The 144179-nt window shown below is 44.3% G+C and overlaps 1 protein-coding gene across 2 annotated transcripts; it reads right to left on the reverse strand.

Moving 5' to 3' along the window:
* Positions 1-35247: 35247 nt before the first annotated feature.
* LOC122555520 (NXPE family member 3-like) lies at positions 35248-103367 on the reverse strand. 2 transcript variants are annotated; one of them, XM_043701543.2, is made up of 6 exons: positions 103244-103367; positions 99354-99527; positions 95545-96332; positions 73380-73453; positions 62192-62401; positions 35248-39497 (listed from the first exon to the last, which is right to left on the reverse strand). In XM_043701543.2, the coding sequence occupies exons 2-6, from the start codon at positions 99471-99473 to the stop codon at positions 38944-38946; spliced, it is 1746 nt and encodes a 581-aa protein (XP_043557478.2). In that variant the 5' UTR covers positions 99474-99527; positions 103244-103367; the 3' UTR covers positions 35248-38943. The 2 variants fall into 2 exon arrangements, with proteins under 2 accessions (XP_043557478.2, XP_087848817.1); XM_087992691.1 differs by lacking the exon at positions 62192-62401.
* Between the last annotated feature and the right edge of the window lie 40812 nt (positions 103368-144179).

Consider the following 144179-nt stretch of genomic DNA (forward strand, 5'->3'; position numbering starts at 1 on the left):
TTTATGTTTTCATTGATGCTGCTTGACCTGCTGAGTATCTCCAGCATTCTGTGTTTGTTTCAGATTTCCAATGTCTGCCGTACTTTTTTAGTCTCCCAGCTGCTTGCTTGTAACCGTTAATGGAAGAGATGGACTACAACATCTTGCCTGAAGCCTCACTCAAGGAGGTCATGACTGATCTTCAAAAGTCCCTTGGGGAAGGGAACAGTGACTTTCAGCAGCTTGGTCAGCATCATCAGGCCTTCTCTAACAAGCCAAGTGTAAACAGGTACCATGATAGTTACTGATGGCAAATAATTCACCTTCTGATTCGCCAAAGCTTGTCCACCATCTTCAAGGCACAGATTAGGAGGAGGATGGAATTCCCTACACTTGCCTGGATGCAGCTCCAATAACAATTAAGAAATGCAACACCATCCAGGGCAAAACATTCCATTTGAGACGTACCCCTTGCACCACCTTCAGCATTAACCTCATACACTGAAGCCATGCTGTGTATGGTGTATCTACATTATGCAGAGTTGTACATCGACATCATGCAGTCCACCAACTCACTTGAAGTCCAGAGCCCTCAACATTTCGAGGGATTGTTTATGTGTTGTATGTTTCTCAGAGAGAGAGAGAAAGGAAACAGTTTCTCAGCTGAGGTGACATTATGCTGTGCCCAAGAATACCATAAGAATTTAAAACAAAGTGCTGAAGAAACTCAGCACAAGGTCATTGCAGGATCTGGTTTGGCAGCATCTGTGGAGAGAGAAACTGAGTAAGCATTTGAGGCCAAAGGACTGTTCTTCAGCTTTCTTTCATCTGAGGTATGTTAGTTTGTTTTCAGTGCCTTAAGGAATCTGTATTTATTTTGAAAAGTATAATTTATTTGTATTCCCAAAAGGAAATATCCTGATCAACTTTGCAGATATAATTTTTAGCCACTCTGTTTATTTCATAGGATCCCTGCAAAGTGAAAGCAGGTGTTTCGGCCCAACAAGTCTGCACCGACCCTCTGAAAAGCATCCCACCCAATCCTAAGCCCCTACACTATCCCTGTAACCCAGCATTTCCCATGGCTAATCACTTAACTTGCACATCCCTAGACACTATGGGCCATTTAGCATGGACAGTCCACCTACCTGCACATCTTTGAACTATGGGAGGAAACCCACATAAATACAGGAGGAATGTGCAATGTCAATACAGATAGTTGCCTGAGGGTGGAGTTTAGATTAGAGTGGTGTTGGAAAAGCACAGCAGGTCAGGCAGCATCCGAGGAGCAGGAAAATCGACGTTTCAGGCAAAAGCCCTTCATCAGGAATGGAGGCAAGGAGCCTCCAGGGTGGAGAGATAAATGGAAGGGGGTGGGGCTGGGGAGAAGGTAGCCAAGAGTACAATAGGTGGATGGAGGTAAGAATGGAGGTGATAGGTCAGAGGGGAGGGTGAAGCAGATAGGTGGGAAGGGAGACTGGCAGGTAGGACAGGTCATGAGGACAGTGCTGAGCTGGAAGGTTTGAACTGGGGTAAGGTGGGGGGAGGGGAAATGAGGAAACTGGTGAAGTCCACATTGATGCCCTGGGGTTGAAGTGTTCCAAGGCAGAAGATGAGGCGTTCTTCCTCCAGGCGTCGGGTGGTGAGGGAGCGGCGGTGGAGGAAGCCCAGGACCTGCATGTCCTCGGCAGAGTGGGAGGGGGAGCTCAAAAGTTGGGCCACGGGGCAGTGGAGTTGATTAGATTAGATTAGATTAGATTACCTACAGTGTGGAAACAGGCCCTTCAGCCCAACCAGTCCACACCATCCCTCCAAAGAGTAACCCACCCAAACCCATTTCCCTCTGACTAATGCACCTAACACTATGGGCAATTTACCAAGGCTAATTCACCTGACCTGCACATTTTTGGACCATGGGAGGAAACCGGAGGAAACCCATGCAGACACTGGGAGAGTGTGCAAACTCCACACAGACAATCGCCCAGGCTGGAATCGAACCAGGGAGCCAATTGGTGTGGGTGTCCCGGAGATGTTCCCTAAAGAGCTCTTCGAGAAGGCATTCAGTCTCCCCAATGTAGAGGAGACCACATCGGGAGCAACGGATAAATAAATGACATTGGTGGATGTGCAGGTGAAACTTTGATGGATGTGGAAGGCTCCTTTGGGGCCTTGGATGGAGGTGAGGGGGAGCTGTGGGCGCAGGTTTTGCAATTCCTGCGGTGGCAGGGGAGGGTGCCAGGACGGGAGGGTGGGTTGTTGGGGGTCCAGGACCTGACCAGGTAGTTACAGAGGGAAGGGTCTTTGTGGAAAGAGGAAATGGGTGGGGAGGGAAATATATCCCTGGTGGTGGGGTCCGTTTGGAGGTGGCGGAAATGGCAGTGGATGATGCTTTATGCAAAGGTTGGTAGGGTGGAAAGTGAGGACCAGGGGTGTTCTGTCCTTGGAGGGGTGGAGTTTGAGGGCGGAGGAGCGGGATGTGGATGAGATGTGTTGGAGGGCATCTTCAACCATGTGGGAAGGGAAATTGTGGTCTGTAAAGAAGGAGGCCATCTGGTGTGTTTCAAAGCTTCACCTGCACATCCACATTCTCACCAAACAAGTGCCGGCTTTTGACCATTTCCAGTTAATAAAATCTGTTTTCCCTGGATGTTCAATGGGTTTACTCTTGCTGAAACTTGCACTTTCAGTATCCTAGGTGTTACTATTGACCAGAGGCTGAATTGGAATTCTCTGAATTCCCACTGAAGTTGTCTGAAACCTGACCCACTACTGATGTTAAACTGACTGACCTGTAGTTATTGGGAATGTCCCTTTTTTTAAATAAAAGTGTCACATTTGCCACTTTCTAATCCTCTGCTACCTTTCCTATATCTCGGAAGTTTATGGGGAACCTTTCCTATATATCTATCCTGACATTCTTTAACAACCTGGAAAATGAGGCTTCTGTACCTTATAACCTATTAACTCTCAGCACTTCAATATTTGCCGTCCATTCATCCTTTCAATTTTCACCCCATCCATTAGCTTCACCTCAACTTCAACTGATATGTTGTAAGTTTTCGCTTCCTTGGAAAACATAGCAATATTGGAGTTTTGTCCAAATGTAGTGCAAATGAGGCACAAATGGCTTCCACTTACTTAAATGTCTGGTGTGTGTATTTAAAACTAAACTAATACACACAAATTTTCATCCAAAAATATATGTATTAGTTATGACATTATTATAATGACTTAATCTTTGATATATATACATCTACAGTGGTGTCAACATCAAGAAGCCCATATTGCCCAGATCATCAAGGTACAGAATGGTTGAACCTTCTCCCCAGACAAGTAAGAGAATTAAAAACCATTGACATTTCCACTGAAGATTTGGTAAATTAGAGAAAACATGAATAAGGAGGATGATTACTATAAATAAGCTGAAGTTTGTAGGTTTTCAAGTAAAATGTAATTTAATTCTTGTGCAATTCTTCAATAAAGTGTAACATTTTGGTCTTTTTGTTTATACACAGCAAGTAGGACAGGACATATCCAGCACAAATGTGTGATCTTGGTGGATTCAGGTCTGACTAATCCTGATCCAGTAAATTAAACATTAAATACATCTTACTGTAAATGAGATTTTACATTATGTAGAAAACTAAAGTCTTGATTATTTTGTTGGATTTTATATCTTTCAATTTGTGGTTTGAAATTTCAATCTAAAAGAGAATCCCATTAGTACTAGAGCATTTCAATATTTTCTGATGTTATTCCAGTCAGGGCTTAAACCTAGGCCTCCTGGCTCAGAGATAGGGACACTACCACTGCACCACAAGAGACCCTAAATTGATATTTGCTGATTAGCCTGCTCAGGTATGTTATTATACAGTTGCGGAGCAAGTGGGACTTGAACCTGATCCTCCTGGATTAGAGGTAGGGTCATTACCACTGAACCCCAGGAACTCCTGAAGCTGTACCATTTCACTTCTTTTCTGTATCCAGAAGTGTTGTTATGCACAACCAAATGTTTCTTTTCCTATCCCCAAACTATCCCTGTTTTTTTCCTAATATTAACCAATTTCAGTAAGTCATAAACATCTTCTAATTAAATAATTTCGGAGCAAATTCTGGTAAGGGTAATGCAAAACATCAAAAATGAGAGAGAGAAATGGAGGACAGCAGGAGGCTAAATTAAAATGGCGTTAGAAGCTACAACGTTTGATTCTATGTTGTCAGATTTGGAACAGCTGAACTTTCATTCCTACTTCAGAGGGAGCGTAATAAAAGAGCCAAAGCTAATCAGTCATTCATTATAATTTCAGCTCAAGCTTACCTTCCAATGACTTTATCAAATCAGATTTCTGAGATGAGAGAAAAGTGTCTGACATTTATGGCTGTAATTTTATAAGCAATTCCATTTTAAGGTGGAGAATGCAGTTTGTATTTGTGAAAGGAGAGTTTTACCAGCTTGAATCAAGTAAAAACTAAAATGTCTGTTGTGTTAAAAAAACATTTCAATCAGGAAACAATTAACCAGACAGCAACAAGTGATTGCATTGACTTTTAACCCTTTTGAAAATCCAGGAAAGCACATCAACAATTATAATTAGTATGTAAATGTTTTATGACTTGGTGTTCTGAGGACAGTTAAAAGTCAGGCCTGTATACAGATGCAGTGCTACATTGTCTGATAAATCATCAGCCTTTTTATTAGAGGCCTCACTTCCTAATAAATTTACAAACTACTTATAACTGTTACTTTGTTTTATGGATCTGAATCTTATCAGTTTAAAATTTAATGTTATACTGACATGACGGCCTGGATGAGATTGTGCGTGCACAGACAGATCACTGCGGTCATTATTGAATTGGGAACATACACATCTGTCACGTCAGATTTAACACTCTCACTGAAGATGAATGTTCAGGTGAAAATCCAGCAGGCATGAGGTAGTCCGACAGCACAAACATTTACACCTGTTTTTTGTTCATGTTGACAGATTTCACAAACATATAACGCTGTTTCTCATGTTGTGGAGAATTGTCGACAGCATTTGATATTGAAATTGTGATGCTGGGAATAGAGGGTGGGTGTTTGTTGATTGATAAACAAGGCATCAATCTTTGCATAAAAAGCACTTCAAAATTCAGCATTTGTTTCAGTTCTGGGTTTGTTTGCACATTTGTTTCCAGTGTGTGTTGTTTGCCAAATAAAGAACCTGATATAAAAAGAGAAAATGCTGGAAAAACTCATCATTTCTGACAGCATCTGTGTAGTGACAAGCAGAGTTAACTTTTCATGTCCAACGTGACCCTTCTTTTGAGTGAGATCAAGATGTAAAAAATATCCGGTGAATAAAAAAAGTGTACAATGGGCAGGTCACCCACGAGCATTGTTCCTGCAACAGTGCTAGAAATGAAAATAGCCAGAAGGAATCTGTGCTGCCGGAAAGGAATACAGGATACAGGATACAACAAAGACGCTGCCAAGAACAGAGCTACAGTAATAATTAGACTGTCATTTCAGTTTATTTTATTTTACTGAACATTTGGAATCTATTTCTACTCTTCTCATTCAATATATTTACATCACGAGAATGCTGAATGCAGTTTTAGTTATCAAAGACACTGAAGTTACTCAAAACAGTCACAAAGTGTCCATTCTGGAATTTTAGTTTAAAAACATAATCTTAATATAAATATAAGTACACAATCCTTTATCTGAAAAACTGGGAACCAGCTGGCTTTCAGAAATTGGAATTTTTCAGATTTCAGAGTAAGTGACGGTGTAACGGTGAAACTTTTTAAATCTTACCGAACAGCAGATGCACCTGGTGAGTACTACAAGCCTTGAGACAGAATTGATGCCTGCCAGTGCTGGGCCACACCCCTAGCATGACGTGGGCCGAGTGGGTGTGGAGTTGAGTTAACTGTTTGCATGCCAAGCAACCTTGTTAATGAGAAAAAAATCTTCATGAAGAAACCTTCGGATTTCGGACCTTTTCTGATTGTGGGATTTCGGATGAAGGATTGTGTACCTGTAATATGCAGTGCAACAAAAAACTGCACATGTTTGAGTTCTGAAACAAAAACAGGAATTGCTGGCTTAACTCAGCAGGTTTGGTACCATCGATGGAAGAAAGCAGAGTTAATCTTTTATGTCTTCATCAGAACTCAGAACCAGCTTTGGTGAAAAGTCATCAAAAACTATTAACACTGCTTCCTTCCCACACATGCTACCAGAACATGCTGAGTTTCACCAGCAATTTCTGTGGGAATATGTAGTGTTTTGCTCAGTCTATATTGCTCTGATAGTCCAAGATGCTTGGACTCAACTAATTCAGAAGAGCCAATAATTAGGTGTCGGCAGAGTTCTTAGTTTCACATGTAACTTGTTCTTTCTGTCAAATTTTCCAATGGTAGTTAAATGATTTAGTTGACAGCCTTGCAGACTGGATGCAATATTTAATGAACACAGTTATGTTCTTTAAATGCATCCTATTTAGCAGTTCCACTATAATGATTACAGACCAAATTTTAAAGGTGATCATGAGAGATCAGTGACACCCCAGCTGGTGCATTTACCCATTGACACAGACTTATTCACAATATAATTTTGATTATTTTTTTTCTTGTATTTATGTATTTCCTGCAGCAACAGCTGATTGCTCTGAGGGGATTGTCATTGCCTTGATAACAAGATTGTGTTGTAAATTGAACACATAGCACATCACCATTCTGCACTTTTCTCTTTACTTTCAGCTCCTGCTCTTCGAGAATTTGTCCGGGGATAGACCATGGTGTCACCATTTGGCTTTTATTATAAGGACTGGTGGATGTCAACAACCTGCAATGTTCATCACTTGGAGATTCCACCATTCAACAGTGGTTTGAATATTTGACTCAGTTTGCGCCAGGTGTCTCTTGTCTGTTTGCTGTGTACAGACAGTGTCCAAAATCTAGCATTATTGGGATTGAAACTGTGTTGCTTTTCACATTGTTCCAGATTTTGATCAGATAATCAGTAAAACCAGGCCAGTAATTAGGAATTAGGAGTCTGCTATTACTGTCACGTTTTATTCCTTTTTTCTTCTTTTTTACTGGAGAAAGCTAAACCACTTAGTTGCCAGCCATGTTTAGTAACCTGTGTGACCATTTGCGAGGTATTTGATGTTATCTCTTCTCATTATCCCAATTGTTTCACAGTCAGACTAGTTGATTCTCAATGCTTTGTGCAGAATTAATGCATTTCTGTTCCTTTAGAAAGTGTCCACTGGAATCTGAATGATGTGAAATAATGTAAACTGTTTTGATTTTCTGAGGACTGAAGCCTCTGATTTTCTATCTTTGATCTAAATTTCAGACTTGGAACCAAAGGTGAAAAATTCTGTGCTCTATGCATGGAATTACATCAACTCTTTTAATTCCAGTTGTCTCTGAGCTGTGATGTTTGGTCTGAGATCCTGCTGTTGTATTGGGATTTCTGCTTTCAACCTTCTGCTCATAAGGAACCCTGCTGATGAATATCCATTTGTTCAAACTGTTAGCCTGTGATTCAATAAAATTAAATTTGAATCACTATCTTTAATCAGGAACAACATTCACTGCTCTCTCTAATTCTCCTTTGGTTGGACCAGTGAACCCTTAGTGACGTGATTCGTTCCTAATTTTGCTGTGAACCTCCTTAAACTCTGTAATCACAAACTGCAGACTGTTGTCTGATACAATCTAATTTGGAAAGGGTTGTCTTCAGTGCTTTGATCACATTCTCCTCTGTGGTGGAGGTAAGTGTAAAAACTCCTGTCCACCTGGAATAGTGACCTAACCTGATCAAACCTGTATATCTTGAAAGTCAAATATGACTAGTCCCAATCTTTGCCATGGCCTGGCTGGGAGACTAGAAGATACTAGGGCACCATTGGTATCTGACTATTGATTACACATGTGTAGCAGACTGATATAAAATTCTCAACTTTTAGCAAAAAGCCAGATCACCATGCAGACCGTTGTGCATAAGCCTGACACTTGGATATTCCTAAGAGCCCTTTGTGCAATTTACAAAGAAATCCTTCCCTCATGGGTTCTTGTATTACCAGCATGTGATTGAAAATGCAAAGATCATTCACTATGGCCAAAAGCCTCCTCTGTTATTGATATTGGTGTAAGGGCTGGTTTGTTGGACTGTATTTTAACCAAGTGGCAGTCTTGTATATTGGTACAAACTCTTTATGGGTATTAATTGTAGCATAATTCTGGGAATCATCAGCCAACGGCAATTGGAGGTCTACATAGATCATGTTCAGTGTCATGAAGACAGCACCTCCACCCCTGCCTTGCCAGCTTAGCATATAAATCCTCCCAGCAGGGGATTGGTATTTATCCAGCTGTGAGAAGCGGTTTACTGTTTGTTTAAATTCCCCACAAAGAGGAACCCACCCGTCGGACATCACAATTGTACCACCGACACTTCCCATTCCACAAAGTGAACTGGTTTGATGATTCCTTCCCTTTCCACCCTCCTGATTTCTGCATCTACCTTTGCCTGTAAGGCAAATGGCATTGGGTGGGTCTTGCAGAATCATGGAATTGCTTCCTAGTCAACATGCAAGGTGACCTTGGCTCCTTTGGCAGTCCCTAGACCTTCTTGAAAAACTTCCAGGTATTTAATTAGGACTTCACTCAGGCAGCCATTTTCTAATCGAAAAATGTTGAGTCAATCTCGGTGAATGCTTCTCAACTAATTTTGCCCCAGACTCAGGCTTGAGTCTGAGCCTTTTACTACAGTCAGTGGTGACTGAACCAGTTGCTTCTCTTATAAGACCAGAACCAAACTTGTACCCTAAATCTGTAATGGTTCCTCATATAGGCTGTTATTCTAGCCAAGGCCTTACATGAACTTAAGGGTCCAGAATAAATTTTGTTACAGACTGGTTCACTAATACAGCTGTGCTGGTATCAACCTCCATTAGAAATGGATGACATTTACCGAGACATTTATTTTGATTGTTCCGATTTGGACGTTGTTAAGCAGTTTCACCAAGCCAGATGTAGGTGGACTTTCTAGGGTGTACACTCTCCTAGATACCAGCCAAAGAGCTCTCTAGTTCAGTTTAGGTCCAGTGGGACTCTTTTGCTGACTCAAGTCTGCATATCTACAGCAACTAAAATGGCTTGCTGGCCTGGATCCTGAAGAAAATTTTAAATGTTTGATTCACCCAATGCTATAATCCCCACAGCTCCAGCACAATTCTAACTCATGTTAGTTTTCTGACTGTTCTTTCCATGTTTGCAGATATTTTTTAATTTTTTTCTCCCCGTATACACTTGCTTTACACCACATGGATTTTAGTCTGTCGCTCATCCTGACATTGAGGTCTACGTAGGTGCTACTAATGTTTTCAACAGTTATAATGGATTGATGTACCAGCAAAGATACAACCCCTAGTTTTTTAATCTACACCTTCCAAATCCTCAACCTCTCAAAGAACGCATTAGGGATAAGTTTTCCCTTTTTCTCTCTTTTATAAATATCCAGAAGAGCTCTTATACACAATCGAATGTATTTTTTTCCCTATCACCAAATCACCGCTGGTATTTTTCATCTGTTAACCACCATCGGTGTGATTTGATTTTTTTTTTCTCATTCAGCATTTCTGTAGAAATTTGATGTATATAAATGTTTTGTTAAACCAGTTTAAAGGACATTTAAGAGTCAGTATTACTGTAGATTGTCACAAAGCTGGTCCTTTTTTCTATACGCTGTTCCTTTGCTCAAGGATACTGTGTCCCTGATTTTTTTCAGAGGGATCATAAAACACTCCAAGCTCCAAAGCGACTGATTTAGTGCAAAGATGAAAGAGTATTGGGAGGCCTTTTGTTTATATGTAAACAGATGAGACTTTAGGCCAAAGCATTTATGTTTTAGAAGTGACCTGTATAATGAAAAGGGAGTAGTCAGTCCTGAAAACTGTAGTTAAGTTAGAGTCAGTTCAGCAGTGGGCTGGGTGGAATCAGGCTGCTAGACTCTCTCCCCTTCTGCCCTTCTAACTTTGACCTGTAAGCCTTTGTTACATTTTTTGCTCTGTGTTTAAGGGGTTTGTTTGTTGGGACTGCTGTGTATATTTGGAACTGCATATTTAAGTCTAATTTGGGATAGTCTGCGTTCTGTGGGTATTCTATATTCTGTCCTTTGATTTTAATTTCATAATTTTGTGAATAAATTTTTGTTTGTTTTAAAACCTGGTAGTCAACCTAGCTAACTTATGCTGGGTAATTTTCACTATACACTTACTGAAACAAATTGCAAAGTTACAGTCTGGGCTGCCTGAATAAGAATGTTTTGGGTATCTGGCCTAGTCCATAACAAGGTCAAGTGTCACAAATAGACCAGAGTAGGCAATAAAGGCAGATGTCCTTCCCTGAAATATGCCTCCTCTTCCTTCCTGACATTGACATAGTTGACCATACCATCCTTCTCCAATGCCTCTCCACTGTTATTTAGTGGGTGCTTGCTCTCACTTGGTTCCATCCTTATCCCTCTAATTGTAGGCAGAGAATCATTTGCAATGGCTTCCTTTTCTGCTCCCAAACAGTTATCTTTTGTGGTACCTTGGGATCTATCCTTAGCTCCCTCCGATTTGTCATTGACCTGCTGGCCCTCAGTGACTACATCTAAGTGCATGTCATGTGTGTCCACATATACACTGAATATGCCTATGTCCAGATCACCACCACTATTCTCAAATCCTTCACCAGTTTTGAATTGACAGACTGCCTGTTTAACATACAGTGCTCAAGAAGCAAAAACAAAATCCTTCAATTAAATGTTGGGAAGATTGGAGGCATTCCTTTTGGTCCCAGTTCCAAACTCCTCTCTTCTTCCTGCAACTAAACCGACCTATTCATAACCTTTGTGTCTTACTAAACCTGAGGACACCTTCCTTTTACATATCTATGGTGTCATTAACACTAAGTAAAAACCAAATGAACTGCAGAAGCTGTAAGTCAGAAACAACAATTGCTGGAAAAGCTCAGCAGCTCTGGCAACATGTATGAAGAGAAATCGGGGTTAATGTTTTGGATCGAGTGACCCTTCCTCAAAACTGCTGGAGTTTGATAGATTCTGAAGAGACTCAAAAGGTAAAAGTTTGGGAGCAGAAACAGAAGTCATTGCAAATGATTCTCTGGCTACAATTAAAGAGATATGAATGGAACCAAATAACAGCAATCACCCACTAGAAAATAGTTCTGAGAAAAGGTCACTTGACCTGAAATGTTAACTCTGATTTCTTTCCACAGATACTGCCAGACCGCTGAGCTTTTCCAGCAATTTTTGTTTTTGTTTGTTATTAACATGGCCAATTTTCACCTCCACAGCACTTCCTGACTTTGTCCCTGCCTTAGACATCTGCTGCAGAAACCCTCAGTTATAATGTTACCTCTAGACTTGACTATTTCAACATGCTCCTAGCTGGCCTCTCATAATTATACCCTTCCCAAACTTAAGGCTGTCAACTGCTGCTGATGTCTTTACTCATACCAAGCCTGTTCACCTGTCACCCCTGTGATCACTGACCTACATTGATTGGTGTTTTTGCAAAGCATTGATTTTTAAAAATGCTGATCTTTGTTTTCAAGTTCCCTTAAGGCATTACCCTTCTCTATTTCAGTAATTTTCTCTGGTTTCACAATCCTCTGTGATATATGACCTCATCAAACAGTGGTCTTTTGGGGATCCTGATTTTAATTGCTCCACTATGAGTAGCTGTGCCTTTAGCTGACTGGGCACAAGGCCCAGGGCTACACTCTTAGTTACAATATGTCACTTTCTATCACTATGTGTCACTTTCTGCCTTTGAGATGTACTGAAGACCTTCATCTTGACCAAGGTCTTGACCATATGTACTGAAATTGTCTTATCAGCACATTGACAGATTTTACTTAATCTGTTACTTGGGATTTTTCACTACTTAGAAAGTTCTATATAAATTGTTTATTCCTACTTTAGTTTGAAGGTAGACAAGCAGGCAGCTGGAAGAACACAGCAAGCCAGGTGGTATCAAGAGGTGGAGAAGTTGACGTTTTGGATGTAACCCTTCTTCAGGACTTTCGGTTACACCCAAAACGTCGACTTCTCCACCTCCTGATGCTGCCTGGCTTGCTGTGTTCTTCCAGCCTCCTACTAGTCTACTTTGGATTCCGGCATCTGCAGTATTTTTGCCTCTAGTTTGAAGTTCATGTCTCAGATTGAATTTAATGTAATGAATTATTTTATGCTATTTAACCCTGGGAAATGGATATACTGAGTACAAGGGCAAGATCTCTGGCTCTGAGCCAGAAGCTATGGGTTAAGCGACACTCCAGGATTTCAGGAAAGTTGTATCCATTATAGAGTCAATAAGATCAAGCTGATTTTATTTTTGTCTGTCAGTTTTGTCAGGTTTCATGGAGGGTTTCTGTGTATGAGGCCTGGCAAGGTCTGTTGCCAAATATTTTCAAACTTGCCTCATTACGGATGCTGCCTGAATTGCGGTGCTCTTCCAGCACCACTAATCCAGAATCTGGTTTCCAGCATCTGCAGTCATTGTTTTTGCCTGTCCTTGGATTTTGCCTGTCCTCGGATGCTGCCTGAATTGCTGTGCTCTTCCAGCACCACTAATCCAGAATCATTACCTACCTATCCCACCGCTATGACACCCCTTTCACCTGATTCCATCCCCATTCCAACACCCATTACCTACCTATCCCATCTCTATGGCACCCTTTTTACCTGATTCTACCCCCATTCCAACACCCATTACCTACCTATCCCACTTCTATGACACCCCTTCCACCTGATACCATCCCCATTCCAACACCTATTGTTCTGGGAGAGCTTACAGTTGCTAAGATATCCTGGAACAGACTGGCATCTGTGGCACCTCTTTAAAAGGTGGCTCTGCACCCAGACAAGCACTGTTAGTCCGGATGTGACCTGCACAGTTCCTGATATTTGTCTGGACATAGAGGAAAGTTTGGAACCAGTCTTTGCATAAGTGAACTGTAGGTCCCAATGGATGGGGTGGTGTGGGGGTGAAATGTCCTGTTACCCCAGAACAAGCAGAGGAGGTTACAATACCAGACTATGCCAGCCTCAGCTGAGGTTGCCACCTGGGTCAGTGCGGTCTCAGTGATCAAGAGGGATGTATAGAACTGTGGGAAAAAGTCGGTTTTTCACACCTCCAACATGTCATCATCTTCTTTCCGATATTTCACACTCACTCTATCCACCTCCCATCAATGTTCTACTGTTCTATTACCTGAAACATCTGCCCTTCTCTCACTACCACCCCACAACAACTCTCCCTATAGCACTAATGCTGCATGTCCTCAGTGCTGCTTACTCACCCACCCAGGTCACCTTCCACCTGCACCAACATGAACTCCAAGGGGACTGGCATTATTGCCAGATTATTAATCCAGGGACTCAGCTAATGTTTAAATCCTGCCGTGGCAGATAGTGGAATTTGAATTTCATAAAAAAGTACTTGAAATTAAGAATCCACTGATGACCATGAAACCATTGTCAATTGTTGGAAAAGCTGAGTCCCTGGATTAACATGCACAGCTGCATTTGGATTCAGTCTGTGACACTCTCACCACCGAATGCCTTTGTATCTCATTCGAGTCTCAACAATGCATCGGCAATCACGTTTTCTCAACCTGCCACAAGCAGAATTTTCAAATTGAATGGCTGTAACAACAAGCTGCACCTAAACATTTTCGTCCTTAAATTTCTCCACAAATTTCAACGGGTTATGATCAGTGTATACGGTTGTCTCAGATGTGTTACTGGTAACATAAACAGTGAAATGTTGTAATGCCAACACCGAGCTCAAATTCTCCTTCTGAACTGTTGAATATTTCTGCTGATGAATGTTCAGCTTCTTGGAGAAATGCCCAATAGGTCTTTCTATCTTCTCATCATCTTCCTGCAGGAGCACAGCACCAACATCACTTGCATCAATAGGCTTTGGGAAGTTAGGCATAGCTAATACCGGGGCGGTGGTTAACACAGTCATCAGGCTATCAAACCCCTTCTGACAGTCCTCTGTCCACTGAAACTTTAGCAATTCAATGATTGGAGCAGCAAAACTGCTAAAATTTGGCACAAAGTTTCGATAAAATCCATTCAATCCCAGGAACCATTGTACTGCTGTTTTTGTCGGTGGTATGGGAAACTCCCCAATCGCCTTTGTTTTCGCATAGCGTGGGGTCATTTATCATGTCCAATAACATGGCCCAGCAAGGTGACTTGGGCTTTGGCAAATTCACTTTTAGCAAGGTTTATCACCAAACCTGCCTTCCGAAGTCGATTAAACAAGTCTGAAAAATGCTGTAAATGTTCCTTCCATGTGAGACTGCAAAATCACCTGGTCATCAATATAAACTACACAGTTGGGTAATCCGGAAATGACCTTATTGGTGAGTCTTTGAAATACGGCTGGCGCATTTTCATACCAGATGACATGACTTTAAACTGTTATAGTCCATTCGCTGTTATAAAAGCCAAAATTGCCTTTGCTCTTTCTGAGAAATATACCTGCCAGTATCGTCTGAACACGTCCAACTTACAAATATAAGTTGCTTGTCCCACATTTACAATAAAGTCTTCCAACCGCGGAATTGGATATGCATCAATCTTTGCAACTGCATTGACTTTTCGATAGTTCACACATAACCATTGGGTACCATCTGGCTTTGGCACCATTACTCTAAGTGAGTTCCAGTCACTGTAACCCACTTTGATTATGTTGTCTTGGAGCATATATTCAATCTCCTTTTGAATGTGTGCCAACATTAAAGGGTTATGCCTGTAAGGATGTTGCTTAATTGGAACAGCATCTCCTATATCAACATCATGCACAATTAGGTTAGTCCCAGTTTTTTTCCACATATCTCCCATGTGATCGTAGTAACTCTTTCAGATCATTTCAATTTTGCTCAGGAAAGTAACTCAATAATTTATCCCAATTTTTGACAACTTCCTCATTGTCCAATTTAATTTGAGGAATGTCCAATTCAGAATCTTCTGAACTTGGTTCTTCCCTCTGTAATGTAATCATTAATACCTTTTCCTCTGGCTTTCCTTCCCTATCAAAATACCTTTTGAGCATATTCACATATCACACTTTGTGAGATTTCTTCCTGTCTGAAGTCCCTATCAAGTGGTTGACCTCATTCAATTTCCTTTCGATTTGATAAGATCCACAAAATCTTGCTTTTAAAGGTTCACCAATCACTGGAAGTAACACTAATATCTTATCCCTAATAGCAAAATTGTGAATTTTTGATTTCTTGTCCACTTCCTGTTTCATTATAGGCTGCGAGACTTTTAAATGCTGTCTAGCCAATTCCACAGCTCTATTTAATTGTTCCCTAAAGTTTGACACATAGTCCAAATGTGTGGTTTCTGAACTCTGACTTATTCATTTCTCCTTAATCATTTTAATGGTCCTTTCACTTCATGCCCAAAAACTAATTCAAAAGGATTGAATTTGGTGTATTCATTTGGTGCATTTCTGATTGCAAAAAGCACAAATGGAATTCCCTTATCCCAATCATCTGGATAGTCTTGACTATAAGCCCTCAACATAGTCTTTAATGTCTGATGCCACATATCTAATACTCCCTGCGATTCTGGATTGTACGCAGTAGATTTGAATTGTTTTATGCCTCAGCTGTCCATAACTTCCTTGAATAGTTTTGATGTGATGTTTGACCCTTGATCTGGCTGTATCTTTATTGGTAGTCCTTACCTGCTGAAAGATTTGTGTAATTCCTGCACAATCCTTTTAGCTGTGATATTGCAGAATGGAACAGCCTCTGGAAATCTAGTCAATCATCCATTATTGTTAACAAATACTGATTCCCAATTTTTTGTTTGAGGTAGTGCACCGATGCAATCATTAAGACTCTTGTAAAACGTTCCACAAATGCTGGAATAGATATTAAAGATTCAGGTTTTATTACTGCCTGTGGTTTTCCAATTACCTGATATGTATGACATGTCTGGCAAAATTCAACTACATTCTTGTGCAGGCCAAGCCAGTATAAAAGGCCTCTGTATTTTAGCCTGTGTTTTCCTCATTCTTAAATTACCTCCAAGTGGTTGCTCATGTGCCACTCATCGCACATCCTTTCTATACCCCACTGGTAATACGATTTGATGAATTTCTGCCCATTTCTCATCTGCCTGAATATGCGATAGTCTCCATTTCTTCATCAAATTACCACTTTTAAGATAATAACATTCAGGATACATGCTGATTCTTTCTCTGTATATGCCTTTTGATATAACTGCTATATATTTTCATCTTTCTGCTGTAACTCAATTAATTTAGCTGAGCTAAAGTTGTCTGTATGGTTTTCTATTTACTTCTGTTTTGTCTCAACCATCTGATCAAACAGAGTCTCAGCTAATGTTACTTCAACTGCCTTATCTGCACTCTTTGATCTCTCCTGTTTCAACTGATGACTTTGTGACCTCGTTACCACACAGACAGGAAAATTTCCAGGATGTGTGTCCTGCATTATTTCAGTTGCCTGGGTTTCCACTGGCTTTTCAACTACAGTAGCAAGCACTCTTACCAGTGAACCAAATATATCATTAGGAAGGACAAACTATATTTCTGGAGCTGAGAGTTTGTCCAATCCTCCTACCACAAATTCTCCACTCTTTTTTCTGGACACTCTAACCTCACTTTACATAATTGAGGCTTTTTGTCTCACCATGAGTTCCTGTTACTAATACCTTTTCTGGCAATAGTCCTTCAGAAGTACATCCCTCCTCATCTTTCAGAATCACAGACTGAGAGGATCCTGTGTCCCTTAACATTGTAACCTCTTTCCCTGCTACTGCTGGCTGATGTGAATAAACTACCATTGTAGGTATACCTTTTAAGCAGATCTGGCACTTCCTCCTCAACCAATCTCCGATCAGCTTGTACATTCTGGTGCAGCTTTCTCACCTCCACAGGACTTTCTGTTACCACTCCAACATAACTCCCAAGCTTGTCCTGTTTTCCTACATCTGGCTTTCCAGTGCTTCTCCTAGCCCACCAACACTGATTTTGTGTGCCCTACTTTACTGCAATGAAAACACCAGAGCTTTTTAACTTCTTTGTCCCCTTCAAGGATTTCCTTTTTACCCTGTGGTAAGTTATCCTTATGATCTTCACTGAGATCTACCTTTCCCTTTCCTCGTGAGGATTTCTCTTTGCCTCAATTTCTATCCCTCATGGACTGAAATTGATTCTGGAAGCCAAATGGTGTTTTATAGATCAACTCATAATCATCAGCCACTTCAGCTCCTGACCTTGCCATTTAACTCTCTGCTCATCCACATAAGTTTGCACTACATCAGGAAGTGAATTTTTGAATTCCTCCAAAATAGTTATGTCTCTAAGACCATTGTAGGTTTGCTCTATTTTTAATGCTTTTATCCACCTGTCAAAATTACTTTGTTTGATCCTTTCAAGCTCAGTATAGGTTTGACCAGGGTCCCTCCTCAGATTCCTGAAACGTTGTCTATAAGCTTCTGATACAAGCTCATATGCTCTTAAGATGGCTTTCTTCATCTTCTCATATGCCCCAGATATCTCCTTTGATAGTGATGTGAATACCTCACAAGCTCTACCTACACGTTTTGTTTGAATCAACAAAACTCACATGGTCACTGGCCACTGCATTTGTTTAGCCATTTTTTCGAATGAGATGAAAAAGGCTTCCACATCCTTCTCATCAAATTTTGGCAATGCTTGAACATACTTAAACAGTTTCTCAATAGATGTCTGACTACCAAGGGCTTGCTCATCCTCACTCCCTATCTTCACTGGACTTACTTTTGGTCTTTATGTCCATCCTTTAAGCTGACTTTCCTTTCTAAGTATCATTTTCTGAAGATCAGACTCTCTCTTTTTCTTTCTCTTCTGCTAAAGCCCTTCATACTTTTTCTTTCTCGTTTGCTTTTAATCGTAACTCAAACTGTTTCATTTGTAGAGTCATAGAGTCATACAGCATGGAAACAAACCCTTTGGTCCAACTTGTCCATGCCAACCAAGTTTCCCAAACTGAACTATTTTGGGTTTTCCTGCATTTAGTCCATATCCTTCTAAACATTTCCTATCCATGTACTTGTCCAAATGTCTTTTAAATGTTGCAACTGTACTGGCCTCTACCACTTCCTCTGGCATTCTTGATTAGATTTATGAAATGGAAGTCACTATAACAATGGAGGTAGTAAAGTATCATGATCAATAAAACATGGAATAGACTGGTGGGAATTGAGAAACACAAGTACTTATTACGCTCCAGCAATGACAAAACATGAAGTAGCCATTCATACAATCTACAAAGGTAATTCGTTTCCAAGATCATGCATCAACAATCTTCCTTCCCAAGAACAATCCCACAGTGTAACAATAACATAGTACTGAAGAAACTCAGCAGGTCTGGCAGCATCTGTGGAGACAGCTGGATGGATTCAAAATATTAACTCTATTTCTCTCTTCACAGATGAGATTAGCTGAGTTTGTCTGGCATTCTATGCATTTACTTCAGATTTCCAACATTTGCAATGGTTTATTTTCACACCAGTGGAACAAGCTGACAAAGGAAATTGTCACAGCCCCATCACTTCTAATCTTCAATACCCATCATTAGATTGTTTCTATTTGAAGGCTTTCATCATCAACATTACCACCATTTCAGCAGAATGCATCTGGTTTAGCTAATATAATCGATATTAATGTTAGTAGAACATGGATAGTAGTCTGCCATAACACAACTAAAGCAGAAGCAGAAACTAGATAACCTTGCTCATTGCTCATTTCTAGAGTTGACCTATATTGGTTCCAGGTCAGGCAATGTCTTGATTTTCAAGTTGCCATCTTCTTTTCCAGATCCTATCATGGCCTCACAACTTCCTAACTCTGTACTCTCATCCAGTCACTCAACCCCGGGAAAATCTAACCTGTACAATTACAACCTCAAGAATATCCCCATTTTTAACTGTTCTAACATTGCTGACCGCACAATTAGCTGTGTCTGGACCAGCAACTGGATCTCCTTCTCCAAACCATTCTACTTCTCGACATTTCATTTACTCTTTAAAATATTGTTGAACTCTTAACTTATGTCAAGTTTTGGTCATCTGACTAATATTTCCATCTGTAGCTTGGAGGCCATATATTTTTATTTTGTTAATGTGATGTGCTCATCACTAGTTAAGCCAGCATTTACTGCCCATCTCTCATTGTCCTTGAGAAGGTGGTGATATTTTGTTTTGTAACACTCTTATAAAGCACTTTTGGTAGTGATATTTCACAAAAACAGAGCAGGGGGCAGAGAAGACATGACAAGTGATACTTGAGCAATGATAAGATAGATAAGAATGAATCCTTTGCTACAGTCTAGAATGTTGATAAGAGTCATTTCAATACTATGGCAGGTGTGGAAACCTGATTGGACAAATTCAAACTTAGAGTTCTGAGAAAGGTAGGCATGAATTTGGGAAGAATCAGTAAGTTCATGGGCACTGGACAGGAGAGGAATATGGAGATGGGGGTTGTCATAGTTTGCAAGTGGTGGAATCAAGGGTTTTTTGAGGAAATAAGTGATGCTATCAGATACCAAGGAGATGAAGAGTCAACATCTAAAACTGGCTAGCATGAAGAGCAATGGTAAGCAGTTAAGTCGGAATAATGTCAACAGAGTTCAGAGTTGGTATGCGGGAAGGTTGGAGGAAAGAATTGAGGAAATAACAAGTTCAGGGCCAGGAAAGTAGAAACCTTTACAATAAGTTTGAACCAGTGACCTAGCTTATTGACTGCAGAGGCAGTTGGTTAAAGGCTATCCAGCTTACTGACAAAATTGCTCATGAGCTCAAGCTGCTTCATTTGCATTTGAATGTTTGGTGTTTCCAGCAAGTTTAAATGCTGAGCTATTGTTGCAATCATCTCATCTTTCCTGGCGGATGGAGGTAGCTCCAACTCCAGCTTCTCTGCTAATTCCCGCACCTTTTGTAAAAACCCCCAAGGTCACTTCTTCTGCCTGCAGAAATCTCCTGGTAACTGAAAGAGCCATTGCTATCCCAAGCTGTGTTTACCCAACCAAATCAACGTCCAGAATAAAGACACTAACACCGACCACACGCTGCCTCCAAGTCGAAACAATTTGGGTTGTTTCAATGTAATCACTTCTCATTTTTCTAAACTTCAGAGTGTAGAGCCCCAGCTTGCCTGGCTTTTATTCATAAGACAATAGCTCCATGCCAGGGATCATCCGAGTAAATGTTCTCTGAACTGCCTCCAATGAAACAATATCTTTCCTGATGGAAGAAGAAAATTGCTCACAATATTCCAAATGTGATCTCACCAGCACCTTGTGGTAAGACTTCCCAACTGTTTACTCCAACCTGCTTGAAATAAGGTCCAAAGTTCTGTTAGCCATCCTGCCTACCTGCTGCTCCTGTGTGCAAACCTTATGAGTTTCATCCACAAGTGATCCCAGGTCCCTGTACATTGCAGCTCCTGGGAGTTTTTCTCCAAATCATTTCTCCACCAAAGAGGAGAATAAGCCAAATAGATCAACAGAGAGAGAGAGAGAGAGAGAGAGAGAGAAAACAAGGGAATAATGTAATGGAAAAGGAACAGAGTGATGTTTGCAGAAGAATTATTTTTCTGTCCAAAGCAATTGGGTAGAATTGGTGAAAAAATTCTGCTGTGAGATCAATAACTCATTCATTTGTTTGGTTGCCTCTGAGTAAATTATTTTGAATATCACATAATGATTTCATTAAGTATTTCCTCCGCATTGCCGCAGAGTGATTTTCAGTCTATGTTCACTCAGTCAGACTGAAGTATTCCTCACAGGGAGGACTGCCAAATCTGTCACAGTTTCATTCTCCCCAGTCTCACCTGTTACTTTGAGATCAGACGGACCAGCATTGGCAGAGCACCAGCACAGTCTGGCTGCCTCCTTATTGGAGAATGATGCATAAATGTAAGGTGAAGAGAGGTCAAAGAACAACAAGTTGTTCACACAATAAGTGTAGGTAAATTAATGCGATATAGGATTGATCAGTCCATCTGTGATTACTGCAAGGTGTCTGTGTATGTATGATTTTTATCCTACTCAACAATCATAAAAATCTGTGGCTTTGTTTTGTGTTTTGCTGATGAAAATGATGTTTCCTTCCAGTTTCCTATCTCTTAACATTTGAAATATTGTGGTATGCATCTTAGTTCTATCGTTTTCTATTTTAGATCTCAATATATTGTACCTTGGCAATCCTATCAAGGTGAGTCCTAATCTTGCTGTGAACTTGGAGAACAGCATTGTGGGAGAATATCACCCTCATGGTGCTCCGATCCAATCCAGTGCTGTCTGGAATCGGCTGGTTCGGCCATGTTCAAACAGTCCGCAGTATCTTGGACGCCACCACCTCACAGACTTTATCAGCAAGTGTGTGGAGGACTGCATACCGAGGAAGTCAATCCGGGTGTTCCCCTGGATGAATCAGGACGTACAGAACCTGCTAAAAAACAGACGTGAGGCCTTCAGCTCAGGAGACTCACTCAAATATAGGGAATCCAAGCATGACCTTTGCAGAGCCATGAAGACAGACAAGGACCAATACAGATCCAAACTTGAGACCCAGACAGACACCCGGCGACTATGGCAGGGACTGAATGACACCACAGGTTCTAAAAAGAGACAGTGCACGATAGTAGACAATGACACATCCTTTCCATATTGTCTCAACACCTTCCATGCTCGCTTTGAGCAGAATTTTGGTGGAGAGGTAACACTATTCCTACAAGTCCTGATGAACCTATCCCAACAGTCACTGCATCAGAGGTCAGATTAGTTTTCCTTCATGTGAATCCAAGTAAAGTGATGGGACCAGACAGAGTACCAGAGCACTCAGAGCATGCGCAGATCAACTGGCAGAAGTCTTCTCGGACATCTTCAATCTCTCCCTGCAGCAGGCCACTGTCCCTGCCTGTTTAAGAGGGCCAGCATTATCCCTGTGCCTGAGAAGGCTCATGCAGCATGTCCCAATGACTACTGCCCAGTGGCCCTAACTTCAGTGCTCATGTAGGGCTTTGAAAGGGGCCCCAGCTATGCCTGCCTCTTCGTAGGGTATGTGGAACAATCCATCTTCCGCAACTACACTGGCCCCACCCCCCATCTTTTTCTTCGCTACATTGATGACTGTATCGGCGCTACCTCGTGCTCCCACGAGGAGGTTGAACAGTTCATCCACTACACCAACACCTTCCACCCCGACCTCAAATTCACCTGGACAGTCTCGGACTCCTCCCTCCCCTTCCTAGACCTTTCTGTTTCTATCTCAGGCGACCGAATCAACACGGACATCTACTACAAACCTACCGACTCCCACAGCTACCTGGACTACACCTCCTCCCATCCTGCCCCCTGTAAAAACGCCATCCCATTCTCCCAATTCCTTCGTCTCCGCCGCATCTGCTCCCAGGAGGACCAGTTCAAAATACGTACAACACAGATGGCCTCCTTCTTCAAGGACCGCAATTTCCCCCCCGACGTGGTCGACGGTGCCCTCCACCGCATCTCCTCCACTTCCCGCTCCTCCGCCCTTGAGCCCCGCCCCTCCAACCGCCACCAGGACAGAACCCCACTGGTCCTCACCTACCACCCCACCAATCTCCATGTACAGCGCATCATCCGCCGTCACTTCCGCCACCTCCAAACAGACCCCAGCACCAAGGATATATTTCCCTCCCCTCCCCTATCAGCTTTCCGTAGAGACCACTCCCTCCGCGACTCCCTTGTCAGATCCACACCCCCCACCGACCCAACCACCACTCCCGGCACCTTCCCTTGCAACCGCAGGAGGTGCAACACTTGCGCCCACACCTCCCCCCTCACTTCTCTCCAAGGCCCCAAGGGAAACTTCCATATCCGCCACAGATTCACCTGCACCTCCACCCACATCATCTACTGCATCCGCTGCAGCCGGTGTGGCCTCCTCTATATTGGGGAGACAGGCCGCCTACTTGCGGAGCGATTCAGGGAGCACCTCTGGGCCACCCGGACGAACCAACCCAACCAACCTGTGGCACAGCATTTCAACTCCCCCTCCCACTCCACCGAGGATATGCAGGTCATTGGACTCATCCACCGCCAAACCACAACAACCCGACGGTCGGAGGAGGAGCGTCTTATCTTCCGACTGGGAACCCTCCAACCGCAGGGGATGAACTTGGACTTCACCAGTTTCTTCATCCCCCCTCCCCCCACCTTGTCTCAGCCGGATCCTTCCAGCCCGGCACCGCCTTCCTGACCTGCAGTCTTCTTCTTGACCTCTCCGCCTCCACCCTACTCCGACCTATCACCCTCACCTTGACCTCTTTCCACCTATCACATTTCCAACTCCCCTCCTCCAAGTCCCTCCTCCCTACCTTTTATCTTCTCCTGCTGAACACTCTCTGCTCATTCCTGAAGAAGGGCCTGTGCCCGAAACGTCGAATCTCCTGTTCCCTGGATGCTGCCTGACCTGCTGTGCTGTTCCAGCAATAAAGTTTCAACTAGTCATGGCATTATTCAACTCCAGCCTCCCCACTACTCTTGACCTATTCCAATTTGCCTATCAGACCAACATCCATGTCAGATGCCATATCACTTGCCCTTCACTCCACCCTAGAACATCTTGACACCAAGAGCAGCTATGTAAGAATCCTTATCGTTGACTACTGTTCAGCCTTGAGTACTATTATCCCCTCGAGACTGATTACTAAATTCAGTGATCTCAGACTAAACCCCACTTCTCTGCAACTGGATCCTCAGTTTCCTGACCCACAGGCCACAATCAGTGAAGATTGGGACCAATACTTCATCCTCACTAACACTCAACACTGGAGCCCCACAGGGGTGTATACTCAGCCCCCTACTGTACTCACTGTATACTCATGACTGCGTCGCCAATGTCCCAGACTAATGTCATTTACAAGTTCACTGATGACATCACCACAGTTGGTTGAATCTCAAATGGCAACAAAACAGACGGGAAGTGGAAGACCTGGAAAAATGGTGCACAGCGAACAACCTAGCTCTCAGTGCCGGCAAAACCAAGGAACTCATTGACTTTCGGTGGGATGTTACTCATGCCCCCCCCCCCCAACACATTAACAGCACAGAGGTGAAACGAATGGAGAGTGTCAAACTCCTGGGAGTGGTCATCAACAACAAGCTTTCTTGGACTCTTCATGTGGATGCACTGGTTACAAAGGCCCAACAACATCTCTTCTTCCTCAGGCAGCTGATGACATTTGGCATGACGGCAAATACCGTTGCCAACTTTTATAGGTGTGCCATCGGGAGCATTCTGTCTGAATGTATCACTACCTGGTATGGCAACTGTATGGTTCAAGATCGGAGACGGTTACAGAGAGCGGTGAACTCAGCCCGGACAATCACAAAGGCCAACCTCCCATCTATAGAATCCACCTACCAGGCCCGCTGTCAAGGAAAGGCCACCAGCATTTTTAAAGATCCATCCCCTCCTGGCAATGTTTTTCTACAACCTCTACCATCGGGGAGAAGGTACAGAAGCCTGAACGCATGCACCAGCTGGTTTCATAACAGTTTCTACTCTACTGTTGTTAGAATACTGAATGGACTCTTAACAAACTCTTAACATTCACCTGTACCTGTGATTTAGTTTTTGCCGCTGTTTACCTATTATTTACTTATCTATGCAATTTAACTTTCTGAAATATTTGCATTGCTCACAAGACAAAGCTTTTCACTGTGCCTTGGTACACGTGACAATAAATTCAATTCAATTCAATTCAATTCCAAGCCAGCACTTACAAAACATTTCAAATAAACTGGATGAGACTACAGGAGGGAAAATCATTGTTATCACCATTACCTTAATGGCCTATTTCACCACATTTCTTGTCGAAGTCTATATTCAAAGAATACTGAATGTCAGGAGATCAATTCTCCAGTAACTCAACAGGGGTCTGGAAACACTGGTTATAATAAAGATGACCAATGTCCGGGAAAACCCCACACAGATCGTTATCTATTACAGTGACTGGTATGCTTATCAGATTGATTCAGTAATAAGGAAGATATTCATAGACATCAACATGGTATTTGTTGATGCCTGGGAGATGACCATAGCACATTACCTTCCTGACAATATACATCCTAGGAAAATTATTACAATGAAATAGATGTGTTTCTTTCATATGTATTTCCTTCTACACAAAGATAAACACCGTATTCTCCTTTTTTTGGCAGTCCCTTGAAGTGAGGAGGACACTTGCCCATGGCAAAGACCTGTGTATGGACTTTTAAAATGGGAAGGCTGTTGAAATCCTGTATTAGATATCTTCCAACCAGGTTTGGATTATCATAAGATGCAAAACTTAAAAAACTTAAACACACCATTAGGTGTCTTTGACCACACTATTGGTGTCCATAGAGTTGCTGTTCTTGCTGACACCATGGAGCCCGAATGACATACAATGGCATGACCACTTTGTGTGTCGTGAAGCATGTCGAGAAGGCCACAAGTCCAAGTGTGCTTGGTCTGCACTGGAAGTTGCCATGGTGATGACAGTTAATCAGATTGAATGTTGATTGGATTCTTGTTTCAGAAACCTACTCCACAGTTTCACAGGCAGTCATTTTGTGAGTATTTCTCCTGCCTTCATTTCAACCAGAAGCAATGTCCAAAGTGGCTTCAGGTCAACAAGGAGCTGGTTACAGGATAGTTCCAACCTGGACCCTGGGATCGGGGGAAGATGGCACTGCCAGTGACTGTAAAAATCACAGTGGCATTTCTGGATGAGAATGGATGCTATTTTCAAAATTTACTGTCCATCTGAGAGGTGACGGGCCAGGAATGCTGGGTACATTATTGTATATCTCTGCATGGAGAAGCAGGCAGTGTGAGTCCATGGCAATGTCAGGATAGTCAGATTTCCTGTGATGCTAATGACTGTGTGCATGTCAACAAAAGAGAGGAACCACTTGAGTTACTGAACAATTAATGTGCAGTTGGGGTGCGATTATGTACATCATGTTGGTGAATGCCCACTGCAGCAGTCATAAGGACTTCATTCTGAGGCAGCCTCACTGTTCCATCCATCTTCCTGCTTCCACAGGGAACCAGAGGATGGTTCCTCCGCACAATGTTTACCCCTCTCTACAGATCGGTTAATGTCACCTGAGATGTTGTACTGAGAAGGCTGCAAAGAAACTCTCCATTACAGCTGGGACTGCGAGTTCTGTCATGGAGTTTGCCTCCACATTCACAGTGGAACAAACAGACTCTGAGGTCTGCACAATGTCCTCTGGATCCTCCAGAAGCCCTGACAGTGCCAGGAGGCCAGTACACCAAGTTTCTCAGTGAGCATGCTCACCAATGCTCTCTGTACGCTGCCCTTTCAATGTTCCTGTGAGAGTTCTCTCCAACAGAACTCGCCTGTCACTTTCCCAAGCAGTGAGCTGGTTCACTTGATGCCCCCTCCCCTGGTCTATTTGGAGTCCACTCCTGCCCAGGGCTCACCATGTACTGATCCCAATTCTGCTGAACCTCTCAGTTATGGTCAGTCCCAGCATCGGAGCTGGTGGCTATTGGAGGAGGCTGGTAAAATTACAACAATTAAGAGGCATTTGGATGGGTATATGAATAGGAAGGGTTTGGAGGGATATGGGCCGGGTGCTGGCAGGTGGGACTAGATTGGGTTAGGATATCTCTTCGGCATGGATGAGTTGGATCGAAGGGTCTGTTTCCATGCTGTACATCTCTATGACTCTACGACTCTAAGCGACATTGCCTCCACATCCTTGGTGTGGTTTATAATCTCTCTCTCTCTCCCTCTTCCCCCTGTCTTTCCGCAAGAGGTATGTCAGAGAGTCATAGAGATGTACAGCATGGAAACAGACCCTTCAGTCCAACTTGTCCATGCTGACTGGATAGCCTAACCTAATCAAGTCCCATTTGCCAGCACTTGCCCATAAACCTCTAAACCCTTCCTATTCATATACCCATCCAGATTCCTTTTAAAGGCTTTAATTGTACTGACCTCCACCATTTTCTCAGGCTCATTCCAGATGTGAAAAATTGCCCCTTAGGTTCCTTTCATATATTTCCCCTCTCACCCTAACTCGATGCCCTCTAGTTGCGGACTCGCCTACTCCAGGAAAAATCCCTTGTCTATTTGCCCTATCCATGCCCTTCATGATTTTGTAAATCTATATAAGGTCACCCCTCAGCCTCCAATGTTCCAGGGATAATAGCCCCAGCCTGTTCAGCCTCTCCCTATAGCTCAAATCCTGCAACCCTGGCAACATCCTTGTAGATCTTTTCTGAACTCTTTCAAGTTTCACAACATTCTTCCAATAGGAAGGAGACCAGAATTGCACACACTATTGCAAAAAATGGCCTAACCAATGTCCTGTACAGTCACAACATGACCTCCCAACTCCTAAACTCAATGCTCTGAGCAAATGCCTTCTTCACTATCTTATCTACCTGTGACTCCACTTTCAAACAATTCTGAACCTGCACTCCAAGGTCTCTTTGTTCAGCAACACTCTCCAGGACTTTACCATTAAGTGTATAAGTCCTGCTGTGATTTGCTTTTCCAAAATACAGCACCTCGCATTTATCTAACTTAAACTCCATCTGCCACTTCTCAACCCATTGGTCCATCTGATCAAGATCCTGTTGTACTCTGAGGTAACCTTCTTCGCTGTCCACTACATCTCCAATTTGGTGTCATCGGCAAACTTACTAACCATACCTCCTAGGTTCACATCCAAATCATTTATATAAATGACGAAAAGCAGTGGACCCAGCATCAATCCTTGTGAACACCAATGGTCACAGGCCTCCAGTCTGAAAAGCAACCCTCCACCACCACCCTCTGTCTTCTACCTTCGAGCCAGTTCTGCATCCAAATGGTTAGTTCTCCCTGTATTCCATGGGAAAGATGGGTGTGAGCTGGCAACTGTGCATCTGGGATCACAGGATGTGTTGAAACATGGAATTATTCTGTGAGAGTCCTGAGAGCTAAGAAATGCAGTTGGGTGAGTAATGGGCATATGGTACATTGATCAGTATGAGGAGAGAGTTGTTTATTCAGGCAAAAATGTGCAGAGGCACTGACATTCGTCATAAGTGTGAGGACATTGAACATATTGTAACAGTGTTGCTGGGTGGTTGTGATATTGACCCTCCTAGATACCTGCACCCCTTCACTTCAGAGGTATTCTATGAGGATACCTGACCTCCCAGGAAACATAGTCTCTATCCACTGCCCACATCCATGAGCACGGCCTCCAGCACAGAATGCTCTCTCTGCCCTGGTACTCGATTTCCTCATTTGCAGTGACCACCCTGGTATTCAGCAGCATCCTCCTGTATGTAACTCCATCTTCCTTTGATTGAGAGGGATTGCCTTTCAGAGCTGGAGGTTAACTGTAACATTTATATGTTTATTAGCCGTTAAGCTCCATGTTGTGTGTGTGTGTGTCTGCAGCCAGCCAGAAGCTGGGCACTGTCTAGAAATCATTCGAATGTGGATGCAGCCCATTGCTTCCCCTGCACTAGAAAAACACACTCCTATAAATCTTTATCCAATTTACTTTGAAACTGACTAACAGTGTTCTGAAGTCATACCAGATTTTAAACATTAATTTTTCTCTCTCCACATATACTGCCTGACCAATTGAGTTTCTCCAGCATCCTTTGTTGTTTTTCCCGCAGTTTTCGAAATGTTGACACATCTTTCTTTCGTTTTTACTTATTTTTTGATTTTCAACCTTCCGAATTCTAATTCCCTTTTGATTTATTTGCAATTAAATTCTAGCCAACTCAATCGGACTGCTATCTGGATTTTACAACTCATCCTCAATGTTCAAATCCAGATCCAATTCTTCAACAATTTTTACCTTTTAAGTCTATTTCCTTTTTTTTTCCATGACCTTCAAATTGACTTTTGCTAACTGTCACATGGCTTACATAGAAAGCGCTTCTCTTTCGAAAATTACCCCTCAGCCCAGCTCTGCAGCTTATCTGTGTTCCTCTGTAACCTGCAACATCCTTCTGCACTGTTCACAACTCCACCGATTTTAGTGTCATTCGCAAATTTACTTACCATCCTTCTACGCCCTCATCCAGGTCATTTATAAACATGACAAATAGCAATGACTCAAAAACAGATCCTTGTGGTACCCCACTAGTAATTGAACTCCAGGATGAATATTTCCCATCAATCACCACCCTCTGTCTTCTTTCAGCTAGCCAATTTCTGATCCAAACCACCATATCACCCTCAATCCCATGCCTCTGAATTTTCAGCAATAGCCTACCATGGGAAACCTTATCAAACACTTTACCACACCAATTGCTTTACCCTCATCCATCTGTTTGGTCACCTTCTCAAAGAACTCAATAAGGTTTGTGAGGCACAACCTACCCTTCACAAAACCGTGTTGACTACCCTAATCAACTTATTCCTTTCTAGATGATTGTAAGACCTATGTCTTATAATCATTTCCAACACTTTATCCATAACTGAAGTAGAGCTCACTGGTCTATAAATACCAGGGTTTTCTCTACTCCCCTTCTTAACAAGCGGACAACATTTGCTATCCTCCAGGCTTCTGGCACTATTCCTGTAGACAATGACGATATAAAGATCAAAGCCAAAGGCTCTGCAATCTCTTCCATAGCTTCCCAGAGAATCCTAGGATAAATCCCATCTGGCCCAGGGTCCTTATCTATTTTCACACTTTCCAGAATTGCTAACGACTCTTCCTTATGAATCTCAATCCCATCTAGTCTAGTAGTCTGTATTTTAGTATTTTAATTTTTTCCATCCTCTGCAGTTTCCTTTCCCATTCTATGCATCCTAAATCTTGCCTAAATGCATCATTATTGCCTTTCCCCCAACTATAACTTTTGCCTTGTGTATATCTGTTCCTTTCCATTGCTATAGTAAACTTAACCAAATTGTCGTCACTGTCACCAAAGTGCTCACCTATCTCCAAATTTAACACTTGGCCCAGTTCATTAACCAGTACCAAATCAATGTGGCGTCGCCTCTTGTTGGCCTATCTATGTACTGTGAGGAGAAAGTGAGGTCTGCAGATGCTGGAGATCAGAGCTGAAAATGTGTTGCTGGAAAAGCGCAGCAGGTCAGGCAGCATCCAGGGAACAGGAGAATCGACGTTTCGGGCATAAGCCCTTCTTCAGGAAACCTTCCTGCACAAACTGGACAAAAACTGACCTCAAACCACAGTGTTGTTCGTCAATATTAGGAAAGTTAAAGATCCCATAACAAGTATCCAATTACTTTCACTACTATCCAGAATCATCTTTGCAATGTTTTCCTCTACATCTCTGGAACTTTTCGGAGGCCTATCAAAATCTCCCAACAGGGTGACTTCTCCTTTCTTGTTCTAACCTCAGCCCTTACTACCTCAATAGACGGGTCATCACCAAACATCCTTTCTGCTACTGTAATATTGTCCCTAAAATACAATGCCACACCTCCCCCTCTTTTACCACCTTTCCTGTTCTTACTGAAACATATAAACCCCAGAACCTGAAACAACCATTCCTGTCCCTGCTCTACCCATGTCTCTGAAATGACCAGGTACCAACCCCTGCTGCAAGTTCACTCACCTTATTCCGGATGTTCCTGGTGTTGATGTAGACACACTTCAAATAACCTTCCTGCCTGCTGGTACACTCCTGCGACCTTGAAACCTTATTCATGACCTTTCTACTTTCAACTTCCTGTACATTGGAGCTACAATTCAGGTTCCCATCTCCCTGCTGAATTAGTTTAAATCCTCCTGAAGAGCATTAGCAAGCTTCACCAACCCCCACCCCCACCCCCACCCCAAGGACATTGGTACCCCTTTGGTTCAGTTGTAGACCATCCCATTTGTAGAGGTCCCACTTACCCCAGACTGAGCCCCAATTATCCAGGTATCTGAATCCTCCCCTTCTGCCCATTTCTGTAGCCACATGTTCAACTGTGCTCAGATAGTGAGTAAGTTATGGGGTGTGATTTGTTTGAAAGTAATAACTGTAGTTTTTAGGTAGCTAATTCAAACTTAATTTGTAAATTAAGAGCCAATAGAGTGTTAGTCATATCAGTTGGTGGGGTGATCTAACTCCAAGTTGCTCTTTATTTGCATGTGCACTGTACATGCAGTCTGACTAGCTTGCTCAGAGCCAGTGCCTAGAATGAGGAGACTTTCTTTTCTTAGTGATAGGATGTCTGATGTCTCTGAGTGGATACAGGGGATCCTGAAACAGGAGTCATTACCCATATTGGCACAGATGACACAGGTAGGAAGAATGTCAAGTTCTTGCATAAGCAATTCAGAGTGTTAGGCAGAAAATTAAAAAGCAGCACCTCGAGGGTAGTAAACTCCCATGCCATGTGCAACTGAGGCTAGCAACAGAGACAGAGTATAACTGAACACATGGTTAAAGAGCTGGTGTAGGGGTGAGGGCTTCAGATATGTGGATGATTGGGATGTCTGCCAGGGAAGGTGGGACCTGCACAAGAAGGATGGGTTGCACCTAAACTGGAGGGTCACCAATGTCCTGGCAGGGAGCTCAGTAAGTGCCACTTGTGAGGGTCTAACTAGTGTGGCAGGGGGGTTGGGAACTGGAGCAGCAGGTCAGCAAATACAAAGACCGGAGAAGAGCTTAAGACTAAGGCAAATATAGCTAAGAGGAAGAGCAGTCAGGAAGGGATTGCTAAACTCAGCAGAACTGGAGGCTTGGACTGTTTGCTTCAATGCAATAAGTATAACAGGTAAAATGAATGAACGTACAGCCTAGATTAATGCATACAATTATTATGCTGTTACTATCACAGAGACAGAGTTGAAAGATCGACAGGATTGACAGCTTAACATTCTGGGATTTCGATGTTTTGGATGAGACAGAGGAGGAAGCAAAAGAGATCATGGAATTGCATTACTGGTTCGGGAACATATCGTAGCTGTGTTGGGGAAGGACATCCTGGAGGGATCTTGGCAGCAAGGCATTATAGATGGAGCTAAAGGAAAAGGAAGGGTACAGTCACAATGCTGGGATTGATATACACCTCCCAGCTGCCAGTAGGAAATACAGAATAGGATCTGTGTCAGATTCTGGAAAGATATGAAACTATCAGGGTTCTTGCGGTGGGTGAGTTTAACTTCACCCGTACTGACTGGAATGTCCATGGTGCCAGGAGTTCAGATGAGGAGCAATTTACTAGGTGTGTCCAGGAGGGTTTTTTTGAAACAGTATGTGGATGGTCCAACAGGGCGGGATCTCCTTACCAGAGCTGGAATTGATAAATGAGCCCAGCCAGATGATCAATAGATCAGTGGGGGAACATTTTGGAAATAGTGACCATAATTCCATACGTTTTTGGATACAACAGTGAACCTTGGATGAAGGTGTTAAATTGGGGCAAGCTATGACTCTATGACTCCATAATTGGAGAATTTAGATTGGGAGTGGCTGTCTGAGGGTAAATCCACATCTGACTATGGGAGTCTTTTAAAGACCACTTGATTAGAGGGCAGGACAGGCTTGTTCCTGTGAAAATGAAAGACGAATGCAAGATTTAGTAATCTTGGATGACGGGAAATTATCAGTTTAGTGAAAAAAAGGGAAGCATACCTAAGGCCGAGGCAACTATAAACAGACAAAGTCCTTGAAGAATGTAGAGAAAGTAGGGAGAGCTCAAATGGGGACTTAGGAGGGCTAAAAGAAGCTATAAAATATCTTTGGTTAAGTGCTTTACATCGATAGTCACCACAGAGGGGGGCAGAAGGGATGTTGATGCTAATGAAAGGTTTGTAATACTCCCATGCAGGTCAACATAATGAAGGATGAAATATTGGTGAATATTAAGGTAGATAAGTCCCTACGGCCAGATGGTATCTATCCCAGGATACTGTGGGAGGTAAGGGCGGTAGTAGTTGGGGCCTTGACAGATATCTCTGTATTCGCTTAGGCCTCAGGCATGGTTCCAGAGGACAGCAGAATGGTCAGTGTTCTTTTGTTTAAAAAGAGAAACAGAAGTAAGCCAGGTAATTACAGGCCAGTGAGCCTGATGTCAGTGGTGGGGAAGTTGTTGGAGAAGATACTGAGACACAGGAACTCTTCACATTTGGTGGTGAATGGACTTGTTAGTGATAGGCAACGTGCGGTTGCGCAGGGAAGGTTGATTGAGTTTTTGAGGAGGTGACAAGAATGATTGATGAGGGAAGGGCAGTAGATGTTGTCGACATGGACTTTAGTGAAGCATTTGATAAAGTACCTTATGTCAAGCTGGTACAAAACATAACATCTCATGGGATCCAGGGTGAACTGGTGAGATGGAGACAAAACTGTCTTGGTCATTGAAGATAGACAGTATCGGGGAAGGGTGCTTTTTGGAATGGAGATAAATAACTAGTGCTGTTCTTCAGGGATCAGTGGCCTTTTGTTGTTTGTAATAAATATAAATTATTGGGAGGAAAATGTAAGTTTGCAAATAACACCAAAATTGGCAGAATTGCCGATAGTGAGGAAAATTGTCAAAGCATACAGCAGGATATAAATAGATTGCAGATTTTGGGAGAAAGGTGGCAAATGGAGGTTAATCTGGACAAATACGAGGTGATGCATTTTGGAAAACCAAATTCATGTGTGAGTTATACAAGAAATGGCAGAATCCTTAGGAGCATTGACATACAGAGAGATCTGAGTGTACAGGTCCACGATCCCAAGTGGATAAAGTGGTCAAGAAGCAGAAAGCACTCTTGCCTCCATCAGCAGCAGCATCAAATAAAAAGTTGGCAAATTATGTTCCAGCTGTACCAAACTGTAGATAGGGCACATTTGGAATATTGTATACAATTCTAGTCACCATACCACCAGGAGGATGTGGGTACTTTTGAGAGGATATAGAGAAAGTTTACCTGAATGTTGCCTAGTCTGGAGGGTTTTAGTTATGAGGAAAGGTTGGATAAACTAGGATCGTTTTCACTGGAAAGACGGAGGCTGAGGGGCGACTTGATAGAGGTGTCAAAAATTATGAGCATCATAGATAGAGTGAATATCAGAGGATTTTTCCAGGTTGGAAAGGTCAACTACAAGAGTGCACAGGTTAAAGGTGAGTAGGGAAAAGCTTAGGGAAGAAATGCAGGGAAAATTTTTCACAGGGTGTGGTGGTTGCCTCGGACACACTACCAGTGGAATTGGTGGAAGCAGGCACATGGGCAACATTTAAGGCATTCCTTGACAGACAAATGAATGGGAGGTAAACAGAGGGATAGATATCATACATGGCAAAAAGTAGCAGATCTTAATAAGAAACAGGAATTGGTGCAGGCCTGGTGGGCTGAAGGGCCTGTTCCTGTACGTTTTTGTGTTGTATTGTATTTTAAATGCATTACCTCACACTTTTCAAGATGTTCCACCCCATCTCCCTGATAATGTGAAGAACAATCAGCTATGAACTCTAGAACCAACGAAGTATCCATTCATTCATCTTATCACCTGCCCACCCACCTCTAGACTTACCCAATCATTCACCTACCTATCCATCCCCGAGCCACCTTTACCCTGTAAGTAGGGCTGGACTTCAGTTTGACTTAACCTTTCAGTTAAGATTTCAGTTTGACTTAACCTTTTTAGGTCACTACTGAACACAAAGTCAAGATGCCATTTTGTACTCACATTATGCTGAGGAAACCATTTTTCAAATTGTGTAATTACATAAACTAACAACAACACATATATACTAACCAATATGGTATAATTAGTAAGCAGCCAGAAACAGGAATCAATAACTTGTGTATCTCAATAATGTATGATTGAAGAATAGGTGATTAGTTATTAAGGCTGGGAATATACCAATGTTTGTAATTTAAAAGTATTAATTTGCTGCTTCAAGTTTTGCTGTAGGAAAGGGAGCAGTCAGATATCATTGACAGAAAACATTGTGCATCCAGTCTTTGTGCTATTACTTTTGAAATATTCAGGTATAGGCTCATCAGTCCCAAAGAATTTGTCAGCTTTTCATCCAGTTGATTTCTCCAATACTTTATCTTTTCTTATATTAATCTTTCAAGTTTCACAGATACATTAAAACTTCCCAATTCCAATAAATTCTTTGTGTTATCTACTGTGAAGAAAGACACAAAATACTCCAACATCTCTGCGATAAGTTTACTAGTAAACTAAATCTTGTTGCAGAATATAAGATCCAAAATAACATATTGCTCAGAAAACTATCAGAATGCCTTCTGATATTCTATCTATCCATATTGACATTGCATAGAAGACTAAGCCACTTTCAATGTATACAGGCTGAACTTTAACTGTTGTTACAAAGGTAGATTCCAAATGGAAATCTTCTGCATGAAAGTAAAGTCTATTAAAGCCAATATAAACAAAACAGTAATTTTATTACAGATAACAACAACAGTATGTTATGACAAAGAATGAATTATTTGAACAAAGTAAAATGCATTTAATTGCAAGAAATACTCCTCTGATAAATGGATCTTAAACCAGACAGTGAATTATAAAACAAAATACAAATCGCTTTCTTGATAATCAATTATTTTAGATTGCAGCATCATATATAATGGATTAATGCTGCAGCAAAATTTCTTATAATATTATCAAAAATCCATGAAACATATTCAGCCAAATTAAAGCACATTAAATCAGATGGACAATGGTCAGTTGTTAAAGGAGATCTAGAATGAAAGACTTAAACCCCTAAGGGACTTACTAATTTAAATGAAAGCTTGGTCTTTCGGACCGATTTTTCACTCCAGCCTCTGTGATACTCAGCAGTTGTGGAAGGCCTTAAATGTAACAGTGGGCATTGTGTGCTCCATCTTCAAAACCAGCTGGACATGGACATAACCATGGAATAGAGGTTGGCAGCCTCGTGGAATGCCCTGCACCATGGCCTGCTGCCTGAATCTGTTAATGACTATCTTGGGCAGAGACCCAACAGGAAGTTCTCCAAGTTGCTCTTCCCTCTCCATGTCAGGTGACCGCAGAACTGGAGCATGGGGCTGAAGTGCAGGTTCAATTTGAGGAGAAACTGCCTGTGACCCTGAACGAGGAGCTGCAGCCTCACACACCCAAAATGAACAGTCTGTGGACTCCTCAAGGTTGAGGAACTGTCCCTTGGAAAATGCTGAAATTACTGAATGAGAAAGTGCCTTCACCCCTGTAGAGGAACATTCAAATCAATACGCTATTAACCTCCCTGGTTGATTAGTGCCGATATTAAAAAGACAATTGGTATCTGTGTTTAAATTCATATTTATTTGAGATAGTTACAAAAGTCAATTGGATAAAGATTTATACGAGTGTGTTTTTCCAGTATAGCGGAGGCAATGGGCTGCATCCATGTTCAAATGATTTCTGGACATAGCCCAGCTTCTGGCTGGCTGCACACACACACAACATGGGTTTAACAGCAAGTAAGAACAGCAAATGTTACAGTTACCTCCAGCTCTGAAAGGCAATCCCTCTCTCTCAAAGAAAGCTGGAATTACATACAGGAGGATGCTGCTGAATACCAGTGTGGTCTCTGCAAAAAAGGAAATCGAGAACTAGGGCACAGAGAGGGTTCTGTGCTAGAGTCTGTGCTCATGGAGGTGGGCAGGAGATAGAGACCATGTTTTCCGGGAGGTCCCGTACCCTCATGGAATGCCTCTGAAATGAGTGGGAGCAGGTATCGAGGATCATCTCCACATACCTCCAGCAATACAGCAGTGGCAAGTATAACTCGTAAACACAGTGCAATACAGCCATTCACATGCTTCCCTTTCCTGCAGGACCACTCACAAGCAGTAGGGAGCAGCAAAGAATCAGTGGAATTAGGTACAACTTTATTATTTCAGTTCGATGAAGGAGATGGTGTTCAGCATCATAGGAACGCTGTCCTACAGACAATGGCATCCAGCTTCAAGCCTCCCTTCTCATTTACACTTTCAGAAACAAAAATAACACCAACAACCCAGTCCCAGCACAACCAGGGGGAAGAGGAATAGTTCGAAGCAGCTATGCCATTCCAATACAGCTACGTTACTGGCCAACAGTGTGGAAAATTGCCCAAGTGTGTCCTATGCACAGAATGAAGGAGAAATCAATCTACTCTCAATCATCAGCAAAGTGACAGAATGTGTCACCAGAAGAGCTATTAAGCCCCACTTTCCTCAGCAATAACCTGCTCACTGAAGCTTAGTTTGGACTCCACCATGACCATTCAGTTCCTGACCTCATTACAGCCTAGGGTCGAGGATGGATAAAAGAGCTGAATTCTAGAGGTGAGGTGGGAGTGACAGCCCTTAACATGAAGGTCACATTCAACAAAGTGAGGCATCAAGGAACCCAAGCAAAACTGGAAGCAAAGGGTATCAGGGGGCAAACGCACTAATGGTTGCAGTCATACCTGACACACAGGAAGATGGTTGTGGTTGTTGGAGGTCAGTCATCTCAGCTCCAGGATATCTCTACAGGGGTTCCTCACCGAGGCCCAGCTATCTTCAGCCTCTTCATAAATGACCTTCCCTCTTCCATAAGGTCAGAAGGAATGATGTTCACTGATAATTGAACAATGTTCAGTACCATTTGCTGAAGCAGTCCATGTTCAAGTGCAACAAAACTTAGACGATAGCCACACTTGGACTGGCAAATTGCAAATAACATTCATACCACACAAATGCCAGGTGATCTCCAATAAGAGATAATCTAACCACACTTTGATGTTCAAATACTACTCGCATTACAATACTCTACTATTAACACCTAACCCTAAGGGTACAAGAGCAGTTCAGAACCAAGGAATTCTACAGCAAGTAACTCATCTCCTGAAACCCCAAAGCCCTGTCTGTCATCTACAAGGTACAAGTCAGCAATAGGATGGAATACTTTCCGTCTACCTGTAGTTCCAACAACACTCAAGAAGTAACACCACTCATCACAAAGCATCCCACCTGCTTGAAACCACATTCACAAATATTCATTCCCTCCACCACCAACACTCAGTTCTGGATGTGTGCATTATAAGGTGCACTGTGGAAATTCACCTAATGATAACATTTGTTTAAAGATCTTTAGACAGCACCTTCCAAACTCCCAAACACAATCATTTGGAAGGAAAAGGCAGCAAATACATGGAAACATCAACACCTACAAGTTCCCCTCCAAACCCTTCCTATCCAGACTTGGAAATATATCGCCATCCCTTTAGTGCTGGTTTGTAAAATTCATGGAAATTGCTCCCTAGCATCATTGTGGGTCTACTTCCAGTACATGGACTGCAGCAGTTTGAGAAGGCAGCTCACCACCACCATCTCAAGGGCAACTCAAGATGGCAATAAATGCTGGGCTTCACAATGACGCCCATGTCCCATAGGTAAATAAAAGGAGAGAGACAATAAACCTCACACGGGATGTTGAGGCACTATGGCTTGATCTGTGGGACTGACCATAACTGGGAGATTCAACAGAATCGGGATCAGTACAGGGTGAGCTGCTGAACAGGAGTGGACTCCAAACAGACCAAGGGGAGGGGGCTTCAAGTGAATCAGCTCACTGTTGGGGTAGGTCACAGATGGGTTCTGTTGGAAAGAACTCTTATAGGAGCATTGGTGAGCATACTCACTGAGAGACTTGGCGTACTGGCCTTCTGGCACTGTCAAGGCTTCTGGAGAATACAGAGGACATTGTGCAGACCTTAAAGTCTCTCCATACCACCAGGAATGTGGAGGCCAATTCCTTGACAGAACTCACATTCCCAGCTGTAATGGAGGTTTCTTTGCTGCTTTCTCAGTGCATCATGTCAGGTGACATTAACCCATCTCTAAAGAGGGGTAAACATTGTGAAACAGTGTTTATCTTTGTATAGAAGGGCACACATATGAAAGAAACACATCTATTTCATTTTTTATAATAATTCTCCCAGAATGTATATTGTGAGGAAGGTAATGTGCTATTGTCATCTCCCAGGTATCTACAAATACCATGTTGATGCCTGTGAACATCTTCCTCATCACTGAATCAATCTGAAAAGCATACCAGTCACTGTAATAGGCAACGATCTGTGGGGGGTTTTCCCGGACATTGGCCGTCTTTATTACAACCAGTGTATCCGGACTCCTGTTGAGTAACTGGAGAATTGACCTCCTGACATTCTGTATTCTTCGAATATAAACCTCAACAGGAAAAGGAGTGAAATGGGCCACTAAAGTAATGGCTATAACTGTGTTTTTCCCTCCTTTAATCTCATCCAGTTTATTTGAAATGAGTTGTAGGTGCTGACTTGCAATGGTGCTGAATTGGATCGGAGGGCCATGAGGGCGATATTCTACCACAATGTTGTTCTCCAAGTTCACAGCAAGATGAGGACCCACCTTGATAGGATTGCCAAGTTCCAATCTCTTGAGATCTAAAATAGAAGACAATAGATTTAAGATGCTAAACCACAATATTTCTACTGGGAGAAAACATTAGTTTCAACAGCAAAACTCAAAACAAAGCCACAGATTTTTGTGATTGTTGAGTAGGACATAAATCATACACAGACACCTTGCAGTAAACACAGAAAACACATTTATTTCTCCCTGTGGTTTCCTTTTATGTTTTAACTTTCATTTTCCACTAATAGTCTGTGCTTTTCTGCAGTTCTGGTCTCCTTATCTTAGGAAGGCTGGTCGTGCTACAGAGGGAATGCTGCGAAGTTTTCCCAGACTGATTCCTGAGATGGCCAGACTGATGTATGAAGAGACATTGAATCAGTTTGGATTGTGTTCACTGGAGTTCAGAAGAATGAGTGGGGATCTCAATGAAACCTCCAGTATTCTAGGAGGACAAGATAGGGTAGATGCAGGAAGCATGTTCCTGATAACAGAGGAGTCCAGAATCAGGGATCGCAGTCTAAGGACACAGGGTAAATCATTCAGGACTGAAATGAGGAGAAATTTCTTCACCTGGTGAATTCGCTGCCACAGAAAGTGATTAAACATCATATTATTTCAACAAGAAGTTAGATATAACACTTGATAATAAAGGGATCAAAGGGAATGGAGTGTTCTTGAGTTGGATAATCAGCCACGATTATAATAACGGTGGAGAAGGATCAAAGGGCTGTGGCCTACTTGTGCTTTTTTTTCAATGATGTGGATGTGTCGATGTTGGACTGGGGTGGACAAAGTCAGAAGTCACATGAGGCCAGCTTATAGTCAAATTTATTTGAAATCACAGGCTTTCGGAATGCTGCTCCTTCATCAGGTGAAGTCAAATAAACCTGTTGGACTATATCCTGGTGTCGTGTGACTTCTGACATGTTTTCAATGTTTCTCTGTAAGCTTTCTCTGTTCCCAGTCAGGAAGAGGACAATGTTGGATGGGGAAAGGAGATAGTGGCCCAAGAGCTTCGCATAAATAAGAGTAATTCGAAACCTGAACTGGGAGGGGAGGTAATGCACAGTGAGATAGAAGAAAAATCATTGCTGGTCAAAACACATAGGCTAAAGAGAACTAACTCATGGCCTGCTATTGGAACATTAGCTGGAGCAACGGGATGGAACCTGGGAGAAATTGAATGAGAAGCAGTGAGGAGGCCAACCCAGAGAAATTGTGAGAGTAGACTGACAGGTGTATTGCTGCTAACAAATTGGATGTTTACTAAAGAACCAAAAGTGTTCTCAGAATACATGGATGAAATTTTATAACATTCAACTATCCAATTGACTCAACACCAAAATGATTTGCCATTGTCCAAATGTTTCAGTGTGAAACAGCATCACCTGGTCCTTGAATAAGCTCCACATTTCAATTGTGCCCATCCCCTGCAGTTTTAGTGAAGTCAGAACGAAGATTTCAAGATCGAAAGAAAGTACCAGCAGGCAAGAATTTGGTTTGAAGTGTGTCTACATCATTTTACATTACATTACATTACAGTGTGGAAACGGGCCCTTCGGCCCATCAAGTCCACACCAACCTGCCGAAGCGCAACCCACCCATACCCCTACATTTACCCCTTACCTAACACTACGGGCAATTTAGCATGGCCAATTCACCTGAGCTGCACATCTTTGGACTGTGGAAGGAAACCGGAGCACCTGGAGGAAACCCACGCAGAACGTGCAAACTCCACACAGTCAGTCGCCTGAGGCGGGAATTGAACCCGGGTCTCTGGCACTGTGAGGCAGCAGTGCTAACCACTGTGCCACCGTGCCGCCCACAAATGCCAGGAGCATCCGGAGTAAGGTGGGTGAACTTGCAGCATGGGTTGATACTTGGGATTTCGATGATGTGGGCATTTCAGAGACCGGAGAGAGGGTAGAGTGAGGACAGGAATGGTTATTGCAGGTGCCAGGATTTAGATGTTTCAGTAAGAACAGAGAAAATGGTAAAAGAGGGGGTGGTGTGGCACTGTTAGTCAAGGATGTATTACAGTTACAGAAAGGATGTTTGAGGACTCCTCTACTGAGGAAGTATGGGCTGAAAAATGTGTTGCTGGAAAAGCACAGCAGGTCAGGCAGCATCCAAGGAGCAGGAGAATCGAAGTTTTGGGCACAAGCCCTTCTTCAGGATTCCTGACCTGCTGCGCTTTTCCAGCAACACATTTTTCAGCTCCCATCTCCAGCATCTGCAGTCCTCACTTTCTCCTGAGGTAGTATGGGCTAAGGTTAGAAACAAGAAAGGAGAGGTTACCCTGCTGGGAGTTTTCTACAGGCCTCCAAATAGTTGCAGCGATGTAGAGGATAGGATAGCAAAGATGATCCTTGATAGTAGCAAGAGTGACAGGGTAGTTGTTATGGGAGCCTTTAAGTTTCCAAATACTGACTGGAATACTATAGTTCAAATACTTTAGATGGGTCAGATTTTGTCCAATGTGTGCAGGAGGGTTTCCTGACACAGTGTGTAGACACTCCAACAAGAGGCGAAGCTACATTTAATTTGGTACTGGGTAATGAACCCAGCCAGGTGTTTGATTTGGAGGTAGGTGAGCACTTTGGTGATAGTCACCACAAGTCGGTTATGTTTACTTTCGTGATGGAAAGGGATAGGTATATACCGCAGAGCAAAAGTTATAGCTGGGGAAAGGCAATTCTGATGCGATTAGGCAAAATTTAGGATGCATAGGATAGGGAAGGAAACTGCAGGGATGGGCACATTGAAATGTGGAGCTTATTCAAAGACCAGCTACTGCATGTCCTTGATAACTATGAACTGGTCAGGCAGAGAAGAAGTTGTTGAGCGCGGGAGCTGTAGTTTACTAAGGAAGTTGAATCATTTGTCAAGAGGAAGAAGAAGGCTTATGTTAGGATGTACAAAGTTAAAAATCAGGTTATAGTCCAACAGATTTAATTGGAAGCACACTAGCTTTCAGAGCGACGCTCCTTCATCGGGTGATTGTGGAGGGCTCGATCGTAATACAGAATTTATAGCTATAAATTCTGTGTTACGATCGAGCCCTCCACAATCACCCGATGAAGGAGCGTCACTCCGAAAGCTAGTATGCTTCCAATTAAACCTGTTGGACTATAACCTGGTGTTGTGTGATTTTTAACTTTGTACACCCTAGTCCAACACCGGCATCTCCAAATTATGTTAGGATGAGATGTGATGGCTCAGTTAGGGAGCTTGAGAGTTACACGTTATCCAGGAAAGACCAAAAAAGAGAGCTGAGAAGAGCCAGGAGGGGACATGAAAGGCCTTGGTGGATAGGATCAAGGACAACTCTAAGGTTTTCTATAACTTTATCAGGAACAAAAGAATGATTAGAGTAAGATTAGGGCCAATCAAACAAAGTAGTGGGAAGCTGTGCATTGAGTCCGAGGAGACAGAGGAAGCGCTAAATGAATACTTTTCGTCAGTACTCATACTAGAAAAAGACAATAAGGTTGAGCAGAATACTGAGATACAGACTACTAGACTAGATGGGAGGTGTTAGCAATTCTAGAAAGTGTAAAAATAGATGAGTCCCCTGGGCCAGATGGGATTTATCCTAGGATTCTCTGGGAAGCCAGGAAGGAGATTACCGAGCCTTTGGCTTTGTTTTTCATGTCGTCATTGTTAACGGGAATAGTGCTAGAAGACTTGAGTATAGCAAATGTTGTTCCCTTGTTCAAGATGGGGAGTAGAGACATCTCTGGTAACTATAGACCAGTGAGCCTTACTTTGGTTGTCGGTGAAGTGTTGGAAAGAGGTATGAGAGATAGAACTTATAATCATCTCGAGATGAATAAGTTGATTAGGGATAGTCAATACGGTTTTGTGAAGGGTAGGTCATGCCTCACAAACCTTATTGAGTTATTTGAGAAGGTGACCAAACGCGTGGACAAGGTCAAAGCGATTGGTGTGGTGTATATGGATTTCAGTAAGGCGTTTGATAAGGTTTCCCACGGTAGACTATTGCACAAAATATGGAGGCGTGGGATTGAGGGTGATTTAGCAGTTTGGATCAGAAATTGGCCAGCTGAACGAAGACAGAGAGTGTTGGTAGATGGGAAATATTCATCCTGGAGTTCAGTTACTAGTGGGGATCTGTTTTGGGTCCACTGTTGTTTGTAATTTATATAAATGACCTCGAAGAAGGCATAGAAGGATGGTATAGGAAATTTGCGGATGACACTAAGGTTGGTAGAACTGTGGATAGTGACAAAGGCTGTTGTAGGTTACAGAGAAACATAGATAAGCTGCAGAGCTAGGCTGAGAGGTGGCAAATGGAGTTTAATGCAAAAAAGTGTGGGGTGATTCACTTTGGAAGGAGTAACAGGAAAGCAGAGTCCTGAGCTAATGGTAAGATTCTTGGTAGTGTAGATGAGCAGAGAGATCTCAGTGTCCAGGTACATAGATCCCTGAAAGTTGCCACTCAGGTTGATAGGGTTGTTAAGAAGGCATACTGTGTGCTAGCTTTTATTGGTAGAGGGATTAAGTTTTGGAACCATGAGATCATAGTGTAGCTGTACAAAATTCTGGTGCGGCCACATTTGGAGTATTGCATACAGTTCTGGTCACCACATTATCGGAAGGATGCGGAAGTTTTGGAAAGGGTTCAGAGGAAAGTTACTAGGATGTTGCCTGGTATGGAAGGAAGATCTTCTGAAGAAATACTAAGGGACTTGAGGCTATTTTCATTAGCAAGAAGAAGGTTGGGAGGTGACTTAATTGAGACATATAAGATAATCAGAGGGTTAGATAGGTTGGACAGTGAGAGCCTTTTTCCTCAGACGGCGATGACTAGCACGAGAGGACATAGCTTTAAATTGAGGGCTGAAAGATATAGGACACATGTTAGAGGTAGTTTATTTGCTCAGAGAGTAGTAGGGAACGCACTGCTTGCAACAGCAGTAGATTCACCAACGTTAAGGGCATTTAAATGGTCATTGGATAGGCATATGGACGAGAATGGAATTACATAGGATAGATGGGCTTCAGATTGGTTCTACAGGTCAGTGCAACATCGAGGGCCAAAGGGCCTATACTCTGCTGTAATGTTCTATGTTCTATGAATTTTTCAGATCAGGATGTTTTTGTTTATTTTTACTTGTTCCAGGAATGTGGGTGGTACTAAGTCAACATTTCCTGCCCATCCCTCCTTTCCCTGAAGAAGGTGGTAGTGACCGTGAGCTGTTTTTATTTCTGATTTCCAGTGTCCATGGCTCTTTTGATTTTTATTGGGTACACTATCAGTGCTTTGAGGAAGTAAGTTCCAGTATTTTGATCCTGAGACTTTGAAGAAACGGTGACATATTTCAGTCAGCATAGTAATTGACTTGGAGGAAACATACAGGTTGTGATGTTTCCATTTAATTTCTGCTTTTGCCTTTCTAGGCAGTTGAGGTTGATGATGTCAGAGAAGCCTTGGTGAGTACAAATGGTACACATTGCTTTCACCAAGTGTCATTGGTTGAGGGAATGAATGTTGACAGTGGTGGGAGTTGAGTTTCCTATGTGTTGTTGGAGCTACACTCAACTTAGTAAGTGTGGAATATTCTTGACTTGTGCCTTGTAGATGATGGACATGTATTAGAGAGTCAGGAGGTAAGTCTCTGACAGGCTTTGAAGCTATACTATTTATATGGCTGGTCTGATTCAGTTTGTGGCCACCAAGCTGTTGATGGCGGGGGATTCAGTGATGGTAATAACATTGAAATTGAGTCCTGGTGAATTGAATAACTAGGAACGTAGAGAAGACTTTAAAATAAATAGTTCTGAAGAGAGATCAGGAGGGGAGAATAAATTTGGGAACTAAATAGTCAAGGGTATGTAACTTTTGAAACAGACAGGCAGGAAGGGAAGGGTGGTGAGGTAACTTTGTTAGTATGAGATAAAATAAGTACAATGGCAGGAAATGCTGTTGGATTGGAAGTTGTAGAAGCCATTCAGGGGAAGGTAAGAAATAACGAGGAGAAGAAGACACTGGTGATAGCACTCCATTGGTTCCCTAGCAGCAGCAGTAGCAGCAGCTGTTCTGTAGGACAGAGAAGAAATCAAGAGATAATGAGTGCGTGTAAAAGAAGGACAGTCTGCATGTAGGTTTGGAAAATTGAGTTGGCAAAGGTAGTCACACGGATGAATTCATAGAGTGAATTCAGGATAGTTTCCTGCAATATAATGTCATGGATCCAACCAGGGATCAGGTTATTTCAGATCTAACAATGTGTAATGAGGCAGATTTAATAAATGATTTCAGAATAAAAGACTCCCGAGAGAACACTTATCATAACATGGTAGAATTCAGCATTCAGTTTGACATTGAGAAACTTGGGTCAGGAACACCTGTGCTAAACTTAAGCAGCTGCAGTCTGTGTGCTGTAAGTTGACCCACAATTCCCTTATGGAGGGATTTCCCAGAATTTGATAAAACAACACTGAAGGAACGGCGATATATTTCCAAGTCAGGATGATGAGTGGCTTGGAGGGTGGTGGTGTTCCCATGTATCTGCTGTCCTTTTCTTTCTAGTTGGAAGTGCCTGTGGTTTTGGAAGGTGCTGTCTAAGGATTTGTGAAGAATGTCTGCAGTGCATCTTGTAGATAGTACACACTGCTATTACTGGCTGTTGATGTTGGAGGGAGTGGAGGATGTGGTGCCAATTAAGTGGGCCGCTTTATTCTGGATGGTGTCAAGCTTCTTGAGTGTTGTTGGAGCTGTATCCATGCAGGCAAGTGAGGAATATTCCATCACACTCCTGACTTGTGTCTCGGGTATTAACAGAAGTAATCAGAGAGATAGAGGATGCACTGGCACTAATCTTCCAACAATCCCCAGATTCAGGGAAAATGTCAGAGGTTTGGACAATTGCCAATGTGACACATCTATTTCAAAGAACAAGGAGGCAAAAAATAGGTAACTTTCAGCCAGTTCACCTTGACATCGTGGTCAGTGATTTTCATGGAAGGGCCCTTGTGGTAGTTTTGCCAGGCCTCCAGGAAGATTGATGAAACAGGTATAAAGACAAAAAAGTGCAACATTCAGCCCCATGTATTTGGCTGTACTGTGAATACAACTTTCCCGAAATCCTGGAATGGAACTTAAATCCATACCTTCTCGCTCAGGGGCAAGGGAGCTGCCCTTGCACCTGTAGTTCTCTATTACCTAGGATTAAGGGGCAAAAATAATCCACTATATTAAATCCAATCTCAGACGAAAATGTTTACATTAAAGTATTAAGAAACAAATTATACTTATGTAGCACCTTTCAATGATTCTGAGAAAGCTTATAAAGTAAGATTCATGCTCATAAGACAATATTAGTACGTATGGTCAAGACGTTGGTAAAGATGAAGGTCTTAAGCACATCTTAAAGGGAGAAAGTGACATATAGAGATTGAGGATTATAAGAAAGTAGTCCTGGGCTTAGTGCCCATGCAGGTAAAGGCACAGCTGCTAATAAAGGAGCATTTAAAATCAGGGATTTCCCCAATAGACCACTGGTTGATGAGGTCATATATCATAAAGGGTTGTGAAACCAGAGAAAGTTACTAAAATAGAGAGGACTAATGCCATAATGGAACTGAGAACAAGGATGAACTTTTTGTTAAAGATCAATGCAGTGCAAAAACACCAATTAATGTAGGTCAGTGGTCGCAAAGGGTGATATGTTAATAGTCTTGATGTGCGTAAGGTCATCAGTAGTAGTTGGCAGCCTCAAGTGTAAGAAACAAATATATGAGAGACCAGTTAGGAACACACTGAAATAGTCAAGCCTAGAGGTAACAACATCATAAATGAGGGTTACTTCACCAGATGAACTAAGGCAGGGACAAAGTCAGGAGCTACTGTGGAAGTGAAAATAGACAGTGTTAATGACAACATAGAAATGTAGGAGGAAGCTTATCTCAGAGTTTAGTAAGACACCAAGGTAATGAATGATAGATTTAGTTTCAGATAGTTGACCAAAAGAAATGTCTTCAATTTTCCAAATATTTCATTAAAGGAAATTTCTGCTTCTCAAGCACTGGATGTTAAATAAGCAGCCTGACAATTTAGAAACTGTGAATGATTTGAGAATGGTGCTGGTGAGCTGAACATGGGTTTAGTCAATGTATATGTGTAAACTAATGATGTGCACATGCATGTTTTCACTGAGGGACAGCAGGTCAATGAAATGTCGCAGGGAGCCAAGGATAGATCCTCCATAGTAACAGTGTGGGAGCAGAAACAGAAGCCAGTGCAAATGATCGTGATGTTATGGGTAACTGTGGCCCCATGGCTAACAGCTGAAGCTCAACAAGCATGATCGGAAATTATGCTAGCTTTACAGAAAGACCAGATCAGCTTGCGAGATGAAATGTTTGCAAATCAACTTCCCAGCTCGGCGATCACACCCACAACCACAACAACTGGCACCCGAGTCACAAATCCTTACATAAAGCTTGATCTTGAAAAATGTCCACATTACAGAGGAGGTGGTGCTGGATGTCTTAAAATGCATAAAGGTGGATAAATCCCCTAGAGTTGATCAGTTGTACCCTAGAACATTGTGGGAATCTAGGGAAGTAATTGCTGAGCCCCTTGCTGAGGTAGTCTCAGGTGAGGTACTGGAAGACTAGAGGTTGGCTAATGTAGTGTTACTATTTAAGAAATGTAGTAAAGAGTTGCCAGGGAACTATAGACCAGTGAGCCTGATACCGGTGGTGGGCAAGTTGTTGGAGGGATCCTAAGAGGCAGAATTTACATGTATTTGGAAAGACAAGGACTGGTTAGGGATAATCAACATGGCTTTGTGCATGGGAAATTGTATCTCACAAACTTGATTGAGTTTTTTGAAGATGTAATAAATAGAATTGATGAGGGCAGAGCAGTGGACTTGATTTATATGGACATCAGTAAGGCTTTTGACAAGGTTCCTCATGGTAGACTGGTTAGCCGGGTTAGGTCACACAGAATACTGGGAGAACCAGCCATTTGGATACAGAACTGGCTCAAAGTTTGAAGACAGAGGGTGGTGGTGGAAGGTTGCTTTCAGATTGGAGGCCTGTGACCAGTGGTGTGTCATAAGGATTGTGGTGCTGGGTCCACTGGTTTTTGTCATTTATATAAATGATTTGGATGTGAACATAGGAGGTATGGTTAGTGAGATTGCAGATGACACCTCAACTGGAGGTGTATTGGACAGTGAAGGTTACCTCAAAGTACAACAGGATATTGATAAGATTGGATGATGGGCTGAGGAGTTGCAGATGGAGTTTAATTTAGATAAATGTGAGGTGTTGCATTTTGGAAAAGCAAATCAGAGCAGGACTCATATACTTAATGGTAAGGTCCTAGGGAGTATTGCTGAACAAAGAGACCTTGAAGTGCAGGTTAATAGTTCCTTGAAGTAGAGTCACAGGTAGATAGAACAGTGAAGAAGGCGTTTGGTATTCTTTCCTTTATTGGTCAGTGCCTTGCGTATAAACGTTGGGAGGTCATGTTGTAGCTATGCAGGGCATTACTAAGGCCACTTATAGAAACTGTGTGCAATTCTGGTCTCCCTTATATAGGGAGGATGTTGTGAAACTTGAAAGGGTTTAGAAAAGATTTACAAGGATGTTGCCAGGGTTGGAGAATTTGAGCTACAGGGAGAGGCTGAATAGACTGGGGCTACTTTTCCTGGAGGATTGGAGGCTGAGGGATGACCGTATAGAGATTTATAAAATCATGAGGGGGATAGATAGGTATAGGTTTGGGGTGTGAGGGGAAAGATTTAAAAGGGATCTAAGGAGCAACGTTTTCACACAGAGGGTGGTGTTTTTAATGTAATGAGCAACCTCAGGAAGTGTTTTAACATTTAAACATTTAAAAGGGATCTGGATGGGTGTACAAATAGGTAGGGCTTAGAGGGACATGAGCCAAATGCTGGTAAATGGAAGTAGACTAATTCAGGATATCTGGTCGGCATGGACGATTTGTACCGCAGGGTCTGTTTCCTTGCTGTTCAGCTCTATGACTCGATGACTCTAAAGGAGCAATTGGTCAGAACAGCAACAAAGGAATCAGGTGAATTTAAACACACTGGAGTACTCAGTTTTCTCGCTGATAATCTCAGCCATTGTGGTGAACCACATAAATGTCAGGTAGTGGATGCAGATGATCACAGGAGACCTAGTGTGCCCAACCAAAAAGAAAGAAAACCTGGGGAACAGCCTGAACCAAAGGGTGAAAACGGTCAAATGACAAAACTCTGAAAGTGTTTTATTGGGGGAATCCTCTGCAGTGAAGGACAGAAGTAGGAAAACTGGATGTGGTATGTATGTAACTGAGTTTCAAGGTAACGCTGTGGCAGAAATAACTTTAAAGCAAACAGCTGCAAGGAGTGTTCAAGCTGCCGAGCAAGCAGTGGTAGCATCTGTGCTTAGTCATCCCGACAAGATCCCCCACTGATAGGTATCTATTCCGAACAAGGTATACATATGTAGGAGTCTGACTGACTTCCTGTCACTGAGGGAAGCAAAGGATTTGTGTCAGCAGACAGGACACCCCTGCCACCCACAACCCTCTTCAAACATATTACTCAAACAACCCAGGAATAAGCATATGAGATTTATCAAAGTAAAGACACACGACAAATCCTTCCCTGCTGGGAACATAAGAGTGGTTGAATTGGCAAAACAATGTGCCTGAGAGGGAGATCCATGTCAAGCCCCCTGAACAGGCAAACAAATAAATACAGTCACTGTCCAACAGTCTCAGTTTGAAGATTTTACACAAGCTCGAGGCAATAACAATGGTTGAAAACAGATCTGAAAGGAAACATAACTTTCATCTTCCAAGTAGAAGATACAAACTGAGGATACATGGTAGGTATGGAACCATGCTGTCCATCACTAATAAGTCCATTTGCTTCTAAATCCATATGAACCCAAACTGTAACCAAATAATATATCAATGCCATGATGCCTAGGTCACCCAGGGGTGAAAACAATCACTGAGCAAATTCAATTGCTGGTGACTTTATGTGGGAAAGGAAGTGAAACATTGAGTCGACAATTGTTTGGTATGTCACCAGAATAACCTGGATCATTATGATAACAACAGGGAATTAAGACACAAGACCAGCAATTGGACCCTGGAACTACTTGTGAATAGATGAAATTAGATCTTTGCTACCACGCAAGGCATAACAAAGAACAAAGAACTATACAACACAGTTCAGGCCTTTCAGCCGTCGAAGTCTGCACTGACACATTTTGCCTTCCATACTAAAACGGTCTTCACTTACAGGATCCATATCCCTCTATTCCCTTCCTATTCATGTATTCGTTCAGTTGTTTCTTAAATGCTGCTGTTGTGGCTGCTTCCACCACCTCCTCTGCAATGCATTGCAGGTACTCAACACTTTGTGTGAAAAACTTGCCTCATACATTTCTTTTAAACATCCCCCCTGCACCTTGAAACTGTGCCTCCCAGTAATTGACCCCTCCATCCTGTGAAAATGCCTCATAATTTCCAAACTATCCATGCCATTCACAATCTTACAATCTTCTATCAGGTCGCCCCTCAAACTCCTGTGTTTCAATGAAAAAAACCTCAGTCAATCCAACCTTTCTTCACAGCTGAAATCCCCCATCCAAGGCAACGTTCTGGTAAAACCTTTTCTGTACCCTCTCCAAAGCATCCCATCTTTCTGGTAGTGTGGTGACCAGAACTGTACGCAATATTCCAAGTGTGGCCTAACTAAAGTTCTATAAAGCTGCAGCATGACTTCTCTATCCTTATCCTCAGTGTGCTTTCCAATGAAGGCAAGCCTTTTTTACTACCTCATCTATTTGCGCTGTCATCTTCAGTGACATGTGGATCTGCATGCCTATATCACTCTGCAAGTCAATACCCTGCCATTCACTGTATAATTTCCACCTGTACCTGACCTTCCCAAATGCATCACCCTACATTTGCCCGGATTAAACTCCATCTGCCATTTTTCTGCCCAGGCCTCCAACTTGTCTATATCCTGCTGTATCCTCTGACAATCCTCCTGTCTATCTGCAACTTATCTGAAAACTTACTGATTAGGCCAGCTATGTTTTCATCCAAATCATTTATGTAGATTACGAACAGTAGAGGTCCCAGCACTGATCCCTGTGGAACACAACTAATCACAACTCCCCATTCTAAATGGCATCCTCCCACTGTTACCTTCTGTCTCCTATGATAAAGCCAGTTCTATATCCATCTCGCCAACTCACCCTGATACCATGTGACTTCACTTTTTGTACCAGTCTGCCATGAGGGACCTTGCCAAAGACTTTACTGAAGTCCATGTAGACAACATCAACCATTTTTCCCTCATCAATCATCTTTGTCACCGCCCCAAAAATCTTAATCAAGTTAGTGTGGCACAATCTCCCCGCAAAGAACCATGCTGTCATCCCTAATAAGTCCATTTGCTTCTAAATCCACATGGACTGTGTCCCTGAGAATCTTCTCCAATAATTTCCCTACCATCAACATGAGACACACAGGGCTTTAATTTCCAATATTATCCCTGATACTCTTCATAAAGAATGGGTTCAACATTGGCTATTCTCCAATCCTCTGGGACCTCACCTGTGGCCAAAGATACAAAAGCATGTGTAAATATATCCTGGCTGTCTTTGATTCCCTTTAATAAATGGGTTGAAGTATGGCCCACTGAAAGTAACAGAGCCAGAATAACAGCCAATAGACTGGTACAGCACGTATTCACGAGATAGGAAGTCCCATGCAGTATTGAATCTGATCAAGGCAACCACTTTAATTGTCCAAGTTATGAAAAATTGTCAGAAATTTCACACAGAAAGAAGTCAGATATTTCACACAATTTACCATCTTCAGTCAAGTGGGATTATGGGAAGAATGAACTGGACTGTACAATAAAATAATTCGACATGAAATGTAGTTTTGCCCTTCATCCTAATGCTGGTAAATAATACTGGATCAAGATCCATAGGGTTTACTCCACACATCTGAAGGATAGGGCTTCTTATGAAGCTCTCCTGGGACTTGATCTTTCAGAGCCTGAAGTAGTGGTCCTTGGTCATGAGAAAACTCTGCACAATGTTCAAGCTGCCCAAATGGAGATGGCCATTAAATTAAGACAGGAGAAGAAATGTAGTAAAGCATATTTTGATGTTAAATAAAGCCTGTCAATATGATATAGACAGTAAGTCATGCTCCAGATCTATCAGCTAGGTACATTGTTTTTCCCAAAATATTCTGAGTCCTCGTATATACAGTAATGGTTAAAGCAAGCCTGTTAGTCTACAAGGTTCTTTGGACTCAGCCAAGGCTAGATGGTACATTCCTGATGAAGGGCTCCTGCCCGAAACATCGGTTTTCCTGCTCCTCGGATGCTGTCTGACCTGCTGTGCTTCTCTATCACCACTCTAATCTAGACTCTGATCTCCAGCATCTGTCATCCTCACTTTTGCCTGGATGGTACTATGTCAATCGAATGAAGCTGTATGGCTGTCAAAGTAGCCATCAGGATCACTTATTTTTGGATACATGTGAAACGATGCCGACTTCACATCATGTTTCACCTGTCACCATCTCCACCACCTCAAGGAGGATGGTTGCCATTGCATTTGCCTCAAAATTGGAATTAGGACAAAAAGGAAAAAAGGCCCCAAACACAAATGTCTAATCCAACAGCTTGGTTTCAAAATCAGGGCCAGCCTCCGCTGACCAGATACAGATAGTAAATTTAGTCTAAATTGGCTCTTTGGCCAACTCACCTTGCAAGTACAAAAACTGTAAATAAAAGCAGATATGTCCTACAGGGAGCCAAATACTAATAAGATTAAATGGAAGCTTATGATGATCATCAACTGTGTGTCACTAACCATAGCTACTGCCATCTAGAGGAACATTACCCACTAAGATCCATCAGAACCAAATGGAGGATTGTGGTACAACCTATTGAAAGATGTAAACTGGGGAGATGGACAGTTGGACATGAATCTGAGATGAGTGTGACCGGCAGCAAAGAGTTCATAATTTGAAATAGGGACAATTTCCACCCAAAGGTTTTGTTAACTCGAGAAAGTAATGCTCAAATTGGAGTGAAGAATGATATAGGAAGTGAGGTGAATGCACAGGTATTGAAGGAATTGTAGCCCTTGAGTTTGGGACCCCTTTAAACCCACAAGATGAATGATTTCTGTCCCTTTAAAATGCTCAACAGGGATTGTAAGCAATGAAAGGATAGAAGAATCCAGAATTAGCCACCACCCTTCAGATCGCCCACTGACCACTTCACTTCTGGCCCTGGAAACTTATCCTGACACAACGGGACCACAGAGCAGGCTAGTCATGAAAGAAACCGGTAAGGTCCTGTATGACAATTCCATCGTGAATTGGTGCCCATAGCATAACTGGAATCCAGATGCCCAAGTGGTGCCCCTCCCAAATGAGAAATTTGTATGCCCCATCTTACCCAAGTTCTGCTTGAACAAGAGACTGAGAGAAATGAAAAAGCAACAAACCAGAGCCAAAAGGCCGACAGGAAAACAGTTTAATCAATGATGTGGCAACACTTCTGGAGCAGTGAAGTACACTGTAAATATGCTTGATTTACAGAATTAAGACAACAAACTCAGAACCCTAACCAAAAAAGTTAAACAAATCTTAGACAAAATAAATAACAATGGCTAAAGAATGATAAGAGAGGGTTAGAGGAAAACCAGGTTGGAAATCAAATAGTTAAAGTATTGGAGAGACATGCTAAAACTACTAATCAAATTATTATGGATAAACTAGATGATGATGTCAGACAGCAGAGTAGAACCCTGTGCAGCATCTGTGGTAACTGACGGTGGAACAATTGAGGGAAAATCTTGTACAAGCTAGTCAGGGAAAGGTCCATCCTGGGTTAGCAATGAGCAGCTAAGAGCCCTGAACAACAGGGGAACACATCCAAACATGCTGAGCTGTCAACTTCGGCAGCTGACTAGAGTTTGTTTAAGAAATAATTGTGGAGGAACCTGAGAGAAAGTCCTGGGAATGGTACTAAGACTCACAATGATCCCTAGCGAAGAATTTGGGTTAAATGTTTCTGAGTTGGAAAGTACAGATTTTGTTATGGAAAAAATATAGATGGGGCACAAGAACACTCTACCATATGTTATTGAAAAGGAAGGGAAAGTTGTAGGTCCCACATTAGCTAGGTGTCAACAAACAGACAAAATAATTATATGGCCTTACCCTGTATAGCCCAAGGGACAAGCTCTGTGTGGTTTTATGAAAGTTTAAATTGCATGATAGCAGACAGGAACATTAACACTGACATCACAAAGATGGCCTATAAAGGAAAAAGGGAATGTTGTGTCTGATTAAAGGAACATCAATGTGCTGCACAAACATGCCATGTTATGAATATCATCTTCTCTATTCGAGTCCCAGGTACCAACCAAGTGATTGATATACAGAAAAGAAACTGTGGTTGCAAAAAGGGATAAAATAACACTGATAAGAAGAATCATGGACACAAATGTCTCCTATTTTAAACGACTCTTGGACAAATGAGCTCTGAACTATGAGGGTCTTGTACAAGGGAACATGCCATCAAACAGTCTTGAAGACTGGGTTAAAAACAAATAAAAGAATGCAATTTGAGACCAACGTTTGCAAAGAGCAGATCCTGAGTTCAAGTGTCAGAAAAGACAATAAGTTGTCAGAGTGAACCTAGCCAGTTCAGCATATGTGATGGCATCTAGATTCTCGTGAAACATTTCGATAATGCACTGATTGTGTGCTTCCTAAGAACTAAAGAGTTAATAATAAAGAGGAAGTTATTTAATATTTGACTATCAATCCTTTAACTGTCATAAAATTTGAGATCAGAATAGGAAAAGGATAAACATGATTCTCTGGCTATAATTAGAGAGATAAGAATGGAACCAAGTGACAGCATTGTCCCAGTAAATGACAGCAGAGAGGCATTGAAGAAAGATGGTGTGGTCAACAATTTCAAAGGTCACAGGCAGGTCAAGAGGGAAGAGGAGGGACAGTTCAGGGAAGAACATCTACCTTTATTGCCTGTTCTGGACGATGTGTGACACAGTAATATTGACTCTTAAATGCCTGTTAAAATGACTTAACAAAACATTCACATATGTCAAATTGCTAAAGAAATGTTGATTGAGAATAAAATCGAATGATACTGGTAGTGGTTAACAGATGAAAAATATCACAGGTAATTTGGTGATGGGAAACAATACATTCAGTTGTGTGCAAGAGCTCTTCTGGATATTAAAAAAAGAGAAAAAGGGAAAAAGAGAAAAAAAAACCAAATGGCCCACCTGACATCAACTTTGACACCAGAAACACCAAGGGCACACCCTGAGTACTTCACAAAATCCTCTTCAATACCATTTTCTGCTGAAGTTGTAAGAGCTGTCCTACAGAGGAATCACTGCTGAAAAGGTCAAGATTTGTGCCCAGTCCCTAATGCTTCCTTTGAACTTCTAGGTGCTAGAGGTGGAGAGTTTGGAAGATGTTATTCAAGTCATTTTGGTAAGTTGTTGCAGTTCATCTCATATATGTACACAATGGCTGTTGTGGTGTGCCAGAGATGGAGGGAGGGAATCTTTACCTTGGTGATGGGATGTCAATCAAGTAAGCTGTTTGGCTTGGATTGGTTTGGTTTGGTTTGGCTTCAGTTATTGTTGGAACCATGCTCATTCAGGGAAATGGAGAGCTTGGAAGATGTTGCTAGATAAGACGTGATGAATTATTACACTGCAAGTTGTCGAAAGTAAACACACCTGCCACTGTGTGAGGGTGGTAGAGTGAATGAATATTGAATGTGGTGGATCAAGTATCAATCAAGCAGACTATTTTGTCCTAGATAGTGCCAAATTTATTCAGTATTGTTGGATCCACACTCTTTCAGGGAAGTGGAGTCTATTCTATCACACTCCTGACATGTGCCTTGTAGATGGGGGACAAGCTTTGAAAGTTGGGAGATGAGTCACTTAAGACAGAATTCACCGCCTCTGATCTACTCTTGCTGCTTCTGAATTTATATGCTGAGTCCAGTTAAGTTTATTTTCAATATTTTCCTCGGACTATTAGTCTTGGGGAACTCAGTAAAGGTACCTTCATCAAATGTCAATAGCAGATGATTAGATTCAGTCTTGTTGGAGATGGCCATTACCTGGTATATGTGGAGTTCCATATTAGTTGTCACTCAACAGCCCAAGCCTAGATGTTGTCCAGCCTTGCCGTGTGATGGCAACGACTCTTTCAGTGTTTTAGGGAATGGTTTGCTCCAGTTCCTATTGACTTCAGTTGTATCTTGGGCCTCTTGGTATTACACTTGGTAAAATGTTGCTCTGATTTGTAGGCTTAGTTACACTTACATCATCACTGGATTTCAGCTCTTATCTATTCAATGGAGAAATGCATCTAAGAATGATTGATTGGTGAGGACAAAGTCAAATGGGATTTTCCCTCGCAATCCACAGGCTGACAAAATATATCTCTCACTACTCAGTCAGTAGTGGTGCTGATGAGCTATTCTCAGTGTTGATCATTGAAGTCCCACACTCAGTATACATTCAATGTCATTCCTTCTTTTCAGTGTTGGAGGAGAACTGATTCATCAGCTAAAGGAAGGCAGGACATGGTAATCACAGGGCATTTCTTTGCCCATGTTTGGCCTAATGTCAAGAAACTTCATGGAGTCTGGTTAATATTAAGGATTGCGTTCCTCATTCAAATTCTGACGTGAGCCAATTATAAAAACACAGTTGGAAAATTTCTACTGACATATCTTCATTTACGGTGTTATCCATGCTATATGCAAAATGATATATACAGACAGATAGGTGAATTAATACAAAGATAGTAAGTAGACAAACAAGCAAACTGACAGACAAATTTATCCAGTCTAGAATCCTGTAGTATAATGAGAATGCACTAATGGAATAATGATGCATTAAATGATGTAACTCTGACATCTGCAGTCACATGTACCATAACATTTTGTAAGATAAAAGAGAAAATACTTCTTTCAGTTGTGCTAGCTCATTACAACCCCAATAATGGTTGTAGATGCACCTTTAATAGGAATAAGCATCCAGTACTCATCTAGTTTGAAGGTGACAGTTAGAAAAGAGAAGTCCATTTCACATCAGAGAGTTACCTGAAATAGAATGGTGTTATGCAACTACTAAAGAAGAGGCTTCAGCAGTCACATGGAATATGGATATTTCTCAGGTTATCTACTGGGTTTGAAGTTCCAAATTGAGACAGAGCACACAATTTTAGTTATGCTATTGGATTCCATGGAGACAATCAAAATGCCCTCAGGGATCTAAAGTGTCGGACTCTGGTTGATGAAATACGATGTATGATATTCAAAAACCCAGGAGAACCACAGATCACAGCTGCAGCATTATCTAGTGTTATAGTGAGTCAAGCTGAGGCAGAAGGTTTAACCTTTACTGAGGAAGGAGAAACATTTCCATCGGTCTGTACAAATTCTCTGCCCACTTTGGGAAAGTTACAGGAGTTTCAAAAAACTCAGGAGGCAGATGTGAAATTCATTCAAAACAGGAGGGTCTGTCTGGATGGTTGGTTAAAACACAGTCCAATAAACCAGCTCTTACACCAATATCAAGAACAGAAGAAGCATTCAGCCACAGTAAATGGTCTTCTCATTTTCAATCACATGCTGGTAATACAAGAGCGCATGAGGGAAGGATTTATTTGCAGATTTCACAAAGGACTCTTAGGAATATCCAAGTGTCAGGCTTATCCACAATAGTCTACGTGGTGACCTGGCATTTTCAAGCATGAAGAATTTGATATCATGCTACTGTACATGTGAAATCAATAGTCTGACACCAACAGTACTTTGTTATCTTCTAGTGTCCCAGTCAGGTCATGGCAAAGATTGGTACTAGATATATTTGACTTTCAAGAAATGCATGTTTGATCAGGTCAGGGTACTTTTCCAGGTGGATAAAGACTTTTATACATAACTCCACCACAATGGAGACTGTGATCAAAGCACTAAAGACAATTTTTCCACATGAAATTGTATCAGACAACAGTCTGCACTTTGTGAATAAAGTGTTTAAGAGATTCCCAGCAAAATTATGAACCAATCATGGCATTAGCTCCCCTCTTCATACACATGCCAGTGGAGAATTAGGGAGAGCAGTGAATGTTGTTACTGATCAAAGACAGCGATTGGAATTTAGCTGTATTGAATCACAAATCAACATTTTTAACTAATGTATATTTATCAGCAGAGTTTCTTATCAGTGGAAAGTTGAAAGCAGAAATCCCAATACTACTGCAAGACCTTAGCCCAAACATCACATCTCAAGGCCATGGGATAAGAGATATCAAAAGAGTTGGTACAATTCCATGCATACAGCATAAGAATTGATCCACTTTGGTATCAAGCCTAGATCAGAGATGGGAAATCAGAAAAGCAAAACCGCCATGTTCTTACATTGGCAAGTTATGAGAAGAATTGTACCTCAGTTTGAGGTTTTGGATGTAGGTTTGCTCGCTGAGCTTGAAGGTTCATTTCCAGACGTTTTGTAACATCTTCAGTGGGCCTCAGGTAAAGCACTGCTGAAAATTCCTGTTTTCTATTTATATGTTTGGGTTTCTTTGGCTTGGTGATGTCATTTCCTGTGGTGATGTTATTTCCTGTGGTGAAGTCACTTCCTGTTCCTTTTCTCAGGGGGTGGTAGATGGGGTCTAACTCGATGTTGATAGAGTTCCAATTGAAATGCCATGCTTCTAGGAATTCTCGTGTATGTCTTTGTTTGGCTTGTCCTAGTGTGGATGTGTTGTCCCAGTTGAAGTGGTGTTCTTCATCATCCGTAGGTGAGGATACTAGTGAGAGAGGGTTATGTTGTTTTGTGGCTAGTTGATGTTCATGTATCTTGGTGGCTAGTTTTCTGCCTGCTTGTCCAATGTAGTGTTTGTTACAGTTCTTGCACGGTATTTTGTAAATGCCATTAGTTTTGCTTGTTGTCTGTAAAGGGTCTTTCAAGTTCATTAGCTTCTGTTTTAGTGTGTTGGTAGGTTTGTGGACTACCATGATGCCAAGAGGTCTGAGTAGTCTGGCAGTGATTTATGAGGTGTTTTTGATGTAGGGGAGTGTGGCTAGGGTTTCTGGACATGTGTTGTCTGCTTGTTTGGGTTTGTTGCTGAGAAATCAGCGGACTGTGTTCATTGGGTACCCATTCTTTTTGAATACACGGCATAGGTGATTTTCCTCTGCTCTGTGTAGTTCCTCTGTGCTGCAGTGTGTGTTGGCTCATTTAAATAATGTTCTGATGCAGCTTTGTTTGTGAGTGTTGGGATGATTGCTTCTGTAGTTCAATATTTGGTCAGTATGTGTTGTTTCCCTGTAGACGCTGGTTTGAAGCTCCCTATTGGCTGTTCGCTCTACTGTGATATCTAGGAATGGCAATTTGTTGTTGTTTTCCTCCTCTTTAGTGAATTTTATGGTCTTGAAAGTTTCCTCTAATTTGCTTCATTTAGTGATGACAAAGGTGTCATCCACGTAGCGGAACCAAAGTTTGGGTTGGATGATTGGCAGAGCTGTTTGTTCAAGTCTCTGCATTACTGCCGCTGCTAAGAACCCTGAAATCGGAAATCCCATGGGTGTTCTGTTGGTTTGTCTGTAGGTTTTGTTGTTCAAGGTGAAGTGTGTGGTAAGGCATAGGTCCACGAGCTTGATGATACTGTCCTTGTTGATGAAGTTAGTGGTGTTTGATGTATATGTGTCTTTGGGTCTTCTAATAGTGTAGTCAGTGTTTCCTTGACCAGGTTAATGTTGATTGATGTGAACAGGACTGTTACATCAAAGGAAACCATTATTTCATCCTCTTCTATCTTAGTGTCTTTGATGGTCCTCAGAAATTCTTCGGTGGAGTGGATGGAGTGGCGTGTGTCTTCTACTAAGTATTTTAGTCTTTGGTATAGATCCTTGGCCGATGTGTAAGTTGCTGTTCCAGGTAGTGAGACTATGGGTCTGAATGGGGCTCCTGGTTTGTACATTTTGGGTAATCCATAGAAGTGTGATGTGTTGGATCCATCTGGTTTCATGTTTTGGAAGTCAGTCTTATTTATTTCTCCAGATTTCTGAAGTTTTTTGAGTAGGGCTGTAATTTGGTTCTCCAATTGTGTGGTCAGGTCTATTGCCACTTGTTGGTAAGTGCTGATATCTGTAAGTAGTGCGTTCGCTTTTTCAATGTAGTCTGTTCGATTTAGAATGACTGTCAAACGTCTTTTGTCTGCAAGTAAGATAACAATGGTTTTATCTTTTTTTAGTCTTTCGAGTGCTTTCCTTTCTTGTGCATGGAGTATGTTTCCTTCCTTTTTTATGCTTAATGTTGGTGGGACTACTTGTCTGATGGTTTGCTGGGTTTCTTCTGTGAGTTGGTTGTCTTTTAATGTTGTTTCTAATGCTGCTAAGAAATCTTTCTTGTCTGCATCCTGGCAGTTGTAATTTAATCCTCTTACTAAGACGGCTTTTTCAGTGTCTGTTAAGGGTCGGTCAGATAAGTTTTTTATCCATGCTTCTGTGTTATCAGTGTTGTTACTTTATGTAAGTTTGTCTGTTTTTTTTCAGCAAGTCTAGTTTTTTTCATTTTCTGTGTTTGTTGCTGTCTAATATCTATGGCTTGTTGCACTGTGTCTATCCATTCATGGTCTGTTGCATGACTCAGTAAAGATTTTTGATGCAAAATTTCCCGGTTGTATTTACCGAGTCTGTTGTGGGCATCATTAATCATTTCTCTAAGCACTCTGCGGCTGTATTGCTCTGCTGTACTTATGGCTAGTGGGTGTTAAGGGGACGTTTGTATTGAAGGCATTTAGGTAGTACCTGCTTCCTGAGACATTCGTGCAGGAAGTACAGGTGTTCGCAGGTGGCACTCTGTCGGATGGCATTCGTTTCACATTTTCGGGTGAGTTTTAGCGTATTGCGCCCATAGGTCTTAGTGAGTTTTGAGAAGATTTGTAGCTCAGGTTGAGGTTTTGGATGTAGGTTTGCTCGCTGAGCTTGAAGGTTCATTTCCAGATGTTTCGTTACCCTACTAGGTAACACCTTCAGTGGGCCTCAAACACATTGAGTTAGACCACATATACCATCCCCTAAGAAAAGAAACTTGAAGTGACTTCACCACAGGAAATAACATCACTACAGGAAATGACATCACCAACCCAAAGAAACCCAAACATATAAATAGAAAGCAGGAATTTTCAGCATTGCTTCGCCTGAGGCCCACTGAAGATGTTACCTAGTAGGGTAACAAACATCTTGAAATGAACCTTCAAGCTCAGCGAGCAAACCTACATTCATGATCTTACATTATTCAGACTCTAGTAGGAACATTCAGAAAGAACAAAAAATTGAGATGATGAGAAGAGTCTACATCAAATACCTTGCAAATGGTTACACGGGTTAATAAATATGGCTGTCAACTAAGTGGTTTAACTTTCTCCAGGAAAAATGAAGAAAAATTAAATAAAACATGACAATAATAGCAGACTCCTAATTACTGGCCTGATTTTACTGATTACTTGATCAAAATCTGGGAGAATGTGAAAAGCAGCACAGTTTCAGTCCCAATAATGCTAGATTTTGGATACTGTCTGTACAGGGCAAACAGACAAGAGACATGGCCTAACCTGGCACAAACTGAGTCAAGTATTCAAACCATTGTCGCATGGTGGAATCTCCAAACAGATAGACAATTTTTCTACGGAGGCATTCTTTAATTTTTGCAGGAGTCTCAAAGCGGTGAATATTGCAGGTTGTTGACATCCACTGGTCCTGATAATAAAAACCAGATGGTGACACCAGGGGCGGTCCCCGGACACATTCTCCAAGAGCCGGAGCTGAAAATAAAGAGATACAAGGCACAGCTAGATGATGTGCTATAGCTTCAATCGTCAACACATTTCTCACTTGTTATCAAGGCAATGACAATCCCAGCAGGGCTATCAGCTTTTGCTACAGGAAGTATACAAGTACAAGAAGAAAAATCATCTAAATCATATTCTGAACAAGTCTGTGTCAATGGGTAAATGCACCAGCTGGTGTGTCACTGAATTATTATGATCAGGAGATCCCACCTCTAAACCTCTGTTTCACAACAATAGAACCATTAAATAGGATTCATTTAAAGAACATAATCATGTTCCATTAAATATCGCATCCAGTATATGTGGCTGTCAACTAGACCATTTATCTCTGACCAGAAATGATAATGAATAAAGCAAAGTATAGATGAAACTAAGAAACGACTCCTGACATCTAACTATTGACTCCTTTGAATTAGTTGTAGACAAGCAGGAGGCTGGAAGAACACAGCAAGCCAGGCAGCATCAGGAGGTGCAGATGTCAATGTTTCAGGTCTGGGGTGGGTGTAGGGGGTGCTGCAGATAAAGGGGGTGGAGGGGGCAGGGTGGTGAAGTGGGGATAGGTTAAGACAGATAGAGGGACCAATCTGCTTAGTCAATGGGAGGAATGAATCTGGTTGGTGGCAAGGAGCAGTGGTGGGGAGGGGGGAAGGGGGGGCTGGGAAGGGAGTTGGAGGAAGGGAAGGGAGGTTATTTGAAATTGGAGAATTCAATGTTGAGTCCAGTCCAAACACCTTGCACTGCCCTAGCAATAAAGATTAAGCAAGACATGGCATATTATATCCATTACCTTTATTATTGAATCTAAGCAAAATGAACTATTTCTTGAATGACTTTCAGTTAATTTTTTTTAATCCAGAACTACAGAATGCACATGTTGCACCATTTTGTGTAACCTCAGAATATGTGACAGCTGAAGCTGTATTCAGCATTCTCATGACATAAATATTTATGAGAGGAAAAATGAGGTACGAAGGTAAACTGGCCAAGAATATTAAGGAGGATAGTAAAAGCTTTTTTAGGTATGTGCAAGGCAAAAAAATGGTTAGGACAAAAATTGGGCCCTTGAAGACAGAAACAGGGGAATATATTACTAGGAACAAAGAAATGGCAGAGGAATTAAATGGGTACTTCAGATCTGTGTTCACTGGGAAAGACACAAGCAATCTCCCTGAGGTAACAGTGGCTGAAGGACCTGAACTTAAGGGAATTTATATTTGCCAGGATTTGGTGTTGGAGAGACTGTTAGGTCTGAAGGTTGATAAGTCTCCGGGGCCTGATGGTCTGCATCCCATGGTACTGAAGGAGGTGGCTCGGGAAATCGTGGATGCGTTGGTGATTATTTTCCAGAGTTCAATAGATTCGGGGTCGGTCCCTGAGGATTGGAGGGTGGCTAATGTTATACCCCTCTTTAAGAAAGGTGGGAGAGAGAAAGCAGGAAATTATAGACCAGTTAGTCTGACCTCAGTGGTGGGAAAGATGCTGGAGTCTATTATAAAGGATGAAATTACTGCACATCTGGATAGTAGTAACAGGATAGGACAGAGTCAGCATGGATTTATGAAGGGGAAATCATGCTTGACTAATCTTCTTAAATTTTTTGAGGATGTAACTCTGAAGTTGGACGAGGGAGATCCAGTAGATGTAGTGTACCTGGACTTTCAGAAAGATTTTGATAAAGTCCCACACAGGAGGTTAGTGAGTAAAATTAGGGTGCATGGTATTGGGGGCAAAGTACTAGATTGGATTGAAAATTGGTTGGCTAATAGGAAACAAAGGGTAGTGATAAACGGCTCAATTTCGGAATGGCAGGCAGTGACCAGTGGGGTACCGCAGGGATCCGTGCTGGGACCGCAGCTTTTTACAATATATGTTAATGATATAGAAGATGGTATCAGCAATAACATTAGCAAATTTGCTGATGATACAAAGCTGGGTGGTAGGGTGAAATGTGATGAGGATGTTAGGAGATTACAGGGTGACCTGGACAAGTTAAGTGAGTGGGCACATGCATGGCAGATGCAGTTTACTGTGGATAAATGTATGGTTATCCACTTTGGTGGCAAGAACAGGAAGGCAGACTACTACCTCAATGGAATCAATTTATGTAAAGGGGCAGTACAGAGAGATCTGGGTGTTCTTGTACACCAGTCAATGAAGGCAAGCATGCAGGTATAGCAGGTAGTGAAGAAGGCTAATAGCATGCTGGCCTTCATAAAAAGAGGAATTGAGTATAGAAGCAAAGACTTGCTTCTGCAGCTGTACAGGGCCCTGGTGAGACAACACCTGGAGCACTGTGTGCAGTTCAGGTCTCCAAATTTGAGAAAAGACATTCTGGCTATTAAGGGAGTGCAGCGTAGATTCACGAGGTCAATTCCTGGAATGGCGGGATTACCTTACACTGAAAGACTGAAGCGACTGGGCTTGTATACCCTTGAGTTTAGAAGACTGAGAGGGGGTCTGATTGAGACATATAAGATTATGAAAGGATTGGACACTCTGGCAGTAGGAAACATATTTCCACTGATGGGTGAGTGCCGAACCAGAGATCACAGCTTAAAAATACGGGGTAGACCATTTAGGACAGAGATGAGGAGAAACTTCTTCACCCAGAGAGTGGTAGCTGTGTGGAATGCTCTGCCCCAGAGGGCAGAGGAGGCCCACTCTCTGGATTCATTTAAGAAAGAGTTGGATAGAGCTCTCAAAGATAGTGGAATCAAGGGTTGTGGAGATAGGGCAGGAAGAGGATACTGATTAGGAATGATCAGCCATGATCATATTGAATGGCGGTGCAGGCTCGAAGGGCTAAATGGCCTACTCCTGCACCTATTGTCTATTGTCTATTGTCTATTATATTGTCTATTTAATTTGAGAACAGTAGGAACAGATTCTAAATGTTCAGTAAAATCCATAACTGAAATTGCAGTCTTTAGGTCGAATCTTCAAGGAGGCTGAAATGCATGGGCTCTGATGTAAACTGTGGCAGAATCATGAAAGGTCCAGCGAGGTCGACCTCAACATCGGCAGCAGCTGCTGCATTCTTTCAAGCATCTGTCAGATGTCAAAACAAGTTTCTCGCTCAGTAGTGAGAGGTTGTCTATTAAAGGGGACTATTGCTTTTTAATGACCTTATCAACTGCAGATTACACCCTGCTAATGTGCAAGTTTATATCTTATCACATGGCGCAAGCAAAATTGATGAGGCAAGTCTTCAGCATGGAGTTCGGAACAGGCAGCTGGCAACTTCAGCTCGATGTTTGCTCCATATTGGACACCAGGCACTACCAACTCAAGGGGCACTCCATGGGCAACAGCACCTGTGCCTCTTGGCACAGACATTGGCATCCAACATGCACCAGCCTCCAAGAACCCTCAAGGCACATCTTTGATCCATTTACACTATGTTTCTTCGATCCAGTGCTCACCTCAGAGGAATACAGTGACTATGATTGAAGTGTTGCAAAACAGGATGCTGTTTGCTCAGAAATAAGCACCGAGCTCATGGAGCGAACCATGCTCCATCTCTGGTTTGTTTGCTTGCTCTCTTAGTGACCATTCACCTACCTGGACATTCACAGCATCTCTGAATCGCATTGTCTTGCCGCGTTTTATTTTCCTTGGGGGAGTCCATTGGGATTAGTCTCCATGCTGTCCCAGATCCATGGGACTTGGGGTATTGTGCATGAAACACAGAAAGCTAACACACAGGTGCAGCAAATAATCAGGAAGGCTAATGAAACGTTGGTTCTTATTTCAAGGGGATTGGAGTATAAGAGTAGGGAAGTCTTCCCACAACGTACAAGGTGCTTGTGAGACCACATCAGGTGTACTGTGAGCAGTTTTAATCCCCTTATTTAAGCAAAGATATTATTTCATTGGAGGCAATTCAGACAAAGTTCCTTAGGATGATCCCTGGTGTGGAGAGATTGTCTTAAGAGCAAAAACGAAATAGGTCGGAACTCTACTCAATGGAATTTATAAGAATGAAAAGTGATCTCATTGAAATATAAAGGATTTTTAAGTGGCTTGACAAGGTAAACACAGACAGGATATTTCCTTTCATGGGAGAGTCTAGGCACAGAGGGCATAATTTCAGAATAAAGGGGTGCTAATTTAAGGCTGAGATGAGACAGAATTCTTTCTCTGGGAGAGTTATGAATCTTTGCAACCCTTTGCCACAGAGAGTTGTGGGGACAGAGACTGTGTATATTTTAAGGCTAAGTTAGATAGATTCTTGATCATCAAGGGAATCAAGGTTTATAGGGAAAGGGCAGGAAAGTGGATGGAAGGAATGTTAGATCAGCCATGATCCAAACAAATGGCAGAATAGACCTAAATGGCCTACTCCTGTTCCTATTTCTTATGGCCTGATTGTCTTATCTTGACTATACCTATTCTGGGCTGTTTTCCTTACAGAATGAGAGGGGGGTAGGTATTATACATGATGAAAATGAGTGGCACTTTTGTTGCAAATTGGGAGGCATCTCAAGTGAGTGAGTAAGGAGTGTAGAGAACAAGCAGAGTTAGCGGTGCCAGGGTTGAGGTGGGTGAGAATGACCAGAAGAGGATGTTGTGGGTATTAGAGAGGGTATTAGTGTTTTGATGGGAGTTGAGTACAATAGCAGATATAGAGTGAGTGCATAGAGAGAAGATGGAGCAGTGGAGAAGGTCACTGACTTTCTTCCTATTTGCTGTACATTCCTCCAGGTGGTTGAGACTACAATGAGCTAGGTGGCGATTTGGAGCAGACTGCAATGTCTGGTGTTGTGACCTCTTTTGCAAGTCCTTGGGCAAGAGGACAGCCCACCTCCTCACCACGGCAACAACCAGGACCTCCAATTCCACGTCCATAAAGTGAAGTGCCAGTTTTCCCTTTTCTGCCATGTCTGTGGCCAACATCAAAAACTGCAGGAAGACACCAGACTGAAAATACTTGTCTGGTGCATAAATGTCTGTTAAAAATGGTGCCATCCCTAAGGGATTCCAGTCCATTGCGGGGTATCCTGGCAGTAACAAGTTGTTCTGGGTACGGTGAGTAGTAGACTGGGAATCGGATGGGAGAGATGTCACAGATACAGGGCAGGTAATAAATGAGGCAAGTTTGGTCAGATATACAGAAATAACTCACTCAGTCTTGAGGAGAAAACACTCTGAGAAACTCAACAAAACTGACAGCCAAAAGCAAGGCACGATTCAGTCCTCCATTTATTTTATAGTGCAGGCCCCTTCCTGAACTACAGAGGGATTATTGGCAGGAGCTATGCTATTGGCCTGCTGAGGTCCCACATTCCTGCTCCTGAGGCACAGATACTTTGGGAATACTATCATTTGTTGCAGGGACAGAAACAGATGATTGCAGGTAAGCTGCCTATTCTCTATCCTTTGTCCATACAATGTCTATGCCTATTTCATAGCAGAGATAGTGCAGGGAAATGGAACAAACTCTGAGCCCAACATTATTATATTTTTCTCAATCAAATGGCGGGATTCTCCATTTGGTTTCACGGAGCACACACTAGGAGCAGATATATATATATAGAAAGCACAAATTATAACAAATCCTGAATTTAAATTGTTTTATTTTATTCAAAGATTGGTGTCATGTTAGTTAATCATCAAAACCAACCCCCTATGCCTAGCAGTACAATTCTAGTATCAAATGCTGTGAAATATGCTCCACAACATGAGAAACATTGTGATATAGTGGTGAAACTTGTCAGCATGAACACAAAGAGGGTGTAGATCTTAATGCAGTTGGATTACATCATCCCTGCCTGGATTATCTGAATGTTCATCTTCAGTGAGAGTGTTAAACTGAAGGTCGTGGATAGACAGCCCATTTACTCTTCATCTCATTTTACTTCCTATTGAAGACAGCACTTGGATACAAGTGATGATGTTTCTATAGAAGTACTTCATTAGCTGTACAGCACTTTGAATCATGGAATCCCAACAGTGTAGAAACAGGCCCTTCAGCCCAACAAGTCCACACTCACCCTCCAAAGAGTATCCCACCCAAATTAATTCCCCATTACTCTACATTTATCCCCTGACCAATGCACCTAACCTACACATCCTTGAACATTATGGGCAATTTAGCATCGTCAATTCACCTAACCTACACAGCTTTGGCATTTAGTGGTTATGAAAATGGCTATATTAATATATGGTGTGTATGTTCCCAATGCAATAACGGCCAGTAATCTGTCTGTGACGTGTAATCTCATCCAGGCTGTAATGTCAGCATAACATTAAATTTTAACTGGTTTAAGATCTGGATCCGGAAAACACAACAACCATTATAATTAGTTTGTAATTTTCTTAATAGGAGAGTCCCTGGCTTCAGTTAAAAGAAAGCTAATGAATGACTGGTCAGCTCCAGCTCTTATATTACAATCCCTCGAAAGTTGGAATGAAAGTTTAGCTGTTCCAAGTCTGATGACATAGAATGAAATGTCGTAGTTCATTGTCCTGAATGAACCTTGCACATAAGGTAATCAATTGGAAAACATGGATGATTTACTAGTGGTGGTTAAATAATGGAAAAACAAATACCATGAGTGGTTTAGTGATGGAAAAATAGTTCACTTGTGTGAAAGAGTACTTCTGGGTATTAAAATAAATTAAAATGTTATCATTGGGATGTTTATGTGGTACATAGGTAGTGTCCTTGCCTCTGAGCCAGGCAGCTCATTTTTATGTTTCACTTGTTGCAGAGATGTGTAGCAATATATTTGAACAGGGAAATATATGACTGTCTGAGTACTAATGGGATTCTTTTTTAAATCTCATTTTCATACCAGAAATTGAAATATGTAAAACTTAACAAAATAATCAAGTCTTCACCATTCCACATAATGTAAAATGGCATGGACATTAATAAATGCATCATGTTAAATATTTTGGGTTGGGATTAGTCAGACCTGACTGTACTGAGATCATTGATTTATGCTGTTTAAGTCCTACTTACTGTAAATAAGCAAAGACTCAAAAGCTAATATACTTATGGATATACATGGGAAACTAAATTACACTTTATTTCAAAAAGTTACAAATTCTTACCTATTTACAGAAAGGGATTACGCCAACATTCTCCTAATTCATGCTTACTCTAATATACCAAACCTCCAACATAGTAGCCAGTTATAGGGTTAAGTAGAAACCCCGAAATAAAGGATGAGGTCAGAGTGCAGAACGCGGGAGAGGTTATTAAAATCTCCAGCATAGACACTAATAGGACAGAGTGTATGGAAAGGGTTAACAATCAAACTTCAAGCACACTGGATAAATGAATGAAACTGAGAAGAGGGATGGTTAATACAAGACTGAAGGTGTTATATCTGAATGCACGCAGTGTAAGGAATAAGGTGAATGAGCTTGTGGTGCATATTGAAATTGGCAGGTATGCCATGGTGGGAATCACAGAGAGGTTGCTGCACATGGATCAGGATTGGGAGCTGAATATTCACAGATATACATCCTATTGGAAAGACAGGCAGATGGGTGGAGAGGGTGGGGTTGCCTTACTGGTAAAAAATGAATTTCAATCAATAGTAAGAAATGAAGTAGGGTCTGATGGTGTGGAATCTGTGTGATTAGAATTGAGGAACTGCAAAGGTAAAAAAAGGCTTCCAAACAGTAGTCAGGAGCTGGGGGCGCAAGATACACCAGGAGATAGAAAAGATATATAGGAAAGGCAAAGTGAGCGTGGGGGATTTCAATATGCAAGTGGACTGGGAACATCAGGTTGGTAGTGGATTGCAAGAAAAGGAATTTGTGGAATGTCTACAAGATGGCTTTTTGGAGCGGCTTGTGATGGAGCCCAATAGGAAACAGGCAATACTGGATTTAGTGTTGTGCAATGAGGCAGACTTGATAAGGGAGCTAAAGGTGAAATGATTGTAATATGATTGAATTTATGCTGCAATTTGAGAGGGAGAAGATAGAATTAGAGGTAACAGTATTACAGATGAATAAAGACAACTACAGAGGCATGAGGGAGGAGCTGGTAGAATTGACTGGGAGAGGAGCCGAGCAGGAAAGACGGTGGAGCAGCATTGGCAGGGGATTCTGGGAGTAATTCAGGAGACACAGAAGAGATTCATTTCAAGGAAAGAAAAGCATGGTACAGGGAGGATGAGACAACCACAGCAGTCGAGCACAAAAGCAAAAGAGAAAGCATATAATGTGGCGAAGGACAGTGGGAAATTAGAGGACTGGGAAGCTTACAAAGACCAACAGAGGGCAACAAATAAAATAAGGTGGGAGGAGATTAAATATGAGGGTAAGCTAGCCAGTAATATAATTAGTTTCTTTAGATACATAGAGGGCGAAAGAGAGGCAAAAATGGACATTGGCTCCCTGGAGAATAATAGAGTCATAGAGATGTACAGCATGGAAACAGACCCTTCGGTCCAACCCATCCATGCTGACCAGATATCCCAAAGCAATCTAGTCCCACCTGCCAGCACCCGGCCCATATCCCTCCAAACCCTTCCTATTCATATACCCATCCAAATGCCTTTTAAATGTTGCAATTATACCAGCCTCCACAACTTCCTCTGGCAGCTCATTCCATACACGTACCACTCTCTGTGTGAAAACGTTGCCCCTTAGGTCTCTTCTATATCTTTCCTTTCTCACCCTAAACCTATGCCCTCTAGTTCTGGACTCCCTGACCACAGGGAAAAGACTTTGCCTATTTACCCTATCCATGCCCCTCATAATTTTGTAAACCTCTATAAAGTCACCCCTCAGCCTCCAACACTCCAGGGAAAACAGTCCCAGCCTGTTCAGCCTCTCCCTATAGCTCAAATCCTCCAACCCTGGCAACATCCTTGTAAATCTTTTCTGAACCCTTTCAAGTTTCACAACATCTTTCCGATAGGAAGAAGACCAGAATTGCACGCAATATTCCAACAGTGGCCTAACCAATGTCCTGTACAGCTGCAACATGACCTCCCAACTCCTGTACTCAATACTCTGACCAATAAAGCAAAGCATACCAAATGCCTTCTTCACTATCCTATCTACCTGATACTCCACTTTCAAGGAGGTATGAACCTGCACTCCAAGGTCTTCTTGTTCAGCAACACTCCCTAGGACCTTACCATTAAGTGTATAAGTCCTGCTAAGATTTGCTTTCCCAAAATGCAGCACCTCACATTTATCTGAATTAAACTCCATCTGCCACTTCTCAGCCCAGGGAGAGATAGTAGTAGGGCACAAGGAAATGGCTGAGGAACTGAATAATTACTTTGCGTCAGTCTTCAAGATGGACAACATGAGTAATATCCCAAAAATTCAAGAGAGTGAGGGGACAGAACTGAGTATGGTGACCATCGCTGAGGAGTAGGTCCTAGAAAAACTGAATGGCCTGAAGGTGGATAAATAACCTGGACCAGATGGACTACACCCTAGAGTTCAGAAGGAGATAGCTGAAGAGATAGTGGAGGCGTTAGTGGTGATCTTTCAGGAATCACTAGAATCAGGGAGGGTCCCAGAGGACTGGAAAATCGCTAACATGATGCACCTATTTAAAAGACGAGTAAGGCAGAAGGACACAAAATTACAGACTGATTAGCCCAACCTTGGTCATGGGTAAGATTCTGGAATCCATTGTGAGGAATGAGACGTCTGAATACTTAGAAGTATATGGTAAAATAGGGCAATGTCAGCATGGTTTCATCAAGGGGAGGTTATGCCTGACAAATTTGTGCAAATTCTTTGAGGAAGTAACAAGCAGGTTAGATCAAGGACAGCCAATGGATGTTATCTACCTGAACTTCAAGAAAGGGTGTTGCACAGAAGGCTACTGAGTAAGATAAGGGTCCACGGTGTTAGTGGCAAGGTGGTAGCATGGATAGAAGCTTCGCTATCTGACAGAGAGTGGGGATAAAAGGGTCCTTCTCAGAATGGCAGTCAGTAACAAGTGGTGTTCTGCAAGGCTCAGTGTTGGGACCATAACTTTTCACTTTATACATTAACAATCTAGATGAAGGAACTGAGGCATTCTGGCTAAGTTTGCAGGTGATACAAAGATAGGTGGAGGGACAAGTAGCATTGAGGAGGTGGAGAGGCTGCAGAAGGATTTAGACAGATTAGGAGAGTGAAGAATAGGGAGATGGAGCACAATTTGGGCAAGTGTGAGGTCATGAACTTTGGTAGGACAAATAGTGGCATGGACTATTTTCTAAATGGGGAGAAAATTCAGAAGGCTGAAGTGTAAAGAGACTTGGACGTTCTTGACTAGGATTCCTTCAAGGTAAACTTATAGGTTGAGTCATTCATTAGGAAGGCAAATACAATGATGACATTTATTTTGAGAGGACTTGAATATAAAAGGATGGACTTCTGAGGCCCTACAAGGCTTTGGTCAGACCACATTTCGAGTATTGTGCACAGTTTTGGGCCACATATCTCAGGAAGGATGTACTGGCCCTTGAGAATGTTCAGAGGAGATTCACAAGAACTGTCACAGGAATGAAAAGTTTAATGTAGAAGAAACATTTGAGAACTCTGAGTTAATATTCAATGGAGTTTATAAGAATGAGAGGGAATCTAATTGAAACATACAGAATACTGAAAGGCCTGGGCAGAGTAGATGTTGGGAAGATGTTTGTATTGGTAGGAGAGACTAGGACCTGAGATCACAGCCTTGGAGTAAAGGGAAGACCTTTGAGAATGGAGATAAGGAGAAACTTCTTCAGCCAGAGAGTGGTGAATTTCTGGAATTCACTGCCACAGAAGGCTGTGGAGGCCAAGCCATTGAGTATATTTAAGACTGAGATAGATAGTTTCTTTATTGTCAAGGAGATTAAGGTTTACGGGGAGAAAGCAGGAGAATGGGGATGAGAAACTTATCAGCCATGATTGAATGGCGAAGCAGACTCAATGGGCTGAATGGCCTAATTTCTGCTCCTATGTCTTATGGTCTGAAATCTAATTATCTTACTTGGTTCAGATGAGGGCTCCACCATTACGTATCCTGGTGCTCTGTGTGGGATGGACTGCTTGATATTGACACCACTGTAAAAATAAACATATCATAGGTTAGTCATTGTAATAATGACATAACAGGAGATCACTCAAAAGTACTTTCAGCGAGAGTCAATAGATGTGAAGTTGGAAAAGCACAGCAGATCAGGCAATATCCGAGGAGCAGGAAAGTCAATGTTTCGGGCCGAAACCCAACTGAATCTTTGACTTTCTTGCTCCTCAGATACTGTCTGACCTGCTGTGCTCTTCCAGCTTCACATCTCTTTGCTCTGGCTTCCAGCATCTGCAGTCCTTAATGTCTCCAGTACTTTCAGCTACCCCATTCTTCAAACCTACAGAAACAACTTGAATTAAATTGCAAACATTTTCAGTGGGGAACCAGGTAGATGCAATGTGAGTATGCACTTAGAGAGCGGGTGAATAGCCCTGAGATGCTCTTTGGTCCAGTCAATAAAGTGATACTTGTCCCTGCACACAAAGTCTCCTTGTCACAGCATTGCTATTAAAGTACAAAGTGCAGCATTAAGGAGTAGAAATGTACTGTAAGTAGATGAGAAAAGTGCTATATTGAAGTGATGAGCCCGGGACAAATCAGATATCAATGTCCATGGACACAAGCTGCCTGTGACTGTTGTCCATACAACAGGCAATGAGATGTCAGTAAAATAAAATATTGGAACAGGAACAGGTCATTCAGCCCTTCGAGTGAGTATATTATTCACATGATCATGGCTCATCATCTAATTCATGCCCTGTACCTGCTTTCTCCAAATATAGTGTCATTAAGTCATAAAGATATACAGCACAGAAACAGACCCTTCGGTCCAACTCGTCCATGTCAACCAGATATCCTATCCTAATCTAGTCCCATTTGCCAGCACTTGTCCCATATCCTTCTAAACTCTTCCTATTCATATACCAATCCGGATGCCTTTTAAATGCTGTAATTGTATTAGTTGTCTAATATTGTGCTACTATTTCAGAAAGGTGGTAAGGAAAAGCCAGGGAACGATAGATCAATGAGCATGACATCGGTGGTGGGCAAGTTGTTGGAGGGAATCCTGAAGGATGTACATGTATTTGGAAAGGCAAGGACTGATTAGGGATAGTCAACGTGGCTTTGTGCATGGGAAATCATGTCTCACAAACTTGATTGAGTTTATTGAAGAAGTAACAAAGAGGATTGATGAGAGCAGAGCAGTAGATGTGATCCATATGGACTTCAATAAGGCATTCGACCAGTTTCCTCATGAGAGACTGGTTAGTAAGGTTAGCTCTCATGAAATTTAGGGAGAACTAGCCATTTGGATAGAGAACTGATTTGAAGGTAGAAGACAGAGGGTGGTGGTGGAAGATTGCTTTTCAGACTGGAGGCCTGTGACCAATGGTGTGCCACAAGGATCGGTGCTGGGTCTGCTGCTTTTCATCATTTATATAAATGATTTGGATGTGAGCTTAAGAGGTATACTTAGTAAGTTTGCAGATGACACCAAAATTGGAGGTGTAGTGGACAGCGAAGAAGGTTACCTCAGATTACAACAGGATCTTGATCAGATGGGCCAATGAGCTAAGGAGTGACAGATGGTGTTTAATTTAGATAACTGCAAGGTGCTGCATTTTGGAAAAACAAATCTTAGCAGGACTATACATTTAATGGTAAGGTCCTGGGGAGTGTTGCTGAACAAACAGACCTTGGAGTACAGGTTCATAATTCCTTGAAAGTTGAGCTACAAGTACATAGGACAGTGAAGAAGGCGTTTGGTATGCTTTCCTTTACTTGTCAGAGCACTGAGTACAGGAGTTGGAAGGTCATGTTATGGCTGTACAGGATTTTGGTTCGGCCATTTTCAGAATATTGTGTGTAATTCTGGTCTCCTTCCCACTGGAAGGATGTTGTGAAACTTGAAAGGATTCAGAAAAGATTTACAAGAATGTTGGAGAATTTGAGCTATAGGGAGAGGCTGAATAGGCTAGGGCTGTTTTCCCTGAAGCATCGGAGGTTGAGGGGTGACCTTATAGAAGTTTATAAAATCATGAGGGGCATGGATAGGATAAATAGATAAGGTCTTTTCCCTGGGGTGGGTGAGTCCACAACTAGAAGGCATAGGTTTAGGATGAGAGGGGAAAGATATAAAAGGGATCTAAGGAGCAACTTTTTCACACAGGGTGGTGCGTGTATGGAATGAGCTGCCAGAGAAAGTGGTGGAGGCTGGTATAATTACAGCATTTAAAAGGCACCTGGGTTTGTATATGAAGAGGAAGGGTTTCGAGGGATATGTGCCAAGTGCTGGCAAATGGGACTAGATTAGTTATCTAGTCGGCATGAACAAGTTGGACCGAAGGGTCTATTTCCATGCTGTACTTCTCTATGATTCTATAACTCTATGACTGGTATACAATGGCATCTAGGTTTTGTTGCACCATCCCCTTCCTCAATCTATTGCTATTCAGATAATGAGTTGCCTGCCTGTTTTTGTGACTGAAGTGGACAACATCACATTTATCCACATTATCCTGCATCTACCATGCATTTGTCCACTGACTTAACTTGTTCAAATCACACTGAAGCTTCTCTACAATCTCCTTACAGCAAACCAACCCACCCTGCTTCAAGTCCTCTACAAACATGGAGATTTGGCATGTAGCTTCCTCAACTGAATCATCAGTACATGTTGTGAATAGCTGGGGTTTAAACACTAATCCCTGTGGTGCTCCACTAGTCACTTCCTATCACACAGACGTAGACCCGTTTATTCCTAATTTTTGTTTCCTGACTGTTAACCAGTTCTTAATCCATCACCTTCAATATTTCTTTCACCATTCAATCCATTTCAGTACATGACCGCCAATCCCATGCTCTTTAATTTTACATGCTAAGGTCTTATGTGGGATGCTATCAAAAGTCTTCTGAAAATCCAAGTAAGCAACATCCATTGGCTCCCTTTATCCAGTCCACGACATCCTCAACAAATTCCAGTAGATTCATCAAGCACAACTTCATCCTCATAAATCTATGCTGACTCTATCCAATATTGTCACTATCTTCCAAGTTCTCTTGTATTACATCTTTCATGATTGATTCTAGCATTGTTCCCATGACCAATGTCAAGCTAACCAGTCTATAATTCATTGTTCTGAGGAAGAGTCTGAAGAGGGAGATAGCACTCGGCAGGGTGACACTAGGTACATGAACATACAAGATGGCCGTTGAGCCATCAGTTGGTCAACTTGACTTACAAGATGGCTGCCGGATCACAATATGGAGAGAAACACCAGAGCTGATACAGATACTGCCTGGGGCCACCAGAATGCCAGCACAATGCACTCACAACCCAGTTGATTAGCTTAAGGTGAATGAGGTAGAGAAATGCTAACAGCTTGATACACACTGAATACAAAATGCTAATAACCAGGGCTGCAGTAATTGTCCTTCTCAGGAAGAGCAATTAGCGCCCATTACTACAGCAATGGATTTCCATGCAGACATTGAAACTGACAATGTCTACACTAAAACTGACAATGACCACGCGGAAATTAACAAAGGCTGCGCTGGAACCGACAAAGACTGTATCGAAACTATCAACGATTTTGCAATGATTGCCATAAACAAACCATGTTACAAGGACTATAATCTCATCACGGATGTATTGTATCATAAGATGTATAAAAGTTTCTTGATATGTTGAGAGAAGACTTGCAGCTGACCGCTGTGCTGTTGGTGTCTTTCTCTCCCTGGAGCTCTGGTATTTCCTTGTGCAATAAACTCTGTGATTGAACCCCAATTCTGACTCTGAGACTGGTGTTTTTCCCCACAACAAATCACTCAACCTGAAACATTAACTCTGATTTCACTCCACAGATGCTGCCAGTAATTTTTGTTTTTGTTTTTGTTTCTAATTTACAGCATCCACAATTCTTTCAGTTTTTACAATGCATTGTTTTCTCTCTGCATCCCTTCTTGCCTAATGTGGTTACATTAGCTCCCCTTGGATTCAAAGAAACTATTCCAGAATCTGTAGAAGTTTGCAAAATGACTACCAATGCATCTGTTATTTCTAGGACCACTTCTTCTTGATGTTTCTAAGCTCAACTCAGATAGATTCTACATCACCAGAGTGAATACCCTTCCTCACAATCACATCTCTAAAAACTGGAAACCTCTGCATATTCAGTCCTCATTCATGGTCACGTTTCAGCCATGTCTCTGAAATCCCTGCTATACCATTGCCATTTACATTTATCTGTGTCACTAATTTATCCATTTTATTGTGAATGATTAGCGCATCAAGGCACAAAACTTGAAGGCTGATCTTTTTCGTGTTCTTCATCTCAATTACAATGGTCCTGCTCAATCTCGTCCTTGAATTCTCTGCCTATCACATTTCTTATTTCCCACTTTGTCTTTTGTTTTGGTCCTTATTTCAATGCTATGTGTCTCCCTGTAAGGGTTTCTATCCACCTGCCCTTTTAGTTTTAACCCTCCCCAACCACACTTGCAAATGCGTTCCCTCAGACATCAGTTCTGGTCCCACTCAGATATATCCCATCCGACTTGTACTGGTGCTACATTCTTCAGAACTAATCCACTAGCTTGCACTAGCTCTCCAGATGTGTGTTCATCTGATTTATCCTGTAATTTATATTCTGATTAGCACACGGCAGTGACAGAAATCCTGAGACCACTATGTTTGAGGCCCTATTTATTAAACCTGCTTCCTAACTCCCTATATTCTGCTTTTAGGATGTGATCACGTTTCTTCCTTATGTTGTTGGTACCAATGTGTACCACAACCACTGGCTTTTTTCTCTCCCACATTAGAATGTCAGTTTCCTGGTGTCCAAGTTGAAGGTCTGCAGGAGCAAGCAGCAAACTGGACCCACTCGGACTTTCAAGTCGGAATCCTCAGTGTCTGGTTTCAAGCCGGTGAGTGAGAGAACGGGAGTCTGCACATTAATGTGTGAATAATAGGTGATAATCCCCACGAATGATTACAGATTAGGGAGAATCTCATTTTTAAATCCGCACTTGCTTGGAAAAGGTGACTTTTTTGTCTCAACATTAAGAAAGGCCTCATTTGACATCTTACCTTAATTTCCCAAATTTCTCACTATAGCCCATGTAATTCAGGACCTGGAAAGATTCCAGCTCAGAATCATTAGCTTTCTGTACTTGTAAAGTTTATCATTCTTTTCTCCATTTGACTCATTTTGCAAACATTTGAAGTTTACATGTGTTCACTTGCAGTATATAAGGGCTGTCTTTGGAAATAAAGAGTATGATGTGGTTCATGTATGGAATGAACTTCCAGAGGAAGTGGTGGATACGGCTACAGTTACAATGTTTAAAAGATATTTACAGAAGTGCACGAATAGGAAAGGATTGGAGGGGTATGGGCCAAACACAGGCAGGTGGGGCTGGTCTAGTTTGGGATTATGGTCGGCACGGACTGGTTGGACCGAAAGGTCTGTTTTTGTGCTGGATGCTGCTATGGCATTATGACTCTATGACTGTATGACCCTTTAAGAGCTTTGCAGGCAAATCAACCAAGTGTCATTGATAAGTATGTACCTGTCAGGCAGGGAGGAAAGGGTCGTGTGAGGGAGCCGTGGTTTAATAAGGAATTGGAATCCCTTGTTAAATGGAAGAGGGCGGCCTTTGTAAAGATGAGGCGTGAAGGTTCAATTGGGGCGATTGAGAGTTATAAGGTAGCCAGGAAGGATCTGAAGAGAGAGCTAAGAGCAGCAAGGAGGGGACATGAAAAGTCCTTAGTTGGTAGGATTAGGGAAAACCCTAATGCTTTCTATAGGTATGTCAGGAATAAAAGAATGACTAGGGTAGGAATAGGTCCAGTCAAAGATAGAAGTGGGAAGTTGCGTGTGGAGGCTGAAGAGATTGGGGAGACACTGAATGAATACTTTTCGTCAGTATTCACTCAGGAACAGGACATTATTGCCGATGTGAATATTGAGTCACAATTAATTAGAATGGACGGCTTTGAGGTATGTAGGGAAGAGGTGTTGGAAATTCTGGAAAGGGTGAAAATAGATAAGTCCCCTGGGCCTGATAGCATTTATCCTAGGATTCTTTGGGAAACAAGGGAGGAGATTGCAGAGCCATTGGCTTTGATTTTTATGTCCTCGTTGTCTACAGGAATAGTGCCAGAAGACTGGAGGATAGCAAATGTGGTTCCCTTGTTCAAGAAGGGGAGTAGGGATAACCCTAGTAACTATAGGCCGGTGAGTCTCACTTCTGTTGTGGGCAAAATCTTAGAGAGAATTGTAAGGGATAGGATTTATGAACATCTGGATAGGAATAATGTGATCAAGGATAGTCAGCATGGTTTTGTGAAGGGCAGGTCGTGCCTCACAAATCTTATTGAATTCTTTGAGAAGGTGACTAAGGAGGTAGACGAGGGTAAAGCGGTAGATGTGGTGTATATGGATTTTAGTAAGGCGTTTGATAAGGTTCCCCATGGTAGGCTACTGCAAAAAATACGGAGGTATGGCATTGAGGGTGAGTTGGAGGTTTGGATTAGGAATTGGCTGGCTGGAAGAAGACAGAGGGTAGTAGTTGATAGTAAAGGTTCATCTTGAAGTGCAGTTACTAGCGGTGTTCCGCAAGGATCTGTTTTGGGACCATTGCTGTTTGTCATTTTTATAAATGACCTGGAGGAGGGGCTAGAAGGTTGGGTGAGCAAGTTTGCGGATGATACGAAAGTCTGTGGAGTTGTTGGCAGTGAGGAAGGATGTGTCAGGTTACAGCGGGATATAGATAAGTTGCAGAGCTGGGCAGAAAGGTGGCAAACGGAGTTCAATGTAGGTAAGTGTGAGGTGATTCACTTTGGTAAGAGTAACAAAAAGATAGGGTACTGGGCTAATGGTCGGATACTTGGTAGTGTGGATGAGCAGAGGGATCTTGGTGTCCATGTAAACAGATCTCTGAAAGTTGCCACCCAGTAAATAGTGCGGTGAAGAAGGCATATGGCGTACTGGCTTTTATTGGTAGAGGAATTGAGTTCCGGAGCCCTGAGGTCATGTTGCAGTTGTATAAGACTCTGGTGCGGCCGCATCTGGAGTATTGTGTGCAGTTTTGGTCGCTATACTATAGAAAGGATGTGGAGGCGCTGGAACGGGTGCAGAGGAGGTTTACCAGGATGTTGCCTGGTGTGGTAGGAAGATCGTATGAGGAAAGGCTGAGGCACTTGGGGCTGTTTTCATTGGAGAAAAGAAGGTTTAGAGGTGACTAAATAGAGGTGTACAAGATGATTAGGGGTTTAGATAGGGTTGACCATGAGAACCTTTTTCCACGTATGGAGTCAGCTATTACGAGGGGGCATAGATTTAAATTAAGGTGTGGTAGGTATAGGACAGATGTTAGGGGTAGATTCTTTAATCAGCGAGTCGTGAGTTCATGGAATGCCCTGCCAGTAGCAGTGGTGGACTCTCCCTCTTTATGGGCATTTAAACGGGCATTGGATAGGCATATGGAGGATAGTGGGCTAGTGTAGGTTAGGTGGGCTTGGATCGGCGCAACATCGAGGGCCAAAGGGCCTGTACTGCGCTGTATTTTTCTATGTTCTATGTGTCTGGATGCTATTGTATGACCACAGGCAAGAGGTACTCTACAATGTAACACTTGAAGCACAGATTGCATCTGGAGACTAATGAGTACTTCGTATATCAGTTTAGTTTTAAATAAACATACCAGACACCTTCAAGTAAATGGGATTGATATAACTCAGTTGTGTTACATTTAGATAACACAAGAATATTCAAAGGGATATTTTCCAACATTTTCAAAGGAAGAGCAAGCTGACAGCATTTTAGCAGCAGTAGAGGTTGCAAAGCTAATGGACGGAGTGAAATATTGACGCAAAGGATGAACTGTAAACACCGAGTGTGCTTCAAGTCAATAAGTTAGGAGCCCCGTGTACTAAAGGACATTGGGTGGATATAGATGAAGGCTTCCTTTTCTTCTGAGATTCAGGGAAGTGACCAGAGGGTTAGAAAGTAATAAGAAGTATTCAAGAAAGAGTTTCAGAAAACTCCCAGTAACTGCAGATCAGTCAGTTTAACATCAGTAGTGGGTAGGTTTTTAAGAGCAATACTTTGAGGTAAAAAGGGGAGACAGCACAGGTTTGTTCACTAATTCGTTTATTTTTAAATGGAGCAACAGTAAAAGTTAATAAAGGCAAAACAATGCACATTGTCGCTATGGAGTGTGAATAATCCCTTGACAAAGTGCCATATTAAAATTGGGTCTCAAAATTAAGGCGGACAGAACAGGGCAGGAGGGTCAAGATCAGCTTGGATTCAAAATTGTTTCAGGAGAATAAATCATGAGTCATAGCAAATGGTTTTTTTTTTAGAATTAATCTTGGGAAATACTTGAGTCCTTGAACAATAAGTGCTGGGACAACTGATTTTCTTGATGCACAGGCATGAAAGACTTGGATACTGGAATAGAAGGCAAGATTTCAAAATTTGTCATCAAACTAATGAGGAAGGCATTTGATACACTTGCCGTTATTAGTCAGTACATTAAGTATTGGAGTTGGGAGGTCATGTAGCAGCTTTGCAGAACATTGGTTAGGTCACTTTGTATGGAATACTGCACACATTTCTGGTCTCCTAGCAATAGGAAAGATGTTGTGAAATGTGAAAGGTTTCAGAAAAGGTTAACAAGGGTGTTGCCAGGATTGTAGGGCTTGAGCTATAGACAGAGGCTGAATAGGCTGGGGCTGTTTTCCCTGCAGTGTCAGAAGCTGAGGGGTGACCTTATAGAGGTTTATAAAATCATAAGGGGCACGGTTAGGGCAAATAGCCAAGGTCTTTTCCCCAGGTAGGGGAGTTCAAAACTTAGAGGGCATATGTTTTGGGTGAGAGGGGAAGATTTTAAAAGGGATCCAGGAGGCAACTTTTTCACACAGTGGGTGGTGCATGTTTGGAGTGAACTGCCAAATGAAGTGGTGAAGGTTGGTACAATGACAACGTTTAAAAGGCATCTAGTTGGGTATATGAGTAGGAAGGGTTTAGCGGGAAATTGGCCAAAATTCTGGCAAGTGGGAAAAGGTTTTTTTAGGATATTTGATCGGTATGGGTGTGTGGGACTGAAGGATCTGTTTCTATGCTGTACATTATCTATGACTCTTCGACGGTGAGGATAACAACAAATATGACAGGACAGAAATAGACAAGCAAAATGAGCAAGGCAGAAGTGGGTACTGCAGATGCTGGAGATTAAAGTCAAGGTTAGAGTGGTGCTGGAAAAGCACAGCAGGTCAGGCAACATCCAACGAGCAGGAAAACTGACGTTTCAGACAAAAGCCCTTCATCATTCCTGATGAAGGGTTTTTACCCAAAACATTGATTTTCCTGCTCCTTGGATGCTGCCTGACCTGCTGTTCTTTTCCAGCACCACTCTGATCTTGAAGCAAAATGAGCAGTCAAGTGTCAGATGAGATTTAAGAGACATGTTTAAGTAATGCATTTTAGCAGAAGGAATGGGAAAAGACAACATGGACTAAATGGCACGGTTCGAAAGAACATCAATGGGATGGGACTGTATTTGCACAGAAATATGGGACTGTATTTGCACAGATCTTTTGAGATGAAAAAGCATAGTGAGATTTTGATTAGCAACATGAATGGGACCTTGGACTTCACAGATAGAAATGTTGAGCACAAAAGAAGGCAAGTTATGCTGAAGCTGTACAAAACTCTGGTTATACGGGATTAAAATATTGCATCTGACTCTCAATGTACTTTAGGAAGGATTGTTTTAACCCGTTACATAGGTGGTTGTACATCACTTGGTGAGAGCAGCATTCATTATTCCATTGAAATTGTACCAGAAGCAGGTAGCAGTGAACTGCCTTCTTGAAAGACTGCTGCCCTTGAGGTATAGAGACATACGCAGTGCTGTTAGGAAGGGAGCTCCTAGTGAAAGACAGTGAAGGAATATAATTCCAAGTCAGGATAGTATGTGGCTTTGAGCTGAACTTACAGGTCGTGTTGTTCCCATGCATCAGCTGTCCTTCTAGATGGCAGAGTTCATGAATTAGAAAGACATTGTTGAAAACGTTGTGGTGAGTTTCTGTAATGCATCTTGTAGATGGCACACACTGCTGCCACTCTGTGGCATTGAAGGTGGTGGATGTGGTGCCAATCAAGCAAGCTACTTTGTTCTAGATGGTGTCAAGTTTCTTGAGCAGTGTTGGAGTTACACCCATCCAAGCAAGTCACTTTCTTGTAGATAATGGTCAGGCACTGGGAAGACAAAGTTACACACCACAGAATTTCTAGCCTCTCACTTGCTCTTATTGCCAAAGTATATATATATAGCTGCTCTAATTCAACTTCTGATGAATAGCAACCCCACATCCCCATCCTTGAATCAATAACAGTTATGCCATTGAACATCCAGGGACAATGATTAGATTCTGGATTGTTGGATATAGTGTTTTGTCTGGCACTTTTATGACAAAAATATCATCTGCCACTTTATCAGCCCAATCTAGGTCTTGCTGCAGATGGACATGGACTACTTCAGTGTATGAGGAGTCATGGATTTGTGCATTCATCAGCAAATATCCCCAGTACTGATCTTATGAGAGAGGGCCATTGATGAAGCAGTTAAAGATGGTTGCACCTCGAACAATATGTGACAATGTTGTCACGTTAAAAAGGTTCTTACATCCTGGGTTTTTTTTTAAAGAAAGGTTATAAAGGCACAGATTCTGAACTGACTACAGGAAACAGCTTAAGTAAATAACCTTTTTTGGTCTAAATGAGGCCTTTAGGTTTTTTTAAGACAATTGTAACAATGGAAAGGGAATGGACAGCTCTCACAGACCAGCCTTTCTTGTTTTATTTTAGCTGTAGCATCAGAAGCTGTTCAGGTCCCAGAAGAGTTGGAAGCCTCAGTAAATGATTCCCAGCTGCTTCTATCTCTGAAATCTCTCTTGGTATTGTTTCCTCCTGGATTGGAGAACTGCATATAAGTTCTGTGACTGAACTGACCTATTTCCCAGGAGCATGTTTATGGGATGTTACTATATTGGAACAGTTATTTAGTAATAGTACCTATTATTCCATTAAGGTTTCCAATAGTTAAGATAATATAAATTGCTCTTTCTTTTGTTCATATTTTATAATGTTTAACTAAATTGTGTTTTGCTTAATGTCAAGTGTTCACATCACATCTGGAACTTGCATTGCACATCTACCTTTAAAATAAAAAAAAGTTAGGGTCTATGCTATCTTCTTATTTTGAGGGGGGCTGGTCTGGTTCATAACAAATTGGCGACTCTAGGCAGAATCAAAATCTTTCAAGTCGAGTTCAGGATTGTTGGACATAAAGGTGGCGAGTGTCTTTTGTTTCGGGTGTTGAATTTGATTGGTTTCACAGGGTGTACCTTGTGTGGTAACGGCTCTTTCAGTCACTAAGAGTTTTCTAGGGGCGGAAAAAGTGACTTCAGGAATTTTACAAAAAGTGAGCAAGGTAAAGTAGCTGGGATGGGAAGACAGGCTGGATTAGGGATTGCCTTTGTGTGTGAGAAAAGGGGAGGTAATTGCAGCAACATTTAACTTTGCTGGAAATGCCATCGGAATCTTTGGAAATGGCTAGAATTCATTTATAGATGAAGCAACTTGTACATGAAAAGGAAATGAAACAGTTTGAATTACAATTAAAAGCAGAAAGGAAAGATGAAAGCCCTAGTGGAAGAAAGAGAGAAAGAGAGAGAAGAAAAGTAGAAAGAGAGAGAGTTTGAACTTCAGAACTGGCAATTAGATGGGAATGTCCACTTGAAAGGGGGGAAGTGAAGGTAGAAGGAATCTAAGGAAGAACTCAAGTCAAACATTGAGTTTGGAAGGATCAGGCAAAGTAATTTGAGAGGTGGATAAGGGCATTGAAAATAGATCAAACATAGGATAACCTTAGAGAGAAGATTATTTTGGAGGAGTTCCTGAAGTAGTGAGAACTCATGTGGAAGAGCAGAGAGTTAAAACAGCAAGATTCGCAGCTGAAATGGCAAATGATTATGAGTTGGTTCATAAATCAAAGTTTGGCTTCTGACATCAATTTTAAGCTGGATGTAGGTTTGCTCACTGAGCTGGAAGGTTTGCTTTCAGATGTTTCGTCACCATACTAGGTGACATCTTCAGTGAGCCTCCGAATGAAACATTGGTGGTTCATCCTAGGACAAGCCAAACAGAGACATGCACTAGGATTCCTAGAAGCATGGCATTCCAATCGGAACTTGATCAACAAACACATTTTTGATCCCATTTATCACCCCCTGAGAAAAACATCAGGAAATAACATCACCACAGGAAATGATGTCACCACAGGAAATGATATCACCAATCCAAGAAAACTCAAACATATAAATAGAAAGTGGGCTACACCACTGGTGCTTCATACAGAGGCTCACTGAAGAGACTCACTGCTCCTCGGATGCTGCCTGACCTGCTATGCTTTTCCAGACTCTGATCTCCAGCATCTGCAGTCCTCATTTTCACCTCACTGAAGATACTAGCTAGTACAGTGATGAAACATCTGAAAACGAAACTTGCAGCTCAGCGAGCAAACCTACATCCAGAACCTCAACCTGAGCTACAAACCTTCTCAGAACTTGCTATCAATTTCAATCTGTGAGGGATAGAAATTGGGGAAAGAGAAATCCACATGTGGTAAGGGAAAGGGAGATCTCATTGAAGATAATAAAGATAATTTACCACAAGGTGAAAAGGAATATCACGGAGGGGAAAGTGAAGTAAAAAAGCTCAGGTGTTTTCACTGCAATAAAGTAGACCACATGAAGTTTGAGTGTTGGTGTTTAGATGAACGACTGGGAAATCATTTAAAAATCACCTGATGAAGGAGCGTTGCTCCGAAAGCTAGTGTGCTTCCAATTAAACCTGTTGGACTATAACCTGGTGTTGTGTGATTTTTAACTTTGTACACCCCAGTCCAACACCGGCATCTCCGAATCGTGGGAAATCAGACGTGTGAAAACAGAATAAGCTGTGATTTTTGTTGAAGTGGTAAAGCAAAGCACAGTGGAAGCTAAAACGCTGCACCAGGATGTACAACCCAGTCGAAGGTTGGTTGAGAAGAAAGTGCCAGATCTTCTTAAACCATGAGAATAAGGTTTACTTCCATATGCCAGGAGGCACAGGTAAATAAATTACAATTTTAAGAGATACGTGAGCATGTATCTGATGTTGAGAGAGGAGGAGATGTGTCATTCAGAAGGACTATTGCCAGAAAAAGTGGTTATATGTGGAATCAATGGTGAAATGAGAAGTGATCCATTATGTAAAGTGAGGTTGGAGTGTCCGGTGAAATGTGGATAATGATCACAACTCCCTGACCTTTACTATAGTCATGGAGAGAGAAAGGAGCAGACGGTATGGGAAAGTATTTAATTGGGGAAGGGGGGAATTACAATCCTATTAGGCAGGAACTGTGGAGCATAAATTGGGAACTGATGTTCTCAGGGAAATGCACAACAGAAATGTGGAGGTTGGTTTGGAAGCACTTACTGATGGAGCTGGACAGTTTGTCCTACTGAGGCAAGGAAGGGATGGTAGGGTGAAGGAACCTTGGGTGACAAGGGATGTGGAACATCTAGTCAAGAGGAAGAAGGACGCTTACTTAAGGTTGAGGAAGCAAGGATCAGACAAGGCTCTAGAAGGTTATAAGGTAGCCAGGAAGGAACTGAAGAACGGACGTTGGAGAGTTTGAAGGGGGCATGTGAAAGCCTTGGTGAGAAGGATTAAGGAAAACCCAAGGCATTCTACATTTATGTGAGAAACAAGAGGATGGCTAGAGTGAACAAGAGGATGGCCAGAGTGAGGTTACGGCCGATCAGGATGGCGGAGGAAACTTGTGCCTGGAGTCGTAGGAGGTAGAGGAGGCCTTTATTTTGTTTCATCATTCACTAGTGAGAGGAACTTTGTCATTTGTGAGGACAGAGTGAAAGAGGCTAATATGTTCAAACAGGTTAATGTTAGGAAGGAGGATGTGCTGGAAAGTTTGAAAAACATGAGGATAGATAAATCTTCTGGCCTAGATGGAATATAGCTGAGGTTACTACAGGAAGCGAGGGAAGAGATTGCTGTGCCTTTGATGATGATCTTTTCATCTTCCCTGTCCACTGGAGTAGCACCAGATGACTGGAGAGTGGCAAATGTCATTCCCATGTTCAAGAAAAGGAATAGGGTTAATCCTGGAAATTACACACCAGTCAGTCTTATGTCGGTGGTGGGCAAATTATAGGAGAGGATTCTGAGAGACAGAATTTATGATTACTTGAAAGTCATAGTTTAATTAGAGGTAGTTAGCATGGCTTTGTGAGGGCAGGTCTAGCTTCACAAGCCTTATTGAATTCTTTGAGGATGTGACAAATCACATTGATAAAGTAGAACAGTGGATGTGGTGTACATGGATTTTAGCTAAAAGTCACACAACACCAGGTTATAGTCCAATAGGTTTAAATGGAAGCACTAGCTTTCGGAACATCACAGCCACCTGATGAAGGAGCGTTGCTCCGAAAGCTAGTGTTTCCAATTAAACCTGTTGGACTATACCCTGGTATTGTGTGATTTTTATTTCTGTACACCCCAGTCCAACACTGGCATCTCTAAATCATTGATTTTAGCAAGGCATTGATAAGGTTACTCATTATAGGCTCATTCAGAAAATAAGGAGATTTGGGATACAGGGAAATCTGGCTGTCTGGATACAGAATTGGATGACCCATAGAAGACGGAGGGTGGTAGTAGAATTCAACCTGGAGCTCGGTGACCAGCGGTGTTCCGCAAGGATTGGTCTGGGACCTCTGTTCTTTGTAATGTTTATAAATGACTTGGATGGGGAAGTGGAAGGGTGGGTTAGTAAGTTTGCTGATGACATGAAGTTTGGTGGACTTGTGGATAGTGTGGAGGGCTGTTGTTGGCTGCGGAGAGACATTGACAGGATGCAGAGCTAGGCTGAGAAGTGTCAGATGAAGTTCAATCTGGAAAAGCGTGAAGTGATTCATTTTGGGTCAAATTTGAATGCAGATTACAGGGTTAAAGGCAGGATTCTTGGCAGTGTGGAGGAACAGAGGGATCTTGGGGTCCACATCCATAGGTCCCTCAAAGTTGCCACTGAAGTTGATAGAGTTGTTAAGAAGGTGTATGGTGTGTTGGCTTTCATTAGCAGCGGGATTGAGTTTAAGAACTGCAAGGTTATGCTGCAGCTCTATAAAGCTCTGGTTAGACCTCACTTGGAATATTGTGTTCAGTTCTGGTTGCCTCATTATAGGAAGGATGTGGAAGCTTTAAAGAGGATACAGAAGAGATTTACCAAGGTGCTGCCTAAACTGGAGGGCATGTCTTATGAGGAAAGGTTGAGGGTTTTTCTCATTGGAGCGAAGAAGGAGGAGAGGTGACTTGATAGAGCTATACAAGATGACGAGAGATAGCCAGAGACCTTTTCCTTGAGCAGAAATGGCCATAATTGGCGGAAGGTTTGTGGGGAATATCAGAGATCAGTTCTTTCCACAGAGAGTGTGTATGAAATTCACTGCTAGCAATGATAGTAGAGTCAGATACACTAAGGACATTTAAGCGACTCTTAGATAGGCACATGGATGATAGTACAATGAAAGGTATGTAGGTTAGTTTAATCTTAGAGTAGGATAAAAGGTCTATACTGTACCGAAGGGCCTGTACTGCACTGTTCTACATTCTAAATTCTAAGTGATGGCAAGAGTACAGGATGCACTCTCAGCTTCAAGAATGTAATTTGTCCTGGGTAATTATTTAGTTGGATCACAGGTAGGAGTGGTTGAAAAGCCAGTGGCAAATCAGGCAGCTGAAGCATTACAGAAAGTATATCATGGGACTTTTTTGTGACAAGATTAAAAAAATGGGTCAAAACAAGAGAAGTTAAAGAATAAAGGTAAGGAAGTTGAAGTGGAATTATCAGAGACTATGTTTGATCAAATAATTGAGACAAAACAAGAACAGGTAGAGGACAAAGTGGATATTTTTAGTTCAGAGCAATTTGCTGAATTACAAATGAAAACAATTGTATTGAAAAGCATACACAGTAGAGGAATCTGAGTGCATCCCAGAATGTTGCTATCTTTAAAATGATGTCTTAATGAGGAAATGGAGACCATCACATATTCAGGTAGACAAGAAATGGGCAGAAATAAGTTTTTTTTTACCAGTGGGTTATAGAAAAGAAGTTTTTGCAGCAAGTAGAAAGTAGGAAGGAAAATTCAAGCCAAAATACAAAAACAATTTCACTGACCTGGACTGCATAAGGATGTAGTTGAACATTTCTGGACATTTCATAAGTGTCAGGTAATTGGAAAACCTCATGCAGTGATAAAACCAACATCTTTAATACCCATTCCTGCATTTGAGAAAGCTTTTACAAGAGTTTTAATTGATTGTATAGGACCCTTATCTAAAACCAAAAGTGGGAATGAGTATTTGCTGACAATAATGGATGCGTCCACGGGATTTTGAGAGGCTATTCTATTAGGCAATATCACAGCCAAAAGGATTGTAGAAGGATTACTCTAATTTTCCACTAGACATGGACTACCCACAGAAATACAATCAGATCAAGGGTCAAATTTTACACTGAAATTACTCTGGCAAGTTATAAACATCTTAGGAATAAAACAATTCAAATGCACTGCACACCATCTAGAATCACAGGGGGCATTGGCACACTGGCATCAAAATTCCAAGACCATGTTGAGGGCTTATAGTGAAGCCTATCCAGATGATTAGGATAAAGGAATTCCATTTATACTCTTTGCAATTAGAGATGCACCAAATGAATTGACCAAATTCAATCCATTTGAATTCATTTTTGGGCATGTGATGAGAGGACCACTGAAATTAATTATGGAGAAATTGGTGAGTCACAGTTCAGAGACCACATGTTTGGACCCAGTCAAATTCTAGGCCAAGACTAAATGGAGTAGGTGAGTTAGCTACTACCTACAGCATTTATAAGTAGCACAGTATATGAAGGAACAAGAAACAGACAAGAATTCAAAAATTCCCAAGCTTGCTGGTGAAGATAAAGTGTTAGTGTTACTTTCAGTGACAGGTGAACCTTTAAAAGCAAGATTTAGGGACCTTATCAAATTAAAAGGAGATTAAATGAGGTGAATTATATGATAAGAACACCAGATAGAAAGAAATCTCACAGAGTGTGTCATGTGAATATGCTCAAAAGGTACTTTGATAAGGAGGGAAAGTAAAAGGAGACTGTGTTATTGGTTACAACACAGAGGGAAGAATCAAGTTCAGAGGATTCTGAATTGGACATTCCTCAAATTAAATTAGACAATGTGGAAGTTCTCAAAAATTGGGATAAATTATTGAGTTACCTTCCATAGGAAATGACCTGGAAGAGTTATTACTTCGCAAGGGGAGATAAGTAGGAGTAAGCTGGTAAGTACTAAGCTAATGACACATGGTGCAGATATAGGAAATGGTGTTCCAATTAAGCAGCATCCTTTAGACGTAACACTCTAAAGTTGGCACATGTTCAAAAAGAGATTTAACACATGCTCAAAGGCAACATTATGAAAGTGAATTGCAGTGACTGGAGCTCACCCATTGTAATGGTGGCAAAACCAAATGGTATCCAATTTTGTGTGAACTATCGCAAAGACCATGCAGTCACAAAGTTTGATTCCTATCCTATTCCTAATTTGGAAGACTGTATTGAGAAGGTTATTATATTTTTAAAGCAAATTATATTTCTAAGTTGGACTTACTCAGAGGACACTGGCAGGTAGCTTTATCTGGAAGACCTATGACAATTTAGAATGGACTGTATCAATTCAAAGCTGAAAATGTGTTGCTGGAAAAGCGCAGCAGGTCAGGCAGCATCCAGGGAACAGGAGAATTGACGTTTCGGGCATAAGCCCTTCTTCAGGAATAAGCCCTTCTTCAGGCATAAGCCCTTCCTGAAGAAGGGCTTATGCCCGAAACGTCGATTCTCCTGTTCCCTGGATGCTGCCTGACCTGCTGCGCTTTTCCAGCAACACATTTTCAGCTCTGATCTCCAACATCTGCAGTCCTCACTTTCTCCTGTATCAATTTAAAGTCATGCCATTTGGTCTGAAACGTGCGACAGCCATATTTCAAAGACTAACTAATAACGTCATTTCTGCATTAACCAATTGTGTGGTGTACATTGACAAGCTGGTGATTTTTAGTTACAAATTGAAGAAACACTTGCAACATTTATTGGAGTTGATCAATCGACTTCAGGAGCCAGACTTAGTAATCAACCTCGCTTAAAGTGAATTCGCAAAAGCCCAAGTCACATTCCTGGGCCATGTTATTGGACATGGATAGATGACCCCATGGAATTTGAAAACAAAGATTATTGGAAAATTTCCCAGACCATCAATGAAGACTGGGACTGAATGCATTTTATCGGAGGTTTGTATTGAATTGTAAGTGTGGCTGCTCCACTTATTGACTTATTGAAAAAGTGTATAAAATTTCATAGATTGACAGTGCAGACTGTCAGAAGGCATTTGACAACGTGAAAGCTGTGTTAACAACTGCCCCAGTATTAGCCACACCCAATTACACAAAGCCATTCAAAGTGACAATTGATGCGAGTGATGTCAGAGTCAGTGCTGTACTCTTACAGTAAGACAAGGAGAAAATAGAAAGACATATCGGGTATTTTTGCAGAAAATTGAATACTCATCAACAGAAGTATCCATGATTGAGAAGGAAACCTTGAGTTTGGTGTTAGCATTACAACATTTCAACATTAACATTGCAGTGATGTGTCTGAGACAATTGCACATAATGGTCAGGCACACTTACAGAACATCACGCAGGCACAATGCAATGACTTCTATCCTCTCAAGATCAACCACAACATTGTCTTCAAGCCAACAGACAAAGGAGGAGCCATTGTCATACAGAACGGACCCCTGCAAAGAAGCATATCAACAGCTGAACACCGAGAACAGTCCAGACAATTACTTGCCAATCCGACCAAAGAACACACTCATCAATTCAACAGACTGAATCAAGACCTTAGATCCAAACTTTCAGAGTGTCCTATGCACTCTCACCCTGCGTACTTCTCACATAGGAGACCTCTACTGCTGCTCAAAAATACACAAAGCAAACACACCCAGGCATCCCATCGTATCAGGCAAGGGGACCCTGTGTGAGAACCTCTCTGGCTGTGTTGATGGCATCTGAAATCCATTGTGCAAGAAACCCCCCAGCTTCTGTCGTAACACTGCAGATTTCTTACAGAAACTCAGCACCCACAGACCAGTCAAACTAGGAACATTCCGAATCACATTGGGCAGTTTGGCACTCAACACCAGCATTCCCCATGACAATGGTATTGCTGCAACAGCCTCAGTAATCAAACTGTCAATCTCCAGGTACCGTCCTACAACTCATCCGCTTCATCCTTGACAACCAGTTCTTCATCCAGACACATAGAACAGCTATGTGGACCACATTTTTATCCCAATACACCAACATTTTCAAGCACAAGCTCGAGCAAGACTTCTTTGATGTACAGGACCTCCAACCAATGCTATACTCTAGATACATCGATGACATTTTCTTTCTTTAAATTGAGAGTGAGGAATCACTGAAACAACTACCCAATGACATCAATAAGTTTCATCCCCCCATCAAACTTGCCATGGACTACTCTTCAGAATCGGTTTCATTTGTGGATACACACATCTCCATCAAGGACCTACACATCAGTAACTCAGTGTACAGTAAGCCCATGGATAACCTCACAATGCTTCACTTCTTGAGCTTTCACCTGAAACATGTTAAAGACGTCATCTCCTATGGACAAGCCTTGCACATACACAAGATCTGCACAGATGAGGAGGAACTCGACAGACACCTACAGGTGCTAAAGACTCCCTCATAAGAATGGGATATAATGCTCACCTCATCGATCACCAGTTCTTCATGTTACAATGATAAACTGCAATGACCTCCTCAGAAGACAGACAGGGGACACAACTGATAGACGACCCTTCACAGTCCAATACTTCACTGGAGCAGAGAAACTACACCATGATATTCACAGCCTTAAGCATGTCATTGATGATGACAACATCTCACCAAAGGCAACCCTAAGCCTTCATTTCTCATCTTCACACAACCACTGAACCTCAAACAGACCATCATTCACAGCCAAATGCCCAGCCTTCAGGAGAACACCACACAACCCTGCCGTGGCAACCTCTACAAGACTTGCCAGATCATCGACATGGATACTACCATCACACGTGGGAACACCACCTACTGCGTACATGGCAGATACTCATGTGACTCAGCCAATGTTTACCTCATGCGCTGCAGGAAAGGATGCCCCAAGGCATGGTATATTGGTGAGACTAAGCACATTCTATGGCAATGGATGAATGGACACAACACAAAAATCGCCAGACAAGCATGCTCCCTCTCCCATTTGGGGAATGCTTCAATGGTCAAGGACATTCAGCCTCCGATCTTCAATTAAACGTCCTCTAAGGCAGCCTTTAAGATACACTATAAAGCAGAATTGCTGAGGAGAAACTGATAGCCAGATTCCCTACCCATGAGGGCAGCCTCAGCCATGATCTTGGGTTCATGTTGTGCTACATGTAATTCCACTGTATTGTTCTGTGCTTGGAAAATCTTCCTAATGGTTCTGTTTTGACACCATCACCTTGGTAACTTGTTACAATCTTTCTACATTAATTAGATGCACAGTTTTGGATTACTTGTTACTTTGGTTAGACTCTCGTCATGTGACTGTTATACCTATCATGTTAGTTTCAGCCATTTGGTTTTCCTCTAGCACCATCTTATTTTTGTTTTTTTTTGTAATTATTTCTCTGCCTTAGTTAATCAGATCATGGGTCATACTTTCATTTGCTATTTAGCTGTTGACACTTTACTCGCACCATCTGACACTTTTGATCACCTGCAGAGACTTATTATTCAGCCTGTCATCACTCCACTCACACCATTGGTACTATCTCTTGACACTCTTAACTACGTGGCATTATCTTGCAATTAGATTAGATTACTTACAGTGTGGAAACAGGCCCTTTGGCCCATCAAGTCCACACCGACCCTCCAAAGAGCAACCCACCCAGACCCATTCCCCTACATTTACCCCTTCACCTAACACTACAGGCAATTTAGCATGGCCAATTCACCTAACCTGCACATTTTTGGACTGTGGGAGGAAACCGGACACCCGGAGGAAATGCATGCAGACATGGGGAGAATGTGCAAACTCCACACAGACAGTTGCCCAAGGCGGGAATTGAACCTAGGTCTCTGGCGCTGTGAGGCAGCAGTGCTGAGCACTGTGCTACCGTGCCGCCCAAATTATCTCTCCACATATAAATTTTGTGCTGCTTGCTTCTTTGCACATCACGGAGCAGCGCTCTGAAAGCTTGTGATTTCAAATAAATCTGTTGGACCTGATGTCTTATGACTTTTGACTTTGTCCACCCCAATTCAACACTGGCTTCTCCACATCACAGCCACAAAAACAATGGTTCATTTAAACGTCACCAGATACAAATTCAAGTCATGTACAATTCGGTATATCCCTGTTACCTCATCATCACTAGGTCAAAATCTTAAAACTTCATCCCCAAAAACACAAATGCAATTAGGGATTGCCACTAAATGTTGGACATGACAGAAATGCCGACATCCCATGGATGCATCATCAGCAATTAACACTCTAAGACTTAGTTGTTAATCAATTTTATGGCCACTGCTAACACCATAATTGGGAATGTCTCAACTTTCTCGAAGGATACTCTATGATAACTTGTTATTCAACCTTTTACAGTGAACATGCATCTGAACTTTCTTAAATTAATGAAAACTCCAAATTGATGTACCAGCAGAGGTTGTAAATACAGTTATGTTCCACAAAGTACCTCAGGTTCAATTTTTAAAATAATATTCCACTGTTGGGAAGTTTTCTTCTATTCTTGGTGTCATAATTATAATTTGAGTCAGGAAGAAAGTTGGGAAAACAATTATAAATAAAAGAACATTAATTGACGTACCTTTGGAAATAATGGTTCTCTTCTCCAGTTAAGAGATTTTTCTCATAATCTCCTTTAAAATGGTTGATACGAGCAGAGCAGGGAAGCTTCTTTGGTTTGTAACAGAACCAGGGCTCCCCAGTCCTGGGATCAGTAAAGTTACAGAGTGGCTCAGTTTGAGGCAAATATAGATTACAGACAGTGGTCTCTGAAGCACCCTGATATTTGAAGGTACTTTTTAAATACACTCTTTCTGGCTGTTTCTCACGTAGTCTTTTAAGTGCTTGGATCCCTTCACTGGGATGAACTAATAAAACAGAAATTTCGACTCTCCCCGACCAAGATAAGTTAAAATTAATATAGTAAGTTCCATTTTGGTTGTCAAGAACAGTTCCTGCTGAACCAGCTTTTAAAGCTGGGGTGTGGATCCGAGCTTGGAGATAGTCACCCCCATATCGCTTTGGGTGACCTTCAAAATCATACATCTGCAGCATCACTTGTAACTGATCTCCCACATAGAAAGTCTTTGCAGAATTTAAAATTACAAAGTGACTGTATGCTGGGTTGCTGCTTTTCTGAAAGGGCACAGCAGAGTTGGGTGGTTTTGGCCATTCGATCATTTTCATAAGGAGCATTCCCTCTGACCTTTCTTCAGGGGTGAAGCTGTGAATCTGGTATCCACGTTGTATCAGCCTGTCTGTCCAATGGAGATTCCTTGTCTCCACTTTCTGCATCATGGTGTGATTAAACTTTGGAACTGGATATCTTCTCCATTTGGGCTCAGATCCAATGACCTGAGTTTTATCATACTATGAAAGAAAAAACATTTTTAATGCATATCTTTTCCATTGTCACATCACATATGGTTCCCAGCAAACACCCTCCTTCAGTCAAATAAGAATTTCAGAAATTCAGTCCAGATCACAGGATTCTTTGGAATTGCATCATCATAATTAATGAGTTATGTATTTCAATGAAACAGCAAGCATTAAATAAGTTATATTTCCAGACTGCAGCTCAGATTAGCATGTCCTCGGCACAGTGGGAGGGGTGTTGAAGTGTACGGCACCAGGGCAGTGGGGTTAGTTGATGAGAGCGTCTAGAGATGTTCTCTGAAGAGTAAGCATCCTGTCTCCCCGGTGTAGAGGAGACCACTTCGGGAGCAATGGATACAGTACATGACATGTCTGGAAGTGCAGGTAAAACTCTGATGAATGTGGAAGGATCCTTTGGGACCTTGGACAGAAGTGAGGGGGGAGGTGTGAGCGCAGGTTTTGTAATTACTGTAGTGGCAGGGGAAGATGCCGGGAGGGGAGAGTGGGTGGTGGGGGGCATGGACCTGACAAGGGAGTCATGGATGGAGCGGTCTTTGGGGAAAGCGGATAGAGGTGGGGAGGGAAATATATGTCTGTTGGTGGGATCCATTAGTGTGTGGTGAAAATGGAAGAGGATGATACGGTATATATGGATGTTAGTTGATTGGAAGGTGAGGACTGGGGCAGTTCTGTCCTTGTTGCAGTTGGAAGGGTGGGGCTCAAGGGTGGAGGTGCGGGAGGGCATCATTGACCATGTGGGAGTGGAAATTGTGGTCTTCAAAGAAGCAGGCTATCTGGTGTGTTCTGTGGGAGGTTCCCAGTTTAATTCCTTGTCTGTGTAGAGTTAGGCTCAGCATTACTGAGATTGTGAGAGGAAAATATGGAAACGGTTTCAATTCCCAATCCTTGAACACTGTCCAATGACTCACATTTGAAGAGCACATGAGGTTGAGATGAGGAACAGAACTGGGCTTCATTACAGTACTCTCCTTCAGGTCAGGTAACGTGTAAGTAAACTTGATCTAAGTAGCTGAAAATGTGTTGCTGGAAAAGCACAGCAGGTCAGGCAGCATCCAAGGAGCAGGAGAATCGATGTTTCGGGCATAAGCCCTTCTTCAGGTTTAATTGGAAGCACACTAGCTTTCGGAGTGATTGTGTCACAATCACCTGATGAAGGACCGTCGCTCCGAAAGCTAGTGTGCTTCCAATTAAACCTGTTGGACTATAACCTGGTGTTGTGTGATTTTTAACTTTGTACACCCCAGTCCAACACTGGCATCTCCAAATCTTATCAATGTGAAGTATTTTCAGTCAGCCATGTTTAATAAGCACCAAGAACTTTGCCACTAGTGAAATAATAACAGCTTGAACTTGCTGAAACTAAAGAACAGACTGGAGGACTGGTGATTTGTGAAGTTTAATCTCTTGGCACAGCGTTACTTCTTTGATTCAAAGTACCTCTGTCTTTCTGATTGCATTGTTTCTAAAAGAGGAGAAAGCCAGAAGAAACACCTAAATTTTATTCGCATTATGTTAAAATTCTGTGGTGTGTAATTCTCTGTCTGAATCCCCAAATCCTGTCCCCACCTCCAAGATACAATGAGAAATATGGTGCAAATCTCAGAGCAGTTCTCCAGAACAAAGCAGCCTATTCAACCAGAAACCCATCCAGCATCTTCAATAATCACTCCCTCCAACTCTGGCACATCTGACTGCTATGTGTACATCTGCACGATGTACTGCACCAATTCACCAAGACCTATTCAACTCTTCCCTCCAAAGCCCCAACTGCAACCACCTTGAATTAAACTGGTTGCATGGGAACACTACTCTCTCCAGGTTCTCCAGAATGTCACACACTATCCTGAACGCACTGAGATGCTCCACCAGACATGCTACCTAAGGTACATCTACACCAAATGGACTGCAGCAGCTAACCGAAGAAAGTAGATTATCACTGCTTTTTTGATGGAATAAGAGTGTGATGGAATACTGCCAACTTGCCTGGATGAGTGCAGATCCAATAACACTTAAGAAACTTGATACCATCCAGGACAAAGCAGCCTGCTAGATTGACACTTCATCCACAAGCATTGACTCCCACTACCACCGATGCTCAGTAGCAGCAGTGTGAACTATCTGCAAGTTGCAATGGTAGAATTCATCGCAGATCCTCAGAATACACCTTCCAAACCCACGATCACTTCCAACTAGAAGGATAAGGGCAGCAGAGATATGGGAACTCTACCAGCTTCAAGTTCCCCTCCAACCAACCTGGCTTGGAAATATATCACCGTTCCTTCAATCTCACTGGGTCAACATTTTGGAATTCCCTCCTTTATAGTATTGTGGGTCAACCCACAGCAGGTGGACTGCAGCAATTTAAGAAGACAACTCACCACCACCTTCTCAAGGGCAAGTAGGGACAGGAAATAAATGCTAGCCAGCCAGTGACACTCAATCCCACAAATGAATAATTTTTAAAAAATAACATTGGCTTTATCATCGACAAGCGTATCCCATGAATGAATGATAGGGTTTGATCACTTGCTTTTTAATTGTAGCATGAAAGATCACCAGGGACAATGAATTGAAACAGACTCTTCTTATTGATAATTTCTCACTCAGTAGGGGGACACCAATTCTGTTCAGAGTCCAATTGACCATGAGCCACCTAAGCTGTTATATCTCCCTGTAGCAAGTACTGAGAAGCAGAGGAGAGGGATAATAACAAGATATCCTCACCAGATGAATTTGGAGCACCGACAAGCAAGTGACCAAAGAGAGTGTGGCCAAAGATCTGGTACATTCTCACAATGCAGCAAGAATATGTGACCCAACCTGGGAAATTTCCTTAACTCTATATTAAAGAGAAAACAAATAAACAATCACATTGGCAACTGAAGCATGTGATCCATGGGAAACAAACCATCCCATTTTTAAACAATCCTGTTTTGAACCTTGGCAAAAATGATTAGTTTACTCAAAAGTAGCTCATAACACCATTCCACATACCTTTATATGATATAAATTCAGAGTTAAAATCAGCATCACAGCCATCACCAGTAGCAATATAAAACAGGAATGACGTATGGAAATGTGGCGAACGTTTTTTTTCATGACTTGTTCATCCATACTGGAAGATCACTGTGCATTAATATACAATCAGCCTGTTCTGCATAGGGAAATCTGCAGCAAAAGAATTAAATAAATTGAATATCACATAATGAATGGGACATAGTAGTTTTCACTGAGAATCCTGAGTGAATATGATTTCACTTACTACCCTGGAAAATAAAACTGGAGGTTTGAAATAAAAAAAGACATCAGAAAGGAGGCAGGTTTAAGCCAAATAATTAGAGAGCAGCCAATCTTTCTTCAGCTCTCTCCAAATTATTAACCTATAATCACTGAGAAACACAACTCACAGGGCCAATAAACACTGATTGGAGGGTAGCAATTGGAGCAATTAAATGGATGTGATCGTCAGGGGGAATGAGGAGAGCTTCTGAGGCACAGGAGCAGGGATGTTGGAGCACTGTCGCCTGATCAATGAGGGGGTGATGGAGGTGTTTCTAGACGAGGGCAGGGCAGGTTTGAAGAGCTCAGGTTCCAATTCTTTATACAGTCATATAGCACAGAAACAGACTCTTCGATCCAACTCGTCCATGCCAACCAGATATTCTGAACTGATCTTATGCCATTTGCCAGCATTTGGTCCATATCCCTCTAAACGATTCCTATTCATATATCCATCCAGATGTCTTTTAAATGCTGTAATTGTACCAGCCTCCACCACTTCCTCTGGCAGCTCATTCCACACACGTAACACCCTCTGCATGAAAAAGTTACCCCTCCAGGCCTTTTTAAATCTTTCCCCTCTCAGCTTAAACCTATGCCCTCTAGTTTTGGATTCTCCTATCCTGGAAAAAAGACCTTGGCTATTCACACTATCCATGCCCCTAATGATTTTATAAACCTCTCTAAGGTTACCCCTCAGTTTCTGACACTCCAGAGAAAAAGCCTTGGCCTATTCAGCCTCTCTCTAAAGCTCAAACTAGCAACATCCTTGTGAATCTTTTCTGAACCCTTTCAGGTTTAACAACATCTTTCTTATAGCAGGGAGACCGGACTTGCATGCCATATTCAAAAAATGGCCGAATCAATGTTCTGTATAGCACAAACATGACATCCCAATTCCTATTGTTAGAAACAAACTCAATAAAATTAGCTGAGACCACCAAAAGCTGGAAACAAGGCAATTTATTTACGAACTTGCAAGTAAGGGCATCAAATGCATTAAGCAAATGAGTCCTGAGCATTGGAACATGTACATAGTTATATCCCTGGTGCTGCATGAGATAACCTCTCCCACCCCCTTATCCTACCTAACAGCTTAACGGCCGCTACGTGACTTCTTGGAAGGATGTTGTGAAACTTGAATGGATTCAGAAAAGATTTACAAGGATGTTGCCAAGGTTGGAGGATTTGAGCTATAGGGAGAGGCTGTTTTCCCTGGAGCGTCAGAGGCTGAGGGGTGATCTTATAGAGATTTCTAAAATCATGAGGGGCATGGATAGGATAAATAGACAAAGTCTCTTCCGTGGGGTGGGGGAATCCAAAACTAGAGGGCATAGGTTTAGGGTGAGAGGGGAAAGATATAAAAGAGACACATGGGGCAACGTTTTCACGCTGAAGGCGGTACATGTATGGAATGAGCTGCCAGAGGAAGTGGTGGAGACTGGTACAATTGCTATATTTAAGAGGCATTTGGATGGGTATATGAATAGGAAGGGTTTGGAGGGATATGGGTCGGCTGCTGGTAGATGGGACGAAATTGGGTTTGGATATCTGGTCGGCATGGACAGGTTGGACCGAAGGGTCTGTTTCCACGCTGTACATCTCTATGACTCTAAAAGACTCAATGGCCTGTCATTTCCCAGATTATCCCTGTTGCCATTCTTCAACAAAGGAATAACATTGGTTATTTTCTAGTCCCTGGGACTGCTCCTACGATTTAACAGTATGCAAAGATTTCATGCAGTTAACTTTGGAATTTCCAAATGCATAACTATGAAAGGATGTTTATTTCTTTGCATCACTTTTTGCTTCCAGTCTTTCTTCTTTATTATGTTGGCATTCTTCAGCCTACTCTCTAAAACTAGGGCCTCTTCCATTCACAAATTTTCTATTTCTCCGATTTCCTTGTGGACTCCAACATATTCCAATGTCATAGCCTATTGGAGAACTACCAGAACTGCTGTTTCACTAATCATCAACACAGATGTTCATCTAAATAGATTTCTTCCTAAAAATTAGCAGCAATGTACTTCTGAACTCTTTGAGGATCATAATTTCTTTACATCCTCAATTTTTCTCTCGCTTAAGGGATCTAAACCACTGATCATGCAGAATTTCTTTCTTCATGGAAATTTATGCATGGCTGATGTGTTTTTTTTTCTTGCAGAACTAAATTTCAATTGAGAAAATTCAGATACAAGCTCATGATCATTGAATATTGCCTGTCTGGCAGTTTATTACTCTGCAGATGGTACTTCTGACGAGCTGGCACATAGAGCCAGACTGTCAAATTAGTCAAAACACTGTCACATTAAGGTCCAAACCTCTTTTGGCCACCTCATCCATCCTCAAGTGAGGTAAAAATACTTTTGCACTCTTTTCTCATTAAAATTAGGCTTTAAGGATAGATTCTGAGTTAATCCAATTCCACATTGGAATCAGATTCAATGTCCAAGCTGCTATGTTTCTCCTCCCTCTTTGTTCTAAGCTTTTCCTTTATCAGCTCATATTCTCTAATTTCTTTATCTGTTTGGAGTTTAAGTTCTTTCTTTAATTCCATTGCCCTTTGCTTCTCTGTTTCCTCCCTTTCTGTTACCCTCCATTTTTCGTTTCCATCTCTTATTCTCGGCTTCTCATTTCTCTGAAACTCTTAATCCAGTTTATAATTTCTGTTTGTTAGCTAATTCTAGCTGTGACTCTCGAGTTCAGGTTTCCCTTTGTCCAATTCGAATTGTTGTATGAAACATTTGATCCTTTCAAGACGCTGCTTTTCCTTCTACCTTCAATTTATTTGCGAAATGCCTTCTTTTTTAAATTAATTCACTCATAGGATGGTGTGTCACTGGCTCAGCCAGTATTTATTACCCATCCCAAGTTGCCACTGAGAAGGTGGTGGTGAGCTGCTTTCTTGAACCATTACAGTCCATGCGCTATTGGTAGATGTACAATGTTATTTGGGAGTGAATTCTAACATTTTGATCCAATCACACTGAAGGAATAGTTATATATTTCCAACTTAGGATGGTAAGTGGCTTGGAGGGGCACTTGTAAGTGAATGTGTTTCCATGTATTGGCTGTCTTTATCCATGGTAGTCATTATGGGTTTGGAAATTGAGCTTTAGTCAAAGTTTTTAAATAACCTACTGTTATATCATTGCCTTGCAGAAAAGTCTTAGCATTATTCAAAGCCATCTTCAAATTTCCATGCAATAAACATCACCACAATGCATCTGCTTTAGTCACAGCACCACTCTGTAACCACGACATTCAAATCTTTCTTAAATCTAGTCGATTTAAAAATCCCAGGAATTGCCCCAAATTGTTATGATCCCACTTGATGTCATTACTGAAAGACTCAGATCCCAGACTGAAATTGTAGATCATAATTTGTCTTGTTTGGTTTTAACGAGATGGTCCTTCACTTAAATATAAGGACACAATGCTGCAGGTTAGTTTTAACAATCAAACAAAGGGATATTAAGCCCAAAAAGAATAAATCAATCTATCTACATATAGCACAAACTTAATGTTTTGAAACAAATGATAAAATACAACCAAGCCCTCCCTCGCACAGTACCCAGAAGGACCTCTTATACTGTACTTACATCAGAGAAAGAATTGCTTTCTGTAAAGCCTTGATAAACTTAATTTAACTGTGGTTTCAGCTCTCAGTCTGGAAAATCTGAGAACCTCTTCCTGGAACTTTTATAAACCTTGCTTTGAACATTCTCAGTTTCAAATAACCTCTTCAGGTTTTATCCAAACAGCTCTGGAAGTTCCTACCTCAAAGGTAATCTAATTTCTGACTTCTCCCTTTCTCAGGAGCACTGCTTTACACATCCAACTTGAACCAAGTCATCTGTGGAACTGAAGGTTTTTTTTTTAATGTTTCTTTTAACCAACTTTTTAGTTCCTTAATTACAAATAGAACAAGGTCTAGAAGTTTCAAACTAAGAACTTATTGCACAATGATTTGCCTTGACCTGTCATAAAACTCTCCTATTGCGAACAAAAGCCCTTTTTAGTCCAGGAAGCTATTTGTCTGCCAAGTTGTTTGAAAACAATCAGCATCAGTACAGAAAAACTTACACGTTAGTTATTAATCCCTCCAGACACACAGAAAAATTCATGTCACTGCTTCAAAAATCTAAGTTTAAAAGAAATGATATTGGAATTTATATAAATATCCCACTTACATCACACGTCAGGTATGTATCTCCGATATGTTCAACGTTGCACAGACAGCTGCTCTTGCCGTATTCTGAGATCCACAGTCAGAGCCGTGCGGTGTCATATTCACAATCTCAATCTCTCTCTCCAATATCACCATGGAGCTCAGGGCCGCACCACTCCACAGTTCCACTTCAACCTCCGGCTTATTCGCCATGCTAACAAGAAACATTTTAATTTCCTTTCAGGCATCAAGGCCCACAAGATGCAATAACTCAGAGATACCCGTGGCCCTCTGGAACCTTCCTCTCCTCCCCTTCCCTCTGACTCCATCCTCTTCCCCAACCCCACCTCCTGTCGTGAATTCACCATCCCTCCTAACCTTCTGCTCTCCAATGCTAAATGTTCTGTACCCACAAAAGGTCTCAGTTTTATCCCTCCGCATCCCCACCTTAATGAATTTTGGGCACGACATGACATTGAACTCTTCTTTTGTCACCTTCACCTCTGTGCCCATTTCTTTGGTCCTCTCCTTATCCCACAGACCCCTTCACCCAGCTCCAACACCCTTCCTCCACCTGGACCCTTCCCTCTGGCCTTTTGTCTGCACTCAATTTGCTCATTGAGAACTGTCAATGTGAGACTGGTCACTTCAATTTCTCTGCACTCCCTCCCCCACCCCCCCCCCTCCCCCATCCAATCCAATCTATCTCCTTACAAACAGGTTGCACTCTGTGTGCTCAGGTCCAACCCTGATTTTCTTATTAAGCCTGCTGACAAGGATACTGTTGTAGCCTGGCATACTGACCTCTTCATTACAGAGGCTGAGTGCCAGTTCTCTGATAGCTCCTTCTGTCTTTCTCTGGACCATGACCCCACCTTGGCACATCAGACCATTACATCTATTCTAGTCACTGATCTCATTTCATCTGGTGATCACCTTGCACTACCTCCAAGTTGAAAAGTCCCCAGCCCCACACAGCTCACTTCTACCTGTTCTGAAAAAGGGTCACCAGACTCGAAATGTTAACTTTGATTTCTCTTCACAGATGCTGCCAGACCAGTTGAGCTTTTCAGGAACTTCTGTTTTTGTCTCTTCAAACATGTATTGAGTTCCTTGGAGATTGTAGAGAGTCTGTATACTTAAAAATTTCTTCTCCATGTGTTCTCATTCCTTGATTCTGTATTAGTGGCTGCATTATCACTGTTATCCCTTGAGAATCAGACTATTCAATCCATCCACCTGTCAGCTCCTTTTCCCTTAGTAACATCAAGGCATCTCGGTTTCTCCAGAAATTGCAGTTTGTAATTTCTTTCTTGTTGCAGTCTATTGGTGGCCTCTCACTGCTGGTCACTGAACCAGACCCAAGCCCCTCATTTTCAATGTGAGCAGGTCATGAGCTCTGTGTCTCCAGCTGACGGAGTGGACTTAGTCTATCTTACAGCACTTTTCTCTTTGTCACGCTGCATCATATCCTGAACTGTGACATTTGGTGGTAGTGTATGTGCAAGTGAAGGTAGTTGGTTATGATTGTGACCCTTCAAAAGCTGTCATGGATAAAAGGCATTCTGTAATGGGATAGAGCAAAAGTTAGTTAAGGCCAAATAAAAATCTTCATTCCTTCTCAGGTGATCTTTTATGTTATGTTGCCCTGCCCTGGCTTTTCTCAGCTTGAGGATGCCTCACTTATTTGTAATATGGACAAATCCATATGAGGTTGCAAACAGTTGGAAACACTTGTTGGTAAATTGTGGTTCGTTACCAGTAAATACTAATCCCAGAATTCTATCCATGGAAAATATTCTCTTCAACTAGGTCTTATAGCCTTTGGGTTGGTGCAATATGTCTCAATCCATCAGGAATAATAGTCAAGCAGGATAAGTCAAGATGTCCCCTTAAATTGGTCAATGCCAAGGCATTCCTATGGTCTAGCTGGAAGTGCACAGGTGGTTTCCTCAGGTCCTGTCTGTCAGTGGCACCAGTGACACATTTAGACACTATGTCATCAAGGGAACATGAGATACCTGCTCATCAATACAGCTTGCTGTTTTCTGGACCGACGCTTAGATAGCTCGAGCTAACCATGAAGAATCTTCTGGAGGATGTCTAGGCAGAGAACTCAAGGGACAATGAACCACTCAAACACCAAAAGGTCATAAATATTATTGAATTGAATTGAATTTATTGTCACGAGTACTGAGGCACAGTGAAAAGCTTTGTCTTGTGAGCAATACAGGTAAATCAGAGTTAAGTAGCATAGATAGTAAATAATAGGTAAACTGTAGCAAAAATAAAAACACAGGTACAGGTGAATGTTAAGAGTTTGTGAGTGCATTCAGTATTCTAACAACAGTAAGGTAGGAATTGTTACAAAACCAGCATGTGTTCAGGCTTCTGTACCTGCTCCCCGATGGTAAAGGTTGTAGAAAAACATTGCCAGGGTGGGATGGAGCTTTAAGAATGCTGGCGGCCTTTCCTTGACAGCGGGCCTGGTAGATAGATTCTATAGATGGGAGGTTGGCCTTTGTGATGGTCCGGGTTGAGTTCACCGCTCTCTGTAACCATCCCCGATCTTGAATGGTACAGTTGCCATACCAGGTAGTGATACATCCAGACAGAATGCTCTTGATAGTACACCTATAAAAATTGGCAAGGGTATTCACCATCATGCCAAATTTCTTCAGCTGCCTGAGGAAGAAGAGACGTTGTTGGGCCTTTGTAACCAGTGCATCCACATGAAGAGTCCAAGAAAGCTTATCGTGGATGACCATTCCCAGGAGCTTGACACTTTCCACTTGTTCCACCTCTGTGCTGTTAATATGTAGGGGGGCATGAGTAACATCCCCTGAAAGTCAATAAGTTCCTTGGTTTTGCTGGCATTGAGAACTAGGTTGTTCTCAGTGCATCATTTTTCCAGGTCTTCCACTCCTGTCTGTAGTCTGTTTCATCACCATCTGAGATTCAACCGACTGTGGTGGTGATTTCAACGAACTTGTAAGTGGCAATAGTCTGGTATTTGGTGACACAGTCATGGGTATACAGTGAGTACAATAGGGGAGAAAGTGAGGTCTGCAGATGCTGGAGATCAGAGCTGGAAATGTGTTGCTGGAAAAGCGCAGCAGGTCAGGCAGCATCCAGGGAACAGGAGAATCGATGTTTCGGGCATAAGCCCTTCTTCAGTGAGTACAATAGGGGGCTGAGTATGCACCCCTGCAAGTCTCCAGTGTTGAGTGTTAGTGATGATGAAATATTGTCCCCAATTTTCACTGATTGTGGCCTGTGGGTCAGGAAATTGAGGATCCAGTGCAGAGAGTGGGGCTTAGTCCGAGATCACTAAATTTAGTAATCAGTCTCGAGGGGATAATGGTGTTGAAGGCTGAACTGTAGTCAATGAGTAGGATTCTTACATAGCTGTTCTTGGTGTCAAGATGTTCTAGGGAGGATTGAAGGGCAAGTGATATGGCATCTGACATGGATCTGTTGGTCTGATAGGCAAACTGGAGTGGGTCAAGAGTAGTGGTGAGGCTGGAGTTGATTAATGCCATGACCAGACTTTCAAAGCACTTCATGACCACCGAAGTTAGGGCCACTGGGCAGTAGTCATTGAGACATGCTGCATGAGACGTTTTAGGCATTGGAGGCAGAGGGTGAAGATATCCAAGAAGACTTCTGCCAGTTGATCTGCGCATGCACTGAGTGCACGGCCTGGTACTCCGTCTGGTCCCATCGCTTTCCTTGGATTCACATGAAGGAAAACTGATCTGACTTTTGATGCAGTGACTGTTGGATTAGGTTCATCAGGACTTCTTGGAATAGGTGGGCGGCACGGTGGCACAGTGGTTAGCACTGCTGCCTCGCAGCGCCAGAGACCCGGGTTCAATTCCCGACTCAGGCGACTGACTGTGTGGAGTTTGCACGTTCTCCCCGTGTCTGCGTGGGTTTCCTCCGGGTGCTCCGGTTTCCTCCCACAGTCCAAAGATGTGCAGGTTAGGTGAATTGGCCATACTAAATTGCCCGTAGTGTTAGGTAAGGGGTAAATGTAGGGGTATGGGTGGGTTTCGCTTCGGCGGGTCGGTGTGGACTTGTTGGGCCGAAGGGCCTGTTTCCACACTGTAATCTAATCTAATCTAATCTAAAGGTGTTACCTCTCTGCCAAAACACTGCTCAAAGCGAGAAGATGTTGAGACAATCTGGGAGGGATATGTCATCGTCTGCTATCTTGCACTGTCACTTTTTAGAACCTGTGATGTCATTCAGTCCTTGCCATAGTCACTGGGTGTCTGTCTCTAGTTTGGATCAGAATTGGTCCTTGGCTGACTTAATAGTTCTGCGAAGGTCATACTTGGATTCCTTTTCTTTGAATGGATCTCCTGATCTGAAGGCCTCACCCTTTTTTAGGTTTTTAGCAGGTTCTGTATGTCCTGATTCATCCACAGTTTCCTGTTGGTCCTATTACCAACTTAATAATGTTGTTCAATGAATTGTCACAGGTCGGATTTTACTGAGGACATATTCCAGCCACAAAAACAGAACAGCAAATAGGTTCTTCATCACAAGAAATTACAGAGACTTGTGAATGCAGCCCAGTCCATCATAAAAATCAGGCTTTCTTCTACTGCCTCCGCCTACACTTCCCACTGCCTCAGGAAAGCAGCCAACATAATCAAAGACCTCTCCCACCTCGAGTATATCTCGTCCTTCCTTTTCCATCGGACAGAGGATACAAAAGTTTGAAAACACATACCAACAGATTCATGAACAGTTTATTTCCCACTGTTATCAGATTTATGGACAGACTTCTCTGCACCTTCTCTGTAGCTCTAACACTATATTCTGCATTATGTTCTATTTCCCTGATATACGTATGAAAGGTATGATCTGTCTGGTTAGCACACAATACAGTACTTTTGACTGTGTCTCAGTACACGCAACAATAATAAATCAAATAAAAATCAAAAATCAAATTAATTGAGCCTCAGAAAATTGCAGTAAATTCTTCACTATTGTTGGCAAATATCACTTGGTTAAAGGAACAAAAACAGGTTTTCTGTCTTCCTTCTGTGGACAGTTGAATGGAATCCTTGACAGAATGCCATCTATAGACTGCCATTAACCTTTCACATATTCTGTACGGTGTCATATTGCATCAACACAAATTAATATCCCTGGAACAAAAACAGAAATTGCTGGAAAAGCTCAGCAGGTCTGGCAGCATCTGTGGAGAGAAATCAGAGTTAACATTTGGGTCGAGTGACACTTTCTCAGAACAGTTGTGAGGAAGGGTCTCGCGACGCGAAATGTTAACTCTGATTTCTCTCCACAGATGTTACCAGATCTGGTGAGCTTTTCTGCTTGTCTTTCTGGGGTTCTTTCTTATTTAATATCCCTGGATTCTGGTTGATAACTTTGCAAGTTCCTTTGCATTCAATGAAGTCACTAAAAGCTTGCAGAAAATTTCAACCTTAAGTGGTCAAGCTAAGATGTGATCAGAGAATTTCTCACAAATACACATCACTGTGAGCATTTCTTTCTGAATGACAGCATTTCATTGCTCTGTTGTCAGTCAGAGCTCGAAGAGCATAATGGCCAGACTATCTGATCCCATCACGCTGAATAAGACAGCTCCCAGACCTGTACATGCTGCATTCCATTTGTTAGAAGACTCAGAGCCATAATGTGTAAGAGCTCCGATGCAATGAGTATGTCAATGAGTCACTCAAATGATTGCTGTGGATGCTCTGTCCAACACCATACACTCTCCAGTGGGAAGCCCATGCCCCTTCTCAGCAGTACAGTTTGCCCAGCCCCACTATGTCTCAGTATCACTACAGGTTTGCTCAAATGACCCTGGGGAAATGTAGCCACTCCTACTTTACGTACAAAATCCCAATAATCCTCAGATTTTTTTCAACCCATCTGCACTCTCAGGAGTGCCTTTACAGAGATTCACTGCTCCGGTCAGAGCCAATGTTTTGAGTGTGGTATAAATCTTCTTCTGAACTGAGTACCTCGTTCAATGTCTCAGGAGTGATTTGTGAAGAGTTGAACAGTAGATTTGGGGATTTCTGGCTTTGCAGTAAGATGAAATCTTTCTGTCCTGTTCCTTTTTATAGTGTGGGCTGGCAGCACTCAAAGCTAATCTGTTGTCCTGTTTCCTTTTAACTGTTTGTTATCGAACTGGCTTCTTCCACACTGAGTAACCCTACTATAAAGGAGAGAGAACCCAGTGTGATGGGCTGCATGTCCTTCTGTGCTGTATTCTTCCCGGAACAGAATTTAACCGCCAGTATGTATGGTTTTCCATACAGATGCCATGCTAAAACAGCAGAAAATGCAGTGACCAGAAGTCAGACAGGATGCCACCAATTTTAACCTTTAAACTGAGGACATTCTTCAACATGCAGGAATCTTTGCCATTTCTGCAATTTCAATGCAGTAAGTGTTCATTGACTACTGTTTTTAACCCAGGATTCCAACTTTAACATTATGTGCACTGATTTCACAAGCTGACAATTCCTTTTTCCAACAAGTGAGGTATCCGAGAGATTTGAGGCAGGCTGCTGGCTTCCTCGCTCGGTGTGCTCCAATGTCTCGGGTTTTGGACCATGCAGTGGTGTAAAGCAGTAAACTCAGCTATCACACAGAAGATGGCATGCAGTGTTCTGTCTGAGGAAGGGGGTGAATGTATGCCGTGTGAACATGTAATATTACATTCTGTCAGCAGGTACCTGCAAAATTCCCATCTGTCTGTCACCAATGACCAAATTCTGTTCCTCGTCTCCTCCTCTGAGGCTGTCAAAATGGAGATGACCGAAGGACCACATCTGGTTCCTTGCTTCTTCCTGGCATTTTGTAATCCCTTCTGAACAAAGAAATGAAAGCCTGGTTTATGTAAGGAATGTTGTGCTGCAGAATACCTGGGAAGGCAGAATAAGCAGCTTTATACCTTGAATGTGTGAGGCCTCTAATCTTACTTACTCTTATTGCTGTGTGAGGTGTTAGGCTCTGAAAGGGTTAATACTGATACATGCATTAAGCACCACCCATTATGATGATATTGTTTGAACCAGGGAGCGAAAACAGCTGTGGATATTGATGGAGGCTGACCTAGCATCCAGGTCTCCCTCATAATCTTAGTAACAATATCTATATTAATAAACCAACCTGTACCTGACTGCCATCATGTTACACCTTCGGCGGTTGCATGTGAATGTGCCGTGGGACTGTGGGGGAGTGTTGGGATTGAAGGAAAAGTGGACCAGGGTGTCCAAGAAGGAATGGTCCCACAGAAGGCAGACAAGGGAGAGGAGGGGAATATGTGTCTGATGGTGACATCTCACTGGAGCTGGTAAAACTGGAACCTGATGATCCTCTGAATGCGGATGCTGGTGGGCTGGTAGGGACAAGGGCAACCCTATCGCTGTTGCAGGAGGAAAGAGAGGGTGAGGATGGAAGTGCAGGAGATTGGTCAGACTCAGTAGAGGGCCTTGTCGACAACAGTGCTGGGGAATCTTTGGTTGAGGAAGAAAGTGGACATTTTGGAGGCTCCCTTGACAAAGTTTGCCTCATTGGAGCATATGCAACAGAGACAGAGGAACTGGGAGAATGGAATGGAGTCTTTTTTTGGAAGCAGGGTGTAGGGATGTATAGAAGAAAGTGAGGACTGCAAATGCTGGAGATAAGAGTCAAGAGTGTGGAGGTGGAAACACACAGCAGGTCAGGCACTATCCAAGGAGCAGGAGAATCGATCAATGCCCGAAACATTGATTTTCCTGCTTCTCAGATGCTACCTGACTGGCTGTGCTTTTCTATAATTACACTCTCGACTGTGAGGATGTATAATCCAGGTAGCTGTGGGAGTCAGTGGGTTTACAGTGGATAATAGTGGCCAGTCTATCCCCAGAAGTGGAACAGAGATTTCAAGGAAGGGAGGGAAGGAGTCAGAGATAGACAAGGTGAAGGTGAGGCCAGGAAGCAAAATTAATTAACTTTTCCAATTCTGGGTGAGAGAGGGAAGCAGCATTGATGATATCATCAATATATCAGAGAAAGATTTGTGGGTGGGGTCTGAAATAGGACTGGAACAAGGAATGTTCCACTTACCCCATGAAGAGACAGGCACAACTGGGGCCCATGTGCATACCCATGGCCACCCCTCTGACCTGAAGAAAATGAGAGGAGTTAAAAGAGAAGCTGTTTAGGGTGGGGCGAGCTCGATGACAGGTGGGAATAGTTCAGGTCTTTGCCCCAGGAAGAAAAGGAGAGCCCTGAGACCATCCTGATGGGAGATGGATGTATAAAGGGATTGCAGATTAAGGTTTGAACTTTCTCATGTTCTTACTCCCTACATGCTACTGTACAGAAGTGAACTGCTTTAGTGACTATGTATGTATACAAAGATATTTTTATGAACAAAATATATTTTTGAAATTTATAAATAAACAACATACTGCTGAAGGAATAACTAAAGCCTGGGGCAAGTGTTACCAAAGCGCGTTGAGGAAAATCCATCGTTCAGGGTTTTTCTGCCAAAGTATAACAAGGGTCAGTTTAGTTGTCAGATCCTCGTGGTGCCTCCAAATGAACAGAAGCAGTTTCCAGCATAAATAAAAATGTCTTTGCTTTTTGCAACTGTGAGGAGATCTGAGAAATGTCAATATTCCAATGTCTTATTTGCTTTTTTCAGTCTCTGCAAAGACTGTACAGACCTGATTTAGAACATTTACATATACTTACAGATGGATTTATAAATAAAGCATATCTTTGAAATAAAAAATGTTGAGTTTCAAAGACTAAATACTTAATCAGAAAGTTGAAATCCAGCGTCATCCATTTACTATCGCCAGGTTAGCCCATTGAAGATTGTTTCAGCTGAGTCTACCCACAAAAGTAGCAAAGAAGGTATTATATTATTAAATTGTTACTTAATAATAAGTAATAACACCCACAGAAACAAACATTAAGCTGGCACACAACATTTACCAAGTTACAGAGTCACAGAGATGTACAGGACAGAAACAGACCATTCAGTCCAACTCGTCCATATAGATATTCTAACTTATACTAATCTCATTTGCCAGCATTTGGTCGATATCTCTCTTTAACCCTTCCTGTCCATGTCCCCATCCAGATGCCCTTTAAATGTTGTAACTGTACCAGCCTCCACCACTTCCTCATTCCATACATGAAGCACACTCTGCGTAAAAACATTAGATCGTTTAGGATATGCTGGGGGCTGTTCCCCTGAAGAAGGGTGAGGATCAGAGAGGGAGAGAGTCAGACAGAGAGAGAGAGAGTTGGGTCAGTCGATTAAAAACAAAAGCCATGGTTGCACATTTATTCAATTTCACTTCTTTTCACAGCAGTGAATTCTAATTGGCAGCAGAGTATGGACTGAACATGTTATAATATCTGTACAAATCACCATCCTCCACACTTTCATAACCAAATCACACATACCAATCCGCTCCTTAAGTGGCTTTGCTGTAATGCTTCAACAATCATTTGACAGAGTTGTTGGGAATTCAAACAAGGTAAAGACTTTAGTTTACTTTATGGGGGACACAGTTCAAGAAAGAGGCTGTTCATCAAGCAACAGTTCATTAATATTTTAATTCACTTTGTCACATGACCATAGGCTATACAAGGCAGTTACAGTATCAATGTTTGATTAAAAGAACTAACTCCGTCCCAGATTGGGATAAATGCTTTCCATTGTAGGCTAATCAACTTCCTGTTTTGCCCATGTCCAGTGACCATGCCCTTTGAAACTGCAAACAGACTCCTATTTACAGTAATTATCGCGCTCTATAATTTTAAAGTTGGATTTTTCAAAACACTGTGATAATTGTCTCTTTGTAGAACTAAGTGGTTCATGTCTCCCCTATGTCTGAGCCATTCTGAAGTAAGCTTACATTCAATAATTTTGTTTTAAACCTTAAAGCCTGAATCAGTTGTCATCCGACACCAGTGGGTTTTCAATAGGTGTGCCGCAACAAAGTGAGAAGTGTGCTGTGAAACTTTCAGGAAGCAGTGCTGCTTTATCTGAGACCAAGGCCTCTTGCATGCTTCTGATCTCATCTGGAGCCTCAGTGTCTTATTGAAGAAAGTATCTGCTAACATTCATCACTGGGCATGGGCAGGAGAAAGGAATTCCTGTCTGTGTGCCATGGGATTCATTGCTTGACTCGTTGAAGTGTGCCTCGATACTGAAAAGATTGGGAAGCATTGTCCTACACCAACCTCTCAAGCTGCTATGTACATACATACACATTTCTAGCTGTTGAATTAATTTCTATACCCATGGGCATTCACAGCTTGCGCACCCCCACACCTTTATCCCCACCCCCTCCATTTTCAGCCACTGGCTGTGCCCAAGGAAGTCATAATCTTTGGTGGTTCTTGTTCCTCATCCTGGATTCTTCTGGTGAGTCAGTAGGTTACATTTGTGAGGTCCAATTAATTTGCATAGCTATAGCTCATACCTCCCAAAAAGCCCTACCATCAATGCCAGCAGCAACTCCACAGTCAATAGTGATTTCCAGTGGCACCACCACCAGTACATGGGAAGAAATTCTAATCCAGGGACGAGCATCCAACTTAATACCCTAGTCCCAAATCCTCAGCCACTGCCTTGCAAAATCTAGTTCAGCCTCACATTCTCTACAGGTTGTTCAATTTCTAATTGGATTCACTGATATTGCTTCATTGCTGTCCAGGCCTATCCCTTCATTTTCCATAGACATTCCAGCAGTTTCAGGATTTGTTTCTCCTTGGGAAGTAGGTATCTCAGCAAGTCCTCAGTTAGATCATCAGTTATGTTCATCCACTTCCTATGGTTGTGTTGGGGGAGAGGGGAAAGTTGGGGAGAGGGTTGCGGGGAAGGGAGGGAGGAACGGTGAGGGAAGATGTTAGTCATCACCAAATGTCCAAGCATCTCTGGGATCTGGTTTGAAAGCAGAGACTTGAATTGCTCACTGAGCAATGGATGATACTGTACTGATATTGAGGTTCACTAGACTTCAAGCAGTATTCCTCTCCGACACATTATATCATCACTTTGTGGCAGCACTGGAAATCTCAAGGATATAATTTAAGATGGTAATAAAATCATATATCATTTTCATCCCTATCCCTAAGGGATGTGGGCAGACATTCTCTATTCCCAAGCAGCAAGCCATATGTTTGGGTCAGTCCTTTATTGCTATCTCCTATGATCCTTGTAATTTTAAGTGTTTTGCTGTAACATTTAAATTCACATCAATCGGAAATTCCTTTTGAACAATGCTTTGCTCAAGCTCATTTAAAAGTCAACGAGCTTGCTATATTGACGATTTTAATTCATTAGTAAATACAGATTAGCCCTTCGACAAATATATATTTTAAAATTAATGGTTACAATTGAATCAGTGACTCTAGCAATTGGGCCATGTGTACATGTGCACTCAGTGGAGTTTAGTGGTTTCTCTCAGTCAGGTTACAAATATTAAACAGGTTGTCCAAAATGTGACAATACTCATAGTGGTTAGACAGGTTGACAGCTTGAGTAATATTTAATCTGACACAAGTGCAGCTATAATTAAGATTATAAAATCAAATGTGCAGGGGAGGATACTGTCGTCAGATTTAAACATATCAGCTTAAGTATAAAAGAAACCTTCATTGCTGCACTTTGGAACACTCAGACACTGCAATTCCCGATTCCCAGCTGTCCTGAGCTACTCCTTAGCCATTTGAGTTTGTTAACCGTGACAGTTATTCCCCACACTCATGATTGCAAGCTTTGTTCAAGTTCCTATAGAACAGGCCTAGTTGGGTCCCCTGGCAAGCCACTTGGTTCCTGTGCAATCACAAATTCCAAACATATCACTAATACTATTTCCTGATTCTGTGAAGAGAGAACATAGCAGACACCAGTCATAGAGTCATAGATTCATAAAGATGTACAGCACAGAAACAGACCCTTTGGTCCAAGTCATCCATGCTGACCAGATATCCTAACCTAGTCTAGTCCCTTTTTCTAGCACTTGGCCCATATCCCTCTAAGCCCTTCTTCCTACACATATACATATCCCCAGATGCTTTTTAAATGTTGTAATCGTACCAATGTCCATCACTTCCTCTGGCAGTTCATTCCATACACGCACCACCTTCTGCATGAAAATGTTGCCCCTTAAGTCACTTTTAAATTTTTCCCTACTCACCCTAAACCTGAACCCTCTAGTTCTGGACTCTGCCACCCCAGGGAAAATACCTTGTCTATTTACCCTATCCATGTCCCTCATGATTTTATAAACCTCTATAAGGTCACCCCTCAGCCTCTGAGTTCTTATTTTTCTTTACACTCCTTGATCTGTGTACAGTATTTCCACTGGTCTTTGCTTCCCACCCACACATGGACGTGCTACTGGTTATCATAAATCTGTAAGTTCTATGCCCTATCTGAATGCTAAGCCAGGTTTTGTAAGTAGGACCCCTTATATAGTTGAAACTTTAATGATCATTGAATCTTCACTTTGATTATTGCACCTTCTTTCTGTTCGTCAGAGATTTTAAAGTACCCTTTCATGTTGAGATAACATTCCAAACACAATCCTAATATGCATTATGTACGTTGATTCTCTTGCTCCCCTCCCCCAACCTTTTTAGCGGTTAAACTGGTGCTATAGATTCTATGGTTTTAGCTTAAACTGGCTTTTGAAATCATTATGTGGGATATTACAATTTCAAGGTAATTGGTTTGTTTAAAGTGCAAGTTGTCGGACCACACACAGCAACTGTTTCATGTCAATAGTCTGTTGCAGTCAAGGCCCCCTGTGTTCCCTGGGAGCTGACCACATTGTAATTGCTTCTTTTGTAAGAGGAGCAACTTAGTGTGAGAGCTTGGAATTTAAAGCAGACTAAAGCTTCATCTACAGTTGCAGTAATGTGTTTTAACTTTAACATTACACTGTCACTCTTACTCAGTAACTTGAATCTTAAATCATCTAAAATGTTTGAAATTGAAATAAATTCACCATAGTCTTTTGAGAAGACACAGGAACCCGAAGTCTCAAATGCTTTAACTTTGCCACACATTTTTAAGCCTCAGATCCATTGAATCCAATACTGAACTCATGTTATATATTTTTTGAAATAAAGTACACCTTCCTTTAATCCAAGTCTTAAATTTCACTTCAAGCCATAAACATCACTTTCTCAGCATTCTGACCCGTCATATATTTCTGGAAAGTTAAAAATCACACAGGTAACCAGATAAAGGAACAGTCATCTGAAAGCTAGTATTTCCAAATAAACCTGTTGGACTATATCCTGGTGTTGTGAGATTTTTAACTTTGTCCACCCCAGTCCAACACCAGTACCTCCACATCATATACTTCTGCATCATTCTTCCCCTTATTTATCCCTTCTTTTCTCTCATAGATTCTATGTCCTGTCTGCTATAGTATATATACCTTCCCAATTGGCTACACATTATAAATGAGCAATGACTGATCAGAACAGCTTGAAAAAAAAACAAATTGGGGATTTCAATTGAAAGACTAGGACCAGGTAATTATAATGGAGTTCAGAATTAGAAACTGATTAAATTAATTTCCAGTTTATATTTAAGACTCTTAACAAAACTCCTACTTAATAGGAAAAAACTTGTGATTTGGTCAGCTGAGTGGGATATGCATGTAATTGAACAATCTTGCTACAATTTCATTTATAGAACACGAAGCAGAATTGAATCATTTCTGTGACTTTGAAATCTGTTTGTTCGTTCCTATTATTTCACAGTGCAATGCCTAGTCACTTGTTCAGTTTCCATCTCTCATTAAATGTGCTTATTACTCAATATTTTAAAATAATTTGTACTGTCCTGCATTTGTACTGCATTATCACAGTTAGTTAATTAATTAATTGGCAAGGCTTTATACCTTTGCACATTATCAGTGATCTGTGTCATTGCCTCATGGTTACTTTAAAGCGTGGCTGCATTGTTCAATTGGTGACAGAAGTTATGGCAATATGAGGAAACATGTAGGTAGCATAGCAAGTGAGGAACCGGAAAGGGAAAGTGAGACTTTGTGTTCCTCATGCAAAGCACTAGCACTGAAACAAGAGGTTGAATAACCTTCCTTGCGGTAGCCATCTTTATGTTCACTCGATAAGCTTGCCTAGGAGTAGGATAAATCTAATTGATAGGATTCTTTACACTACTATTTCTGGACAGTATGAAGGCAATACATCTCTTACATGTTGAAATTGGATGTATTAATGACATGTTTTTTAAAAAAGGGAACAGGAGAAACAGCATAAAGAAGCTAAAGCTGAGAAATAGGGGCTAAAGCAACAAAGCTGTAGAGAGAACCTAAGCATTTCTCGGGATCCCAAGCTCATGTCTGGCATACCAACCCTTTTTGAGAAGGAAGGGAATGATACTGAGGTAGAGGGGAAATGGGGATGTTACCCTAGTGCACTGGTGCCTCCCATTGAGCCACCTACGACTCCGTCTCCGCTGCTGTGCTGAGTCCTGAGAAAACCTGTATAGCTGATCGGGTTAAGATGCACTGTAGGAAACCAGGGGTACCCTGCTACCTTTGCACTGGAGTTCACCATCTCCATGTCACACACCCCCACCCCACACACAAAAATATGCTCCCCATCAGACAGCTACTGACCCCCTAGGGAGATGGAGAAGATGAGCCAACAATTATTGGAGTCTACATCCCCTGGAAACCCCAAGAGATGATCGTGATAATGAATCAGACTCCGATCGTTAAAGATAAACCTGACCAATACGTCCGGAGCATAGTTCAAATGGGCAGTGCAACACCCCGGGATTTGTTTGCCCTTTTTTGTATGATCTTGTCACCAGAAAAAGTCACTAAGTGGCAGGAACAAATGGGCGAGAGTGACAGAAAGGGACCAGTCCACACTTATGACGATTTAAGCGACAGATTCAAAGAGGACACCTTGAGTGTCACGGACATGGTACGCACATATAACATGGATTGGTCTGAGAACACCAGGACACAGATGAGGAGAGCCCTTATTTATTACTGGGATGGCTAGAATGACCCCAAGTTGCGCTCTGAAGGTCATAGAAAAACTGAGTTTGTTGAGCTGCCCCATGATCACAATGCACCTTCAGCCAGTACTGATGAATTTCATCGGGATTGGAATATCACAGACCCGCCACTTGAACATGCAGAGTTCACTTCTTATGTGGATGGCAGCTCCTTTATGTCACCCATAGGTCAACGATGCTCCGGATACACGATTGCTATGGATTCTGAAGTGGTTGAACGTGCAGGCTCTGAGACTCCACTGTCAGCACAGAAGGCTGAATTGTTTGCCCTCACTCGGGCTTGGATCTTGGCGGAAGAGAGTTCAGCCAATATTTATATGACTCTTGCTATGCTTTCAGCGTTGCCCATGACCATGGCGCCTTATGGGAGCATACAGGACTTTTAACCTCCACGGGGCAACCCTTTAGTAACGCTGTTTTTGTGCATAACCTCCTGCAGGCCTCACAGTTACCATCCAGCCTAGTGGTGATCAAATGTTCAGCTCACACTGTTGCCGCTGACAGAATCTCCAAGGGTAATGCGCAAGAAGATGACATCACCGACTAGGCAACCTTACACCCGGCTTTCCTGTTCCATTGGGCTCACAGCAATATCTCGTTACAAAATGTATGAGGACGGGTATACCAGACCTGGGTGAGATACATCACTTACGGGGGGGGATGCCCCTGCAGTGGATCACAGACTGTGGGTCACAGATTGGGTGCACCCTTGACGTTCATACCAAACTGTGGGACAGATCTGCGTTCCTTCTTTGCTTTTACCAATCTTGATGGATATTGTACAGAACTGTACACACATAGGCAAGGAGGGAATGGTCAGCACTTTGCTACAAATCTGGTGGCACCCGGTTCCCAAAACAATGGCTGAGAAATGAGCCAAAGCATGCTCAGTCTGCAAAAAGACAAATGCTGGAAAAGGGATGCCCTGCAGTTCTGGGACTACTCCCTCGTCTGGTGGGCATTTCAATTGTCTACAACTAGATTTCGCAGAATTACCGAGGGTACAATGTTATAAGTATTCTTTGGTAATAGTAGATGTCTTCAGCAGATGGATTGAGGCAATCCTGACAAGGGGCAACACAGTGGTAGAAATATTGTTGAGGGAAATAATTCCCCGTCAAGGACTCCCAGAGACAATAAGCTCAGTCAATGGGCCACACTTTGTGGCTAAAATTAATCAGTGCATCTGTAGGGAACTGGCAATAAAACAACAATTCCACTGCACTCACCACTCAAAAGCAGCTGGAGTGGTGGAACGAGCAAATAGTACTCTTAAAAAAATGCTGACAAAGCTACAACAGGAAACAGGCCTAAGCTGGTTGAAGGTCCTCCCCTTGGCCCTGTTCCACATGAGGGTTACCCCTTCAAGTAAAACCAGTCTGTCTCCTATTGAGGTGGTTTACAGGAAGCCCATGAGGACCTGGGATAATCCGACACACCCTCTCCCTCCCTGAGAGACGAGATATGAACACCCTGGGAGAGGAGGTGGGGGTGTACCTACAGGGGCTAACCAAATCTCTCCAAAGTTTGCATTCACAGGTATGCCAGGCTTACAGAGAAAGCGACAATCTGCCTGAAGGGGACTACCCCGCTGCTGAGCCAGGGGACTTCATCCTGATAAAGGGCTGGGAACGAAAAAAGCTGGGACCAAGATGGAAAGTACCATTCCAGGTGTTACTACCCTCTCCCACAGCTGTGAAAGTACAAAACCATTCTATGGATACACAGAACCGACTGTAAACGAGTCAGCGTGGAACCGACACCAACTACGGACAAAGATGTTTTTCATACTTGTGACCATGGTGAGAGGGGGCCTTGAGAAAGGATAAATCCCAAATTGACAGCATGATACCTTTTTGCATTGAGCCTCTCAGACAGCCCGTATAATGGGGAGAGACACCCACTGCTGGGTATGTGCCCACATGCCTCGGTGGGAGGAATCGCTTTGGGGCCCGTACCTTTTCGCTGGCACGAACTGGCCAAATGGCTACTGCGTCGAAGCCTTTCCGGTGACCTTGCTAACACCGATGATGTACAAGAGTGGCAGTCAGCAGGGTATAACCTGACCTCCTTCAGGGGCTGGTATCACCCTAATTACTGATGAAGGGTTCCTGCCCGAAACGTCGATTTTCCTGCTCCTCAGATGCTGCCTGACCTGCTGTGCATTTCCAGCACTACCCTAATCTTCACCCTAATTACAATGAGTCACATAGACCCCCCTCCCTTGTAGTTCTCAACATCACCATCGACTACATCACCATTTGTTTCAGGTGGGAAGGGAAGCCCACCAAAGGCATTTATGTGGGAATGAGTGAATGCTCCTCTACCATCCCCTGGGTCGAACCTATTCAGAACTTAACAGAATATGGGTATTTAATATTTGATTAGTCCACCATCCCCAACAGAACTTCAGGCCACCTCTGGAATAATCCAGCTCCCAGGCTGTGGGTGGGGGGAGGGGTGGCACTGCTTCCACCCTGACAGCTTAGACAGCACACACTTCATTTGCGGTTTGAAAGCCTACCCTAGGCTTCCCTCAGTTTGGGAAGGGTTGTGCTACATGGGGTATGTTGTACCTCGCATTTGAGTTCTGGGCAACCTACCGTCATTGCCGAGATCCAGAAGGTCCCACCCAAGTTCCTCACCTGGGTGGGAATGTTCTCCCCACCCCAACAGGAATCTATTTACATTCCCAAGAAATTAGCCAGCTCAGGACTGTATGGGAAAGGGTCACCAATGATACGGCTAGTGCCCGATCTGAAATTAACACAGAAATACTTGCAGTTAGGACTTTGGCATCCAGAATCATTTGGCACTGGACTTCCTACTAGCCAAGGAGGGTGATACCTGTGCCATTGTTGGGGCAGAGTGCTGCACCTACTTCCTTGATGAGTTCATGAGCAACACTGATGTACATACATACTAAACACATCACACAGGAAATCCAGACTCTCCTAACTATCGACAAGGGGTTCAGCGACAGCATGGGAGGGTGGTCACTGGTGGGGGGGGGGGGGGGGGGGGGGGGGGGGTGCATTCTTGGAGAATTGGAAGGCGTGCTAGCACATATCAGGATTACAATACTAATTGTGATCTCCTGCATTCTAGTGCTCCGGTGCTTATGGCCACTATTGTCCAAATGTTTTCACAATAGGCTCTGAGGGGACCTGGTTGATCATCAAGTGATTAAAAGGAGGGAATGATTAAGTTAAAATGCCACAGAGGGGTCAGTTCTATGCTTTGTTTCTCTTTCAGGACACATTGGGGATGCAAGGGTTAAACAATCCACTGCCAAAGGACTTACTGCATTATTAACTAAAAGCCTGGACTCTTACAATACAGACAGACCATCTCAGTAGGGGAGATGCTGACTGTATCTCAGAAATAGAGTCTAGTGGAGCCATGCATGTGGATTCCCCCTGTAGCCCCAAATAGAGGGATTTGCCCTTTCCAGACAAGACTTATAGCCTTGGCCACAACCCTGTTAAACTGCCTCCCGCTCCCAATGTTTTGCTTCCCCTCCATATTAGCATAGGTATGTGAATCCCCACTTACAGCAGGCAAAACCCTTCTGCCTTAATCTCTTCCCATCAACACATAATCATGAAGAATACGATAAACAGTTTCTGTAATCCATTCACACGTTATCACAGGACATCGACATTCATTGAGCTTTGTAAATTCATAATTACCTACTTTAAACTATGTGATGACAATCATACATGTGACTGATAAACCTTTTGTTTAATTCCTATGAAATATGCTGTCTCTGTGTGTAGGGCAGAGATTCATGGAGAAGTGTCACCACAAGCAGACACACGGCTACTTTAGAGACGCTTAACATCTCTCGCCGGCTGTCTGATAATAAGGCTACTGCTGTTGTACAGAAAACTTGAGTCGTCTGGATTTGTGGAACAAAATAGACATCAACAGTTCTACTCTACCATCTCCAAATTCGATCCTAGTTGACTATTCATCCAGCTGCCAAACTAACACCTTACCTAAAGGTGGTAAAGAAAGGTAAATAAAAAGGTGGCATGGTCTCACAGTGGTTAGCACTACTACCTCACAGCGCCAGGGTTCTGGGCTAAATCCCAGCCTTGGGTGACTGTCTATTTTGAGTTTGCACATTCCTCACTTGTCTACATAGGGTTCCTTCCACTGTCTAAATATATGAAGGCTAGGTGGATTGGCCATGCAAAATTTTCCATGGAGTCTAGGGGTGTGCAGACAAGTTAAACTAGCCATGGCAAATGTGGGATTATGGGGACAGGATTGGAGGGTGAGATACTTTTTCGAGAGTTGGTACAGACTCAATGGACAAATGGCCTCTATCTGTACTATAGGCATTTTAAGACCTACCCCTGTGGGACATCTGATTGTCCAGCTTCAAGGTCATTAGTAGGTAACCTGCTCACATTATCAATTGTCAACATGTGTTAAGAGATGAGATGGTTGATGGTCCACACAGGTAAAGGCTTTTATTGTACAATATGCATACGGGAATACAGCTCAAATGAGAAAGTTTTGTTACATTTTTATACACTTCATTGTATACCATTTATCAATGACCATCAAAAAATACAAGTTAGTTGTAGTATTGATGTTTCATTAGAAGCCTAGTCTAGTTTGCCATTGGAAAAAATGCACTCTATTGGAAGTTCATGAAGCCCTGCATTCCTTACGTTATTGCCTGTACATTTCTGAATTACCTTACAGCATCATCTTGCGAATCACCATCATCATCAGCAGTCAGGAATGTCAAGACAAGGGAATATATTTTTAAGGTGAGAAGGGAGAGATTTAAAAAAGACATGAGGCACAATGGTTTTACATAGCGAGTGGTTTACATGTGGAATGAACTTCCAGAAGAAGTGGTGGTTGCAAGCACAGTTACAACATTGGAGGGATATGGGCTAGGAGCAGCCAGCTGAGACTAGTTTAGTTTGGGATATGTTCAGCATGGAGTGGTTGCACCAAAGATTCTGTTTCTGTGTTGTATGATTGTATGACTCCATAACTCCATGATATTGGCCATATCATTACACAAATAATTATCATCTTTGCAATCAAGTGCATTGGATATCACACATTTCTTGAAATATTTGATGACAACCTCCATTTCACCCGTTTCTGATTAGATTAGATTCCCTACAGCGTATAAACAGGCCCTTCGGCCCAACCAGTCCATACTGACCCTCCGAAGACTAACCCATCCAGACCCATTTCCCTCTGACTAATGCACCTAATACCATGGCAATTTAGCATGGCCAATTTACTTGACCTGCACATCTTCGGATTGGGTGAGGAAACCCACGCAGATACGGGGGGAATGTGCAAATTCCTCACAGACAGTCACCCGAGGCTGGAATCGAACCTGGGTCCCTGTTACTGTGAAGCAGCAGTGCTAACCACTGAGCCACCGTGCCGCCCCAATTCTCCTAGTTCCTTTCTTAAGTGCCCCCCCTACATTTTCTATACTTCATGAGGGCCTCTGTTGAACTTCTCCCCTTATAAAAAATTCTCCTTGTCTTCTTATCCAGACCTGAATATTCCCAAACATCCTCTCTGCTCATTCCTGAAGAAGGGCCTGTGCCCGAAACGTCGAATCTCCTGTTCCCTGGATGCTGCCTGACCTGCTGTGCTGTTCCAGCAATAAAGTTTCAACTTTGATCTCCAGCATCTGCAGACCTCACTTTCTCCCCAAACATCCTCTTGGCTTGGAGCTGCTACATTTCACCCTAACGGGAACATGTTGGGCCTGCACGCTCTGCTTCCATTTTAAATAATCACCAAACCCACCATTCCCCTCCCTGCTGCTGTTCTTTTATAGACTTATCTAGAAGGAGCTGCTCCCAGTGTACTCAGGCCAGATCTTGCCTTATTTAAACAAAATCTGCCTTCCTCCAATGTCAAGATAACGGCAAAGTAGGACGCTCCAACCAGAGCCCCTCTGTTCAGCCTGTTCTTTTTGATTCTTTTCTACTGTTTGTTTTGTCTGTCAGCAATCTTGGAGTGGATCGAGGGGAATCCCGAATCCCGGAGTGAAGCAATGGGAATCCCAAGTCCTGGAGCAACGCATGGGGGATCCCGAGTCCCAAAGTGGTGTGCAGGGCACCCGAGTCCCAGAGCAGTATGAGGGGAGTCCCAGTTCGCAGACCATTAGCTACGGCAAATGTGGGATTATGGGAAGAGGTTTGCGGAGTGGATGCATTTCAGAGGGTTGGTGCAGACTTGATGGGCCAAATAGCCTGCATCTGCACTCTGGGCATTCTATGACACACCCCTGTTGGGCATCTGATAATCAGCTTCCAGGTCATTAGTAGGGAACTGGCTCACATTACAAAATGTCATTGTGCGTTAAGAGATGGGATGGTTGTTGATCCACAGAGGTAAAGGTCTTTATTGTACAATATGCAAACAGGAAAACGGCTCAAATGAGAAAGTTCTGTTACATTTATATACTTCAGTGTGTACCATTTATCACATGACCATTAAAAGTATAAGCCAATTGTAATATTGATGTCCATTAGAAAGCTAATTTAGTTTGCTATTGGAAAAAAATGTGTTCCATTGAAAGGCTCATAAAGCCCTGCATTGCTTATGTTGTTGCCTGCACATTTCTGAATTAAGCTTACAGCACCATCATGTGAATGACCAACATCATCGTCATCAGCAATCAGGGATTTCAAGACTAGGGAGCGTATTTTTAAAGCGAGAAGGGAGAGATTACAAAGACATGAGGCACAATTGTTTTTTGCACAGAGTGTGGAATGAATTTCCTGAGGAAGTGGTGGGTTAAACCACAGTTACAACATTTAAAAGACACTGAGCTAAGTACATGAATAGGAATGGCTTGGAGGGACATGGGCCTGGAGCAGGCAAAGGGGACGAGTTTAGTTTGGGAAATGTTCAGAATGGACTGGTTGGTTCAAAGGGACTGTTTCTGTGCTGTACGAGTGTATCACTCTATAACTCTGTGTCAACATCGACAATGTCATTGCACAAATAATTATCATCAAGTGCATTGGATCGCATGCATTTCGCATGGGTTTTCTATATCTCTTGAGGGCCTCTGTTGAACTTCACCCTTTGTAAGAATTTCTCTTTGTCTTCTTATCCAGACCTGAATATTCCCAAACATCCTCTGGGCTTTTAGTTACTACATTTCACCCTAACGGGAACATGTTGTGCCTGCACTCTCTGCTTCCATTTCAAATGATCCCGAAACCCACCTTTCCCCTCTGTGCTGCTGTTCTTTTGTAGACTTATCCAGAAGTAGCTGTTCCCAGTCTACTTAGGCCAAATTCTGCCTTATTTAAACAAAATCTGCCTTCCTCCAAACTCAAGATGATGGCAAAGTAGGATGCTCCAACCAGAGCCCCTCTGCTCAGCCTGTTCTTTTTGGGTCTTTTCTACTTTTCGTTCTGTCTCTCAGCAGTCCTAGAGCGGCATGTGGGGAATCCCGAATCCCAGAGTGGTGTGTGGAGCATCCCGAGTCCCAGAGCGGTGAGTGTGGTAACCTGACTCTCGGAGCAGCATAAGGGGAATCCTGAGTCCTGGATCATTAGCTATGGTACATCTGGGATTCTGGAAACAGGTGTGGGGGTGGATGCTTTTCAGAGGTTAGGTGGAGACTCAATGGGCCAAAAAGCCTTTATCTGCACTGTAGGCATTCAATGACCCACCCCTGTGGGTCCACCTTCAAGGTCATTAGTAGGTAACCTGCTCACATTACCAAATGTCATTGTGTGTTAAGAGATGGGATGGCTGGTGGTCCACACAAGTAAAGACTTTTATTGTGCAATATGCAGACAGGAATACAGTTCAAATAAGAAAGTTTTGTTACATTTTTGTACACTTCAGTGTATACCATTTATCACATGACCATCAAAAGTATAAACCAATTGTAATATTGATGTTCCCTTGGTAGCTAGTTCAGTTTGCCAATGAAACAAATGTGTTCCACTGGAAGGCCCTTAAAGCCCTGCATTGCTCATGTTGTTGCCTGAACATTTCTAATATAGCTTACAGCATCATCATGTGAAAGACCAACATCATCATCATCAGCAATCAGGATGTCAAGACAAGGGGATATATTTTTAAGGTGAGAAGGGAGAGGTTTAAAAAAGACACGAGGTGCAGTTGTTTTACACAGAGGGTGGTTTGCATGTGGAATGAACTTCCAGAAGAAGTGGTGGGATGCAAGCACAGTTACAACATTTATAATACAGTAAGTACATGAGTAGGAAAGGCTTGGAGGTGTATGGGCCAGGACCAGACAGGGGGGACTCGTTTAGTGTGGGATTATGCTCAGCACGAACTGGTTGGACCAAAGGGTCTGTTTCCGTGTATGACTGTATAACTCCATGTCAACATTGGCAATGTCATTGCACAAATAATTATCATCTTTGCAATCAAGTGCATTGGATATCACACATTTTCTTTTGAAAAGATTGATGACAACCTCCATTTCGCCCCTGTTTCTCCTAAGTCCTTTCTTAAGTGCCTCCCTATATTTCATGACGGCCTCTGTTGAACTTCTCCCTTTATAAAAATTCTCTTTGTCTTCTTACCCAGTCCTGAATATTCCCAAAGTTCTGCTGGGCTTGGAGCTGCTACAATTCACCCGAATGGGACATGCTGGCCAGCACTCTCTGCTTCCATTTCAAATAACCACCAAGCCAACTATCCCCCTCCCTGCTGCTATTCTTTTGTAGACTTATCCAGAAGTAGCGGTTCCAAGTCTACTTAGGCCAGATCCTGCATTAGTTAAACAAAATCTGCCTTCCTCCAATCTCAAGATGACGGCAAAGTATGATGCTCAAGCCAGAGACCCTCTGCTCTGAATGTTCTTTTAGTTTCGTTTCTATTTTTCAATCTCTGTCCCAACTGTCTAGGAAGAGCATGATGGGAATCCCAAGTCCCAGAGTTGAACATGGGCTAACCCGAGTCCCACAGCGGGACATGGGCTAACCCGAGTCCCACACCAGGACATGGGCTAACCCGAGTCCCACGCCGGGACATGGGCTAACCCGAGTCCAACGCCGGGACATGGGCTAACCCGAGTCCAACGCCGGGACATGGGCTAACCCGAGTCCAACGCCGGGACGTGGGCTAACACGAGTCCAACACCGGGACGTGGGCTAACACGAGTCCCAAACTGGGACATGGGCTAACCCGAGTCCAACACCAGGACATGGGCTAACCTGAGTCCCAGAGCGGGACATGGGCTAACACGAGTCCCACAGTGGGACATGGGCTAATCCGAGTTCAACAACGGGACATGGGCTAACCCGAGTCCCCCAGCGGGACATGGGCTAACCCGAGTACCCCAGCGGGACATGGGCTATCCCGAGTCCCCCAGCGGGACATGGGCTAACCCGAGTCCAACACCTGGACATGGGCTAACCCGAGTCCAACACCTGGACATGGGCTAACCCGAGTCCTACACCGGAACATGGGCTAACCCGAGTCCCACAGCGGGACATGGGCTAACCGAGTCCCACAGCGGGACATGGGCTAACCCGAGTCCCACAGCGGGACATGGGCTAACCCGAGTCCCACAGCGGGACATGGGCTAACCCGAGTCCCACAGCGGGACATGGGCTAACCCGAGTCCCACAGCGGGACACGGGCTAACCCGAGTCCCACAGCGGGACATGGGCTAAGCTGTGTCCCACAGCGGGACATGGGCTAACCCGAGTCCCACAGCGGGACATGGGCTAACCCGAGTCCCACAGCGGGACATGGGCTAACCCGAGTCCCACAGCGGGACATGGGCTAAGCTGTGTCCCACACCGGGACATGGGCTAACCCGAGTCCCACACCGGGACATGGGCTAACCCGAGTCCCACAGCGGGAAATGGCTAACACAAGACCAACACGGGGACATGGGCTAACCCGAGTCCAACACGGGGACATGGGCTAACCCGAGGCCAAAACAGGGACATGGGCTAACCCGAGTCCAACACCGGGACATGGGCTAACCCGAGTCCCACACGGGGACATGGGCTAACCCGAGTCCCACATCGGAACATGGGCTAACCCGAATCCCACAGCGGGACATGGGCTAACCCGAATCCCACAGCGGGACATGGGCTAACCCGAGTCCCACACCAGGACATGGGCTAACCCGAGTCCCACACCGGGACATGGGCTAACCTGAGTCCCACACCGGGACATGGGCTAACCCGAGTCCCACACCGGGACATGGGCTAACCCGAGTCCCACACCGGGACATGGGCTAACCCGAGTCCAACACCGGGACATGGGCTAACCTGAGTCCCACACCGGGACATGGGCTAACCCGAGTCCCACAGCGGGACATGGGCTAACCCGATTCCCACAGCGGGACATGGGCTAACCAGAGTCCCACAGCGGGACATGGGCTAACCCAAGTCCCACACCGGGACATGGGCTAACCTGAGTCCCACACCGGGACATGGGCTAACCTGAGTCCCACACCAGGACATGGGCTGGCCCGAGTCCCACAGCAGGACATGGACTAACCCGAGTCACAGAGCGGGACATGGGCTAACCCGAGTCCCACACTGGGACATGGGCTAACCCGAGTCCCACAGCGGGACATGGGCTGGCCCGAGTCCCACAGCGGGACATGGGCTGGCCCGAGTTCAACAACGGGACATGGGCTAACCCAAGTCCCCCAGCGGGACATGGGCTAACCCGAGTCCCCCAGCGGGACATGGGCTAACCCGAGTCCCACACCGGGACATGGGCTAACCCGAGTCCAACACCTGGACATGGGCTAACCCGAGTCCTACACCGGAACATGGGCTAACCCGAGTCCCACAGCGGGACATGGGCTAACCGAGTCCTACAGCGGGACATGGGCTAACCCGAGTCCCACAGCGGGACATGGGCTAACCGAGTCCCACAGCGGGACATGGGCTAACCCGAGTCCCACAGCGGGACATGGACTAACCCGAGTCCCACAGCGGGACATGGGCTGGCCCAAGTCCCACAGCGGGACATGGACTAACCAGAGTCTCACAGCGGGGCATGGGCTAACACGAGTCCAACACCGGGACATGGGCTAACCCGAGTCCCACAGCGGGACATGGGCTGGCCCGAGTCCCACAGCGGGACATGGGCTGGCCCGAGTTCAACAACGGGACATGGGCTAACCCAAGTCCCCCAGCGGGACATGGGCTAACCCGAGTCCCCCAGCGGGACATGGGCTAACCCGAGTCCCCCAGCGGGACATGGGCTAACCCGAGTCCAACACCTGGACATGGGCTAACCCGAGTCCCACAGCGGGACATGGGCTAACCCGAGTCCCACAGCGGGACATGGGCTGGCCCAAGTCCCACAGCGGGACATGGACTAACCAGAGTCTCACAGCGGGGCATGGGCTAACACGAGTCCAACACCGGGACATGGGCTAACCCGAGTCCAACGCCGGGACGTGGGCTAACACGAGTCCAACACCGGGACGTGGGCTAACACGAGTCCCAAACTGGGACATGGGCTAACCCGAGTCCCACACCGGGACATGGGCTAACCAGAGTCCCACACCGGGACATGGGCTAACCCGAGTCCCACACCGGGACATGGGCTAACCCGAGTCCCACACCGGGACATGGGCTAACCCGAGTCCCACACCGGGACATGGGCTAACCCGAGTCCCACACCGGGACATGGGCTACCCGAGTCCCACAGCGGGACATGGGCTGGCCCGAGACCCACAGCAGGACATGGACTAAGCCGAGTCACAGAGCGGGACATGGGCTAACCCGAGTCCCACACGGGGATATGGGCTACCCGAGTCCCACAGCGGGACATGGGCTGGCCCGAGTCCCACAGCAGGACATGGACTAACCCGAGTCACAGAGCGGGACATGGGCTAACCCGAGTCCCACACTGGGACATGGGCTAACCCGAGTCACAGAGCGGGACATGGGCTACCCGAGTCCCACAGCGGGACATGGGCTGGCCCAAGTCCCACAGCGGGACATGGACTAACCAGAGTCTCACAGCGGGGCATGGGCTAACACGAGTCCAACACCGGGGCATGGGCTAACACGAGTCCAACACCGGGACATGGGCTAACCCGAGTCCAACGCCGGGACGTGGGCTAACACGAGTCCAACGCCGGGACGTGGGCTAACACGAGTCCCAAACTGGGACATGGGCTAACCAGAGTCCCACACCCGGACATGGGCTAACCCGAGTCCAACACCGGGACGTGGGCTAACACGAGTCCCAAACTGGGACATGGGCTAACCCGAGTCCCACACCGGGACATGGGCTAACCAGAGTCCCACACCCGGACATGGGCTAACCCGAGTCCCACACCGGGACATGGGCTAACCCGAGTCCCACACCGGGACATGGGCTAACCCGAGTCCCACACCGGGACATGGGCTAACCCGAGTCCCACACCGGGACATGGGCTAACCCGAGTCCCACACCGGGACATGGGCTAACCCGAGTCCCACACCGGGACATGGGCTAACCCGAGTCCCACACCAGGACATGGGCTGGCCCGAGTCCCACAGCAGGACATGGACTAACCCGAGTCACAGAGCAGGACATGGGCTAACCCGAGTCCCACATTGGGACATGGGCTAACCCGAGTCCCACAGCGGGACATGGGCTGGCCCGAGTCCCACAGCGGGACATGGGCTGGCCCGAGTCCCACAGCGGGACATGGGCTGGCCCGAGTCCCACAGCGGGACATGGACTAACCAGAGTCTCACAGCGGGACATGGGCTAACCCGAGTCCAACACCGGGACATGGGCTAACCCGAGTCCAACGCCGGGACATGGGCTAACACGAGTCCAACGCCGGGACGTGGTCTAACACGAGTCCAGCACCGGGACGTGGGCTAACACGAGTCCAACACCGGGACGTGGGCTAACACGAGTCCCAAACTGGGACATGGGCTAACCCGAGTCCCACACCGGGACATGGGCTAAGCTGTGTCCCACAGCGGGACATGGGCTAACCCGAGTCCCACAGCGGGACATGGGCTAACCCGAGTCCCACAGCGGGACATGGGCTAACCCGAGTCCCACAGCGGGACATGGGCTAAGCTGTGTCCCACACCGGGACATGGGCTAACCCGAGTCCCACACCGGGACATGGGCTAACCCGAGTCCCACAGCGGGAAATGGCTAACACAAGACCAACACGGGGACATGGGCTAACCCGAGTCCAACACGGGGACATGGGCTAACCCGAGTCCAAAACAGGGACATGGGCTAACCCGAGTCCAACACCGGGACATGGGCTAACCCGAGTCCCACACGGGGACATGGGCTAACCCGAGTCCCACATCGGAACATGGGCTAACCCGAATCCCACAGCGGGACATGGGCTAACCCGAATCCCACAGCGGGACATGGGCTAACCCGAGTCCCACACCAGGACATGGGCTAACCCGAGTCCCACACCGGGACATGGGCTAACCTGAGTCCCACACCGGGACATGGGCTAACCCGAGTCCCACACCGGGACATGGGCTAACCCGAGTCCCACACCGGGACATGGGCTAACCCGAGTCCAACACCGGGACATGGGCTAACCTGAGTCCCACACCGGGACATGGGCTAACCCGAGTCCCACAGCGGGACATGGGCTAACCCGATTCCCACAGCGGGACATGGGCTAACCAGAGTCCCACAGCGGGACATGGGCTAACCCAAGTCCCACACCGGGACATGGGCTAACCTGAGTCCCACACCGGGACATGGGCTAACCTGAGTCCCACACCAGGACATGGGCTGGCCCGAGTCCCACAGCAGGACATGGACTAACCCGAGTCACAGAGCGGGACATGGGCTAACCCGAGTCCCACACTGGGACATGGGCTAACCCGAGTCCCACAGCGGGACATGGGCTGGCCCGAGTCCCACAGCGGGACATGGGCTGGCCCGAGTTCAACAACGGGACATGGGCTAACCCAAGTCCCCCAGCGGGACATGGGCTAACCCGAGTCCCCCAGCGGGACATGGGCTAACCCGAGTCCCACACCGGGACATGGGCTAACCCGAGTCCAACACCTGGACATGGGCTAACCCGAGTCCTACACCGGAACATGGGCTAACCCGAGTCCCACAGCGGGACATGGGCTAACCGAGTCCTACAGCGGGACATGGGCTAACCCGAGTCCCACAGCGGGACATGGGCTAACCGAGTCCCACAGCGGGACATGGGCTAACCCGAGTCCCACAGCGGGACATGGGCTAACCGAGTCCCACAGCGGGACATGGGCTAACCCGAGTCCCACAGCGGGAAATGGCTAACACAAGACCAACACGGGGACATGGGCTAACCCGAGTCCAACACGGGGACATGGGCTAACCCGAGTCCAAAACAGGGACATGGGCTAACCCGAGTCCAACACCGGGACATGGGCTAACCCGAGTCCCACACGGGGACATGGGCTAACCCGAGTCCCACATCGGAACATGGGCTAACCCGAATCCCACAGCGGGACATGGGCTAACCCGAATCCCACAGCGGGACATGGGCTAACCCGAGTCCCACACCAGGACATGGGCTAACCCGAGTCCAACACCTGGACATGGGCTAACCCGAGTCCTACACCGGAACATGGGCTAACCCGAGTCCAACACCTGGACATGGGCTAACCCGAGTCCTACACCGGAACATGGGCTAACCCGAGTCCCACAGCGGGACATGGGCTAACCGAGTCCTACAGCGGGACATGGGCTAACCCGAGTCCCACAGCGGGACATGGGCTAACCGAGTCCCACAGCGGGACATGGGCTAACCCGAGTCCCACAGCGGGAAATGGCTAACACAAGACCAACACGGGGACATGGGCTAACCCGAGTCCAACACGGGGACATGGGCTAACCCGAGTCCAAAACAGGGACATGGGCTAACCCGAGTCCAACACCGGGACATGGGCTAACCCGAGTCCCACACGGGGACATGGGCTAACCCGAGTCCCACATCGGAACATGGGCTAACCCGAATCCCACAGCGGGACATGGGCTAACCCGAATCCCACAGCGGGACATGGGCTAACCCGAGTCCCACACCAGGACATGGGCTAACCCGAGTCCAACACCTGGACATGGGCTAACCCGAGTCCTACACCGGAACATGGGCTAACCCGAGTCCAACACCTGGACATGGGCTAACCCGAGTCCTACACCGGAACATGGGCTAACCCGAGTCCCACAGCGGGACATGGGCTAACCGAGTCCTACAGCGGGACATGGGCTAACCCGAGTCCCACAGCGGGACATGGGCTAACCGAGTCCCACAGCGGGACATGGGCTAACCCGAGTCCCACAGCGGGAAATGGCTAACACAAGACCAACACGGGGACATGGGCTAACCCGAGTCCAACACGGGGACATGGGCTAACCCGAGTCCAAAACAGGGACATGGGCTAACCCGAGTCCAACACCGGGACATGGGCTAACCCGAGTCCCACACGGGGACATGGGCTAACCCGAGTCCCACATCGGAACATGGGCTAACCCGAATCCCACAGCGGGACATGGGCTAACCCGAATCCCACAGCGGGACATGGGCTAACCCGAGTCCCACACCAGGACATGGGCTAACCCGAGTCCCACACCGGGACATGGGCTAACCTGAGTCCCACACCGGGACATGGGCTAACCCGAGTCCCACACCGGGACATGGGCTAACCCGAGTCCCACACCGGGACATGGGCTAACCCGAGTCCAACACCGGGACATGGGCTAACCTGAGTCCCACACCGGGACATGGGCTAACCCGAGTCCCACAGCGGGACATGGGCTAACCCGATTCCCACAGCGGGACATGGGCTAACCAGAGTCCCACAGCGGGACATGGGCTAACCCAAGTCCCACACCGGGACATGGGCTAACCTGAGTCCCACACCGGGACATGGGCTAACCTGAGTCCCACACCAGGACATGGGCTGGCCCGAGTCCCACAGCAGGACATGGACTAACCCGAGTCACAGAGCGGGACATGGGCTAACCCGAGTCCCACACTGGGACATGGGCTAACCCGAGTCCCACAGCGGGACATGGGCTGGCCCGAGTCCCACAGCGGGACATGGGCTGGCCCGAGTTCAACAACGGGACATGGGCTAACCCAAGTCCCCCAGCGGGACATGGGCTAACCCGAGTCCCCCAGCGGGACATGGGCTAACCCGAGTCCCACACCGGGACATGGGCTAACCCGAGTCCAACACCTGGACATGGGCTAACCCGAGTCCTACACCGGAACATGGGCTAACCCGAGTCCCACAGCGGGACATGGGCTAACCGAGTCCTACAGCGGGACATGGGCTAACCCGAGTCCCACAGCGGGACATGGGCTAACCGAGTCCCACAGCGGGACATGGGCTAACCCGAGTCCCACAGCGGGACATGGACTAACCCGAGTCCCACAGCGGGACATGGGCTGGCCCAAGTCCCACAGCGGGACATGGACTAACCAGAGTCTCACAGCGGGGCATGGGCTAACACGAGTCCAACACCGGGACATGGGCTAACCCGAGTCCCACAGCGGGACATGGGCTGGCCCGAGTCCCACAGCGGGACATGGGCTGGCCCGAGTTCAACAACGGGACATGGGCTAACCCAAGTCCCCCAGCGGGACATGGGCTAACCCGAGTCCCCCAGCGGGACATGGGCTAACCCGAGTCCCCCAGCGGGACATGGGCTAACCCGAGTCCCCCAGCGGGACATGGGCTAACCCGAGTCCAACACCTGGACATGGGCTAACCCGAGTCCCACAGCGGGACATGGGCTAACCCGAGTCCCACAGCGGGACATGGGCTGGCCCAAGTCCCACAGCGGGACATGGACTAACCAGAGTCTCACAGCGGGGCATGGGCTAACACGAGTCCAACACCGGGACATGGGCTAACCCGAGTCCAACGCCGGGACGTGGGCTAACACGAGTCCAACACCGGGACGTGGGCTAACACGAGTCCCAAACTGGGACATGGGCTAACCCGAGTCCCACACCGGGACATGGGCTAACCAGAGTCCCACACCGGGACATGGGCTAACCCGAGTCCCACACCGGGACATGGGCTAACCCGAGTCCCACACCGGGACATGGGCTAACCCGAGTCCCACACCGGGACATGGGCTACCCGAGTCCCACAGCGGGACATGGGCTACCCGAGTCCCACAGCGGGACATGGGCTGGCCCGAGTCCCACAGCAGGACATGGGCTAACCCGAGTCCAACACCTGGACATGGGCTAACCCGAGTCCCACAGCGGGACATGGGCTAACCCGAGTCCCACAGCGGGACATGGGCTGGCCCAAGTCCCACAGCGGGACATGGACTAACCAGAGTCTCACAGCGGGGCATGGGCTAACACGAGTCCAACACCGGGACATGGGCTAACCCGAGTCCAACGCCGGGACGTGGGCTAACACGAGTCCAACACCGGGACGTGGGCTAACACGAGTCCCAAACTGGGACATGGGCTAACCCGAGTCCCACACCGGGACATGGGCTAACCAGAGTCCCACACCGGGACATGGGCTAACCCGAGTCCCACACCGGGACATGGGCTAACCCGAGTCCCACACCGGGACATGGGCTAACCCGAGTCCCACACCGGGACATGGGCTAACCCGAGTCCCACACCGGGACATGGGCTACCCGAGTCCCACAGCGGGACATGGGCTGGCCCGAGACCCACAGCAGGACATGGACTAAGCCGAGTCACAGAGCGGGACATGGGCTAACCCGAGTCCCACACGGGGATATGGGCTACCCGAGTCCCACAGCGGGACATGGGCTGGCCCGAGTCCCACAGCAGGACATGGACTAACCCGAGTCACAGAGCGGGACATGGGCTAACCCGAGTCCCACACTGGGACATGGGCTAACCCGAGTCACAGAGCGGGACATGGGCTACCCGAGTCCCACAGCGGGACATGGGCTGGCCCAAGTCCCACAGCGGGACATGGACTAACCAGAGTCTCACAGCGGGGCATGGGCTAACACGAGTCCAACACCGGGGCATGGGCTAACACGAGTCCAACACCGGGACATGGGCTAACCCGAGTCCAACGCCGGGACGTGGGCTAACACGAGTCCAACGCCGGGACGTGGGCTAACACGAGTCCCAAACTGGGACATGGGCTAACCAGAGTCCCACACCCGGACATGGGCTAACCCGAGTCCAACACCGGGACGTGGGCTAACACGAGTCCCAAACTGGGACATGGGCTAACCCGAGTCCCACACCGGGACATGGGCTAACCAGAGTCCCACACCCGGACATGGGCTAACCCGAGTCCCACACCGGGACATGGGCTAACCCGAGTCCCACACCGGGACATGGGCTAACCCGAGTCCCACACCGGGACATGGGCTAACCCGAGTCCCACACCGGGACATGGGCTAACCCGAGTCCCACACCGGGACATGGGCTAACCCGAGTCCCACACCGGGACATGGGCTAACCCGAGTCCCACACCGGGACATGGGCTAACCCGAGTCCCACACCAGGACATGGGCTGGCCCGAGTCCCACAGCAGGACATGGACTAACCCGAGTCACAGAGCAGGACATGGGCTAACCCGAGTCCCACATTGGGACATGGGCTAACCCGAGTCCCACAGCGGGACATGGGCTGGCCCGAGTCCCACAGCGGGACATGGGCTGGCCCGAGTCCCACAGCGGGACATGGGCTGGCCCGAGTCCCACAGCGGGACATGGACTAACCAGAGTCTCACAGCGGGACATGGGCTAACCCGAGTCCAACACCGGGACATGGGCTAACCCGAGTCCAACGCCGGGACATGGGCTAACACGAGTCCAACGCCGGGACGTGGTCTAACACGAGTCCAGCACCGGGACGTGGGCTAACACGAGTCCAACACCGGGACGTGGGCTAACACGAGTCCCAAACTGGGACATGGGCTAACCCGAGTCCCACACCGGGACATGGGCTAAGCTGTGTCCCACAGCGGGACATGGGCTAACCCGAGTCCCACAGCGGGACATGGGCTAACCCGAGTCCCACAGCGGGACATGGGCTAACCCGAGTCCCACAGCGGGACATGGGCTAAGCTGTGTCCCACACCGGGACATGGGCTAACCCGAGTCCCACACCGGGACATGGGCTAACCCGAGTCCCACAGCGGGAAATGGCTAACACAAGACCAACACGGGGACATGGGCTAACCCGAGTCCAACACGGGGACATGGGCTAACCCGAGTCCAAAACAGGGACATGGGCTAACCCGAGTCCAACACCGGGACATGGGCTAACCCGAGTCCCACACGGGGACATGGGCTAACCCGAGTCCCACATCGGAACATGGGCTAACCCGAATCCCACAGCGGGACATGGGCTAACCCGAATCCCACAGCGGGACATGGGCTAACCCGAGTCCCACACCAGGACATGGGCTAACCCGAGTCCCACACCGGGACATGGGCTAACCTGAGTCCCACACCGGGACATGGGCTAACCCGAGTCCCACACCGGGACATGGGCTAACCCGAGTCCCACACCGGGACATGGGCTAACCCGAGTCCAACACCGGGACATGGGCTAACCTGAGTCCCACACCGGGACATGGGCTAACCCGAGTCCCACAGCGGGACATGGGCTAACCCGATTCCCACAGCGGGACATGGGCTAACCAGAGTCCCACAGCGGGACATGGGCTAACCCAAGTCCCACACCGGGACATGGGCTAACCTGAGTCCCACACCGGGACATGGGCTAACCTGAGTCCCACACCAGGACATGGGCTGGCCCGAGTCCCACAGCAGGACATGGACTAACCCGAGTCACAGAGCGGGACATGGGCTAACCCGAGTCCCACACTGGGACATGGGCTAACCCGAGTCCCACAGCGGGACATGGGCTGGCCCGAGTCCCACAGCGGGACATGGGCTGGCCCGAGTTCAACAACGGGACATGGGCTAACCCAAGTCCCCCAGCGGGACATGGGCTAACCCGAGTCCCCCAGCGGGACATGGGCTAACCCGAGTCCCACACCGGGACATGGGCTAACCCGAGTCCAACACCTGGACATGGGCTAACCCGAGTCCTACACCGGAACATGGGCTAACCCGAGTCCCACAGCGGGACATGGGCTAACCGAGTCCTACAGCGGGACATGGGCTAACCCGAGTCCCACAGCGGGACATGGGCTAACCGAGTCCCACAGCGGGACATGGGCTAACCCGAGTCCCACAGCGGGACATGGACTAACCCGAGTCCCACAGCGGGACATGGGCTGGCCCAAGTCCCACAGCGGGACATGGACTAACCAGAGTCTCACAGCGGGGCATGGGCTAACACGAGTCCAACACCGGGACATGGGCTAACCCGAGTCCCACAGCGGGACATGGGCTGGCCCGAGTCCCACAGCGGGACATGGGCTGGCCCGAGTTCAACAACGGGACATGGGCTAACCCAAGTCCCCCAGCGGGACATGGGCTAACCCGAGTCCCCCAGCGGGACATGGGCTAACCCGAGTCCCCCAGCGGGACATGGGCTAACCCGAGTCCCCCAGCGGGACATGGGCTAACCCGAGTCCAACACCTGGACATGGGCTAACCCGAGTCCCACAGCGGGACATGGGCTAACCCGAGTCCCACAGCGGGACATGGGCTGGCCCAAGTCCCACAGCGGGACATGGACTAACCAGAGTCTCACAGCGGGGCATGGGCTAACACGAGTCCAACACCGGGACATGGGCTAACCCGAGTCCAACGCCGGGACGTGGGCTAACACGAGTCCAACACCGGGACGTGGGCTAACACGAGTCCCAAACTGGGACATGGGCTAACCCGAGTCCCACACCGGGACATGGGCTAACCAGAGTCCCACACCGGGACATGGGCTAACCCGAGTCCCACACCGGGACATGGGCTAACCCGAGTCCCACACCGGGACATGGGCTAACCCGAGTCCCACACCGGGACATGGGCTACCCGAGTCCCACAGCGGGACATGGGCTACCCGAGTCCCACAGCGGGACATGGGCTGGCCCGAGTCCCACAGCAGGACATGGACTAACCCGAGTCACAGAGCGGGACATGGGCTAACCCGAGTCCCACACTGGGACATGGGCTAACCCGAGTCACAGAGCGGGACATGGGCTACCCGAGTCCCACAGCGGGACATGGACTAACCAGAGTCTCACAGCGGGGCATGGGCTAACACGAGTCCAACACCGGGGCATGGGCTAACACGAGTCCAACACCGGGACATGGGCTAACCCGAGTCCAACGCCGGGACGTGGGCTAACCCGAGTCCAACGCCGGGACGTGGGCTAACACGAGTCCAACGCCGGGACGTGGGCTAACACGAGTCCAACGCCGGGACGTGGGCTAACACGAGTCCAACGCCGGGACGTGGGCTAACACGAGTCCCAAACTGGGACATGGGCTAACCCGAGTCCCACACCGGGACATGGGCTAACCAGAGTCCCACACCCGGACATGGGCTAACCCGAGTCCCACACCGGGACATGGGCTAACCCGAGTCCCACACCGGGACATGGGCTAACCCGAGTCCCACACCGGGACATGGGCTAACCCGAGTCCCACACCGGGACATGGGCTAACCCGAGTCCCACACCGGGACATGGGCTAACCCGAGTCCCACACCAGGACATGGGCTGGCCCGAGTCCCACAGCAGGACATGGACTAACCCGAGTCACAGAGCAGGACATGGGCTAACCCGAGTCCCACATTGGGACATGGGCTAATCCGAGTCCCACAGCGGGACATGGGCTGGCCCGAGTCCCACAGCGGGACATGGGCTGGCCCGAGTCCCACAGCGGGACATGGGCTGGCCCGAGTCCCACAGCGGGACATGGGCTGGCCCGAGTCCCACAGCGGGACATGGACTAACCAGAGTCTCACAGCGGGACATGGGCTAACCCGAGTCCAACACCGGGACATGGGCTAACCCGAGTCCAACGCCGGGACATGGGCTAACACGAGTCCAACGCCGGGACGTGGGCTAACACGAGTCCAACACCGGGACGTGGGCTAACACGAGTCCCAAACTGGGACATGGGCTAACCCGAGTCCCACACCGGGACATGGGCTAACCCGAGTCCCACACCGGGACATGGGCTAACCCGAGTCCCACACCGGGACATGGGCTAACCCGAGTCCCACACCGGGACATGGGCTAACCCGAGTCCCACACCGGGACATGGGCTAACCCGAGTCCCACACCGGGACATGGGCTAACCCGAGTCCCACACCGGGACATGGGCTAACCCGAGTCCCACACCGGGACATGGGCTAACCCGAGTCCCACACCGGGACATGGGCTAACCCGAGTCCCACACCGGGACATGGGCTAACCCGAGTCCCACACCAGGACATGGGCTGGCCCGAGTCCCACAGCAGGACATGGACTAACCCGAGTCACAGAGCGGGACATGGGCTAACCCGAGTCCCACATTGGGACATGGGCTAACCCGAGTCCCACAGCGGGACATGGGCTGGCCCGAGTCCCACAGCGGGACATGGGCTGGCCTGAGTCCCACAGCGGGACATGGACTAACCAGAGTCTCACAGCGGGACATGGGCTAACCCGAGTCCAACACCGGGACATGGGCTAACCCGAGTCCAACGCCGGGACATGGGCTAACACGAGTCCAACACCGGGACGTGGTCTAACACGAGTCCAACACCGGGACGTGGGCTAACACGAGTCCCAAACTGGGACATGGGCTAACCCGAGTCCCACACCGGGACATGGGCTAACCCGAGTCCCACACCGGGACATGGGCTAACCAGAGTCCCACACCGGGACATGGGCTAACCCGAGTCCCACACCGGGACATGGGCTAACCCGAGTCCCACACCGGGACATGGGCTAACCCGAGTCCCACACCGGGACATGGGCTAACCCGAGTCCCACATTGGGACATGGGCTAACCCGAGTCCCACAGCGGGACATGGGCTGGCCCGAGTCCCACAGCGGGACATGGGCTGGCCCGAGTCCCACAGCGGGACATGGGCTGGCCCGAGTCCCACAGCGGGACATGGACTAACCAGAGTCTCACAGCGGGACATGGGCTAACCCGAGTCCAACACCGGGACATGGGCTAACCCGAGTCCAACGCCGGGACATGGGCTAACACGAGTCCAACACCGGGACGTGGTCTAACACGAGTCCAACACCGGGACGTGGGCTAACACGAGTCCAACACCGGGACGTGGGCTAACACGAGTCCCAAACTGGGACATGGGCTAACCCGAGTCCCACACCGGGACATGGGCTAACCCGAGTCGCACACCGGGACATGGGCTAACACGGGTCCCACACCGGGACATGGGCTAACCCGAATCCCACAGCGGGACATGGGCTAACCCGAATCCCAGAGCATTGAGAGGGGAATCCTGAGTCCCAAACGGGGACAGGGGGATAACCCATGTACTGGAGTTAGCACGCGGGTAATCCCGAGTCCCAGAACAGCACGAGGGGAATCCTGGGTCCTGGAGCACAGATCAACATAGAAGATTACAGCACAGTACCGGCCAGTTAGCGCTCAATGTTGCACTGACCTGTGAAACCAACCAGAAGCTTATCTATCCTACACTATTCCATCTTTAACCGTATGCCCATCCAATGACATTTATATACCCCTAAAGTTGGCAAATCTACTACTGTTGTAGGCAAGGCATTCCATGGGCATTCCATGCCCCTACTACTCTGAGTAAAGAACCTGCCTCTGATGTCTGTCCTATATCTATAATCCCGCAATTGCAAGCTATGTCCCCTCATGCCAGCCATCATCATCTGAGGTGAAAGGCTCTCACTGTCCACCCTATCTAACCCTCTGATTATCTTGTATGTTTCAATTAAGTCACCTCTCAACCTTCTTCTCTCTAATGAAAGCAGCCTTAAGTCCCTCACCTTTCCTCATAAGACCTTGCCTCCATACCAGGCAACATCCCAGTAAATTTTCTCTGAACCCTTTCCAAAGCTTCCACTTCCTTCCTATAACCTGGTGATCAGAACTGTACTCAATACTCCAAGTGCAGCCGCACCAGCGTTTTGTACAGCTGTAACATGACCTTGTGGCTCCGAAACTCAATCCCTCTACCAATAAAAGCTAACATACCCAATGCCTTCTTAATAATGCCATCAATCTGGATGGCAACTTTCAGGGATTTATGTACATGGACATCAAGATCTCTCTGCTCATCTACACTGCCAAGATACTTACCATTAGCGCAGTACTCTTTATTCCTGTTACTCCTTCCAAAGTGAATCACTTCACACTTATCCACATTAAACACTAGTTGCCACCTCTCAGCCCAGTTCTGCAGCTTGTATATGTCCTTCTGTAACCTGCAACATCCTTTGGCACGTCACAACTCCACCGACCTATGTGTCATCTGCAAATTTACTAATCTACCCTTCTATGCCTTCATTCAGTTCATTTGTAAAAATGACAAACAGCAGTGGATCCAAACAGATTCTTGCAGTACACCACTAGTAACTGCAGGATGAACATTTCCCATCAATCACTACTCTGTGTTCTTTCCGGGAGCCAATTTCTGATCCAAACCACTACATCACCCTCAATCCCATGCCTCTGTATTTTGTGCAATAACCTACCATGGGGAAACCTATCAAACGCCTTACAGTAACCATAAACATCACATCAACCACTTTACCCTCATCCACCTGTTCGGTCACGTTCTCAAATAACTCAATAAGGTTTGTGAGGCACAACCTACCCTTCAGAAAACCTTGTTGAGTATCCCTAATCAACTTATACCTTTCTAGCTGATTGTATGTCCTAGCTCTTATAACCTTTCCAACACTTTACCCACAACCGAAATAAGGCTCACTGGTCTATAATTACTAGGACTGTCCCTACTCCCCTTCTTCAACAAGGGAACATTTGCGATCCTCCAGACTTCTGGCACTATTCCTGTAGACAATGACACCATAAAGATCAAAGCCAAAGGCTCTGCAATCTCCTCCCTGGCTTTCTAGAGAATCCTAGGATAAATCCCATCCAGACCAGGGGATGTATCTATTTTCTCACTTTCTAGAATTGCTAACACCTCCTCCTTGTGAACCTCAATCCCATCTAGTCTAGTAGCCTGTATCTCAGTATTCTCCTCGACAACATTGTCTTTTTCCAATGTGAATACTGATGAAAAATATTCATTTAGCCCTTCTCCTATCTCCTTGGACTCTACACACAGCTTCCCACTACTATCCTTGATTGGCCCTAATCTTAATCTAGTCATTCTTTTATTGCTGATATACCAATTGAAAACTTTAGGGTTTTCCTTGTTTTTATCTGCCAAAGACTT

This window comes from Chiloscyllium plagiosum, unplaced genomic scaffold, assembly GCF_037043375.1.
Source record: "Chiloscyllium plagiosum isolate Xiang-an unplaced genomic scaffold, Cpla_swu_hap1 HiC_scaffold_12, whole genome shotgun sequence".
Taxonomy (NCBI): domain Eukaryota; kingdom Metazoa; phylum Chordata; class Chondrichthyes; order Orectolobiformes; family Hemiscylliidae; genus Chiloscyllium; species Chiloscyllium plagiosum.

Coding starts and splice junctions, on each gene's coding strand:
- LOC122555520 (XM_043701543.2), bottom strand. CDS start 99,473: ATGGATGAACAAGTCATGAAAAAAAACGTTCGCCACATTTCCATACGT. Junction 96,333..99,353: donor TGAATTTATATCATATAAAG/GTATGTGGAATG, acceptor TTTCTTTCATAG/TATGATAAAACTCAGGTCAT. Junction 62,402..73,379: donor GGAGCCCTCATCTGAACCAA/GTAAGATAATTA, acceptor CTTTATTTTCAG/CTCCGGCTCTTGGAGAATGT.